This window comes from Trichogramma pretiosum, unplaced genomic scaffold, assembly GCF_000599845.2.
Source record: "Trichogramma pretiosum strain Unisexual culture from Peru unplaced genomic scaffold, Tpre_2.0 scaffold32, whole genome shotgun sequence".
NCBI classification, from domain to species: domain Eukaryota; kingdom Metazoa; phylum Arthropoda; class Insecta; order Hymenoptera; family Trichogrammatidae; genus Trichogramma; species Trichogramma pretiosum.
Window position 1 is genome coordinate 289,710 of NW_019641641.1, and position 124,462 is coordinate 414,171.

Genomic DNA, 124,462 nt, shown 5'->3' on the forward strand with positions numbered 1-124,462 from the left:
CCTATTTGGGGTCCAGGCTCGAAAGCCTATTGCGAGTCGTCACTATGTACACAGACTCGCAAAAGACCGCACGCATCACGCAGACACGTGAATCCACGCACACAAGGGAGCAGCGACGTGCCTATAAGCGCGAGAGCCGCAAAGGAGCAACCAGAAAAAAGTTGGCCTTCCATCATTCTTCGCGCGCGGGCTGTGGTCCGACTCGCTTACAACAGCGACCTGACAGGTAGAGAGAGAATTCAATGATCTCGAAAAACGCACGGCTCTCTCAATGCAACTAAATGGCCCTATAAAAGCACACAAAGGACAATTGGATGATCTCCGGAGGAAAATTGTTTGTATGCGAGCGCGTCTACACGGCACTTTCATACCACTTAGTTTCTCATACAACGCGCTTTTGTGGATGTCTGCTGTATATATTACCACTTTGTGCGTGTGGTATACACACGTTCATAAGTAGGAAATTAGAAAGATTCTTATTCCCAGCAGGAAAGTCGCGAGCCGTACATCGGAACACTTTCCGTATACGAATCACGAAAACTCTTAATTTTGCACTCTCATCGTCAATACATTCGACAGGTTCAACATTTTACCCATACAATTCTTTGTTCTTTGTGGTTTGGCTGCGGTCACATGTGCTATTATGTGCATTCAATGAAGTCACGTACAGTCTTATTCATCCTTACGAGAAGTGTAGAGTGAGGATGGCTAAGCTATTTTTTGATCGGGTTAGACGAATTTTTCACCGATCCGTTAAAAGACTTCCAGTTTCGAACTCGTAAACGTATATTATACTTTTCGAAATCCGGGTGCTATAAGGACCGCGTGCAAAACGTCATTAGCTCGAGGAAGCATCAAAAACGTAAATCGAATGGGCGTGCGAACGCAGCGCGGCATATGAAGCTGACTGCGCAAGTTTTCGTCACCCCATATATCGAAACAAATTATCGAAGCAACGAAACGAGCATCGTCAACGCCATCGTCGTCTTCGTCTATTTTCGTCTGTTTATTCGAGCTTCGCCCTCTTCGTATTCGCTCTGCACTCGGCGCAGTGATGCACTGTCGTTACTGCACCCCATCCACTTGTGCTTTGACTTTGATAAAAATTCACTTTCACCTCTGCCGCCTCTACTTGCGTCCGAGTTTCGAGTACGCGGACAAAAATAGCTCATCGCTCAATTTTTTTATAATATCAATTTTTATCTTTATTTTTGCTCTATAACTTTTCTGTGTTTAGTGTATGCGGCTAAATGACCGCGGGCTAAATTTTCCTTGTTCAGTACAATTTTACGTGTTACGCAGCGAGACATGCCATGAATAATCTTCGGATTCATTGCTTGAAAACCCGCTTGACTTTTGCGCGCGAACATAGCGAACGAGCGATCAGCTCGTATAAATTATCCGGAAGTTGTCAATCTTCCGTTTAAATTAAGAATTTTCGGTATTCCAAGTAACACGCTTGACGTCTATGCCTATTCACGAATCGACGTTATTTTTCAGTTCAGCAATTATACGAAATATTGTTCAAAACATTTTATTATTAAAACTCCCAGTGAAAAGACAGAGCGAAAATACATTTTTTCTAAAGCTTCATATGTAGAAATATCGGTGTAGGTGAAGCTGTTTACAGACCTCACAATTCACTATCATAATTTGATTTTCTATTGTTTTAGATTGAGGTCGCGTGAAACATGACAGGCAGTTTTTCATACCTTTGGATAAGTATGGGAATGAAACGAATAGAAAAAGCCGATATTTAATCCTTTCCTAAATCACAGCACTCGAAGTGCAACTCATTCCGTCGATACACGGAAACGGAAAAATATATTTCGTGCGCGTGCGTGCTCCTTAATGTTTATCTTTTAATTTCTCGAACCTAACAAATTTTTTTCTACGAAATTAGATTCTAGTGGCGGCGAACTTTATAATTTTAACAAAACCTTGACAATATTTAACGAATATTTTTCAATGAAGCGAAAGCTAAGCTTCGTTGAGTACAATGAAATTTCTCTACAAGAGCTCATCTACCGTTAACATTTGCAATGAAGTTTCAGTAGGCATAGTGAAAAAGTTGCTTAAATAATAATAATTGTTTATATAAGTCATTGATATATTTTGATATTATTATGGGAGACTTCATTGCATTAAATCTTTCCACATTACTTTGTACCCGTTTTATGGAACTTTATCACTTCACACGCTGTCTTACTGGTTATATAAAATCTCTTGAAAGAAAATAACTTTGAAACATTACTTTTTTATGAAAAATGACTAGCTTTAGGGTCATACAAAACGAGCGCAGGTCTGGCTCTCAGAGTCCGGTGCACATGCAACGGACGAAAATCGGCTTATAGCGTATAGTGTATAGTGCGCTTACTCGTCTTGACGATTCATCCTCACTTGTGGCCGTGCGCGCACGGGATCTCCCAAGCTGTCCCGTAAAATAACAACAGTCTCGTTTCCATTTGTACGTATACAGCATACGTGTATAGCGCGTCGAGTGCTTTTTCGCGAGTGCCACAAGCTCTTTATAGAAACGTTTCGTTTCAATTCGTTGAAATCTCGCTAAAAATTCTTCCCGCTGTTCGTTTTTTTTCATCCAATTTTCGGAAACCAGTACCGCCGCGCTGCTCACTTTTCAATAAACATTTTACTCTCGTGATGTTGTCAAACAAACGCGACCGACAGCTGCCGCTGTACATCGGCTTGTTTCTGCAACTCCTGCACTTATTTGTTGCTAAAAGTATAACTATACTAATCGAATAAAAAATGAATGAGAATTGTACAATGAATAATTTTATACGATTGGTTTATCATCAAATTTCCACAAATAAAGATCGAATTAAAAAAAACTTGGCAAGTATAATAGATTAAAATTAATAAAATGCTTTGATGCCAAGGTGAAGAAGGGACGGCACGGGCTCTGTGTTTGTTCAGCCGCCATTTCTCCAAAAAAACTTTTGTATTCCTCGAGGCTTGCGTCTGCTCCAGAAGAATATTGCGCCGAACGAATTTTTTTTTGTCGGCTTTATCACGTCAATAAATACCGTTGATTCATCTCAATAAGAATTCAATCGCTCAGGCTCTTTCTAATATCTTGCGCAGAAGTTTTGTTTATTATTTCAAAAATAATCTTCAAGTAATTGAAGAATTCGTGCTTTTAATTTCATCTTGGGCAGCAAAAGATTCGATGACAGGAATGAACCTTTTTGGGGATACGTATCGCAGTTTGCCAGACACGGTTGTACTAATTAAAAAAGAGACCAAGTCCAAGCGCGAACTTGAAAGCAAGAATTGATCAAGGGTTACAAGCTGGTGGTTGTTGTCGTCACGGTGGCAGTGGCAGATCATCATCACCCAGGGTGGATGAACATTTGTTTAAGCGTTACGTTTGTTCGGAACACAGATCGACTGTCTAAAAGACACGGAGCAATGGCCAAGACAAACCTCAAATGCTTGCTAAGCAAACAGTTGGAAATTAGCCGCGTGGCTGCACAACGCCCAGTCGTGTAAGAGTGTACGTATGTGCCTATTGTAGCTACTTCATACATGCATATACGTACCGACGGGCCATCATCAGCGACGATGAATTTCCTCTTTAAGTATACTAGTAAATTTTAAGGGTGCTTAATGTGCATTTATTTCTATTTAGTTTTTGATGCAAGAGTATACCTTCACTCCTTATCAGGGAAAAAAATCTCCGAGAAAAAGATGTAAAAAATTGATGACTGTCGGAAAAACTTGAAATATATATTTTGTTCAAAGAATGCAACCGCATCCGTTGTGTGTCAAGAATAATGCAAATAAAATAAATTAATGTTGCAATATTTAATTCAGTTCAAATTATACACATATATTGACGCTCCTCACAAGAGTAACATGTTGTATACAATAATAATCATAGTTTTTTCAACTCAAAGCGGTTCGTTTTGATTTTTACCGTAAATTTTTTCATTTTTGCTTCTCTTGGGGTGAATACAAAAATGGGACGAATTTTCAGAAAAATCGGTTTTACTTGTTACCCATGCGAGTTTGTGCGTTTGTATGTTAATATGAAATACTCGTGTTCTGCGTCATGCCACACTTGTAAGAGCACGAGTATTAAATGAATAAGACGGATAGGCGTCGTCGTGTCAGCGTGCGCTTTGGATTCTTTCTTTTCCGGAAACACACGTTCGTTCGTAACCACTGGGGAATTTTTCTCGTATTTATCTCCCTCCCGATTACTTCTGCTCGGCTGGAAGTTAATCAAAAGTAATATACAGATGCGCAAGTGCGGCGGTGCAGCACACCGCAATATAATTACCGATTATCTCGGCTTGACTTGTTTACTAACAGCTGCATTTATCGCGGCTTAATAATTCGCGCAAAAAAGCGACTCGCACTTGTGTGCACATGGCACAACAGCTGACGTCGCATCGGGGCTTATCGCGTCGATACTCGCGCTTTATTGAAATAACTTTCTCGTGTCAATTGCAGAGCTCGAGTTAAAAAAAATCACGCAATTAACAAGTTCAAGGTTGCGCACTCGTATCCCAATTTTTGCTCGTTTTCCGCCTGTCGCGATTCAATAAACCGTGCAAAGCGCGATCCGCCTTCAAGGTGAAATTTGTATATTTGTCCAAGATTTTTGTTATCTTTTGTTACCTTGTCAATCGTTTCGCGTGACGAATTCACGCGCTCGCCAACGTAACGTGCGTGCAACATTGTGCTCTCTTTGTCAGTGCTCGCGTGCATCGCTTCGTGCTTCCGGAACGTATCGCAGCAGCAGCAAATTCCACGTGAAATACGAAAGCTAATTCAAATCGAGCGCATGGCAAATCATTCCCCCCTGTCGGCAGTCGCGGTAGCGCCAAGGCGAAAACTCACTGCGGCTTGTCAGCTCGAACGGCTACAGAGATACGTATATATTGCTCTATTGAGATTGCTACGTGAATACTATCGAAATCCGCAAGTGGGCCGCATCGGCGGCAGCAGCAGAACGTCTGATCTCGTCGTGCGCGCCGCGCAACCCTATCTGCACCAAACCAACCGCACGGCTAATCCGCTGGCTCTATTGATATGCTGATGCGTGGTACTTGTCGCGCGAAATTGCAACCAGTCGAGCAGCAGCAAGCTCGAGCTCTTCTCTGTGTGCCGTAGCTCACCCCCTGCGATAGTCCCCCCCTCCCCCTCTCCTCCCTCTCTCTCTCTATCTCTCTTCGCTCGATTATACATTGTCCCTGCGGCCGTTTTTTGTTTGACGTTCGCGCCTGCAATCCTATCGTTCCAGCGCAGCTATGCGCTTTTTTTCTCTGCGATTCTCATATATTCCCCCGCTTCTCTCAATTTTCCGCTCTGTTTTCCCAAGTCATATACGCGCGGCCTTTTCACTTTTGTGCCTAGCCTAGGCATCAACTGGATGGACCGTCATCAATGCGAAATTGCAGTTGCGATTGATACACACCTCGCTGATCCAATGCAACTTTTGCTTTTGTTCAAATTTTCCTAGAATTTACATGAAAATAGCGGTGTTTTCATTGGCTTCGTATATGCAGCTTAATTGCTCGTACATTGACGATAGTTTCAAAGATATTTTAATAAATTTTTATATCGATTGTCTTTACTTGCGATATTTATTTTTTATAAATGCAGGCTAACTATAGTATAAAACTCAAAATCTTTTTTCGAAAAACATGTTCAAACTCGAACAAGAAACAATCAAACTCTATTGTTGTTAAGCTATAAAACTTGTAACTAAAAGAGCGAATTAAACTGTGAGTGGAAAGTTTAAATATCGTGTAGCGAAGCGTGGCGTCGCGCCTCGGGCCTTTCTATACTGGAATTGAAACCCTTCTTGCTCGTCTATTTTCGCAGTTGCATTTAAATGAAAATTAGGCACGTCTTGTAGGGTATACGATCATCAATTTCTCACAAACTCATGCTTACGCTTCAGACTCATGAATATGCATACGTAGAGTGTTTCACGAACGAGATCGTAATAATTTCTCAGAGCAAAAGTTTAATTTGCTACGAAAAATAGTTACACTAATAAAATTTTAATTTTTATAACATTAGAAATATCTGCTTATGTTTAAAAACTCCAAATCTCTCTAGTTACATTACAATAAATCATGATGAGCTTAAAACTTGCATAAGTGGAAAGAAAATTTCTTTGTCATTCTGCAAATGTAATTTATTATCTGTCGAGAAAAATTGTAACAAATGAAAAGACGACTAGTGAGAAAATTTCCATACGTTTTTTACGGACATAAAAGCTTTTCGTCGTCAAGTGATGCTACGTTTTAAAACTTTGTGCAAGTTGAGGTGTCCTCGAGTGTTTATACTAGGTAGGAGTCTGAACCTTGGAAAAACAGATGGCCAATTGAATCTTCTCTCAGCCCCTTTTTCAGCCTTTGAATGGAAGTATTTCTTCAATTCGCGCACGTCTTTATTGCTTTCACCTCATGCCAATTTTTTGCATGATGCTCGATTTTTGTAAGGGTTGGGCAATTTTCCGACTTTATTTGATTTTCTCAAGCTTCGGTTTTTTCGTTCCAAACTTTTCTATTGATTATTATTGCCATTTTTTGACTGAAATAATTGATATAATTCGGAGAAATACCGCTCAACACTGTTCTTATTCCTATGTTTTTATAAGCCATTGTCTGAGAATCGTTCGAGGGTGTGAACGTAACGCTGGGTTCTCATCCAACTATAAATGAGGAACAAATATGAACGTGCATTATATTACGAGGATTCAATTCATTCGGAGAAACCAACTTTTGAATATCGATACCTAGTCGAATATTTGATTGAAAGTTATATGAAGATGTTTGTTTTATCCCATAAAAATAACAAAAAGATCACTTCAGTTTCTAATAAGAAAAGTGGTTTCTAACGTGCAATTTACTTGGAACTTCTTGTTTTTGATATTTATATTTTAAGGTGAAATTTCGTTTGTACTGAGAGTGCAATATTTTGCGGTTAATTATCCTGATTTCAAGTTTTGAAAAAATCAGCTCCTGTCATTGAATAAACACTGAATGTTTTTCACACACTCGTTGTTAATATATCATATCGTTTGCTATATCCTCTAATTTTTAAGTACTTATGAAACGTTTGTTTTAAATTTTCACATGCTTTTAATTAGCTCCTGAGATATGTTCAATATCAGCCCATAAAAAATCCAGCGGCAGTGCCATCTTATTGATAAAAGTACTTTTTTTTCTATCTGCAAGAGACATTCATTTCGAATGTAAATTTTTTGTTCAATTGTAAACATATAAATTTGTATTTTATTATTTTGTGATAATTTATTATACTCGTGGAGTGTAAATTTTAGTTTTTGGAAAAGAAGAAATCTTTTTTTAATATTGACACAGCAAGTTGCAACATAACTTTTTAAATGACTGCTTGCAATTAAAAGTGATTAAAAGATAAGCCCGACGAATATTCGGTAAGAATTATTCGATCGAATATTTGTTAATAACATCGTAGAAGATTTACTATATAGAATGTTGTCAAGGTAATTGAGTTGCTGAGTTAGGGAATTTATTCGCCTTTTGTCCTTCCGTCTCCTAGATGCACTGAACGATCATTATAAGCGTCCGGATCTAGTGCATTTGGCGTATACAGGGCTCTCGCGCGCAGGAAACGAGAAAGTTCGTTCGGAGTTTCACCCACGCAAGCGAGGGAGGCGTGTCTACTCCGATGAGTCTGTCAGCGAGTCGTAACGCCTCCTATTGGTCAACTATGGACCAATCGCGGCAGCTCCCCCCTTGATTGAGAGAACGACGCCTCTACATTTTTCGGCTGGGTCAAAGTAGATTAAAGCCTTGCTGCTCGCACTCAGCATCAGTACTCTGCCGAGCCTCGACCTAGTCAAGTCGTACGTGCTCCCAAATTTTCGTGGCTTTTCCAACGCACTTGTAATCGAACGCGCAACGCTTTCAGTGTTAGGCTAGTGAGTGGCGTGATTTTGGTGACTTGTTTCTCGATTCTGCATCATCTCTTTAGCACATATTTTCTGTGTAATCTTCAGAAATTATTAAATAAATCCGAGTGATGCTTTTATACTCAATCAATCTGTGTTTGTAATCAATGTGTGCTTGTGTTTTGACGAGGTAAAATAAATAAATAAATCCCCGACACAAACTTTGCCGAGGAATTTTGTGCGGCGATTTTCAAAAAGCGAGCGCTAAGTCATATCGCTCGAAAATGCACGCTTTGTATCAAGAACAGAACGCATTTTACAGGCACGCCTCCGCCGTACCAGTGAATCTGCAGTCGAGCTACTCTGCGGTACCGCTGTCCTCGAACTATTACGAGGCTCAGTACCGTTACTCGAACTACGCTTCGGCGTCAAACTACGCACTTCCTGGTCTCGGTTCGCAGCACTTACACCCCGGCTCCAAGGACATGGTGAAGCCACCGTTTTCCTACATTGCCCTGATCACCATGGCGATCAACGCTTCCCCCGACAAGAGGGTGACCCTCAACGGCATTTATCAGTTCATCATGGAACGCTATCCCTACTACCGAGAAAACAAGCAAGGATGGCAAAATTCCATCAGGCACAATCTCAGCCTAAACGAGTGCTTCGTCAAGATACCGAGGGACGACAAGAAGCCAGGCAAAGGAAGCTATTGGTCTCTCGATCCCGACAGCATTAACATGTTCGATAACGGCTCGTTTCTCCGTCGCAGGCGACGGTTCAAGAAGCAGGATGCCCTCAAGGAAAAGGAGGAAGCAATGAAACGTCAGAATCTGCTGGCGCAGACCAAGGCTTTGAGCATCGAGGATACCAAATCCATAAGTATTCCTTTGATGATCTCGCCAAGCAGTATGAGCGACTCGAGCATGAACGCGACCAACAACAATAAGAAGCACAGCTCGGCCGAGCAGCCACCGGCGGGTCTTTGCAAGCCCAAACACGAGCCCAATCAGGACAAGTATCTCGAGCAGTCGAGTCCGGTGCAGGACATGAAGAGCAAAAACAACGGCCAGAGCGTCATACAGAGCGCTTTGGTCCACGGAAATCATTCGAGCGCGCATAATTATCGGGTGCAACATATTCACCAAACATCGGCGATTCAGGATGTCAATATGACTGTTCTTGACCCGGTTAATCATACAGTTGATGCCATCATTAACAGCCGTGATCAGGCCCACAACATTATCATGAGCAACGCGACAGTGCAGCAGCAGCAGCAGCAACAGCAGCAACAACAACAGCAACAACAGCAACAGCAACAGCAGCAGCAGCAACAACAACAACAACAACAACAGCAGCAGCAACAGCAGCATCAGTTGCAGGCACACCACAACCAACAGCATAACTTGATCATGAACACAGCCAGCCCCAGGGACTTGGTAGCCGGCGTGACGACGACGACCGCTGCGAGCACGGCGGCCGTCGCCGCGGCCTTGATAGCTACTGCACCCGCCAACTACGGCCATTCCGTGCCGAGCAGCGGCATCGCCAGGCCCAATATATCGCCGAGCGCCATGTACCCGACCTACTGTCCGACGCCCTACGTCATGGAGCACTCGGACTACAACCCAGGCCCGAGGACTCATCATAACAGCGGCCTCGGTCATACGCAATGGTACCAAGAGGCGGCCAGCCCCGACGCCGCTGCGGCTGCTCTCTACCATGACCCCCAGACAGCCAACTGCCAGATGTACAGGTAATATTGTCTTTTCTTTTTTTCTTCTTTTTTCGTATTGCATGAAAGTATAGATAACCGGAACCGATCGTTAAATTACGCGAAAATCGCTCAATTGCGCGTGAATCCAAGGCGCCTTATCGGCTTTGTTTGCCCTGCCGAGCGCGCTTCGAAGCGCTGCTCATAACGCTCGCGTTGATAATGACTCTCATGGTAGCGTCTCGCGAAAGCCGTCATAAAAACAATTGCCTTCCTTACTTCCGCCTGTCGCGCGTCGCTAATCTAAAAAGCGCCTAATGGCACTTTCTCTACTTTTTCTTAAGTACATCACGTCTTCGTGTTTCGTCGGATCATTCTTCGATATAAATATTATCCTCGTTTTAACGTGCATTATGTCTCGCTAATTGTTTGTTTTCTCGATTAATCAGAGATGTTTCCACTTTTATCGCTTTGTTTTTTCAATTATTTTCCGACCTTCGGCGCTTTTTTCCATTTCTCTGGCAGGTATCACGCCGGTCTACAGAGCGTCGGCATATCGACGAAAAATCAATTTCAGCAATTTGCTTTTTTCCATCTAGATAAAAGTTTTCAATTATAACCAACCAATATTGACCATCGTGCGCGTTCCCATTTATGTTTTTACCACTTGACATTAAGCAAATTTTTACACCTGCAGTCAATACTCGCAGTGACTGATGAGTAAATGCGAATTAATTTTTTATGCTCGATGATTATCAGGTGCAATGAATGTTTTTCGCGTAACTTTCGCGAAATTTGTTGAATATTTTACGAGCCCGGATAATACTCCGATAAATCTCTGAAAAAATGTCACATAACGAATTTTATATGCATGATTACAGAACAAGTCCAACGAATCCCACACCTGTGACTTCTGCGCCGTCGACGTCGCCTCTCTATCAGCGTTTCTATCCGGAATGCCATGGACCGAATAACCGATACTGAGAGTATCGAAATTCAAGATCTCACCATCATCATCGAGATCTTGAATTGTCTCAGCACCAGACCCAAGAACAAATTGCGCCTCATACCTACGACTCCAGTGGCCTCGTGTATGTTAAACAGGAGTGGATACCTCCGAACGAAGAGGAGTGGAATTAGATTTCCTCATGAATTAGCGGAATGAGATAAAATTAGATGAAATTCGGATGAAAAATCAAATGACAAGCGTGCGCCATTCTCTGTACTGCTTGTAATTTGTGCCGTGCTCTATATAAGGGGAAAATATTCGGACTTGCGTCAAAGGACAAAGAGAAACGAGCGAAAATATTCCTTCTTCTGATTAAGCGCCCAAAATTTTTTCTCGTTTGTATCAGTGTATGCGACATGCACACGCGCCAACTGTGCAAACTCAAAAGTTGTGTTTGCCGAATCGTCATCGTATTCTGTAGAGGTCGATTAAAAGTTAAACAGTTACGTGCGTCGCGGTTACTTTCTTGCATTCGGCAATAATAGCGCATTTACTTCGCAGTACACAAAAATCGAAGATATCGTATAGCTATATAATATAAATACGCGATTGAGCGCAGCTGGCTCAACGTATTGCATTTTCTTGTACAAAGTTGTAAAATATGAATATGTATAGACGCATCCCTAAAAATTTGTGATATTCGCGATAATTGTAACAAAGTCATCAGAATCCCCTATGCATATAACGTTTACCAATTAAGAAGATTTATCTAGTATGGCAAAAGTTAGTATTTATGAAAATACTTAGAAAATAATAAGGCCAGCCTCTTGAATTTTAATAAAATTATTGTAAATATTTCTCAGGTAGGAGTAATCATTAACCAAATTGATTGAAATTTAATACTAATAGATTGATAACTTCAATAATAAATTTGGTAAACAAACTACCTTGCATATAATACCTATATATTATAAATATGTATATATGTACAAACCTATTAAAAGTATATGTACCTTTTCTTTAAAAAGATAAAGATTTTCTGCATTGCACGATCATTAGTATATGATGAAAAGTGAAGCCCAGGCCGGTAAAGACTCGAAATGAGAATTTTGCCCATACCGTCAACCGAAAACCTCATTTTCATAATTGAAAATGTTCCTAATTGGTAACAGTTCTGGAAGAATTCAAACATACGTTTTGATTAGTATCAAGACTTTTTATTACGACTCTACCTAGACTTCATTTTCTATCATATAACAATGATCTTAGTTGCCATGTGCAGTAAATATTAGGCAATAAGGAACACCCTACTGTACACATATTACATGCATATACGTACGAATACACTTATATGTATGAGTGAAGAGCACCTTATGTAGCAATAAAATTGTAATATATACTTTATAATCAAAAATTATAAGTGTACGGTGCGAATGAATTTATGTAACTTGAAAATCTCGGAGCATTTATAAATATTTAAATGTACGATTTGTGAGAGAGAGAACTGAAATTTAATTTATTATTTATTTGTTGATGAGTACTGATTCTACAGTTCTTGTGACGCTAAAAGATGTCGATAAGTGGCATTTTTACAATTTTTGACAAAACGCATATTTTGCTAAATTTTTATTCAATTTTTATGAAATATTTTGTCACAAAATCGTTCAACTTATCGTGATAAAATATCTTTCCATTCAGCTTGATGTACACCGACGATAAAAACAAGTTTTTGCCAATATCTCTTTTCAACCTCTTGTTAAAAATGTGTTCCATTATTATTTTTCATAAAAAAAACGCGAGCTTCAGCTAGAAAGTAGGTAGATCTCTGTAATTGTTGTGAGTGTTACTACATATAAAAATCAAAAGCTGTAGGTAATCAAAGAATTATACTATTACATAGAAAATTTATGCATAGATTGAAAATATATGTGTACGTGCGACGCTATTATAAATATACAATGATCTATTGTTTTGTGCGCCGATCGAGCCTGAGTAGATAATCATAAACGCTGTGTTATACGCGAAATTGTCTAACTGTTGTCAACTCATGCATATGTTTATAGCTCACACTACTGTAATAATAATATAATAATATAATTACTCTTTAGGGGATAGATATAATTAATTATAGTATAGACTAGCGAAACGAAAATACGTCAAAATAAATAAAAGTATCGATCACAACTTGTGCGTTCTTAATCAAATTTTCCCTCAACTTTTTCAAAGCTAAAAACATGTAACCCTATCATGTCGAGTAATGCCACAAGTCTGCGTGAATCTGGATTTTCTATATATGTTGCGTATTTATGGGGGAAGAGAAAGAGAGACTCAAAGGGTGCGTACCATATATATCTTCCTATACATATATATTTATATATGTGTGTATCATCGGAACTAAAAGTCTTACGCCCGATCGTAGCCAATTGTATGATCTAGTAATCCATTTGGTGTTCGAGTCTCTCGATTTTATCGCGTCAGACGGTATGGTGTTATGTTCGTACCGCTCGTTCAAATCGGACTCGTCACATAATTGTTCTCTGTGCTGATAATGCACAACAGAGCAGGATCCACTGGTAAGCCTTTCAATGTACACCTACACAAAACGTATGTACACACACATAGGCAGCAAATCGTATCGAATCCGGAATGTATATGCGCATATACATATGCACGCTTAGATATAAGCACAAGTGCAGGGGTTCATCATCTCAATATCAAAGAACAATTGGTACGCCATAAGCCTTTCTGCTTGATCCGCAACACGTGCTCCGAGCAGATGGATCCTCTTGATAACGCGGTATATATCGTTACACGCAAACTAAATCTTTAGTTTTCAAGTTTCTGTTTCAGAACTCGATAACGCACATTTTCACATCTAAATTTTTATTTTTCATTTTTACTCATGCTGATTTTTTGATAAATCCACCATCTTAATTAAAACTATTTTAAATGGTTTCACAATTTTGACTTGGAAAAATTTCATTCATATATTTTTATAACTACGTTATTGATCAAATAATTCAATTTTACAGATATTACGTTACAAATATAAGCTTGTGTCAACAAATGTGTCACCCTGCTAATACTCTCCTAAAAGCATTTTTTCAATCCTATAATTCACCTATTGACAAATCCATCTGTAAGTACTTTTTACTCTACTATTTACAGAACATTAAAACGATAAACTCCATTCATAGATATATATATATACTTTTTTTATAAACACATAATTATAGTTTGGCAAAAATATTTATATTTATTAGATTTATAAGGAGAAATTTAATGAAATCAATTAATACATCAACAAGGTAAGTGAAAATTGAAATTAAATTAAATGTTTGGCATTTCATTCGCTAAGGTCTGTGGTTTAAAAGACATTCGAACGAGCATATATAGACCAAAGTCGACGCGACGGCCGTCGGCCTAGCAGTTCATCGCATGTGCTTACAATACGAGAAGAGTCAGATCGTACTGTATACGTACCGCCAACATTCACGCGGTCGTTCGCATGTGTATGTGCAGACTCTCTCCGACTCCGTTTCATGCAAGCAGTTCGATTGCGTACTTGCCGCAGCCCAGAAGAGAAGGATATTAGTGGTTATCTATAATGATGCGCAAATGAAATTCGCGCGCAGGGCTGCAGCTGCTTTATTTTGGTTTCGCGAATAGCTAGGCGTGCTGTCGATTTTCGTTAATTGCCTAAACATTTCGTACGGCTCTTTGACTTGCGTTGCCAAGTCTGACGATTGTGATGTTGACCACACAATTACACAGAGCTGTGGTTCTTAGCTTGTTTTTGGTTTACTATTAGCCGAGTTTCCAATTGGAAAAAGCTGCAGTTTTTTCCACATTTTTAGCGAATATTTTACATGTTGAAATATAAAATTTTTTTATTAAAATATCAGACATTTAGTAAACATTATAATGGGCGTTTTACACGCGTTAATATTTCTTCCTCGTATTGATCCATTATTACTTGTAAATTGAACATTTGACTTACTGTTATATTTTTTATTATACTACATTATGTACATTATACAACCGTTCTTACCATTTTACTATAGCTTTCTTGCAAGGGTGACATTCAAATAAAGTTAAAAAACCATTGTTTTTTTAAGCTGGTTTGATATCGAATAATGAAATGCTGGAATCCCTGTGTTGGAAACGCCAAGTAACAACGCCTCCAAAATCAGAATTTAATTGAGACATATATTTTAGATACAAGGAAAAAGACCCTGATGATTTTGATGCTTCGTAATGTTTTCTGCAGATATTGTCAAAATTTGGTGTGCATAAGTGTAGGTAGCATATACGTCGAATTTTTTTTTTTAAATTTACTCGCAGTCACGCTTTTGACAATACGACGATAAGGGCAGCAAATTTGATTTGACATCTCGGATGTTTATTTAGTGTCGGTATAGCAGCACATCGTTCGTCCGATCGTTCGGAAATGCGAAACGCGTGGAAGTTATTTCATCGCCAACATTGCATAGAATTTGCAAAAATTTTCGTATAGACGCAGGGTCGGTTGATAATTGATTCCTTTCAAATTTTTGAGTTACAATGAATTTAATATCATGTTGCTCCGCTATATTTGCCGAAGAACGCCAAACTTATGTAACCGAACATTATTTTACCTCGCATAGTTCATTCAAACCCGCGTACATATGCAGGGGTACATTAAACTACACTAAAAAACTTCAGCCGATGAATGGCTGAAGTAGAATTTCGTAGTCCCAATAAAAATAGAGATGGTTTTGGCTCTTCATCATAATACCATGTGTTACATTACGAGCGAAAATGCTATAGTGTGTATAAATTCGATAAGCAATGTTTCTGCACAGCACAGCGCTTACGAGCTTATACGAGGAAGTATCTTGAACTCTTCTCGTCAGACACTACAGGCCACCCGCAACGTTTACACGCCAAAGCGTCGGCAGCCGCGGCAACGGCAGTAGCAGCAACGCAAAAAATCGTATACTCTCACTTGTGTTTGAAACGCGCTCGCGAAAGCAAGAAAAAAAAAGAAAAAGAACGATGACGAGGTCAAGCCATTAGCGAGCGAGACTCTGGCTTCCGAATGTTTACCAAATTACACATGATAATGTAAGCATTTTTTCACGCTTTGGCCACGTTGTGTTTATGTCGCGAACACATAACTGCGGTAGCTAAATTTAGGGTGTCCAACCCTGTGCGCGACGTGCTCCAGTCTGCATGCCCTCAGGGACATGCAGGCCGTGTGCGTTTGCACGTTGCGTATACAATATACGTGTATTAACGAGGATGGACTCGGCTTAGCTGGCACATTGTTCCTGGAATCGTTTCGTGCTTAATTTACTTAAAAAGGTTTTACAGTTTTCAGTAAGAATTGCAGTATCTTTTTTTATCGATTGAATAGCTATCAAAGTGTACATCAAATAATGAATTCTCGTTCGGTTTTGCATCTCATTTCGAGATACTCACATCACTCACTAACTTCCACATCACCAACCAACTTTTTGAAATATTAAGACTTTTATAACAACTGATGCTAAGTCTTATTAGATCACTTGTGTTTTTTATTGACATTCCAAAATCTTAAAAAAAATATCAAAGTAAATCTTAGATGCTGATACATTGGAACACGTTGGGGAAGGATGAAATCTTTGAGGCATGACAACAAGTGAGCACCCTCAGTGCATGCGTATAGCTTGCGGGGGCGTGCGTCGGTTTTGATCACATGTTTCATTAAACATCGATGAATTTATGTAAAATTTAAAAAAATTGTATACTTTTCCAATTTTTTATATGTTTTAATTTATTTTAACTTGCTTAGGAATTATTATCCATTTTTAAGACAATCATTTATTTAGATATAGTTTATTTCCAAATCTTCAATATTCTTTTTAAAATGAAAGTACATAAGTAATGTAACGACGATTAAAAAAAACCTCTACCGAACAAAAAATTAATTTAAATACTAAGGGTAAAAATATATAGTATAGGTGAAATCGTAGTGTAGCTGCGAAAAATCATTAAAAACAGTTAAACTACATATTGAATCGCAATATGACCTCTGATCTATAGAAGAGTTTGTATGGTAAAGAATGAGATAAAAATATCTTCGTCACGAATAAATTGATTGTTTCATACGTAGAAAAAATGTCATCAGATATATTTACTTACTCTAAATCATTGTTTGCTGAAGAATTTGTCGTATCATTGATACAGACTATACTCGTGCACCTCACTCATACAGGAGTATCAAAGAATCCCGAAAACACTTTCTTACCGGGTATAACGTTGTGACAAGTGAAAAATGTCACACTCGTCGATTTTTCTCAATGATGAGTTCCAATATCTACAGCTCGCGTGGCTGTTGATTGCTCCTCTTTTTGTCCAAGTGATGCGCTGGGTATCTACAAAACACATTGGTAGGACGCGTAAAGCCTTTTTTCAATGCCAATGGGTACCTATAGAAGAGTCCACTCATACACACACACATTGTGTATGTAGCAATAAAACGATGCTCTCGGGTCATCGCGCGCTCAGAAAGGGCCTCGGGTCTACTTGGCGAGTGTTCGGCCGCGCGCAATCGCACCGATTCTCCCGCAGCTTCATTTGTACCTATCCTAGGGCACCATGCACAACAAGCGTAACGCATTACGCTGCCAGCGGGTACGCAACAATGGATAACTGCATTGTTTCCGCGTCACGCACTGTGCACCGTTTGAGCGCAAAGTATACCTTAAGCTTGCCTAGTGGTCTAATTCTATCCCAGATCGATTCTATAAGATATCGTATAAAGTAGTGCACAATTCTTGCGTTTTTCTTTGAAATTGTTCTTTGTTACCTCAAAGAATTAGGCGATTTTTCATTTTGATATTTTTACGGAGATATTGCCTTTCGATTTCAACTTGACAGAGCTAAACTTATTCCTGAAAACATTGTTATTTTCTTCAAGAAAATAAATGCCCCTTTGGAAAGCCTGCGACGAATTTGACCTTTCTAATAAAATATTTTACCCATTTTTTATTGTAATCACTTATCGAAGATTGAAATTAGAATGAATTCACAATTTTAATTTATCGTTCAAGTCTTAAACAATTTTTCAGGATTTACGAACTATTTTATTGGCATCCATTATTCGAATTGAATGATTATGGTAAAATTCAAGCCGTGAGTCTTTGCGTATGTTCAAAGAATTGCACACTGACTCGTACAATTTCAACTCGTTGATTATTTCTAGGAGGTGGGACTCGCGCGTAAATTGCTCGTCTAACGAGATGCTGCTAACGACTCGATGATGGACGAAATATTCTCAGTACATTTTAGGGAGATAGAAGTTTATTGCCCTGCATTCATTGTAAAGAATATTCTCTAAATAAGGAACGCTCGAGTATATTTCTTAAGATTTCAAATTTGTACCACAAGTCTATAAACACTGAGCAAAATTATTTCAATTCCAAAAATTCTTCATCGGATGAAGTTTTCAACAATGTTAAATTTCGAATTTGATCGGTATAAATTATAGATCATGTTAATGATGATATAATGTATCGACGATTTAAAATCTCAAATTAGGTTCTTTGCATACCCCGAGACAGATCCAAACTAATAGGATCGAGTGGTGTCGCTAACAGCAATTAATAAAAACGTACATGCAAGCACTTTTTGCAAGAAGCATCTCCGCGAGAAAGTACACATTATTATGTTTGTAAAACTTACAACGACGTGTTGTTGATACTGGCAATGCAAGCTGTTTACATAAAACATCTGTTTAATGCTGCTGCTTTTTGGTGTACCAATTGAGCTGTCGACCATTGCTCCTCTATTATAGCCGAAAATCAATCGATCAATTGGTTGTTTTAGCTCGTCTTTCATATTACTCTTTTCATGTGTTGAAGACATAAATATGAATATTTGAAAAAAAAATTTCGGTTAAGATTTTTTTTATTGTTGATTGATGTTTTATTATTTTCTGATACTTTTTTACATAGTTACTGTTTCATTTTTATCCTTAAAAACAATGTTATTCTATAAAAATTTTGCAAAAGCTTATCAGACCTCGAATTTGCAGTGGCATAAAATGATGCGAAACTTTTCAGTATTAGTCGCTTTATGCATATTTTTATATTTTAATCTAATTGCGTTCAGGTAGGTTATCAGTTGCATTATCTAAGGTATCACTATATGAAAAATAACTGTATTCCTTACAGTTGAATAAATATCAGTTGCATACAGTGTTTTGTAGCATAAGAGTTTAAAAATAGCAGTCTACTTGTGATTTTCAGGTTATATTGCTATAATATATTGAATATCATAAAAAAGGAAATTCTCGTGGATGCTGTTAAGAAACTTGATATTATTGTTATTAACCCACTTAGGCCTAACATCAAGCAAACTGAAATAAAAATGTCTGGAAATTGAATCTTGGTACCTGTACTTCGGATGTATTAATCTTTTTTTTGTTTAAATACAATGAAAAAAATATTTTTTTTTTGATTTTTTTCGCTGCATCCAAGCTCTAAAACACGACGCACTAAAAATGTTACTTGTGGTACTCGTATCGTAAACTACTATTACAACATTACGTTTAGAAGTTAATATCTAAACAATTAAAAGTATTCTTTTGCTTGAAGTCTTTTGAAGCGCCTTTTTAATAAAACTTATACATTACTAAGCTTATATCTGTATTCACTCATTTGAAAATAAAAATTGAATTTCTTATTATTATTGCATTGAATAACTAAATTATTTTAGAGGAAAAAGGAAAATGTCGAAAACATGGCGGTTTCCACTGATATTACAAACATTTAGTTATTTTTTTATAAACAATTAATATTATTCAAATAATTAAAAATAAGCCTATTCTTTTGCATGTAAATCGAAAAAGTTATTTCTTTCATGCTTTGTTTACACTTGTTGAAAACATATTTTCTCCGATTTATAACTTTTACTTGAGTTAATATTGCAGTTGTTTCACCGAAAAAAGTCGTTACTTTTCGTACATTCAAATTTTCGAGCTTGCATCGTAACACTAGACGTCGTTTATCATCCAAGACGAATAAAGAGACCTATCGGACGATACGACGAATCTTACAAAAGACTTTTTATTATTGCTGCATATGAGCATTGATTGTGAAAAGGAAAATATCACATCCTGCCAAGCGCGAGCAGAATAAGATATAACACAGCAATTGAGACTGATGATGACGAGGCAAAATACCACGATTTCAAACTACTTACATTGTATTGGATGCAGCAAGGACAGTCGTCAGAAAAATCATCGCGTAAAATAGAAAAAATTTTGAAAGCCCATTCATGTAATAGAATGATTTACATAATAACGGATTTAATTGTCAAAGCAGGTTACAGGAACAATCTAAGCAAGAAATTTTTTGCTTTAAAAAAAGATTTCAAATACTACCTTGGTCAGTAAAATAAAATGGAATATATACTATTAAAATCAGTGACATTCATATAGTGTGATAATACTTTCAAAACATATACAATATCAAATGATGTATGATACATAATTCTACGCGTGTCCAAAATTTCTTAAGTATTTATCTTTTTGTCTCATTGAGATTGGAACTGCGAAAGAAGTCCCACCCATGGCGCGTTTACATACAATATGGAGCGCGTAGAAGTTGCGTCGATCTCGTATATAGTGGTCTCGTCGCGTAACCGCCACAACAAGTGTAGGATCGTAGAATTCACACCCAACTTATATAGTTCTCTTGAGATTATAATTTATTTTACTCTCACACACTGTAAAAAAAGATGTTTAAGTTCGTCTACTTTGGGTCGGATGAGAAAAAGAACGAAAAGACGAGCGAAAAAAGAATCGACTTGTCTTAGATTTAGCAGATATATCTCCTCAGTCCTTTTGATTGAAGTGCTCGTAACTCGTATATAAGCTGATATGTATATCCCTATGTGTATAATATATGTATGTATGCTCGAGAGATCCAAGTCATGCCTGCCTACCCGATCGTTCCTGCATTCATTTTGCAGCGACGTCTTCGTCGGAGCTCATTCTTGCCTTAGACTTGTCTTTTCAAGTACGTTGGATCTCTCTCCCTCTCTCTTTCGTTCTCTCTTACTCCTTCACTCGTTCTCGTTGTCTTGCTCTCTCAATTTTTCGAGTGGACATACGCACCTCGGTCGCGTTTGCTCTCTTGGAATTTTTGACTTTTCTTTTTTTTACCTTGGATTATCTATACACACTTTAAGAGGTTTTGTACGCGCGTGGGTCGGTTTGGGATTCCACGAATAAATATCAATGATTCGGACGCAAATATATCGCTTGCTCGTATATACCTATATACGCGTCTGCGGGCTCACTTGATTTTGTCAATAATGTATCAATGACCTGACCACCGCGCGACAGCGATATATAGTTACATATTCGAGAATCGGTATTGACTCGCGAGACGGCAAATAACTATAGAGCACAAGTGGCTAAGCACGCATGGTCTTTATGAAAATAAAAATCGCCGCGTTTTAAACGTTCTGTTCGCACGCGAGTGATACGTATCCTTTACATTGTGGATGAAATTTTTCGGGTAGATGATCAGTGGATCATCAATTTCACTTTAGAAAATAGATACTACGCGAAACTTGGTGATTCCTCGGTAGCTGTGGAGTGATATTGACATTACTAATTTATTTAACGAACTCAATTTGCTTCCATACCATTTTTTGGACGCCCAGCCTTCCTCAAGAGAATTTCGAAAGTCGAAGGTCAATACTCAGTTATAAATCTTCAAAATAACACTAAGTAACAGTGCAAAATCTAATGATCGCGCAAAAATACGTCAACTAATATAAAACTAGAACGCGCAATAATGATAAAAAGATGATAGAGATGGCAAGTGAATTCAAAGCTATGGCGTTGATTTTGACTTGCTGCCAAAAGTTGCGGGATGGAAATATCGACTGCGAAAATAATTCAACTTTCAACGGTAAAATGGTGCAATTTTCCGCCTGGTCAATATTTCTAATTTGTCTTTTTTTTCGACAAATTACGTGTTGTCACGACTCTCGACTTCCTTATTTTCGATTTTTTTCAACAAAATTAATAAATTACTGTAATTTAAATATGGTAACTATTTACATTTATATAATGAATAGAAAATAAATAGAAAAAATGAAAACACGCAACCCAAATTGTTGACAGTTTTCCGACAAACATAATCTGTTGAGCAAAGACTTGTCCAAATTTTCAAGAAATGTATTCAACTGTGCTTGAAAGTGCACGATTTAATCATTTTATATGATATTAATAATTGTTAAACGACAAAACGAATTCGAACAATATATTATTGCAAGTACATCTTCAAAAGTGCCTTGTTTAAACCGTATTAAGAAAAGTAAGTATAGAAATTGTATAAATAAAGAATAACGAGAAGCTAAAAATATACAAAACCAAGTTTAAGAGAAGTGCTGGTTTACACGTCAGTTTTGTATGTGTATACAAGCATTTTTGCACCACTAATTGCGCCGAGTTTCTCTGCCTAGCGTTTAAGTTTTGAAAAAATGGAAAATATATTCAACTTTGCCAACTCTGAAAAGTCTTGTAATATTTTAGAGTTTGTCTTTATTGCTAAATAGTTGGAATTTAAAAAACGTACTGAAATAGCCAGAAAAAAAGTTAAACCTGACATGCTCAATTTTAATAATTAGCTTTGATCAATCCATTAAAAAATTAACTATTTTCAATATGAACGATGTGACTGTTTTTGCAATTCATTAATAATAAAGTTCCAGGCTTTTGAAAATAAAAAAACCGCTGCCAATACATTGGCAAAGGGTTTCTTTGTGAGAAAATTCTATTAATGAAAGGGTTTGGCTATTGAAGGGAAATTCATATACGACCTTTTTCATTTTCGATACGTACTAAAAAATCTAATCGATTTATAAATAATACGGTTACTCAATACTTTATATTATTAAGAAAATACAACCGTTAAAATAAAAATAAGCATTTTTGAATAAATATTTGAAGCACTTATTTATTAAAAATATTTTATAAAAATCTCAGAAATTTTTTTCTCAAATTTTTATTTTTACTTTAATAAATCCTAATAACTCATAATTGTCTCATCCAAGCCGTATGCACTTTTATTAGTTGAATACATTTTTCAAAGTGCAAGTAAGTATATTTTTGTTATCATAAATCCTTTTATTATGAATTTCATATTTTCTATTTAAAACAAAAAACGACGATTAGACATTAAATCATGTGTTTTTGTACGTGTAAATGAAAACAAATTTAAAAATATATACCCATAAACGTTCCAATGTACATACTTACACCTTCTCGTTTTACTTATTTTTGAAGTTATAGTGCCAAGCTGTCTGGTTGAACACGTATCTTTTTTAGCATAGAATAGTTAACGAAACGATGTTACGGAGAGTACATATTAAAAAAGCGTAACAGTAAATTGAGCGTAGCTTGTAGCTTTGAGGTTTTTGAGGCTTGCAGTGGTTGAGTATGTACAACAAGATATGATCAGGATGTGTTGACTACTGATTTTAAACCAAAAAAAATGTCAAATATTTTGATATTTTTGAAAAATAGTTTGTTTGGATGAATTTTGAAGCTTTTATATGCAATGAAAACTATTATTTCAATTGAATATGAGAATTTAAAAATGGAAGTAATCACGTAAATACGTGTTTGAATTCGAATATAGTTTATTTAATTATTTTATACTAAAGTGTATTACAATCAAACATATTTATAAAAACTTTTTCCTCTATAACAAGGAAAATTTCCCTACAAAAATTTTGGTCAATATGACATACTTGAATATTATCAAGTACTACATTGTAGTACTACATTGTAGTACTTGATAAGTTAGTTCGATGAATTAAAATGAATTCTCCACGAAAAAAAAAGAAAATCTTAGCAATTAATAATAAAAAAAGTAATAACTGACTGCATAAAAAGGAGTGGACTTTAAGTTTTAATGAAAAGAAAATAAAATGTATTATACAAAATGTTGTAAGTATTATTAATTTTATAATGAAAATATTTATGTCTCTAAAATACAGAATTGATTTTGGTTTAAGCAAAAGAACGGTTCAAAAATCAATGCACGATGACTTCAAAGGTCTAAATTGATTGAATTATTTACTGTCACATTTCTTGCCTTTAATGACAAAAACTTTTAATCATGTATTCTTATACATTTATTATTATGAATATTATAAATTCAATGATCACTGTTAAGTATAAATATCAATTATATGTAAATTTATTTCAATGATAGTTTTTATCATAATATTAAGTATTACAATACAATTACAATTACAAGTTCAATTACATAGAATCTCTTTTTTCATAAAATTACAAGGTGTCGTTAACATTTTTTGCATAGCTGTGCTTTAGAAAGAAGCAGGTAATTTTTAAATATTTCTTCAACAAGCAGGTGCTTCGAAAATACATCATGTATATCTTATCACCTTAGGAAAAATACGTAAATCATCCTTCAATTAAATCAACCAATTACCGAGTACTAAATAGCTTTAAAAATTTATCAATCTTCGAGTCTTTGATGCTGTAACTTTTTTTTGGGTAAGATTGAGCGTAAAGTACAAATTCAGTAGAAGTATCATATCCGTTGTCGCCGTTCTTTGATCTCTTTTAGGCGTTTTATCGGTTGCATCCCGCATAGACACGCGCGATTTCAGCAGCATCCGCCTTTCAAACCCGGCACTTTAACTTTGCATACTTTTAAACACATATGCACATGAATACGAATTTTTTCAAACTTATCATGAGAAATGTTACGTTTGAGGGGCGCATTATTTCAACATTAATTATGTTACTTTATGATACGCAAGCTCAAAGTGGATCGTGGATGATACTAATTGATTAAAAATTAAAACCATCGATTTTAAAATAATGTTTTTTACATGATTTTAATGTGAAGTTTTGTCAACGTTGTAACAGTTAGTAAAAAGTTGTCAATAATATTTAAGTTGGGAATATAAAATTATTATATTTTGATAACTTGATCAGAAAACAATTATAAGTAAAATAAAAATAAATGTAAGTATCATAAATATAAAAATAAATTTAAATATACGGGTTTTTCTCTACCGCGTATGCAACGTTATTTTAATGTGTCATACATGTGTAAGATTTTAACATTATATTAAACGATTTAGCTTGCTACTCGCCACGCCCCCTATACCCATCTTTGTACAATTCAACACCATTTAAATATTTTATCATATAATTACCTATTCACTTGCAAGATCAAGGTCACAACGTTACATTGCCAACGATAATTTCGAAAAATTCATTTAATAGTTTTGAAAACATTTTTGTAATAAATCTGTATTAAAATTAAAGATGCTGATGAGAAAATTTGTAAAAACGTTTGAGTTTTTATGTGGTTGATTCATGGAACAACCTTCTTCGTGGAGGAAAAAACGTATAATTTTAATAAATTTTTCCATAGGTTTAGTTTAAAAAAATCGATGTAGGAAATTTTATACTTTATAAATTAGTTTTGGATAAAGTGAAATAAATTATTTATTAATTATTAGACATGTACGAAATTAATTATTTAATAGTTGAAAAGATTAGTTTGGATTGGATTAGAATATTTATTAAGCCATGGTTTCCCGCATGGCACATAGGCTTACACCTAAAAGTATAAGCGTTACATATAAATACACAAGAGTAAAGTATTTACAAAAAATATATAGATAAAACAGGTAAGTGGCATGTAGAGCAGAGATAGTGAACAAGACGTTAATTGGTAGCTATATGGTATTTAGCAAGAAAGGCATAATTCATGCCAAGGCGCAAAGTCCTAGTGATCTGCTACTCTCCTCTCATCCTTCAGCCATTTGCTGAAGATAACATTTTTGATGTGAGAGATGCGTGATGGGCAAAATAGTAATCGGGTTGTGAAAAACTTATTTAGTAGGCCCGTAGCGGTATAGACGAAGAACGACTGGTGAGTGCCAGTGCGTATTGCATGACCAACGATAGACCTCTGCGGTAGTCTTGCAGATGAGCGATCGATGAAAGCCTGTGATGGAAGAGCGAAGCGAGATTATAAGTAGGGTGGATTCTGGTGGTCAATGATGGTCAATGAATGAGATATGAACAGAAATCAGAGGTCGTGTGAGTTTAAATTTTATAAATATTGAATTTGATAATCGAGTGAGTATACTAGTCAGTACAAATAATAATAAGAGAAAGTTGATTATATGATTGAAATTGAATTGAAAGATTGAATTTAATTTAAAATAGATGCCGAAACGATAAGAAATTTTTAAAACATGCTTATCATTTATACGTATATAATACATTTCATTTGATATTTCTTCATCATTTTATTTGTATAAAAGAAATTTAACTATTAACTTCGAAATACATTCTGTAGAAACTTCGAAAACTGATTGAAAATTTGTATCCATATATTGGCTTTGGTATCTCCTTAAATTGATATTTTTGAAATTATTTTGCTATTTCTGCACAAAATCGGCGTGAAAAGTCACTCGAACAAGAAAAGTAAATGAAAACAGATGTTTTCAAAAATTTTCAGTAGACATTTTTTTTTTTTTTTATAGTTGATTACGGCCCTTTCTGCTACTAGGCTAATTGGCCAACCTCACCGTTCTACCTAACGGTGGGTCTTGCGTGTATATGTAAGTGTGTGTTAGTGTATTAGCGTGTACCTATAGTCGATATGGTTGCGCCTCCCATACCACTGAGGTTACGCTTTGATAATGGTGTGACCCCCAACACCAGAGACCGCAGTTGAAGTGCACCGGCTTTTTTCCAAGGAAAATTTCCACGGATTACACCCAACGGTGCAAACCCCGCAGAAAAAATCCCCGGGAAAAAACCAGCCCACCGCCGGGATTTGAACAGTAGACATTTTAAAAAAGTTTACTGAAAGAGACATCTTACAATATAATTTGGTACTCCATGGTAGTTTCATATACAGCAGCTGCCTACTGTTGGTAATGTAGGTGTGTATAAGTATGGGTCAGCATTTATCATACATTTGGCCTCAGTTAAAGTAGATTTCAATTTTTAACAAGTCTAAGATATCGTCTCATAATAATGATTATTCCTTTTCTTTTCATTAAAAAATTGTCTTTCAATGATTTTGATGTAAAAATTATTAAAACTTTATCAAATTCATTTTTCATTATGGACCACTGATTAATTGATTTCAAGAAATTTTAATAACTAAAGTATTCAGGTCAGATAATTATAAAATAGTGATTGCAAAATAGATTTTATCACTTATACAGTTTGTTGAGGTTGCTAAAATAATGTTATATAGAAGTATTTTCCAGTAAGTATAAATAAAAAATAATCAAAATTCATCACGATGCACCAATAAAATTTTAAAATTGGATATATATTGTACATATAATATAATGTGCCATATTTGCATAAATTTATGTATTTTGTTCTCATCAGTATTCCTATTCTAAATTTCTTCAATTAAATAGAACGCGAATTACCGAAATAAAAAAGAAATAACAGCTGTGATTTAATGAAAGAATAATATTCTTTCACCGTATGGAAAGTATTCGAGGCATGGTTTCTGTTTTATGATACTGTCTGTACTTGTTACGTCATCACCTTGAAGAATCGCTTTAAATTAAATAGCTCGCGAATTTTAAGAAACTTGAGTTTATGTGTTTGAATTTTACAATTAGAAAATATCATGATAATTGTAAAGAATGGCTTTTATTTCAAGATTTTGATAATTTATATTTGATTGATAAAGGTTATCGCCAAGGATGAATTTTATTCGAATTAAGGACGTAACTGAATAATTTTGGTTTAATATTTAGAAACAAATAATCTAATCGTTGACTCACTCAACATTTTATAAACAAATTTATTGATTGTTAAATATTCAATAAAAAATTCTGCAATGGGAATTTAAACACAGTTACTTAATTTAAAATTAATTTTGCTCGGTTTAAAGAATTAATATTTTTACTGCAACTAAACATGTATTATAGCATATATTCAAAATAGTCACATTATTAACTATGTAGAAAAAGTATTTTATATTTGCTATATTAGTCTTTTTTGTTTGCTTTAGACGTGGAACATTTTTCACAGGCATTCAGTCGATGATTGCTACGACCAGACAGCTACGAGACAGACTGTTTATCATCGCATAGGAAAGCGATGAAGAGAAAAAACATAGAGAAAAAAAGTGTAAATTGATATATGATTCACTTACAGTCAAAATTCTCATCAATATATGCTTCGACACGTTCTGAAATTGCTTTTGTATATTCTTTTAACCCTTTGACTTTTTATGACATAAAAATCGGCAACAAAATGTGCGAATTAACAGTCGTGGCGACTTTTTTTCGTCATGAGCGGTTAAAGAGTTAATAGTAATTTCAGTTTCTTTTAGTTTAAAAATATACCATAATATTCAGAAATTACTCAACTATATTATTACGTTGTAAATCGAATGTAAAATTTATTTTTCAATAAATTTTCATTTTTTTGTGTATAATAATTGGATTTTCAATCTAAGTGCCCAGAAATCATAGTTACGAGAAATATATCAATACATCAATCATTAATGCTATTAGTTTTTTAAAATAATTAGAAATTATTAATCGCTCTTTATTAAAAATCTACATTGTGCCTTATGCCTTACATTTTTTAATTCATGAAAGAAAAACATAACAAGCAAAGAAGTAGCAGACTGCAATCGCATTTCGAAGATATTCCAGGACCACCTATATTCTGAAACCCTTTGGGGGTCCATAAAAGAAGTTAAGTCAAACAAACAGTTAAAGGCATTCATCTTCGAATTTCAAAACTCTTGTGCACCGTGTGTTTTACATGTGGCGGAGATTCGGAACGAACGAATTTTTCGAGTTTGATATTTATTCTCATACATCAGCTTTCGACATTAAAACTATTACTTTTAAATAAATTTTTATTTGGGGATAATTTCTTTAACAATACATTTTTTTAAAAATAATTTATCTGTATAATTTGTTTGGTTCAAAAATTTGTTTTTTAAAAAAAAGTAAGTAAAATAAGATTATGTTCTTACCGAAACAGTTAATTTTTGATACAATGTGAATAATATTATTTGATAATTTTATTTTATTGTTACTTGGAAAAATGTTTCGAATGTAAAATGAACTAAACAAGTTCTACTATGCTTCATAAGGCAATGAAATATTTATCTAAAAATATGACATTTCCTTCAATAATAAAATCTAATCAATAGATACACCGAACTGGTCAGTAGAATCTCAACACAAACATTAAGTAACTCGACTAACACTTTCTTTTAAATCTTTTGATTTCTGGGTCAAAATTTCTTCTATTTATGATTTCAATCATAAAACTATTTAAGCAAGTTGAATTCTTATCCATAGACTATGAATATGTAAACTAATTAAAAATGAATAAATAATTTCCCATTGTATCATTTATTTTTTTCTAAGACTGCAAATTTATAAGATATTCGACATGAAATGATTGATCAACATTTTTTCCATGTTATATACAAATGAATAGAAAATATTACAATGATGATGACAATGAAAAATATTTAATTTTAGTTTAGTTCTAATTATAACTACAATTACTTTAATAAAATATTTATAAAATTGTTATTGGCTTTTTATTAAATTATTAAATTTTTTTTATGACACTATAATTTTTTGTAGTCGTTAGCGCAGAAAGTGTAAATCTCTATTGTTATAAAAATCCTAAAAATATTTTTGTTCTTATTCTGAAAATTAAAGATTAAAGAAATTTATTAACTTAAAGATTTTTTGAAAATACTAATTTCGTACTTATGATCTAAATATAATGATTTACATGATAAACGCCACGAGAATTCGTTTCTTTTAAAATACCTGTACAGCAGAAAGATTTAATTTTACACTTACACTCTGTTACTGTATGCTTAATAATAATATATTGTAAATCGATAACAAATACCAGATAAAACGTGTTATTTTCATTTAACTCATTCAAATCTGTTTTTATATACTATATTTGATTTGATCGTAATAAATGGATTGATTTGCTGATGTTGATACAGCAATTTCAGTGCTGTTGCTGGAATTCACTATATTACTATCGAGAGATCCCTCATTTCCCAGACTCAGCGTATTCAAAATTGTAGAACTTGAAGTTACAGTAGCAGACGTTGTTGTACTCAAAAATGTTTTTCGATCCATTGATGCCGACGGATCTTGATCAATTGAGCGACCGCCGCTAGTGTTCTGTTGCCGTAAGTCTGAAAAGTTAAAATGCAAATGCAGTTTAATAGGCTGAAATGTACTATATATTAATCACATGAATAATAAATTTAGTATCAAAATAAAAAATAAATGTTTGCTGCAATCATTACCGATGATAAATTGAATGCGAATTATATTACAATTTTTTCGTTCAATGTAAATTCGAATAGAATATAAAATGTGCTAAGAATGTGTTATTTTTAAATCATAAAAAAATTGAATTTGTCAGATGGTTTAATGGTATAATTATAATTGAAACATCAGTTTTTTACATCACAACTAATGCTTAATTATCTAGACTTAAATATCAATGAATGATAATGTGAAAATCATTGAAACATAAATAATGACGACTGAATTTCTAATAAATATACGTGGATTCTTTATAAGTAAAGGACGTTTTTATTTAATTTCTTTTACGCCCTCATTAAAATATTAAAACGATAGACACGAATGAGAAAATTATTCTAAACAATTTTGCAATATTTTTGTTCATTATTTATCATTATAAAATGTGGGAAAAATTAAACATTAAAAACCGATTATTAAATTTCGATAATCATATTTTCTGTGGGTGGTCGATTTTGAGATGATTCATTCTTCATCGAATTTGTGATGTTTATATAACTTGAGAATATAAGCGCGTTAGTAATTTTTTTAATGCTAGTGCTGATTTTTAGATACAACATATTTTGACATTTTTCGCACGCGTGTTATTTTGTCCAGAAAATATTTCTCGAAAGTTAGTGCTAAAAAATCAAAAATAAATATTGAATAGGTACGTATAAATTATTAATAATTTTATATGAATAAAAATTATTTATTCAAAGTTCAAATATATGTGTACAAATCACCATTTAAGTGTAATATATTTATTTTTTGAATTAATCAATTAGTATTACATACAATAATTAGTCGACAACCCAGTGTAAATATATAATGTGATTTTAGCTTATTATACATGTGTGTATTTTTAAATTATCTATTTCACATGTCACCCGAGACAGTCAAAATAAGGAAGTAAAACTCAACTACATTACATTGGATGATACACAGATGTTTCACCGCATTTCAACTCTTTCGAAAATTTTCGGAGACAAGTGTTAAAATGGCATATGATTTTAAAATGATCGAAGCGTACAATTTTATTTTCAAGTAAATTTTGAATGTACTATTTTTTCAAGCGTTAACAGTTTCTAAATTAGGATATTCGAGTTTGTTAGCGTGCTAAAAATTTGAAATGAAAAAAATTCAGTGTGAGATTTTTAGAAAATGTATACGTAACCGTACGTGGTTACATTATCATTTATGTATAAATATTAATGAAAATATATACTCAGACTAACTCGTGTAAGATAGGTATGTAAAAGTTTTATATCTAGGTATAAATTTAGTTTTAAAACCATTGATATGTTTTAAGAATAAGTTCAATTAGTATTAGTAGATAAAAAAAATTTGAGTAAACGTGTATTCATAATTGATTGTAACAAAAAACAACCTACTAGTTTTAATACTTGATGTGTGACAGTTGTCAGGTGAAGAACGAACGTTTATTAATGGATTCGTTGATGTTTCTGATCCAATCGTTTGAATAGCTTGTATGGTTGCATTAACGTTAATTGATTGAGCGTGTCCAGTTAAAGCACCATAAGCTGCATAGTAATCTTGAGCTTGATTATTATTCATACATGTATTATTTGTTGGTACAACGCCATGGCATTTACTATAAACTGTATTAGCTTCTGATTGAAGATCAATCTTAAACCCTATATCTTGTTGCTGCAAGTGTTGCAGGTGGTGATCTTTTTGAAAACAGTCATTTCTAATAAGTGATAAAGTTTCCTGCGGCATACTTCTTGAATAGCTTGGTTCACTTTTGAAAGTTGCAATTTCGTTGCCTCGATAAATAGATGGATTTCCAGCTTTATATGTAACTTCGGTTGTCTTGTATGTGAGCTCGCCTACAGGAGCTGCTTTATAAGCGTGTTCTGAATGCATCCAATCTCCGGCTGAATTTATACCTGCCGAGTTACCATATACTGCACTGTAGTCGGGATAATTTTGATACTGATTTTGATAACCATTAGAATATTCAAGATTTGTTGTTAGATTTTCATATGCTGGTGTTTGCACCCCAGCAGCATTGATAGATGTCGAATAATACGGCGCATATTGAGGTTTTAAATTTTGGCATTTGCGTCTAAATCCTCGTGGCCTTCTTCGAAAACTACCTTCTTCGAACATGAATTCACTGGATGGATCAATAGTCCAATAATGACCCTTACCCGGTCGACCAAGACCCTTCGGTAGTTTGATAAAACATTCGTTAAGACTTAAATTATGACGTACTGAATTTTTCCATCCTTGATAACTACCTCGAAAAAAGGGAAAATGTTGTTGCAAGTAAGCGTAAATTTCTGAGAGTGTCAATCTTTTGCCCGGACTCGATTGGATAGCCATAACAATAAGGGCGATGTACGAGTATGGTGGTTTTTCTTGTCGACGAGTACTTGATTTTCGGGTAAGTTCGTGGCTCGACAATGATAGTAAAGGTTCAAGGCCTTGTCCTGAAGATAGATTTGATACAATGCCGGAGACATTGCTCGATGCTGGCCGCACGATACCGCCGCCATGTGAAGATGTGGCTTGCGTCGTTGAGTAAGTATTTTGCTGTGTTTGATGATTATACAGTTGTTCGGATGGTATAATGTGTTGCGTCGATGTAATCGCCGTTTCATTTGTCATCTTTGATGAAAACTAAGCAAGGTATTGAATTCACTGTCTGGAAATAATATCACCAACACCAAATTCACTATTCCAAAAATGCACTGTAGGATGCACTAGTAAAAAAAAAAAAGTTTAGTGATACTTTTACATTAAATTAATGAGTTATGAAAGGAGCTGATAATAACAAACACTCATCAAATTGTATAAGCTAACCATTTAATTTTTTACGATAACTGAAAGCAAACTATCTTCCTATCATCCGCTCTTCAGACTATATGGCACAATCATCAATTTTGCTACGCTTTGCGAGCGATAGCTAAACCGCTCGGGAAGATCGACAAAACCGTATTGGCATTTCAAAGTTGAGTGGGCGGGACGAGGGAGGAGCTTTATTCTTCATTGGCCCTCGAGTTCTTGATGTATAGAACTTATTTAGCTTTGTACCAAAATAAGATAGTTCACGCGTTATCTGTGAAATCCTATGAAGAAGTCTCAAGTATTTAATCAAAATTCATCATTTCTTTTCATTGCTGTGTTTCATTATATCAATTATCAATTATCATTAGTTCAGGTGAACTTGACTTTTATCTTTATACATTTTCTTTCCAATTCGTTGAATATGAAAAGAGCTCCAAGAAATAAATTTATGTTGAATTATAAAAAAAAAGTTAATTTTGATTGAATACAAAATTATGGTCTTTTTTAATTGTGATACTTTCTAAGTTGTGACATTCTAACGTTCAATCAGTTTATTACTTTAAGGACATCTGTCAGCTTTGTGGAAAAAATATTTAATTAAATGCTCACACAGTTTTTATTAAGATTTTTACGATGTGAACAAAATTTTTCTATTGTTATTAATCTTATTGGAATGAAAAAAGTACAAAAACTTAACTTACGCTTTGTAGTCTAAAATCGAAAGGATCGAAACGTTCAAAATCAACCCTGGTAGAAATCGAACATTTTTTTGGCGTTTTTCGACTATTTATTGGCCAACTTACCGTATTGGTCAATAAATGGTCAAGAAAACGTTTCATTGATGCTCTGAAAAGTTAAATTTGTACTAGGGAAATATTTGAACAATTTTTATCATTGCTTTCTATGCAAAAACGCATTTTTTTGCAAGAGTTTGATGTTTTTTTAAAAATATTTTTTTATAATATGCACGAGATAGGCCTTAATGCGTTGACTTAAAATGTGAATTTATATTCTTGCAAAATTATAAATGTTTATCATATGCTTTTATCGATAATATTAATTTTTAATCAATTTGACCATATATTTTTATATTTGAAATAATTTTTTAAAGTATTCAATTATAATTTTTATAAATTTGTTAAAAAATGAATCATAATTACTGTCATTATGATGATGCTTTGAGATATTACAAACTTGTGTACGTAGTAAACGTAGTAGTAAGATCTAAAGCGGTGCCTGTGATGAACCTAACAGCATGGGTGGGCTGAAAATGTCCATACCAAGTACTTGTCCGACAGAATCCTATTATTACGTATAATCGGATTTTTTTTATTGTGCTCTTCTCATTAGTATTTAAATAATTTTATTTTGTTGTAATTATTAAATTAATATGGAAGTGGAATTTATAATTATTTTTCATATTAAACAAATAGTAAATCGAATTGATCTATAAATCGTACTTATAATTAATAGTTATTTGAGGAATATTCAGTTACATTTTCATCCCAAAATAACGAGAAATAAGCTAGCTAGCTAAAGCAAATTTTCACACGCAATGAAAAAAAATTCAGTGAAGATTGCTGCTCAAAATCGACTCGACCGAACACCACTTCATTTTATTACAAGCTATTTAAGTAGATAATAAATGAGTAAATGACGTCGAGATAATTTATTGCATTTTAAAATTTTTTTTACCATGATATAAGATGACTTTATACTTTCATTTTTTCAAAAAAGACGTTTTTTAGGCTTCAAAATAAAGCCAAAAAATCAAAAATCATTGATAACTCTGGATCTCGATGTCATTACCTCATAGTTTATGTACTTAAATAGTTGGAAAAATTTGAAATGAGTAGATTGTCAGTTACAGTGTCCACCGCAATCGATTTTTTTTTCAGTTGTGTGAGAAAATCTACTGGGGTCAGCTTATTTTTCGTTATTTTGAGCTGATATAAGGAAGGAAAATTTAACTGATTATTCTTTAAATAACTATTTATTATTGACATAATTTATAGATAAATTCATTTCAATATGTGCTCAAAAAAAGTTATTAAATTAATGCTTGAAAAACATCGAACAGACCCTTATACCACCTCCTTAAGCACAATTGGTATTCGACACTGACACTTGGTAATATCCGATTAATTTCCGTTTTATTAAGCAATTTATTGAAATATACAGTAAAATTATAATTACTGATAAATATTTTATGGAAATATTAGAAAAAAATGGAAAGGAAAATGACCAGCTCGAAAGAAATTAAAATTCAAAAAATTACCATCATAAATTATCTAAAAGATAAAATTCAATCGTAATGTAAATTCGTAATGTAAAAAGTACATCTGTATGAAAATAGGTAATTAAGAAGATACAGCTAAAACTCTTTATAACAGCTAACTCGTAGCAAATGACTTGAGCTTCGCCGTACAGGGGCAAGAAATAATATTTTGTTACATAGAGGTTTTCAAACGGTATTTTTCTATCAAATTTTCAATTTGGTTGTTGTCTTTTTTAATTTTCTGTACCTTCAAAATTATTGTGATAAAATTTTATGTTCATCCAACATTTTTCGAATTAAACATTTTTTTGTCGCTTCAAATTAACACCAAATGTTGAAAAATTAGAATGATTAAAAAATCTTAAGAATAATTTAAACTTGAAAATAAACTTCGATTCATTTGTTTCAAATAATAATTCCTAACGCTCGCTCGGTTATTTGTGGTTTTTGGGAGATGAAATTCACGTATAAAATTTTTGCATGAAATTTTTAAGGAGCTTTAATTGGTGAATCAATTTTGCATTTGCTATGGAATATATAGGATAGGGGATTTCAATAGAGTATGTAGGAAAAGCAAGAAATGTTTGAAAAACTATTAAGTATTTTGTGTAAAACAGCAAAAACTATGAATTTTAAAGACAGCAAATCTCCGCATGTCGCATTTTCATCTTGATACGTGCATTAGAAAATTTACCAGCTTACCCTATTTTTAAGCTTTAAATATAGGGATGAAGTGACATGATCTTCAGAATTTTGCGGATAACGCTTATGTTTAATTAAATCCATGTTTATTGCCATGTAAATAGGACAAAGGGCCATGTTCAACTTTTGGAGCGTCTCGAAGAATGTTTTTAACAATGTGTCTTTATTTGTATTTACTGCTCGAGGAATAGATTACGACACTCCACTAGAATTATGAGGAACAGCAGGAATATGTGGAAAAATAGTTGTACTACAAATATTCAGCACTTCATGTTGAATATGCAGATTAGGTAAATTTTGAAATTAGTTAAAAACCAGATTAGGCAACTTTGTAACCCTTGAAGTATTCGATCTATGCGTTTGTTCGGGTCACGTGTGTCCCTTGGCTTTACAGTTTCCGTAGATGCGACTGTAGCCCTGACGGCGCCTCTTCCTCCTTGTTTGATAGCATTTTTTAAAACTTTGAAAAGTTGATTTTGTACTATGATATAGCACTTTCTGAGATTATTTTGCTAATACTTTTTAGCGTTTTCTGTCGATTCATGTTTTTGTTTACAGGGCGTAACTTTCCGAGTGTACCAATAGGGTATTTGCATAAAAAAAATTATGATATTTTTGAAATCAACATATATGGGTAAGGCTCAGAAATTTTTAAATAAACCGGCGCTCGTATGTCACCGATCTTGACGCGCTTTTGGTATGTTATAGTACATGGTAAAAAGGTCCCAAAACCAAAATTTTAGACCTCCTCCCCCTCCTACCCCCCTCCACCCCTATGAACGTCTATTTTCTATCTATATTTTTTCTGAAGGCCTGAAGCAATTAAAAAATCTGAAAAAATTCACAAAAATATTTTCCACAATCCAAACAACCTTGAATTTTTTCAGATTTTTCGAGTGCTTCAGGCCTTCAGAAAAAATCATTGAAAATTTTGAAAATTCATATACGGCGCTACGATGCAATACAAAGCCCGATCTTTTTTTCCACTTATTTTTGACATCAAAATACATAACCTCAAATTTGTTCAGATTTTTTCAGACAGAACTCTGGCGGTTATAGCCGAAAAACGCCTTTTTTTACGAAAATAATTTTTTTAAGGCGATACGAAGCCTTAAAAAATCTGGAAAAATTTTTTTCTTGTTTTTCAAGTCAAAATACATAAACTTGAATTTTTTCAGATTTTTTAATTGAAGGCGATAGAATCTATGGTTGAAAAACGCTTTTTTTATGAAAAACGGTTCCTGGAACCCAGAGGTTCTGGTAAAAAATTTGAAAAAAATTTTTTCGAATTCCTTGTCAAATTTTATTAAATTTTGACCGTCGCAAAATTTTGATTGGAGCTTCGGATCCTAGCTCATTCTAGAACATAACAAAGATTCGAGCGAAATTCTGAAGACATTCATCACAGTTACATTATTTTTCAAATTTCTTCAGAATTTCGCTCGAATCTTTGTTATGCTCTAGAATGAGCTAGGAAGCTCCAATCGAAATTTTGCGACGGTCAACATTTATTAAAATTTGACAAGGAATTCGAAAAAATTTTTTCAAATTTTTTTACCGGAACCTCTGGGTTCCAGGAACCGTTTTTCATAAAAAAAGCGTTTTTTAGCCATAGATGCTATCGCCTTCAATTAAAAAATTTGAAAAAATTCAAGGTTATGTATTTTGACCTGAAAAACAAGAAAAAAATTTTTCCAGATTTTTTAAAGCTTCATATCGCCCTAAAAAAATTATTTTCGTAAAAAAAGGCGTTTTTCGGCTATAACCACCAGAGTTCTGTCTGAAAAAATCTGAACAAATTTGAGGTTATGTATTTTGATGTCAAAAATAAGTGGAAAAAAAGATCAGGCTTTATATTGCATCGTAGCGCCGTATACGAATTTTCAAAATTTTCAATAATTTTTTCTGAAGGCCTGAAGCACTCAAAAAATCTGAAAAAATTCAAGGTTGCTTGGATTGTTGAAAAGTATTTTTGTGAATTTTTTCAGATTTTTTAATTGCTTCAGGCCTTCAGAAAAAATGTAGATAGAAAATGGACGTTTATACCGGAAGTGGGGGGTAGGAGGGGGGAGGGGGGTCTAAAATTTTGGTTTTGGGTCTTTTTTACCATGTACTATAACATACCAAAAGCGCGTCAAGATCGGTGACATACGAGCGCAGGTTTATTTAAAAAATTCTGAGCCTTACCCATAGGTATACAAATTACATGCAGCAGCCGACTTACGTTATAAGTATGACGTCACAGTTATGCGGACCAATCAAAATCGTTTGTAGAGTTCAAAATAATTTTCAAATTTTTTGATTTTTATTCTCGTATTAAAAATTACCTGACTGTTCAAAATTGTTTATTTTTTTACTCCCACATTCCTTGATACGTATATTTTACTATAACGTAATTATTTCAATAATTTTTTTTTCATGCAGATACCCTATTGCACTACAGCGTCCAGATGATAGACACTTATTCGGAACATCATTGGTCACAATCACAACCAGCGGCGAGACGATCAGACCCGTAACTCACCTTGCACAAACCCTCGAGCATAATTTATTTTTCATTTTACGTTATTTTTCCTAATGTCCATCTTAATATACTCATCGAAAGCAACCTATAAGTCGGATTGTCTCGTCTGCGGATGTGATTGAGACCATTGATGTTCCAAAGAAGGGTATATTATTGTTGTGCCTTAAAATTTACAATAGGTAAACAATAACATGACACATCAAAAAATGTAAAAGAAAAAATTTAACACCCAAAGTTTACGGAAAAGAATCACGGAAAGTTCTGCATCTCGGTGAAAATTAACTTTGTAGAGTTTTAAAAAGTAAAATGGAAAAAGGGAAGAAAATCCTTTTCAAACAATTGATTCTTCAGTTACTATCTTAGCATTCTTAACTACTTGATTCATTAAGAAAATTTATATTTAATTTACTTGTTGATAATTACTTCAAATTATCATTCTTAATCTATACAAATATTTGGAATATGTAAAAAGTTGTAAATTCAAGAATAAATTTTTATTTACAGTTCAAGTTGATACATTTCAATAAAATATTTTTTTTAACTATTGCGAATGCCTCTAAATGTTGGTTTTTCTTACAACAGAAGCACCTATATTTACGTCTCATTAAACCAACACTCACAGGCATTCTCGCATACTAACAATAAAATATTCCTACATGAATGTAGTACATATACATCGAATTTTGATATCTTATAATTATCGGTGAAACGTTCATTAGTTTGCAGGAATATTTTTTTCCAACACAGGAAAAAAGGGTACATAAAATAACATTTCTCCATTTTATAATATAATCTTGTATAATCTGTAGAAGACATACACGTCGTAATAGTTTGTAGACGCACTATCACATTTCATACAATTCTAAGAAATTTTTAAAAATATTTCTCGTTTATAAATTTTTCTATAGTTAAATTTATTTAAACATTAAATATACTTTAAAGAAAATAAATATGTTGCATATTTCATACATATAAACAAATGTTTTCAAGTGAGACTGACTTGTTCTATAAAGTGACTAGTTACTAATTAGTGACTTTCAAATCAATGTTGTATCATAGTAAAATGATGACTTAAGTAGTCTTACAAACTTCTCATGAGACCTTATATAAACATCAAAGATTTCCATAGATTATAAAATATTTAGGTTACAAGCTCATGAAGTAATCTACAAAATATGTTTAGAAATTGAATGATAATTTACAACATTTTATTCGATATCAAGGATATTTTTATTTGTAATATATCATAAAAAAGCGAGTTTGTTATTGATTAATAAAATGCTTATTGGTTACTGACAAAGATGTTACAAAGTGTGCCAAATTTGGAAAAAATATTCATCTTTTCGTAAGAGTCGGGATCTAGCATAAAAATGAATATCAGCGTCTTTATGGTGATTCCGAAGCCAAGAACTTTTATCGGTCCAACCTTTTGGTTCCCTTGAAACTTGGTCCGTAGATGTGAATTCTGTACAACAAAAAGAAAAAGTTGAACGAAAACTATAAGTTTGATATATTATTGTATTGTGACATTACAAAATATTATAGTACGAGTCTTGGGACTTGTAAAATCATGGAACAAGTTTTATGATTTTTCTAAAAGTGATTGATTGTTTATCATATTAATAATTTAATAAGTACAAACCTTTAATTGTCAGAGTTGCTTTAGTTTCTGCTTTCCCTAATTTATTCGTAGCCACTACAGAATATTCTCCTGTATCTGATAATTGCGATTGGATAAGAGTTAATGAATTGACACATCCATCTCTTTTCGTCAAAGTACTCGATAAAAGCTGTCCATTTTTAAACCAAGATATTTCTGGTAATGGATTACCTACTATATGAGTAGATAGTATCACAGTTTCACCCTCTCTTATAACATAAGATTTTAAATGTTCTAATATTTCTGGCGGTTCTTTATCTTCGGTTTGTACCTGCACAAAATATAATTATTAAAAATGTGAAATAAACAAAGAAATGATAGAAAACAATTTTTGTTATAAATTGTGAAAACGAAGTAAAAAATGCTATAGATTTAAAAAGGTACTGCCAGTGAAAGAAACAAACCGCGCAAGAACTATCCTATCTAATATACATGGGCTATATCGCGTCAACTGTCCCCCCCTCTTTTTGAATTAATTTTTCATATTTTATTTCACTTCCCAAGGGTGAATATGAAAAAATTATTGAAACATGATTTTTATGTAAAATTTGACGAGGAATTCAAACTTGATGTCAAAAATCATATTCATAAACTCCAAATACCTCAATTTCCAAAAATCAGCCTCAGAGCCAAAAATAAACATGTTCGATATGGCGCGATATGGCCGATATTGTAATATTTTCTTCTTTAAATCCAAATACAACTTCTGATAAATTTTGGTCATCGGCAGACAAACAAACTTCATTATTGAACATGATATGAGTCAAGAATAAAGGAAAATTAGAGAAAAACCATGTTTTTTTGACACATATGATGCTTAATAATGAAGTCTGTTGTCTGCTGATGACCAAAATTTATCAGAAGTTGTATTTGGATTTGAAGAAGAAAATATTACAATATTGGCCATATCGCTGGATACGAACATGTTTATTTTTGGCTCTGAGGCTGATTTTTGGAAATTAAGAGCTTATATACACCTTAAATTCAAAAATTTTTTTATTTAATTTTTGAAAAGGATTTTTTCTCCTCTTTCCATTGCATTTTTCAAAATTCTAAAATTTTGATTTTGCACTGAGACACAGCTGTTTCCGTGAGCTTTTTTCGTATACGAAAATTTTGGTTTTGGCACTTTTTTATCACGTACTATAACATACGAAAACCGCGTCAAGATCGGTGACACACATGCGGACGAAAATTTAAAAAAGTATTATTTTGACCCATATATATTATTGTCATGATACCCGCCTGCTCACTTATCGTCTCAAATACTTCTCTGAAATGAAGTGTTTAAATTGCTATTTCATAATTAAGGGTTGGAGGTACAACTACATAAAAATTCGTCTAAATGTGCATAAACATGCCTTTGATTGGGTATTAAAATATTATAATGAAACAAATGATCGAAACACAACTTTTACCGATTGCTCTATATAGAGTCACCTCCCTAGTGATTGAAAACGCACCAGTGATTGAAACTTTATTTATAAATTAATATAATTTAATTATACTGAACTAATTCATCAGTAGTGAAATTTTATAATATAATTGAGCATTAATACTAAATATTTCAATAGTTTTTAAAAACTTTTTGAATATATTATCATTAATTATAATGGTTTCATTTACTGGTAAAAATTTTTTATTCACTGGTGCATCGTTTCCCTTATATGTTATTTTATTAATGAAAGTTGAAAGTAAAAATTCTGCAAAAATGATATTCAGTATAGAGAAAGACATTTACTTTTATAATCCATCTGAATAATTTCCTTTAATTTATTAAAAACGTTGATTTGAGCTAAATTTAAGCAAACTTTTTTGAAACTTTCCATTCACTGGATAGGTGACTCTACAAGATTTGCCACGTAATATATACAAAAAAAAAATTAAACTTTTAAGCTCCTTATAAACATATTATCAGAAAATTTGGATCGCAAAATGGTACATGAATATCGTGACCAAAATTTGTGTTGGTTGATTGACTCGATTTATCAAGGGTTCAAAGCGGGCTTACATAATTATATATTTCTATTAATAGTATTAAGCTGAAAAAGTGAAAAAAAAATTTTTTTCAGAAAACAGACATAAGAGCCTTTTTCAATACTCCATTTAAAAGTACTTTGTCCAGTTAAATACTTACAAACACTTAAATTAACTTGTATCAGCCTATGACCCTTCAGCGAAGAGCATTGAGGATTTATTCATTAATGATTATTTTTGATAAATTTTAATAAAATATTTTATTAAATTGTTTGTGGAAGCAGTCATAGTTGATCTTATGCTTAGCTTGAGGTTGCGTTGATGGATAATGATCCATCGAAGAAAATGAAATGACATAGAACTTAGTCGTGTCAAGCCATCACTTAGAATCTTACGACAAACAGCTTAGATATCCTCAATGCTCTTCGCTGAAGAGTCATAGGCTGATACAAGTTAATTTAAGTGTTTGTAAGTATTTAACTGGACAAAGTACTTTTAAATGGAGTATTGAAAAAGGCTCTTATGTCTGTTTTCTGAAAAAATTTTTTTTCACTTTTTCAGATTAATACTATAAATAGAAATATATAATTATTTAAGCCCCCTTTGAGCCCTTAAGAATCGTGTTAATTGTCTGAAAATGCCAGCGCATCACCTGGCGAAACATCCCAAAAAATATGTAGTTAATAAAATTGATTCTTCATAATTCTAATAAATTATTTCCAAATTATATCAGGGGAAAATGATAATTTTTAAAGGGAATTTTGATTCAAAATTTGGTAGCTTACTTAACTTACCAAAAAAGACTAGTATGTGTAAGTTGGGTAGAAGTTATTTCTGACACTTGGGTGGAGTTACTTTTTTAAGACAACTTAAGTTATTTGAAAACTTAATAATACATTGCTCATACCTTAACTGGGATATGAATCATTGATTCTCCTTCTCTATTTTTGGCTAAAAGTGTGTATTGTCCTTCTTGACTCTTCAATATTTTTTTAATTTTTAGAGAACTGTAGTACATGTGGATATCACTTTCAATTGAAATTTTTATATTTTCTGAAGTTGTCAGGATATTTTTGTTCAAAAACCAAGTCATGTCAGGCTCTGGAACTGCAACTAAATGAAACTCTAACACGAGATCATCTCCTTCTTTAACGCATACGGCTTTGGCTTGACGAGAGAATGTTGGAGGTATTCCTTCTAGTATGTCAGTTAATGAAGACTCTCTGTAAAAAATTTTTTTAAATAAATCAAATGATCTTATTGGCAAATGCACGCACTTGTAAAATGTAAACATGGTACGTAGATTCACCTTGAAGAGCTTTTCTTTGAAAGCGTAGCTATGTCATGTACATTGTCCGATTCCATAACTGTCACGGTTAAATCAGTAGTGCTAGATGCAAACCCTACTGAATTTTTTGCAACACAAGTGAAAGTTCCAGCATCTTCTGGAAATACTTCTTTAATTATAAGCGTTGCAACGTTATCATCATCATAAAACATTTGAAAGTCGGAAGATGATTTTATAATAGATGCTTGTCTAAACCATGTTATATTAGGTCTAGGGAATCCTTCTACTTGACACTCAAATTGCACTGTGTATCCATCAGAAGTGCATATTGGTTCTAATTCTTTTATGAATTTTGGAACAGTCGATTTTATATTCGAAGATTCTAAAGATTCTGTGAATATTATACCATAATTAAATATACAATAAATATGATTGTGTAAATGTTAACAATTAAATGAATAATAATACTTACGTTCAAAGATTGGTAATTTATTTATTTTATCGTTTAACTTTTTTTCTAAGTAACGAGAATAATGCGTTAATGGAAGTAAGTATTGAGCAGGCACCCAACCTTTTTCTTCTGTATTTATTCTTTTAATAAACCACCAATCAGAGTTTGAATGATCTGCAAATGAATTTACTTAGCTTAATGCAATCAAATTTGATATAAAAAAATTATACATTTGTAAGAAATTACCTAAAACATAAATTTTTTCGCCTTCGACTAAATTAATGGCTTCAGAAGTTTCAGCAGTATATGAACAGATTGAGATCATCACATCGCCGTCTTCAATGGTGTAGTAATTTTCAGTGTCTGAAAATAAAAAATTACATTTAATTTAGTTTAAAAACGTAATGAAAACTACATTTAATAAATGAGTGCTTATAAAAATACCTTCATCAATCGATACCTCCGGCTTTTCAAGATTTAGACGAGCTGCTTCTAAAAAAGATTAAAAGATTGTTTTTTTTTTTTAGATGTATATATTTATAGATTTAAGTAGTAGGTAAATTTTTCAGGTGGCAATAGAGATTAAAGCAAATGCTAAAACTAGAATTTAAAAAAGAAGGCTCGTTATATCGCTTCCGCCCAGAGAACGCTTCATTATAGGCTCCAAAACGAGTTTTTGAATCAAATTTTGTAGAGCACTTTGGTTCAATTATTTTCGTAAACTGCATTGAATTCCTAACATGTATCTGTATGTATAAGTGCGCTTACGTTCGTTGGTATGAAATCAGCATAGTTTAAAAATAAAGGCTCGTATCGAGATGTGGTTATGCTCTTTTTCCAGGATTTCTGTGTTGCGAGATAAGTCAAAAATTTATTTGAAAATTCATCGATTGTTTAAAAAATTACTAATTTTTTTTTCTTTTAGAAAACTTTCTCTTTGTTTAGAAAATTTACTTTTTGTGTACTGACAGGGTCTGTTTTTTACTAGATGTCGTCTATTTTTCGTAGTGTATATATTTAAATACGTTTCTAGTTAAGGATTATGAATTAATAGGTTTTTAAATTTTTTGTTGAATTGTGCGTAAAAGTATGATTTATTCAAAAAAATAAACATAAAACTTTTTACAACTCTAAAAGACAATTTTACTTTTGAAAATTTAAGAATTTCTTATTTAAAACGTATTGAAATTTATACCCCACAAAAAAGGAACACATTCAGTCAAAAAAGAGCTGAGTAACGAAAAAGTACAATCCTATAAAATTATCCCAACCACGTCTTGAAACGTGCCTCCGTTTTTAAAATAATGCGGTTCCAATATCAAGGAACGTAAGCTCACGAACACACCCGAAAACCAGATTGTGAACCAAATTGTCCCGTGAGATTTGATTCAAAGTCAACTTTTGTAGTCCATCATAAAGCTCTTATAGGGCGTTTACCAATTGTCACAAAATGGTCTCTTTACTGTTTTGCTTGGTGGTATAACAAACAAGGTCTCTCATTTATTTAACCCGCATTTGTTATGACACGAGACAAATCAGTAAAGTGACCATTTCTTGACAATTGGAAAACGCCTTACTGGAGGACGAAAAAAAAAATAAATAAAGCAAACGATGTTGTTTTTAGAGAATTTAATTATAAAGTATTCATTCAAACCTTCTTCAAATGTAGAGGTTCTTTGAGATTTGAGGTGCAAGGCCACACTTTCATCTGTTTCCCCAACAGAGTATTTTTTGGGAGCTTTCATAGATACAAGCACATCGTTATTTGTGTTTTCCGCATCGTCAGGAATATGTTGAACGCCTACTTTTCTTTTTAAAGGCAAACTCATAAAATCTGTTTCTAATTCATTAATAATGTATTCATCAACTTCAGCATCGGATTCCGAATCTCTGTTCACATCTAGAATATTAATTGTTTCTTCGCTAGATTCTTCCGAAAAAGTGAGTTTTTTCTTTTGAGGTTTAAGTTTCACTTTTCCAGTTAGAGATAAATTTTCTTCTTCATAAGAATTCAGTGAAATTTTAAATTCTTGTTCAACACATTCTTGACTTTTTGTTATCCGAGGCCGAAAAGTAACTGACTGGACATCAGTTATTTCATTTAAATTAGGGCTGATTTTAGGACGTGGCCTAAGCTTCTTAATTGTAACGTCCTCATAAATATCTTCAATAGGCTTCGGAGACACTGCGGGAGGTCTCCTTTTCAAAAGATATTCAACTTCACCTGACAACTCCTGTCCAAGTAGTTCTGGAGCTATTCTTTCAGAAGCAGTTTCGTCCGATGTTGATTCCTTTGTAGGTTTTTGAATGATTAAATCGTCTTCGAATTCATCAACCTTAACCTTGACTTCAGTAGGTAAAAACTTTTTAATTGATAACTCATCAGCCTGTTCGTCAGTTGACGGTTTCTTCTTCGACTTTTTCTTGAGTGTAACGTCAGCTGATGAAGATTCCTCCGAAGTAATGATGGGTTTTTCTTCTTTAGGCTGTGTTAGAGTTACATCAGAATGCGATTCTTCTACACTAGGTTTCTTTTTCGGCTTTTTAACGATGGAAACTTCTTCAATGACTTCTTCTACTTTGACCTCATCTTCGACTGGTAATGGTTTTTTGATTGACAACTCGTCGGCCTGTTCGTCAGTTGTCGGTTTCTTCTTCGACTTTTTCTTGAGTGGAACGTCAGCTGATGAAGATTCCTCCGAAGTAATGATGGGTTTTTCTTCTTTAGGCTGTGTTAGAGTTACGTCGGAATGAGTTGCGTCAACACTAGGTTTCTTTTTCGGCTTTTTAACGATGGAAACTTCTTCAATGACTTGTTCTAGTTTGATCTCATCTTCCACTGGTAATGGTTTTTTGATTGACAACTCATCAGCCTGTTCGTCAGTTGACGGTTTCTTCTTCGGCTGTTTCTTGAGTGTTACGTCAGCTGATGAAGATTCCTCCGAAGTAATGATGGGTTTTTCTTCTTTAGGCTGTGTTAGAGTTACGTCGGAATGCGATTCTTCTACACTAGGTTTCTTTTTCGGCTTTTTAACGATGGAAACTTCTGCAATGACTTCTTCTACTTTGACCTCATCTTCCACTGGTAATGGTTTTTTGATTGACAACTCGTCGGCCTGTTCGTCAGTTGTCAGTTTCTTCTTCGACTTTTTCTTGAGTGTAACGTCAGCTGATGAAGATTCCTCCGAAGTAATGATGGGTTTTTCTTCTTTAGGCTGTGTTAGAGTTACGTCGGAATGCGATTCTTCTACACTAGGTTTCTTTTTCGGCTTTTTAACGATGGAAACTTCTTCAATGACTTCTTCTACTTTGACCTCATCTTCCACTGGTAATGGTTTTTTGATTGACAACTCATCAGCCTGTTCGTCAGTTGACGGTTTCTTCTTCGGCTGTTTCTTGAGTGTTACGTCAGCTGATGAAGATTCCTCAGAAGTAATGACGGGTGTTTCTTCTTTAGGTTTTAATAGAATGACATCGGAATGAATTTCATCAACACTAGTTTTCTTTTTCGGCTTTGCAACAATGGAAACTTCTTCGATGACTTCTTCTACTTTGACCTCATCTTCCATTGGTAATGGTTTTTTGATTGACAACTCGTCGGCCTGTTCGTTAGTTGTAGGTTTCTTTTTCAGTTTCTTTTTGATCGAAATCTCTGTGGTCGATATTTCCTCCGGTATTTCTGTGGGTGTTTCTTTTTGAGGCTGTGGAAGTACGATTTCAGCAGACGCCTCCTCTGTGCTTGGCTTCTTTTTGGGCTTTTTGATCACTTTGATTTCTTCAACGATTTCTTCTGTTTTTATTTCTTCTTCGGTCGTGATTGGTTTCAAAGTAATAGCCTCTTCTGCTTGTTCCTCGGTTGTAGGTTTCTTTTTCGGTTTCTTTTTGATTGAAATCTCCGTGGACGATATTTCCTCCGGTTTTTCTGTCAATGTTTCTTCTTGAGGCTGGGGAAGTACGATTTCAGCAGACGTCTCCTCTGTGCTTGGTTTCTTCTTGGGCTTTTTGATCACTTTGATTTCTTCAATGATTTCTTCTGTTTTTATTTCTTCTTCGGTCGTGATTGGTTTCAAAGTAATAGCCTCTTCTGCTTGTTCCTCGGTTGTAGGTTTCTTTTTTGGTTTCTTTTTGATCGAAATCTCTGTGGTCGATATTTCCTCCGGTATTTCTGCGGGTGTTTCTTCTTGATGCTGTGGAAGGACGATTTCAGCAGACGTCTCCTCTGTGCTTGGCTTCTTTTTGGGCTTTTTGATCACTTTGATTTCTTCAACGATTTCTTCTGTTTTTATTTCTTCTTCGGTCGTGATTGGTTTCAAAGTAATAGCCTCTTCTGCTTGTTCCTCGGTTGTAGGTTTCTTTTTTGGTTTCTTTTTGATCGAAATCTCTGTAGACGATGTTTCCTCTGATTTTTCTGTGGGTGTTTCTTCATGAGGCTGTGGAAGTACGATTTCCGCAGACGTCTCCTCTGTGCTTGGTTTCTTCTTGGGCTTTTTGATCACTTTGATTTCTTCAACGATTTCTTCTGTTTTTATTTTTTCTTCGGTCGTGATTGGTTTCAAAGTAATAGCCTCTTCTGCTTGTTCCTCGGTTGTAGGTTTCTTTTTTGGTTTCTTTTTGATCGAAATCTCTGTAGACGATGTTTCCTCCGGTTTTTCTGTAGATGTTTCTTCTTGAGGCTGTGGAAGAACGATTTCCGCAGACGTCTCCTCTGTGCTTGGTTTCTTCTTGGGCTTTTTGATCACTTTGATTTCTTCAACGATTTCTTCTGTTTTTATTTCTTCTTCGGTCGTGATTGGTTTCAAAGTAATAGCCTCTTCTGCTTGTTCCTCGGTTGTAGGTTTCTTTTTTGGTTTCTTGTTGATCGAAATCTCTGTAGACGATGTTTCCTCTGGTTTTTCTGTGGGTGTTTCTTCTTGAGGCTGTGGAAGTACGATTTCAGCAGACGTCTCCTCTGTGCTTGGTTTCTTTTTGGGCTTTTTCATCACTTTGATTTCTTCAACGATTTCTTCTGTTTTTATTTCTTCTTCGGTAGTGATTGGTTTCAAAGTAATAGCCTCTTCCGCTTGTCCGTCGATTGTAGGTTTCTTTTTTGGTTTCTTTTTGATCGAAATCTCTGTAGACGATGTTTCCTCCGGTTTTTCTGTGGGTGTTTCTTCTTGAGGCTGCGGAAGTACGATTCCAGCAGACGTTTCCTCTGTGCTTGGTTTCTTTTTGGGCTTTTTGATCACTTTGATTTCTTCAACGATTTCTTCTGTTTTTATTTCTTCTTCGGTCGTGATTGGTTTCAAAGTAATAGCCTCTTCTCCTTGTTCCTCGGTTGTAGGTTTCTTTTTTGGTTTCTTTTTGATCGAAATCTCTGTGGACGATATTTCCTCCGGTTTCTCTGTAGATGTTTCTTCGTGAGGCTGTGGAAGTACGATTTCCGCAGACGTCTCCTCTGTGCTTGGTTTCTTCTTGGGCTTTTTGATCACTTTGATTTCTTCAACGATTTCTTCTGTTTTTATTTCTTCTTCGGTCGTGATTGGTTTCAAAGTAATAGCCTCTTCTGCTTGTTCCTCGGTTGTAGGTTTCTTTTTTGGTTTCTTTTTGATCGAAATCTCTGTAGACGATGTTTCCTCCGGTACTTCTGTGGGTGTTTCTTCTTGAGGCTGTGGAAGTACGATTCCAGCAGACGTTTCCTCTGTGCTTGGTTTCTTTTTGGGCTTTTTGATCACTTTGATTTCTTCAACGATTTCTTCTGTTTTTATTTCTTCTTCGGTCGTGATTGGTTTCAAAGTAATAGCCTCTTCTGCTTGTTCCTCGGTTGTAGGTTTCTTTTTTGGTTTCTTGTTGATCGAAATCTCTGTGGACGATATTTCCTCCGGTTTCTCTGTAGGTGTTTCTTCGTGAGGCTGTGGAAGTACGATTTCCGCAGACGTCTCCTCTGTGCTTGGTTTCTTCTTGGGCTTTTTGATCACTTTGATTTCTTCAACGATTTCTTCTGTTTTTATTTCTTCTTCGTTCGTGATTGGTTTCAAAGTAATAGCCTCTTCTGCTTGTTCCTCGGTTGTAGGTTTCTTTTTTGGTTTCTTTTTGATCGAAATCTCTGTAGACGATGTTTCCTCTGATTTTTCTGTGGGTGTTTCTTCTTGAGGCTGTGGAAGTACGATTCCAGCAGACGTTTCCTCTGTGCTTGGTTTCTTTTTGGGCTTTTTGATCACTTTGATTTCTTCAACGATTTCTTCTGTTTTTATTTCTTCTTCGGTCGTGATTGGTTTCAAAGTAATAGCCTCTTCTGCTTGTTCCTCGGTTGTAGGTTTCTTTTTTGGTTTCTTTTTGATCGAAATCTCTGTGGACGATATTTCCTCCGGTTTCTCTGTAGGTGTTTCTTCCTGAGGCTGTGGAAGAACGATTTCAGCCGACGTCTCTTCTGTGCTTGGCTGCTTTTTCATCACTTCAATTTTTTCATCAATCAATTTTGTTTTTACCGTGTCATCTATAACTGGCTCTTTTATATCGTCCTGTTGGTACTGAATTATCAATTTTTCTGCTTCATGCCTATTTCTCGATAATATACCTTTTTGTATTTTTAATTTTTTTAACGTTTTAATTTCAGGTATTTTTAAAGCAGAAGGCCAGTCAGATATAAACTTGATGCAACTTTTAAGTTGGACTTTTGGTATTTTCTGTTTCGACTCCCTTTTTCGCTCTGGTGCTTCCGTCTTCTTTAGTTTTATTTTGGCAAATTGTATTTCATCTTCTGGTTCTAAATATTCTAATTTTTTCGGTTGAATTTTCTTACGTTGAATTGGCATTGGTTTAAGTTCCGTTTTTTCTCTGTTTTCTTTATCGACTTTCATTTGCTTTAATTTAATTTTATTGAGGGAAGTACTAGACTTTTCAGACTCTTGTGTTTGTTTCTCACTTTTCATTTCATGAAACTGTTCGAGAGGAACTTTCTTCATTTCTGAAAATTCTAGGTCAAGTTTTTCTAAATTGGTTAATCCAAGCTCTGGTATTTCCTTCATTGTATAATTTTTTAAGTACCTTTCTGCTTCTTTGGTATTTCTCGATAAAATTCCTTTTTGAATTTCATTTCTTTCTATCTTCTTTATTTCAGGAACTTTCAAAGTTGGAGGCCAATCATTTATAAAGGATATATGGCTTTTAAGTCTTATTTTTGGGATTGTTGGCTTAATAGATTGTTTCCGTTGCGGCACAACAGTCTTTTTTAATTTAATTTGAGCAAACTGAACTTCAGCTTCTGGTTTAGAATATACTAATTTCGATGATTGTATTTTATTATGTTTTATTTTTATTGGCAGAAGTGATGGCTTATCTTCTTTCAAATTTATTTTAGTTTCCTCTGATTTCTTTTGCGGCTGTTCTTCGATGGGTTTTACAACTTCAGATATTTTAGATTCTTCATTTTCTCGAATCATTTTTGAGCGATTGATATCATCTTCTTCCGGAATGTTAAAAACAACTTTCTTTTTCTTGGGCTTCTTATCTTGATTCTTATTTTCAGCTCTCTGTGGTTGATATTTGAGTTTTTCTGATCCTTCTTCGAGAATTTCATCCTAAAAATAAAAATTTTTTTACAACATTATTCATAAGTTAACCAAAGTAAACCCATAGTTTAATAACACCTTTAAAAAAATTGATAATCAATTGAAAAAAAATGAGATGAGAGCAGATGAAATGAAAATAATTTCTAAGTTATGGATCAGATAAAAAGAAATTATAATACAAAAATGATGCTTTGATAGAATAAAAAAAATTTTAATTTATAATTATGTTAATACTTTCACAACCAAATCAGCACAGAATTTTGGAATTTTCGTTTAACTAAAACTGCAAGTATTTTTTCAATTTTTCAATAGCTGGTCTTAGCAACACTTCATTACTTTATTTTGGACTCATTTTTATAATTATTTTATATGGGTTATTTTCTATTTATAAAGTTAATACGCCAACAAAACTGGTTATTTATACTCTTTATTCAACACTTCAAATTCGTATTACGTGACTCATTCTAAACTTTTATTCAGGTGAACTTTATTGTACAAGCCAATTTTTAGAAAATAGTATAATAGGTAACAAAAATTTATATGTAAGTCATCTGCCTAGTACAAGCGTCATACGATATTTTTGAACATTTCGCGCAGAGAAGGAATGTTTTTATAACACTGTGGCTTTGCATTGCATTTCCTACGATCGATAAACTCGGTATAATAAAGTTTAGTTTGTGACTAAGGAAATGGGGTATAAATTTGAAAAATGCATAAGTCACGATTACTGGTAGCGCAAAGTAAGCTAAGTGCACAAGCGTAGCCAGTGTTCTTGCTCCAATGAACAAACTTTCTACTCGTTTCAAGAATCATCTGAACTTTTACGTAGAAAATTGAAAAAGTCAAATTTTTTTAATAAAATCAACGTAAAGGCTGAACTAAACGATTCCCATAATTCGTCAGTGATTCCAAGGACGGCTACTTTACGGACGGAATTAATTGATAGCTCAAATACACTTTCCGATTTGGAAAATTTCGGCAAAGGGAACCACTCTAATAATTATGAAGTCTTCTTGTAAAAATTTACAGTGAAAAACCATAATATTTGATTCAATAAAATATAATTAAAAATGAATAAAGATGAATAATTGATCAGAATAAAATGCTATTATTTCAAAGGAGAAAAGACAGAATATAATTTATTCACATGAAAAAATTGGAAGAATGATTTGTTATCAATAATGAATAAACTAGAAAAATAGATGAAAATAATACCATAACAATAACAATATTTAAAAGACCATAACTTTTTAAGTAAAGAAAATTCAAAACCCTAAATAATCATTTATCATGATAAGAAAGCAACAAAATTAGCAAAGCTATAAACGATACTAGCAATTAAAGCCGCAATATATACAAAAAAGCGGACCCTATTTCGACAAGATATGATAAGTACATAGTACTATGCGACTAAACCAAATAAACCTGACAAAAAAATTGTTAGGATGATAAGAAAATAATAAACATGCAAATATTACCTTTTCTTGTAAATCTTTTCGTGAATCTGAAAAAAAAGAAAAAGATTAAGTAAATGCCAAAATTAAACTTCAATCATTTGATTAGAAGAGTGGATCAAACAAAATCATTCTAGACTCACCGCTAGACACTGTTTCGCTTGATGGTGTCATATATGTGATTGGTGTTTTAGAATGTTGCATGATATCAATTGGTAAGGTTTTCATGTTAGTGTCTTCAATAAATGCAACGTGTAGTGCATTGTCTGAGTCATTGGCTTGTTGAATGTTTTCATTGGTATTACCATCTTCTGCTATCACAGTCTCAACGACTTCCTGTTTTTTGCCCTTTTGTTTAGTAACCTTTTTCTTCGTTACTTTCTTTTCTTTGATCTCGGGTGTTTGTTCAATAGTAACGACTGTGTCAAATTTGACCTCTTCTGTTTCGGTCGGTTTTGCGTACTCGAAGCTAGGAATAATACCGGTGGCTTCATCAACGTCAATACCAGACTCTGGAGCTTCATGCACGGCAGTGATTGGTGCTTTACCTTCTTCTTCGACTGTTACAGTCTCAACGACCTGTTGTTTTTTGCCCTTTTGTTTCGTAACCTTTTTCTTTGTAACTTTCTTTTCTTTACCTTCAGGTGTTTGCTCGATAGTCACAATGGTATCAACTTTGAACTCTTCTGTTTCAGTCGGTCTTGCGTACTCGATGCTAGGTAAGATTCCAATGACTTCATTAACGTCGATAACAGACTCTGGAGCTTCGTGCACGGTAGTGATTGGCGCCTTTCCTTCTTCTTCGACTGTTACAGTCTCAACGACCTGTTGTTTTTTGCCCTTTTGTTTCGTAACCTTTTTCTTTGTAACTTTCTTTTCTTTACCTTCAGGTGTTTGCTCAATAGTCACAATGGTATCAACTTTGACCTCTTCTGTTTCAGTCGGTCTTGCGTACTCGATGCTAGAAATAATACCGGTGGCTTCATCAACGTCGATAATAGACTCTGGAGCTTCGTGCACGGTAGTGATTGGCGCCTTTCCTTCTTTTTCGATTGTTACAGTCTCAACGACCTGTTGCTTTTTGCCCTTTTGTTTCGTAACCTTTTTCTTTGTAACTTTCTTTTCTTTACCTTCAGGTGTTTGCTCAATAGTCACAATGGTATCAACTTTGACCTCTTCTGTTTCAGTCGGTTTTGCGTACTCGATGCTGGGTAAGATTCCAGTGACTTCATGAACGTCGATAACAGACTCTGGAGCTTCGTGAATAGTAGTGATTGGCGCCTTTCCTTCTTCTTCGACTGTTACAGTCTCAACGACCTGTTGTTTTTTGCCCTTTTGTTTTGTAACCTTTTTCTTTGTAACTTTCTTTTCTTTACCTTCAGGTGTTTGTTCAATAGTAACGATGGTATCAACTTTGACTTCTTCTGTTTCAGTCGGTCTTGCGTACTCGATGCTAGGAATAATACCGGTGGCTTCATCAACGTCGATAACAGACTCTGGAGCTTCGTGCACGGTAGTGATTGGCGCCTTTCCTTCTTCTTCGACTGTTACAGTCTCAACGACCTGTTGTTTTTGGCCCTTTTGTTTCGTAACCTTTTTCTTTGTAACTTTCTTTTCTTTACCTTCAGGTGTTTGCTCAATAGTCACAATGGTATCAACTTTGACCTCTTCTGTTTCAGTCGGTCTTTCGTACTCGATGCTAGGAATAATACCGGTGGCTTCATCAACGTCGATAACAGACTCTGGAGCTTCGTGCACGGTAGTGATTGGCGCCTTTCCTTCTTCTTCGACTGTTACAGTCTCAACGACCTGTTGTTTTTTGCCCGTTTGTTTTGTAACCTTTTTCTTTGTAACTTTCTTTTCTTTACCTTCAGGTGTTTGTTCAATAGTAACGATGGTATCAACTTTGACCTCTTCTGTTTCAGTCGGTCTAGCGTACTCGATTCTAGGTATTATACTGGTTGCTTTATCAACGTCGATAACAGACTCTGGAGCTTCATGCACGGTAGTGATTGGCGCTTTACCTTCTTCTTCGACTGTTACAGTCTCAACGACCTGTTGTTTTTTGCCCTTTTGTTTCGTAACCTTTTTCTTTGGAACTTTCTTTTCTTTACCTTCAGGTGTTTGTTCAATAGTAACGATTGTATCAACTTTGACCTCTTCTGTTTCAGTCGGTTTTGCGTACTCGATGCTAGGTAAGATTCCAGTGACTTCATCAACGTCGATAACAGACTCTGGAGCTTCGTGCACGGTAGTGAGTGGCGCCTTTCCTTCTTCTTCGACTGTTACAGTCTCAACGACCTGTTGTTTTTTGCCCTTTTGTTTCGTAACCTTTTTCTTTGTTACTTTCTTTTCTTTACCGTCAGGTGTTTGCTCAATAGTCACAATGGTATCAACTTTGGCCCCTTCTGTTTCAGTCGGTCTTGCGTACTCGATGCTAGGAATAATACCGGTGGCTTCATCAACGTCGTTAACAGACTCTGGAGCTTCGTGCACGGTAGTGATTGGCGCCTTTCCTTCTTCTTCGACTGTTACAGTCTCAACGACCTGTTGCTTTTTGCCCTTTTGTTTTGTAACCTTTTTTTTTACAATAGCATCTGGTGTTTGTTGAATATTCATCACTGTGTCAACTTTGACCTCTTTCGTTTCGGTCGGTTTTGAGCACTCAATGCTAGGTATGATATCAGTTTTTTCAGGAATATCATTTTTTTGTTTCTCTTCGATGTTCGATATATTGTCTACCCTATTATTAACTTTTTTCTCTTCATTTTGGCTTTCTAACACTATGTAAATCTTCTCCGTGATCGTTACTTTCTCATTTCCATGTTCATCTTGCTGATTATATATTATTGGATTATCATTCGTTCTGTTTTCGAATATTCCAACATCTTCGAGTACATTTTCTTGTATTATGTTTATCACCTGTGGTACTAGGCTGACTGTTGGTTCAATTTTATTTTTGGTTTGTGATCTTACAGGCAATTGTAGCTGTTCTTCTGTTATGAGTTGTTCATTTTCGTCAAGGTTTGTTTCATGTTCAGAAAGATCCATTTCTTCTTCAATGATAATTGTATTTTCGATATTATTTGCATCATTAACAATGGTCTTTTTTATTTTTATACTTTTCGTGTTATTATCATCTAGTTTAATAAATCTTGTTGTGTATTCCTCTGATATCGTATTCGTGGTATTGTTTTGCTTTTGTTTATCGTTGTGTGTTTCATTTCTCAAAGGTTTGTTCGGTTTTGTGTATTCTTGTGCTTGTTTTGATGCGTATGATGTGTCTGAAATTGTACATAATAGGTTTGAATTATCATGTTATGCTCAGTATCAAGCTTCAATAAATATATTTTTCAATGAGTGTTCGTATCAGTTTTCAAGCTCTTTATGAGTCTCTTTTTATTCTCATGTTTTATTCGTATTGCAATTTCTACTTCATTCACGCGTTTTGATTGATCTATTATTTATTATCAGAATTATATTTGTTTTATTTTTATAAACTTTTTGTTTAGTAATAGCTATGAACGATGAATTCCTGTTATCTTAGCAATTGTAAATGCGCTCATAAAATTACATACGGTGTATTTTTTGACAAGATATGAATGACCTTGTATTAGATCTTGAACAAATACCGAAAGTGTTTTTTTGATTCTTGACTAATGAATTTCTATTTTCTGTATCTTAAAATCATTATGAAAGTATTCTGTTCCACTTAGCGGAGCAGAATTTTGAAAGTTCGTTTACAAGTTAAAGTACAAGTCAAAATACGATTAACTCATAGATAGTCAATATTTGATTAACATTATTAAATTCTTTATTTTATCTTCTGAAAGAGGATCAAATAATTTTTATTTTCAAATTATGCCTCGTTTCATTGGATATTAAGTGGGGGTGTTTTTTTCCGTAGATTTCAGACTCTATAGATCAGTATTGATAAAGAATCGCGTCAGAATTTCGTCATAATTGCGTGCCCAGTGAATCTTATCACACTTTTTAGTATTATGAATAAATTAAACTAATAAGGATTTTAGAGCTTGGGCAGGAGTTTCACTAGTCAATCAGGTGTAGTTTGAGCATTAAGAAAAAAATATTCCACCTATTTTGATTTATATGTTCATTTTAATTTCAATTCGAAACGCTATCTCATTTTCTCAAGCAAAAATTACTTTTAGACAAAAATGCTTATGGTTGTTATGTTCAAGATCTAATTCAAGTTTACCATAGGATATTTTAGTCAGAAAAATTTCCGGATATTGCATTCTCATTATTTTTTGTCCGGTAGTTCTGTGAGTTTTTCAGAGAATTTCATAATCTTTGCCTACTTAGAACCTTCTGAACCCGACCTTCTTGAATTTGTCATATATTGACCTTCTATTTCATAAAGGAATGGTATGTATTATAATATAGTTGAAAATTCAAAAATCGATAGTGAAATTCTATTTTCTATCTTTGTCCTCTTATGGGCTTAAGGAGGCTTAATTTTTTTTAAATGTTTTCATTAATAGTGTCATCCTATAAAACGAAAAATGTTTTATTAAAGATCAGGTACAACAGTCTTTTTCTGTACCTTATTGGAGAGTAATTTAATAAGTTAGATACACAATAATATTTGAATACATTGTTACAGTACTATAAATGTTCTACACAAAGCATTTGATACACTTAAGCTGCATGTCGGAGGGTTCCTAATCATCGTGTGACTTATTTCAGTTCTGTGTGGTCTTATTTTGTTTGATGGACCTTTGATTATAGACGAAGGTTCAAGTTCTGAATGAAATCTACTTTTACTACACATTTAGGCCCCCTTCAAGCTTTAATAAGATTTGAAAGAAGGAAAAATTGAATCACTATGTCCATGAGGTTCACTTCTCATAGATCTACAGAGACTCATAGTTTCATGGCTTATTCAAATGAAACGACAGAGTATAATTATAGATTTTATATTATTTTTTCAAATTTTAAGATTTTGTTGGTTTTTAACGTAAAATTTCATCAAATTAAAATTTTAGAAATGAATATTCACTCTCGAGCCTATGTGGATCCATGAGTTATGTAGAATAAATATATTATTTGAAAGTAGATTATCCGTTTTTAATGTGTTTAGGGATGGGATGGAATGTACACGATGTAGCCTATGCATATGGAGTATTCCACGTTTAGCGCTCAAAAAATGACATTACAACTAAGTATCTTCTCTTATAGAGTACAACGAATTCGGAAAATCCCGACAACGTAAGCCTTCTAGATCTATTCCTCTTATACAACTGAACATTAGGGTAGCACTTACTTACCAAGCTGCTTTCAAGCTTTTTATATGTTTCTTTGAACCTAAAAATGAAAAACTCTAAAGCTTTGACCATTTCAAAAGTCCATATGACCGAGTGGTAGCCAGAAACATCACATTCAAAAATTTAAAATTGTACACAAAAAATTCTGAAAATATATTTTATTGTATTCTTTGAGTAATTTCGAGATATTTTGTTCTTTGCATTTTTGCGATCAAGTGCTTCAATCTCGAGATGAAAATCGCAAAGTTTGTGTATTTTTCATGTTTAGATTTCTTGAAAACAAAATAGAAGACTGTCGAATGGTGCCGATTAATTTCCTTATTACATCACTTGCTCAAAAGTTATATTGTCGTTATCGATTTAGCATTTTTCAATAATGGCCAATTTGAAGTATATAAACAATCTTACTTTTTCAACTCTACCGACAATTCTGAGCTTTTGCAGGAAAAAATAGAATTATCAACTGTTACAAATATGGTTTTTTAACAAAACTTGTTACAGCACTCGTCTTAGACTTGTACTATAATCCCTGATTTTGCTAAAAAAATCATAATTGCACCCATTAAAAATTCCCGAAAAGATTAAAAGACCTTGAGCCCCTATGATCCATGAGGGACTGATCTAGAAGGCTGACATTTTCAGGACTCTCATTTTTAATTGTACTCTTTCAATTTACTCTTTAAGAGTATATACTCAGTTTTAAAGTTTTTTTTGTCATATCACGCTTGACACGAAATAACTCACACACATATATATGGCCGATTCTCTGTCAACTCAACCGGTCAACATTTTGGGTGACATTAAATCTGATTCGCGGGAAAACTTAAAAATAGAGAAGTAGTCTCTTTGCCTATGTTACCCTATCATTGTCATTATTGCCGTATACTTTATACACACGAGCGGGTCCTTCGTCGCTTTGTTTACATTTTTTCCGCGTGGAAGACCTTATGTCATATTAGAGTACTTGTGAAATGCATAAAAATTATAGAATTTTTTAATGAAAATTTCGAATACTCACCGGCAGTCTGTAAGTGTTCAGCTTCAACTGAAATATTTGCTGTTGTAGATTTTGGTTTTGTACGTTCTAATGGTTGTGTTACATGGTCGTCAAGGTTTAGTTCTTGTATTGTTAGGCTGTGTTTTGTATTATAATTCAATTGTGCTACTTTAGAATCGAGTTTATCTTGCGTTAACACTTCATATGAATAATCAGAAACGATTTCTTCTTGAGTTGGTACTTGCTGTTGATTGATGGTCTCAATAGCTTTTGCTTTTTTGGGAACGATTGTTAAAGTATTTTCTGAGTTTTGTTCACAAGGAGTTGTGTGACATGTTATAAGATTTCTTAGCATTTCTATACCTATATCAGCTGTTACTTCTTGAATATTAAATTCATATTCTTGGTTTTTTTCTTTTTCCAAAATAATTGCTTCGTGATTCTCAAAACCTTCATATTCTACTTTTGAACTTTCTACTGTTAGTGGCCTGGTTATGTCAGGTGTTTCAAATTCCATTGGCATCGAGTTAATTTCGATCTCTTCTTTTTGAGAAATTGATTGTCCCTCTAATATAAGGCATGCGTTTTGATGTATAACTTTATTATCTTTATCATTTATTTTTATATTTTCATCGCAAATAATTTCTGATATTGAGATCGGATATTGATTTTCATAAATTTGTTTACTTTCATTCATTTCAGGTTGCTTTATGGTCGGTAAATTACTTGTTTGTTCTTCAGGTTGTACGGAAGATGTCAAAATGGCTTTCAATTCATCATCACGTGTTATATGAGATTTGATGTTTAGCTCTTCACTTAAATTCATTTGATGGTTCAGAGTAATATTTTCAATTGATTCTGCTTCTTGTGTTTCTGGAACCGTTATTACAGCCTTTTCATGTTCAGGTAATTCAATGTGTATTTTTGTCGTGTTTAATAATGGTTCTGATACAATTAATGAAGAATTCTCAATGACCTCAAAAAGAATTTTTTGCTCAATTTGAGTTGGAACTTCTGGTGAATCTTGTAAGTTATCTGCCAGTACAATTTCTTCAGTTTTTAATGCCTTTGATTTCACCAAAGAAATATGTGCAGTAAAAGGTTCATCGGTATCATATGTCTGGCTACTAATTTCTGATTCGCTCGATTTTATTTCTGTGGTAGTTATCGATGTAGACTCTTGTATTGTTAATTCTCCTTTTTCCATTTGAGGCAAGGTAAATTTATTTATATCACTAACATTCATCATGTGAACTATTTCTGAACTTTGAGCAGCATCATTTTTCAAATATTGAGAAGTAGCTTCACACTTAGATGGTATTTGTGAAACTTCTAAAATACTTTCATTTTCATGGATCATTACTTCTGTCGTGAGCATCGATGTCATGTTTGCATCAAATTCAGTTTTTACTTTTATCTTTTCTGTTTCTTTAGTTTTCTCCAATTGACTCGTATTATTTTCAGGAACTATTTCCGATTTTTCAGCAACCTCAAGACTAACAACATTGGAAATTGCATCATAGTGCGTTGGAATTTTATAATCGTTTGTTAGTCCTTCGTTTTCATCGGCTACCGTTTCTGAAACGTTTAAAAAGTTTAATTTTTCAATCATTAACTCTCCTGACTGATGAAGAGGTTTTTGTTGAATTTCGAGTGCACTAATTGTCATTCCTGGTGTCGCATCTAAAACTTGTGTTGCTTCTTGTTCATCAACTATTTCCCTGACAACCCCAGGGATATGACTTTTATTTCCTTCATCCATTATGTTTTCGGTTTTTTCCGAGACTAATGTTTCAGTCACTTCTGCAGAAGACATAAGACATATATTTAAAGATGGTACTTGCATATTATCGAAAATATTTTCTTCTATAATATCAGATTCTTGTTCTCTTGAAAACATCTCACTCACGTTAAGTGATTCAAATGCTTGAACATTTTCTTTACCTACAGATTTTTGTGGTGCCAAAGGTATTGATAACTCAATTGTTTCATCTGTAGGTGTAGCCTCAGTAATTTCAATTTCTTCTTTTGTAACGAACATTTCTCGAGCATTTTTTTCTGAAGGTATTTCAGTATTAAGTAATTCTTTTTCTTTTTCAGTGTCATTACATTGTTCTATTATTACTGAATTTAGTTCGTCAAAATGTATCGATACGTTTTCAAAAGAAAATTGATTTTCGCGTTTGAAAGTTTCTGCAGTGGTTATTGGTATTATCTCGGTTTTTTCGGCAACTTTAGTTTCTTTGAAAGTTGAAAGAGCATTTTTTTCCGATGGTGCTAAAATATCTTCTATAGGTATACCTTCTTCATTAACGATGATCTCTGACTGTATTAAAGGTTGAAGACTATCTATATGTTTAATTGTTGATTTTTCCTTGGAAATCATATCTTCATCGATTATTCCGATGCCATACTCGTGATCAACGTAAGAAATTTGAGTTGCTTCTTGACATTCAACATTTTTTTCAGCAAATTTACTTTCTATTTCTTCATAGTTTGAAAGAGGGACTTCTTTCTCGCTTGACATTATTTCTGAGATTGTTATAGATGATTTTAATGGTATAGTAGTTTTAGTATTTTGATTTTCAGGTAAAATACGTGTTTCCAATTCAGAAACATTTGAACTGGTTGTAACTTCAATAATCGCAGTTGCTTCATTACAAATTAAATTTAAATCAGCAGATTTTTCTTCGGGCATATCAACATTAAATATATAATTTTCTTTCTCATTTACATTTACTACCGAAACCATGAGTTGTTCTTGCGCTTTGAAATGTTTTTCACTGATTTGTTCAATTGGATTGTATGAAACGTTAAGATTAGAAATACTCGACAGCGCAGTTGTTTCAGATGTTTGATTGGTTTCTTGGCAAATAATTTTACCCTCTGATAACTGAACTAAGTTTTCAATTTTTGGTGTAAATTGATTTTCTGATTCTGCTGGTGTTACGAGAATTATGTCCAATGAGTGACTCTCTTCGAAAGGAATTTTTCCATATTTTTCAGATAATTCAAACGTAGGGGTAAATTCTTCAGTAGAAGATAATAAGATTGTTTCGGCAGATGTAGCAACATTGTTAGTTACTATTTCTACTTGATCACATACATAATCGGAGAATTCATTTTCATCAGCCTTATGCAAAATATCTTCTTCAGCTTGAATTTCGGAAACAATTAATGGAGTTTGCGCATCTATATTTTCAAAACTTTGTTTCAAAGTAGGAATTTGATAATCAGTCAAAGAGTCTGTAAAATTAAAAGGTGTAGTTTCTGAAGTTTGTATTGTAATACATTTTTCCATTGATTCGATTGCAGTTACATTCGTTGGCATTTCATTTACTAAAAGTTCCTTCTCATTTTCAATACTTGCAGCATGAGTAACTTCGAGTGATTCCGATTCTTGTAATTGAGTTGTGGCTTCTTGGTATGTTGGTGCGCTATCACTATCAAAAATTGAAGGATTATCTAAAGGTTGAATTTCTACAACTTTGGTAGCATTTTCTTTTAGAATTTGACAAAGCGCTTTCGATTTTAACGGAACTTCATGTTCTGCTAGTAGACTTTCAGACTCATTACATGTAATTTGAGATGATGTGCTTATATTAAGAGAATCTAAATGTACCGTACCACGACTTTCATTAATTTTTGGGACATTAAATGATTTTGTATCAATAATGGGTATATTTTCCAATATTTCTACTTCTTTTAATGAATCAATATTTTCTTTTGCATTTTGTTCGAGGTAAATTGGTTCTAGTTTCGTAGTTGATTCAGACTCTTGTAAAAATGGTTTCGAAGTCACAGCAGTTACTAAACCTTCAATATTCGTTCGACTTCTTTCTTCACATTGCACTTGTGATTCTTTAATCTCACTTATTCCTTCAAATGAGTATACTTCTGATGTTGAAGCTGTATCTTTTTCACAAAAAGAGGGACTAGAGATAGATGAAAATGGTATGATTAAATCTGGCAAAATATTTTCGGACTCATTAATTAATGATTCAGAAACTGTTACAGATATATCTAATTGATATTCTTCTTTTACTTGTGTTTTTGTAGGGACATAATTCTCTTGCAACTCTTCTGCATCATTCATGGTAGAATTTTCAGAAATTATAATTGCTTGAGTTTGTTCGATATTTCGAGTGCCTGTTACAACGTTTGGTACTATCGAAATTGATAATGTGCCCGGTACTTCAGATGGAATCACGTGCGTTGTTGATGCAGAAGGTAAAGCATTTATCAAAGTATTTCCAGTTTTCAGTTTTGGACTTTCATACTCAAATGTAGAGTCAATATTAGAATTTGTTAATGTTTCTGTTCTAATAGGAACGTTTTGACTACATATGTTAACTTCGGCAGACTCTTCTTTGAGTTTAATATCACTCGATAAACTTTGTTCAATTTCATTAAAGGTAACTTCTGATACAATCAAAGGTGTAATCAAATCTTGACTTTCTTCAATGGTATAATTTTCTGATATCTGTTTTACGGAAATATCAGGTGCACTATACATTGATAAAATTTCAGATGATTCTGCTATCTTTTTACCGTCAAAGCTTATTTGAACTTCTTGTTTACAAGGCAGCTCAGATATTTTCAAATCTGATTCTTTTTCTGATGGTGTGTCTTGACAAACATTAAGCGATAACATTTCTTGTACTATTGTTTTACTTTTTTGCATCAAAGGTTTTTCATTTATTATATCACTTAATGTATTAATGGTTTCGACTTCGGATATTTCAGGAACCCTTTGAGGTATAATATCAAATTTGGCCTTTTTCTTATTTGTTTGTTGGTCTTGTTTAATATCGGCTTCTTTTTCATCTACTAATATTTCTGATGTTATGACAGCTGATTGTTGTTCTGAAAACGGATAGGCACTCATTGTAGGAATCAATTCTTTGACAAATTCGGAAGCTTGAAGTGAAGATAAAACTTCAACAGTTTCTATGGCACTTTTATGAGGTAATATTAAACTTTCACTGATCGTTTGTTCAAATGGTTTTTCTTCTGTCTTTAGAATACATTCATTTTCTTGACATGACAATTCAGAAACAGTTACAGCATGTAACTCACTTATTTCAGCATTAATAATATTTTTAGGTATTTCTTTTGTATAAAAAGTATCTTCTTTATCTTGAATCATGACTTCTGACACTTCTATGCCTTGTGATTTTTTTATTTGTATATTTGAATGCTGTTCTAGAGGTAAGGTTGAATCTTTTAATTCAATTTCTTGATCACTTACAATACTTTGTGATACAATTAATGGAACCAAAGTTTCTTGTTTTAATTGTGCTATTTGAATTTCAGTTGAGTTTTCTTTGACATTTTCTGGAACATCGATCTGTGAGTCTATTAAAGTTGTTTGTAAAGTATTATTTTCTGATAAAAATTGTGAAATTGCAACTTGTTTCAAATTCGTTTGATCTTCTTCTAAATCAGCTACTACGTGATTTATAAATTGCTCTGTTACTTCAGGTATTAGATGTTCACTTATCAACTTTTCTTTAACGTAATTTGTTTCAAAAGTTTCATTCTGATTGAGAGGAACTTCTTTATTATCTGCTACGACTGAAGTAACGACAATACTCATCGACGGTACAATGGAATTATCAGCAGTAAGTAAAATTGGAAATTGAGGAACTTGGAGAAGACCCTCAGTTTCGGAAGTTTGAAATTCTTCAGTAATTAAGCTATCAAATGTAGTTGATTTTGTCTTTGCAAAAATTGGAACTTGTTTACTTTCTTGTAAAAGAGATACTCGGTTGCTTAAATTTATCTCAAAATTTTCGGCGACTTTATGACTATCATAATTTACTTGTGCCATTTCTTCGTTTGATTGTATAGATTCATTCATAATATTTTCTTTATCGACGACTAATGTTTCTGTAACTTGAGAAACGCCCATACAAGAATTAACATTCACGTTTACCTTATCACATGGCTTTTTAAATGTACTCTCATACATTTTCGTACTATCTATAATTACATTCTCTTCTTGAATGATGCTATCAAATAATTTACGTTGTTCTTTAGCAGATACAAAATCCGGAAGTTTTTGTGGAATGATGCCAGGAAAAATGTCTACATTAACTTCTGTTGACTCAGCTACTTTATGACCTTCGTAGTTGGTTTTTGCTGTTTTTAGTGATCTTTCGCTAGTTTTTACTTCATTTAATTCTACGTCGGAGGGAATCATTTCAGTAACCTTCAGACTATTTTGCTCTTCAAAGCAAATATTTGAAATGATCGGAATTGAAGTACTAACATCAATTAAAGAACATTCAGAATCAGATAACGGAATTTCTGAAGTTATTAAAGCTATTAATGGTACATGCTCTATTCTAGCTTTGCTTTTTTGAACTGAGCTTTCAGTAAATGATTCGGAACTGGTTTCTGGTGTTATTTCACTTTGTTCCGCTATAACGTGCCCATCTATATTAGGTAAAGCATACGCCATATTTATATTTTCTGATACTTCTAATTCAGTTTCCTGCTCTTGTGTATTTATTACTTCAATTGAAACAGTATTTTTTGAATCAAAACATATATTTGCATTTTTATTTAGTACTTCGAAAATATCCAATGAAGATTCAGATTCTTGTACATGAGTTTCAGATATTTCTGTGCTTTTATGAGGTAGTAATAAAATATCGGAAGTTTTCAAGAGTGATTTTGTATCTTCTTCCACTAAATTCGTGGTATTATCAGTACTTGTTACTTCAAAAGTGGAAGCGATTTGTGATAGATCATATGCAATTGCAGCTTGACTAACTAAACAATTATTTGGTACTTCTAAGATTATTTCTTTATCTTCAGCCGTTGTTAACAAAATTTCGATACATTTATTTTCTTCAAAAGCAACCTTACTGGTTTTTTCAGTCGGTTTTACATCGATCGTGAGTGGTGTTTCTGATTCAGAAGCCAGTATAATACTTGTTTGAACAGCATCGAGACTTTTTTGGGTCGCATCAACTATTTCTGTCACTACTGGTTTTTCTTTTAAAATATCGGCAGCTGACATCGTTATTACTTCTTCTGAGAAAGGCACTTTATGCGCTTCTTCAATATGAGATACTGCAATATTTTCTTCTGCTAAGTGATCTGATTCGTAGTTAGTTTCCTGTAAAAAAGAATTTTTAATTTATTATACAAATTCTAAATTCAATATTTAAAAAACCTTGAAAAAAAATTAAATTTTGTTGGTAGTCATTTGAATTATTGAAAAGTAGAATAATTATGTTAACCAAAAATCTTTGAATCTAGAAGATTATTAAAAAATGATATCTATTTATTGCAAAAAAAAATTTTTTTAAATATATTGATGAACAGTATATTTCACTCAAAAAAACGAATTTTGATTATTTTGCTCGGCAAAATTTCTTTCCGTCTTTTTTTCTTACAAAAATATGAAGGAAACAATTGGCTAGGCATAATGAACAAAACCGGTCTCGTGCGGTATATGGGAGACATCTGCAAAATGGAAACCTGCTATATTTTGTAAACAAACTATAACAGGCCAACCCCCATGTAATATCATTATCACGATGCATCACAATCTTCATTTTTTGAGAGAATTTTGCAGCATGCACTTGTAAATAAATATTTCATTTTTTTACTCCAAAATTTTTCGCATCGTTTACAAAATATAGAGGGTGTTCACTTTACCCTACCGAGGCGAAAATCTATAGTCAAATACTTATTTACATAATAATGAAGAAGGGTGCCCGATGCGAACAGGTGATTTTTATATTGTTTGTAACTTTCATTATCATGCAAGCACGCTAAAAGTAAAGTACCATCGGATTGCGTGGCACAAACTCTACTTCAACTGATAAAATCAGCACTATTCTCGATGGGACCTCGTGGGTATTTAGAATTTTGTAAAAACTTCTAAAAAAATGAGCATTTTTCAAATTTAGAGATTTTCTATGAACACCTATGTACCCGAAAGGGTCCATAGCCAATCGGCCTGAATTTTTCGACCAAGTTACGGTTTGGTTCATAGAATCAAATGATAATTTAATTGTTAGCCTACTTGATAAAAATAGGTACAAGCAATATTAACATGACCTGTTTGCATCGTGTTCGAGAATCGAATGTTAAAATTTCACGAAATTTACTTTTTTTCAATTTTCCGATTTGTAACATACTCATGATTATAGCAATAATACATCGATAGAAAATAAAAAATATTAAATGAATAATCGTATATGAAGTTACAAAAAAACTTTTTGCTTTTAATTGATAACGTAGCTATGTGATTTTGGCTGTGGTAGTGAGAAAAAAACATGTTAATTATTAAATATACTATTTACCTTATTCAAAATTGTGTTCAGTTGATTTACAGGTACTTTTTCAGTCAATGCTAGCTTCAATTCAGCCTTCTGGATTTTCGGTATATGATCTAATTCCTTCATTTTTTCCGATTCAGCTGCATTTGTTTCGGTAACAATAAGAGTTTTAAAAGTATTATGATGCGATGAAGCTACATCAATACTTGGTTTTACAACTACCATATCTGATGTATTTTGTTGAGGAACAGTTACAGTGTTCACAGATGTTCTATAAGCTATTACATTAATGTCTGCAATTTCTTCTTTTGTTTTACCGACCGAATCTATGCACGGTTTTTCTCTATCTCCAGTTACGATTTCAAAAGCAGTAGTATTAGTTGTTATCTCTGAAAAATTAATACTGGCTAATTTTTCATCTGGACGTATGAAATCAACATCATTATCTTCTTTTTCAGCATATTGTTGTTCAAAAATGGATACTCTTTCAAAGGGGATGGGGGAAGGAATGATCATTTTTTCTTGAACCATACTCTCTTGTAGTAAAAATTGCGTTGGTGATTCTGATCTAGTTATATTCTGAGAAGCGACAGGATGTGTTGAATAATTTATCATTGCATTTGCATTTTCTAATGTATCTATTCTTGCGTTTTCAGATTCTGTTTCAGTCAATATAATTTCGGTCATAGTTACGCTGTCATTTTCATTAATACAAATATTAGCGATTTCTGATTTTACAGTGTATTCTGAAACATCTGAATAAACATTATCCATAGGTATAGTTTCTGCTATAACTGTTTCATTCATGCGATTTTTTGAAATGTTTGTTTTTGCGTTTCTTTGACTGCTTTCAAATTCATTTTCCTTTATTTCTTCAATATTTTCTACTAGTTGGGTTTCATTCGTCTCAAAATATTTATGCGGCTGAGAATAAAAAAGTTCTTTACATTTTTTCTTTTTGGGTATTTCTGATGCTTTGAATGAATCTTCTTTTTCTCCTACTATTGTTTGTGATACATCTAGGCTTTTGGAACAATCCACTAAAATTCTGCCAAACTCTTTTTCTGGTTTTGAAACGAGAGGTAAGGATTCCTCTTTTTCATTAATTACTATCTGTTCGGTTATATTAGCTTCGGTTGTTTCTATAGATACAGTACCTTGATCTGTAATATATTTTAACGATTTTTCATACTTAGAAGGTTGATCTGCAGTTAAAATCTCTGAAATACTTAAATGATCATTTAGTCGAACACAAGATTCTGCGATCGCTGCAGTAGGGGTCAATTTTTCTTCATAATTGCCTAACGAATCTTGAATGTCAATTTTTGACATGACTCCAACTTTGAATGGTAGAATAGTTTCATTCGCAGTTTTCACAGAAGCTGGAATTTCATCATATTGATTTTCACTTTCACCTAAATTTGTCTCAATTGTAGAAATTGATTCATTTTCAATTAAATTAATTTCTGCAACAGCAGAGTCTAATGATTTTGGCAAGAAATAATTTTCTTGTTGTTCTTCTAATACGCTCGTTATGTTAAGACTTTCATTTAAGTTGAAGTTTGGTTCCACCTTGAAGATTTCCACGTTTTGAATCAAAAATTGATCTTCTTTTTCCTGGATACTTTGTTCTTCTATTGTAACAATTTGACCAGCATTTGAAATTCCAATTTTAGGATTTTGAGTTTTGTAAAATTCTTGAGGTTGGTAATAATTTTCTTTTTCAGCGGTTAATGTTATTTGAGTGAATCTCATCTGTTGTTCTACAATTTCAGATGTTGCAGTTTCTAATGGTTTCACTAAGGATGAATTATAATCACTAACTTGATTTGTATCGAAATATTCCCGAACAAAAAGTGCTTGAGCAGTGACATATTCAATTTTGGGTTGTTCTGATAGTGATTTTGTTTCCTCTAGCGTTGATTCTTTATTCATGTCTTGAATTTCCGTTACAGAAACAGAATTTTGAGGGATGATACTTTTATTAGCGTACAGTGGGATTATTTTTTCATCGGATGATGTTTCTTTTTCAACAACATGAATTTCACTCATAACTTTTGCTTCTTGTACATTCATGGTAATTTTTGCTCTCTCAATATTTCGTTGCATGTATGAATTAAGTTCATCGGGATTAGCTTCAGTGACACTGTATTCATTTATTATCAATCCTTCGCTAGTTTCAAAGCCGACTAATGCTTTGTCATTTTGGATTTTTTGTTCTTCTAGTGTTTTAGTTTCATTTTGAGAAAACATCTCACTAGTTGCATAAACTTGATTTGGAGTGAAAGAAATAGAAGCTTGTTTTGAACTTGGAATATTTTTAAATTCTATTTTCTTTTCGTGTTCTTGAACAGTTGGAACTTCTTTAACTAATGCTGAGGATGTATCAACTGATATTCCAGCTTTGACACTGATTGGTAATTCTACGGCTTGATTAGCAGTCATACTTAATGGAACAATTTCATTCTGCAAATTGGGAATATTGGTCAATATAGAAGCTTTTGTTAAATCTTCTGTCACTAATTCATCTGCTTGTTCAGAAAGATTATTTTGAGTTTTAGAGTATTTAGGTTTAAAGAACTTGATTGTTTCAATATTTTCATCTTGCTCAATAAGTTCGATTTCCTCGAACTTGACGTGTTTTTTGTTTAATTGTTTTTCTGCGGGTTTAGTGATTTTCGGTTGGTCCACTGCTTGAACATGTGATTCGCTCAATGATACAGCATCTTCTATTTCAGTTATAGTTACCCCCTCATCCCTGTTTGGATGTGTTTTATCAAACTGAATTTGTTCTTCTACATTTATAATTTTTGGTTTACGCTTTGTAGTGTGTACTTGCGGAGTGTCCTCGTATTCTGTGAAAAGTTTGTAAAAAATAATTTCATGTGTTGAGAATAATTTTGTAGTATAAGTTTGCTGAATTTTTTATTTGTTTTTTGGCGTAACAACAAAGACATCTATTATTTTTTAAAATAAACTATTTATAAAAATCATAGGATAATTATCTTTGATTCTAATTTCGTTTAATTTTATTTAAATCAACTTATTAAAAGAATAGAAATGAGTGGATACTCAGGTTATATAAGTAAAAAAGATAATGATTCAAATGATTAGATAATTATAATTTATAATAAATTTAAACCATTAAAAATTTCAAAGAGAAATCAAAGAAAAGGAAATATTCGTTAAAGGTTGAAAAAAATAGTTTTATTTACACTTATATAGTGTGTCTTAAAAATAATCCCAAATCATAAAATTTATATTAAAAATAGAAATGAAGCATAGAAAGCATAGCGGTGTAAGCAAAAATGCACTGCACAAAGTGACAAAGCTTCAAGCATCTGAAACCATAGGAATGAAATTTTTAGTTATTATATCATTTTTTTACATTATTTTATACAGTTTTTAAATCTATTTTTAAATTAAAAAATTAGTAATAATAGTGATTTTTTAAAAACATATATAAATATATCTCAATTTTTACATATTATGTACTATGCATGTGATCTAGGTGAGCTGATGAATATTAAAAAGTAAATATACGACGCGGAATATAATTAACAATTATTATTAAAAACCAAAAAATGAATCGTGCAGGATGAAATGTTAATTAATTAAATCTATCAAAGTAATGCCTGAGCCACACTATTTACCGAACAAGCACTACACTTTTCTTTAGATCTTTTTTCAATTGAGAAAAAAACATTCAATTTAGTGGTTTTTCAGCAAATTGATTGTGATATTTTTCATCAATACAGAATAAATCTTTCCTTTTTTCATTAGCGCAACGCTTCCTGAAAAATGGAAGCCTCTTAAATAAGGAGGCTCTACTGTATATTACAAGAATAATAACATTTAAATTTCTTAATGATTTTAATCAAATAAAACTTTTTTATTGCATTTTTCACCTTGCATAGCGATAATATATAAAAATGATGGTGTTTCGAAAAGTATCTCCAATACTGCTAGTAACAGTAGTAAGATAACAGTGATAGAGATAATCTTCTACGTTTATTTCATCGAGATAAAAGATTTTTGCTGCAGAGGGTGAGAAGCACTGGCATAAGCACTAGTTATTTATCAGTAATAATAGTTATTTATGCAATAAGTGCCTAAAAAAATATTTTATCATTATTAGTTTAATTAGAACTTTAGAAATGATCTAAAAATTTTGATTAATTATAAATATTATTTTTCAATGTTTTATAATTTTATAATTTTTAAAAAAATTTTCTGTTCAAAGCACTCGATGTTACCATTTAATTTTTAAAAGATTAATAAATATAAATTATCGCAATAAAATCGAACCTTTCATTTCTCGAACATCTTGCGATTGTCTTGATGTGGCTTCACTCTCACGTTCTGCAAAGATAAATTTTTCATTTTTTTTTATGAAATGCTTTTGAGATAGTAGGTGCCTAAAGTCGTTTTCTCACAAAAATTTTGAAATTGCAAGAGGTTTTTACCGGATCATTCCGTTAACGAGATTTAGATGAACAACAATTAAAAATTAACATGGAGTTTTATGAACCAGTGCGTAGATAATTCATAAATTGCTCTAGATATCAATAATCATTTTTACAAAGTGTAAAAAAAAATAGTATTTGATGAGAAAAATATTAATACACAACATATTCAAAATTAAGTGTCCTTAGCCTTTTATTTTTCGCTCATTTATTTTTTATATAATTCATTTGAATTTGACCTCATTACAGGTCATATGAAATTCCATGCAAGTGAGGGTAGAGTGGAATCTATCTGTACAAATATCAACGATGGTTGTCAATAACCGCATGAGGATGTTATTATATGTGAATGTATATGGCTCATATCACAAAAGAGTTGATAGTTAAAAAAATGAAATTGAAACAAAGATGTACTCTTGAAGAGTTCATTGAAAAATGAAAATCCTGAAAATTTCAGTCCTCTAGGTCCATCCCTCTTGGATTTTCAGGGTCTCAAAGTTGGAATTTGATTTTTCAAATTTTATTTTGATTTCCTGGCGTGAATATGAAAAAATTTATGAAACATGATTTTCAATGTAAAATTTAATGAGGAATTCAAAATTTTTATGAAAAATCATATTTATAACCTCAAAATCCCTAAATTACCAAAAAGCAGTCTCAAGGACAAAAGTAAACATGTTCGTCTCCAGTGATCACGCCAATATTGCAGTATATTCATCGATACATCAAAATACAACTTCTGATAAATTTTGGTCATCGGTTGAAAATCAGAGTTAATTCTTCAGCTGTCGAAAGATCTGAAAATATAGTTGTTTATGAATTTTACATGTTTTTAGGTCTTTTGACAGCTGAAGAATTAACTCTGATTTTCAACCGATGACCAAAATTTATCAGAAGTTGTATTTTGATGTATCGATGAACATACTGCAATATTGGCGTGATCACTGGAGACGAACATGTTTACTTTTGTCCTTGAGACTGCTTTTTGGTAATTTAGGGATTTTGAGGTTATAAATATGATTTTTCATAAAAATTTTGAATTCCTCATTAAATTTTACATTGAAAATCATGTTTCATAAATTTTTTCATATTCACGCCAGGAAATCAAAATAAAATTTGAAAAATCAAATTCCAACTTTGAGACCCTGAAAATCCAAGAGGGATGGACCTAGAGGACTGAAATTTTCAGGATTTTCATTTTTCAATGAACTCTTCAAGAGTACATCTTTGTTTCAATTTCATTTTTTTAACTATCAACTCTTTTGTGATATGACCCATGTGTAAACACATTTTCTATATGGCTGTATTGCGATTTTGTATAGTCACGTAGAGTTGTGGCGATTTTAGCGCACCTACTACCTTAACGTTATATTAACTTAAGTTTTCTTAAATTTGATCAAAAATGTTATGATAAGTATGTTATTTTTAAAAAAGAATTCATGATGATCTCAATCATTATCATAATACTTGATAAATAAAACAATTTTATTCAATAGTATGACGAAAAATGTCTTTTTTCGCACATTTTTTAGTGCGCAAAAAGCGTTTTTGGACACTTATGTGCGGTAAAATGCCCCATTTTGGACACGGGTGTGCGGTAAAACGCCTCATTTAAATGAACGTATTTTTCGCCTACTATTGCATAAAATTTTGTATGCAACACGTGCCCAGCTTTTTGCGCACAGTGTGCGGAAAAAACACCCACTCGTGCCGGCATAGCCGGCACTCGTGTCTTTTTCCGCACACTCGTGCCCAAAAACGCCTTTTGGGCACTTGTTACATAAATAACTATTATTGTAAAATTAAATAGTAGTAAAATTAGTAGTAGTTTGAAAAATTAAAAATTATTGATACGTACCCAGTGTGTGAACTTCTATTTGTTCGGTGATTTCGAATGTTTCGGTCAGAGTTGTTATTTCAGTATGCTGACGAATTAAAAATAATTTTATTAATAATAATTTTTTTTTAGTTTATTTTTAAGAATAATAATTTTTTCTTTTCATGTTACACACAAAATGAAGATATGAATAATGTACAGTCAGTGTTGGTTAATATTCGTTACTGAATTAAACGACACTTACTATAGATTAGCACTTAGAGACTTAAAGATTAGTAACATGGAATATTTGAGGCTTAATTTCCGTAGCTCAACCGGCTCATATAACCCTTAAACATTCAACCGTCCATATGTTTGTACTTTTCCAGATACTTTATTGTACCCCTTTAAAATTTCTCAAATAATAATCTAGAGATTTTTTTTTACGTAAAATTAAATTTTTCCTCAATATCTCTAGCATCAACATCGTTGGAAAAGAGGACGATTTGAAGTTGTGAATAATCTTTTGTGAAAAATAGCGGGATTGCAAGTAATTTTTTTTATAATAAAAGGGCCATAACTAATACGTTTTGACTCGGTACAGTTTATACCCCTCGTTTTGTAGAAAAAGCATATCCACACCCGTTGTATAAAGTGCTATAATAGCACTGCGTGGCATAAATTTAAATTTATTGTACGCTTTACACTAACCACGAGCATGCTAATTTCGCTCCACGAACGTACCAGAAAGTGCGACTTATTGCGAGTTATGGCTCCAAAAAGGGGGCATAAATGTGACTCTAGCACACTGTTATAAAATTACACCATGCTATAAGTAACACTTTGTGGCACGAGTATGTACCCGATTATTTGGCGCTATGTTAAGTTCACTCGACTCGAACTCGACAAGTCGAGTAGAATCGAGCAAAACTCTAAAAATCGAGTACTCGCACACCCCTACCACCCAGTGCTAAAAACTTACAAGTTTAAGGAAAGAAAAAAAACGTTCAGAACAGATCCTGCTGAATTAAATTGAATTTTTCATAATAGTAGAAAAACTTACTTCAGTAGCTTCTGATAATTCCCAAGATCTTGGTTTGAAATCTTGCGGTAAGAATTGAGTGATTACTTCTTCTACCGTAGCATGTTGTAGTTCGACAAGCTTTATAAAAGCTCTAAATCCTACTGTTGCAGCGACAATATGCTCGTCAGTTGTAGTTTCTTCTGAAAAAATCTGCGTAATCAAGGGACCATACCCCTTTCTTTCAACGAGTTGTACCAGAGCATTTTGAGCATCAGGTGTTTGAAGAGCGGGGAACTTATTAGTTTTGTAAAGACTCTCGTTTATTTCAATAGTAGTAACCCCTTTCTTCAATAAGTAACCTATAGTTGCTAGTTCTCGTAAAGGTTCAATACCGGAAACAAATTCAGGAACATTAAATAGCTCCATTACATCTTCTACTTCACGAGCTATATTTTCTTTTTCTGCACTCATTATATGATTTATTTTATTGTCCAAATCCTTATCAATACTAGTACTCTTTTGTTTTTCCGTTTTCTTTTTCTTTTTAATTAATTTTTCTTTTTTTCGTTTAACTTCTTCTTGAATTTCTAGCGAGGATTGAGACTGTTGTTGCGGCTTTATTGCAGCATCTTAAATTCATTTTTCGATGAAGTATTTGTAATTTATAGTTTAAAAATTTGTTGTTAAAAGTTTACCTGATACTCGAAGCTTTGCTTTCGTAATGGCCAAACCAATATCACTAATAGCTTTGCAAATATATTCTCCTGCGTCATCTTGCTCAACTGATATAATTTTCAATGACGTTTTTTTATCTTCTTCGTTAATCAAAATTTTCAGTCTGTCAGAACTCAATATAATCTTATCGTTTTTCAACCAAGTAATATCTAAAATATTTATAAAAAATATTAGTGTTTGTTTGAAATACATAAAATTATCCCAAAACTTATTTTATTTTGAAAAAAGAAGAACATGTCACCTGGAACAGGGTTACCGGAATATGAACACTGAAATTCAACCGTTTCACCTTCTTGGGTATACGTGTCTGTAAATTCTTGTATAAACCGAGGGATTGATTGAGTAGCTACAATATAATTTTCTCAATTAAAAAACCGAAACAATAAAAAAGTTTTCAAGAAAAAATTTCAAGATTAATTTAAGAAATTAGGAATGCAATAAAAAAAAATTTAAAAATTACCTCGTAATGCTTCTTGCATTTCTTCCATTTGAGACACCCATTCAGGTTTTCTATATTCTTTTGTACCTATTATACCTAAGAATCATATAATATTTATTTATTGCACAATTTTTTCTCAAGTTTTCTTGCAATATTAAGTGTGAATCGTACTATATATTATGTTAAAGTTATTTGTGATGTGTAAATATTTCAAATGTATGTAGAAAGGATTAGGAATATTGGAATGATAGAATTATCGAGCTGCAAAAAGCATAAGATCATTTAAACATTAATGAATTGATAATTTTTCTTTGAATATAAGTTATATTATCTTTTAATAAAGTTTTTAGATCGGTAGATAATTGCAGATCATATGTGCTGTTTTTCTCATATATCATGCTTGGGGCTTTAAAATAATATTGACAATAATTATGAACATGAATATGAGGTTGTTCCGTATTTTATTATTTAATATTTTCTGAATAGTTTACTTGTATATTAAGAAAAGTCATACCCGTAACGTTATAGAGTCAAAATAAAAGGGATTAATTTTTCGGTCCAAAAATTATTTCTGAGCCTTTTAATATAATGAATAAAGTTTTAAAAGATAGAATATATGGTTACTCAAATATTTCATGGATTATAACAGGTCTGCAAAGCCTGAAGGTATTGTTTTAAATGTAAAATGGAAAAAAAACAAGAAATTTTTTTTTCAGTTTTTAACATTTTTTACATGACGGATAAAATTTTATCAGTTTCATCTCCACAAATTTCTCAAAATGAACATAAACCGAGAACTAGATGCCGAGCTTACTGTTCCTGAATTTTATAACTCTTGAAAATGAGACTCTTTTTTTACTTTTGAAACTTTCTCTTATTTCCCTATCCTACTTCCTTTTTTTCATTACTCGAATTTATTTTTACTTTCAAGTTAAAATATTACATAGAACACTACTAATATAGTATTATATGCCGAACTGTTTGCTTTAAAATTACAGACCAAATAACAGCATTGAAATCACATGTGACATGAATTTCCCGTGAATAGAGAATTGAGACTTGAAAAATTTTTTCGAATTAAAAGAGTTCGAACTAGCAGGGTAAATTTATAAAATAAGTTAAATATATTTCGTCCCTTACACTTCCCCTTTCATCTTTCCACCTTCACATTTAGACTAAATTCGCTAGTTACTTTAAATTTTCAACAATGGCTCAAGTTGAGAATTAGAACAACTAATTTTTACGTGATTTAAATTAAATGTTAATATCTCTTTCACGTTAATGCAGCACATTGTGATCTGTTACTATCTTGCGTTCTATAAGATATGTAAAAATTATGTAGAGTTTTTGAGATCGAATATACCTTCTACTGATAAATAAGTTCTCGTTGTAGAAACTCCCAAAGAATTATGCGCTTCAAAAACAATTTCCCCAGTATCATCAGGATAAGTTTCAGAAATCGTCAAAACAGAAGTTCCCTCATCAAGCTCTTCTATTTGAAATTCTGTAGATGAGTGTATTTCCAAACCTTGTTTATACCATTTTCCTTTTGGTTTTGGGTGGCCTCGAACTTGTACTTCCAACCTAAAATTTTCAATTGATTATAAAGTAAAAGAAATCAAATAAAACTGAAATATTGTTTTTAATGCCGGGTTTTCCAGCTCCTCTAGTCTTTTCAATTCATTATGTACATAACACGGGTTTTTATAAGTTTCTTACGTTTGTATTAACCATTAGAGGGCTGGAAAGCTAATAACATTGGCACCCCCTCTGATCGACACTTAGCCTGTGATTTATCAATGATATCTTATATGTCAGTTTTCTATGAATGATATACTCTCTGAAATACCGGCCCTCTAGAGGTTAATTACTTCATATTTTGTAATAGTACTTTATTGCACTGCGGGGCATAAATGTGAACTTAGCACATTGCTATACTGCTAGCACGGCAGAAGCCACTGTTTCACAATGTACTATTAAGGTACTAATGTTATAAGTAACATTTTCTGGCACGGCGTAGTTTAGAGCTCGAGCGCAGTGAGGGTCCTAATAGCCGAGTCAGAAAGTGTCCCCTATGGCACGAGTATCATACTCAATTTTATAACAGTGTGCTAAGTCCACATTTATGCCCCCTTTTTCGCGTCCTAAGTCGCAATTTCTGGTACCGCGAGGTTAGTGTACAAGAGTATCGATTCTCAATGATGAAAAAGATAAGAAATGTTTTTCAACAATTTGGTAATTTAATTTTTCCCAAAACACGCAAGTTAAAATCCGCAACTTTACAGCTAATTTCAAGCTTTCATGTGAAAAAATAGCAATATCAATTGGTGTAGATAGTGTTTTTGAATAAAACTGCATTCATTGGAAAAAATACTATATTCAAATAAATCAATTTTACCTTGTAAGAGAGCCATCAATGGATGGTATGTATTCTGGAAGTTTTTTAACTATTTCTGGTGCAAATTCTTGTACTTCAGTTTCTGATACATCCTGAAAAGTATAATCAATTATTTATCAAATTATGCAAACAATATTTAATTTAAATTTTTTTTTTGAAGACTAATATACAATCCGATACAAGTAAATGAATGATAATATGTTTAAAACTTTATAAGTACTTTTTTTATGAAATAAAATACGCAATTTTCCCGCTAATATTAGTCTTTCACAGATGCACATCAAGCCTATATAGTTTCTTAACACTTATTTTTACACAAATTTATCTGTTAAAGAAGATGTAAAAAATTTCAGATAAAAATATTGAAAATTGTCGATTTTCCAGTAGATTTCCTCGGTCACCCTGTGTTTAAATGTTTTTTATTGTGTATTTTTTGCTCTATATGTGAGTAAGGATTGTAATGCCGAATTATGAAATTTTATTTTTTTTACTTTTCTTTCTTTTAATTGCTAGTCAAGAGTGTAAACTTTGAGAAATATGTCGAATTTTTAGTTTCTGATGATTTTGTCAGGAAACTGATGGAAAATCGACAACTTTTAATAATTTTATCTGAAAATTTTTATGGCTTCTTTAATCGATAAACTTCATGGTGTAAAAATTTTAAATTCATTGAATTTTTGGTGTTTGAAGTATAATTTTTCAAAAAAAAAAGTAATTATAATAATAATTTCCGTCAGCACAAGGCTAGTAACCCCTTAATAAAGATCTAATTGGTATTTTTACTTTAAAATCAAAATGAATTTTGTTATTTACATAAAAAATTTATAAACATTACCTTTATTGATACTTTATCTTCGTCAGATTCACTTTGTTCTGTTAGTGAAGTAGCAATTTCAGAAATTTCTATTTCTGAATCTGGAACGTATTCATATGCTAGACAAAACATACATTTAAAGATTAGTGAAATATATTATGTGAAGTATAATAAAATTATCTTGTAAAGTGAAATTGGGATTTAAAAATACTTAAAAAGTAAAATGCTTCGTACTTAAGTATAATATTTTACCCTTATTTTTAATTTAGATTCCCTGATCCCAAAGAATTTATTAAAAAAAATAATAATTAATATTCTTAAGTATTATATTAAGAGTGCGGTAAATCGGCACCCATTCTAGAATATGAAAATAACTTGAATAACGCATACATCATTGGTTTTCGTAATAATTGGACATCACGTACCGAATGAAATGTCATATTAAATTATGCATTATACAATTAGATGAAGTATTTATTATGATTTAAAGCAACAAATTCTGTACATTAGAAATTCTTATTTCAGGGGACAAACCTGAGTTGAATCGTGTATAATCAAATGTATTGAAAAACATGAAAATAAAATGTTGAAATTAAATTTTTAGTTTTTATATAAAATTATGTTTTTTTCAAGTCATTTAGCGTCAGAAAACATGTCTCTAGTACCTTTTATTATTTAAATTAGTCCGGGATGCATCCATAATGACTTATGATTCCAAAGCCTTCTGCCGCATTAATCTGAATGGAATCTTTGACTGATATTGATCCTAGAGGTCTTGAAATTTTTGTCATAACATTCTTCTCCACATAAGTGAAACAGATTTTCGATTAAATTATTTATTCAAATTACCAGTCGTAAAAACGCATAAAAAAAGCTATTTTTGAATTTTTGCATCCTCCATAGAGGAAGCTATGTGACGGGTTTGAATATGAGTTTTTGAACCAGACCTCGTAGGACCATTTGGTTTACATATTTGTAAATTAGATTGAATTCCTAACGGATGTCTGTGCGCGTGTGTGTGTGTGTGTGTGTGTGTGTGTGTGTGTGTGTGTGTGTGTGTGTGTGTGTGTGACGTGTGTAGAGCATTATGTAGAATTAGTTTTAGAGTTGGTTTCCAATTTATCTTTGCAGGAAGCTCCTTGCCAATAAATTCGCAGCAGTTTTTTTTTATTTTAGTATGGAAAATAATTTCTTAGATTTTTCTTGAAATTCTGTTACACTTAAGTGGAGGAGAATGTTTTGACAAAAATTTCAAGACCTCTAGGATCAAGATTAGTCAAAGATTTTATTCAAATTCATGCGGCACAGGGCTTTAGGATCATAAGTCATTATGGATGCATCCTGAACTAATTAAAATAATAAAAGGTACTAGAGAAATGTTCTCTGACGTAAAAAGACTTGAAAAACATAATTTTATATAAAAACTAAAAGATTCAATTTTAACATTTTATTTTTATATTATTTAATTTAAAAAGATTCAACATAAGCGTGTCCCCTGAAGTTTTGAAATGAATGTTTCGATTATAATACAATTCGATTATAATATTCGATGCATTATTCTTCTTCAGATCGAGATTTAATGTTTCTCGTTTTGTTTTAGAAATTATACGAATAAAATATCAACTGGACAAAAAAATAAGGTTTCTCTTATTATTTACTGAGTACCAAAACATTTTTTCGAGCAAATATAAGCTTTGTGCATGAAATAGATTTCCGTAAGAGTAGTGTAATTGAATTTTTTTATCGATTAATGGTTATTTTCGTCATACTATTGCATAATAGTTATTTATGTAACAAGAGACCAAAAGGCGTTTTTGGGCACGAGTGTGCGGAAAAAGACACGAGTGTCGGCTATGCCGGCACGAGTGGGTGCTTTTTCCGCACACTGTGCGCAAAAAGCTGGGCACGTGTTGCATACAAAATTTTATGCAATGGTAGTCGAAAAATACGTTCATTTAAATCAGGCGTTTTACCGCACACATGTGTCCAAAAACGCATTTTGCGCACTAAAAAATGTGCGAAAAAAGACATTTTTCGTCATACTATTGCATAAAAAATTTTTCTGAATTATACGAGATAAAAATAAATCTGAATCTTTTCTTCGAAAAAATAACTAAGTTTTTTTTAGAAAGTATCCATTTTTAGCAAGATTTCGATCATTCTATAATTATGTAGGGTCCTACTAGTATTCTAAGTGTTCACTTTTGCTCGGAAAATTAAAAAATTTATGAATGATGTATTTGCGTTTGTTTATATGATTTATACAAATACATGTGGTACCTTCTACAATCAATGATGCGCTACAAATTGCTTCACCGAAATAATTGACTGCTTTGCAACTATATTCTCCAGCGTCTTCGGGAAATACTTCATTTATTGATAAATTACATAAGCCTTGCAAATTTTGCATGATAATCATTTGCTTTGGCCGTTTTATTGGTTTTCCGTCATGGAACCAATCTACTCTGGGGATTGGATATGCTTCAACAATACAACTTAAATTTACTGTTTCGCCATCCATGACACGAACTGGTAAAAGTTTTTTTGTAAAAATTGGATGTGATCCTTCAACTTGTTCTTCTGTAGAGACCTCTTCAATGGTGACAGTTGCAGAATTAGTTACAGATCCTGCTACATTTTCAGCCCGACAAGTATAAATGCCTGAATATTCCAGTCTGGCTTCCTTTACAATAAGTACTGACTTATTATCTACAGCAGCCAAATGAATATCGTCGGAAGCCTAAATACCAGTACAAATTTATAATTTTAATTTTTGTATTCTAATTGTGTGAATGTATTTGAAAGTTGTATCAAATCGACAATAATACAACTTGAAAATGAAAAACTAAGCTACATATACTCTTATAGCCGGTTTTACATGAGAAAATTCTTTAAATATGAGAAACCTTCGCAACGTTACATCTGTAGTGGCTCAAAAAGAATACTGTAAGCTTGGCGCAAATGAACATTTTTAAATATGTTTACTTAAATAGTTTTGAAAAGCTGCCCTGATACTTTTGTTTTTTTATTCTTTAAATATTCGAGTAGCTATTCAAAAAATATTTTGTAAAAATGTTTCTCAATGTTTTTGAAAATTATTTTTTTTGCCATGACTAATTTTATATTTACGTTTTTATTTTATGAATATTTATTAATTTTTTTATGGTCAGTCTTGAAAAATTTGTTATAATTTGTTTCTAAGGTAAAGTTTCCAGTTACGATTTCGAATTTGATATCAATAGCACTTTATAGCACAAGAGCTCAAAACTAGCGGCAAACTGCGATTTTTAGGTTAGAGTGCTGTAAAGTCCCATTACATAGTCACAGTCCACTAATTATGAATAGAGCTTAAAAGTGAAATCAACTTTATATTTATTTAGTAGTCTTAGATTCTGAAAATATAATTGCAATTGTATTTTCTTTTTACTAAATTAAAAAAAAAAAATTCACGTCATTGACTATGATTAATAAACTTGTACTTGAATAATATGTATAAAGATCAATCGTCTGTATCTATAAAGATGTAACTTAAGGTTCTTAAAATCGAGAATTTTTTCATACTCTCTAAGAATGTTTTTAGTAATTTGCAATACTAGAGTCAAAGGTAGCACTCTAAAGCATGCCGTAGTTTTGAGTTAGAGCACAGTAAAGTTTTTAAGGACCTTGCTAAAAAGTGCTTCCCATGACTCGTACAATGTACGGTATTTTATAATAATGTGATAATGCCTCTTTTTCCAAGATATAAGTCTCACTTTCTGGTACTACAAAGTGAGATTAGCGAGCGACTGCAGTGAATGTAAGACATACTGCAGCGCCAGAAAGTGGCACTTGTACTGCAGAAAAACGTGCAATGCGCGTGAATTTCGGTTGTATGGTGTAAAAGTACTTTTCTATTCATATAGAAGTAGATGGAAAAAGCAATTTTACAATTTTTTCGTATTCAACTGTCACGTAGTGCAAAAATTTTGAATAAAAATCATCCCAACCTCAATTAAATGATTTTCGAAAAACCATTGAAATGATGCTGGTGGGTGAGATGTAACTATTGCTTCCAATATAACGACTTCCCCAATGGGTATTATCTGAGATCGAATAGGTGTGATGAATCGTGGTGGCCTACTGTCATCAGATTGAGTGTCTTGTACGGATACTGTTCCTGAACAGCGAGCTTCTCCAGTAGAATTTTGCAATCGTACTTCATATTTTCCAGCATCTTTTTTAGATACACTCTGTATTATGAGCTCAGTAATATTGTTGAATGTACTAATTTTGCGCATTTCAGTAGATAAAATCTCTATATTATTTCGAAACCATTTTACATCCGTATTTGATACACTTTCAAACTTTACTGTCAACTTTAGAGGTTGTTTAGGTACTGCAGTAATCGCTGCGAATGGTTCGGTAATTGTTGGTGCACAATACTTAAGTTGAGATGTAGCTGTCACACGATCAAGTGAGATATCGAAATGATCTTCATCTGCTATAAAATCATAAGTTTCTGATAAATTTCTAATTAAGACGATATTTTCGTATTCTAGTAAGTAAAGATATTTAAATTGTCTTTACATCGTATAATTCAGAATAATTTTGAATAAAAGTATAATATTATTTTAACAATTTTTTGTGTTAAATAGTGAACTAAATGATAACATATATTATAGTTCTATTGGCTAACTAGAAGGCAGTATATGACAATAAGAGATTTTTGTGAAATCATAAAAAATTTAAAAAAAAATCGAAAATGTACTTTAACAATTTCACAATAAATCATGGGTAAACTGAAAATCTTGTGAGAGGTAAAGTAAGTATATGAAGGTAAAACAAATTCAACTAAATTGATTGCTGCACACACTTCTACTGGAACTCTATTCAGTCATTGTTAATCAAGAGTAGCTATTTCTATTTTCTTTGTAACATGAAAGTGCTACTCTTTATGTAAAACATTGATATGTTTGGTTCATGCAACATGATCAGTATAGCAAAGCAAAAATGTTCAAAATCGCATAATGGTCCGACGAATTACAAAATTAAAATCTATACAATAATTTTGTTAATTTGTCCATAAAACTTCGCTTTTATTGGAAAAATTATTATTTCAACTTATGGTAAACACACAAAAAAATCTGAATAATATTTTTGACGTGTAGAAAGATGGGGATTTTTCCCTCAAATAGTGAGGTAAAATTGGTTATGAAATGACAAGTTATTTTTATTCATAAAAATGCAAATTTTTGGTCCACCATCGGTTTACAGTTTGATACCTGAAATTTTTCTAAAAATTTATCTGGGTAACAACCTAATTTTTACCTAAATTAAATGTCCGAGACTTATTTTTAACAGGCTAGGTTGTCTTGAAAAAAAAAATTTGTTGAGAAAAGGGGATTTTTACTCTACAATCTTCGTTACTATACTTATCAGAATTAAAAAAATTAGAAAAATATTTGCGGTTATGCACTTTCAAACAGAAAAACAAGAAAAAGTTTCCAGGTTAGTTATCGAATTTAATTAACGTCAAAACTTTTTTGGAATTTGCAATAATTTTTTCTGAAGTTATAGAGCATATGATAAATTTGAAAAATTCGAAACTTTTTAAACTATTGAAAATAGCGCTTGAGAATTTTTTGTGTACTATAATATAGTAAAAGCACCTCATGGTATATATATTGTATTACCGTCTGAAAACTGTGACACAATAATTTTTTTTGACAGGAGAAACTGCTGAATATTATAAGGTCCATGCAATCAATACACATCTCTGATTTTAAGAACACAAACAACTATGAGACATAAAATTATGATTCAAAAATAACTGTAGAGTTTAAGAGATCATAAAACAAAAGCTAGCTTCGTGAGGTACACTAATAAATTTATTCTCTGCAAGGTTATTAAGGGATGGTAAGTATTAATTGTAAATTAGGGCGTACCTAATTTCTCAAAGTCAAAAATACCCTTAAAAAATTTCGCAGATCCTTTCCGTGTAATTTTTTTAAGGGTACTTATTTGATAACCCAGATATCGAAAGATACTCATAAATAAATAAGTTTTTATTGGTTTAGAGCCCAATGGGACACCGAAAACCCATGTCTGTAATGCGATGTTTGTTTTACAATTTTGAGGACGCTAGAGTTAGAAATAAAACCCCTCATTTAACTTAAAATTATGCCCAAATAAGAGTTTAATTTCTTATTTAGTATAGCGCCCTCAAAATTACCAAGAAAAAAAGCAAAAAGGTTTATACAAATTTAAAATTTTCCGATTTTTTCAAATCTGCCATAAAAAAATGGGGATTACTTCGTAAAAATCGATATTTGGTTCACTGTAGCTTTGAGATTATGTTCAAGGCTAAATTCAAGGACACCATTCGATTCCTCATCGAAACATACGTCGGATCTAAAGTTTTTGATTTTATTTTTAAGCATGCTCCGTGAGATTTTTTGGGGTTTTCATAATTTTGTCGCAATTTGCATATTTTTATTTTTTTTTTTAAATTTGAACCTCTGTATTAGGACTTTTAGTAAGCTGAAAATTTTTTTCTTTACATCGCACAAAAGGTCTAAATTTCAGCTTTCAAATAAGTATATGAAAATTTTAAAATGGAAAGAAATTCGACTCGAAAAAAAATTTCCGGTGTACCCTGGGTCCTGAAAGAGTGGTGAGATTTTTAGCGTGAGCAGTTTATAAGTGTTGTGATTGCTCGTTCAGTAGCTTGATATTGTTTAGTGTGTAAATTAAATATTGACATATTAATCTATTGACGGCTTAAGACTAATTTTGATTGGTTTCCTTCAACGACGCTGAGGCGAAAAGTCGACCCATTGCGAATTTTTACAGTTTATAATATATATTCGTTTTTTTTCTACTTTGAATATTAAAAGTCGGGCTAGTGAAATATTATATTTTATAAGCGCCTTTCGATATCTGGATTACTAAATTGATATTTTAAACTTTGGGAAATAAGGGACATCCTAATTTATATACCGTGGTGAATTGCTCAGGTGACTGACTTCTCCTTGCCACAATCGACTCCTTTTGTATATGTTCAACTAAAAAATTGTTGAATAAGAACGCTTATTCATTCGCCAGCAATTACTAGAGTAAGTTCTTCTAAACCTAAATTTGGCCAAAGATTTTAGCAGCTATAGCTGACAGAGTAAGATGAAAAGGTAACATATACTCCTAAGAATATTTTATCCATTAAATACATTTATGAACTAATAGCAACAGATGTAATCCCGTATAAATAACTGAAAAAAGTTAGTCATCTTTAGAATTCGCCATAGTTAGATGTAAAGCTTGAATTTCAGCATTAAGAAATTATACGCAGACCAAATATACGTTAAAATAAATCATCTACTAACATGACGATGAGAGGAAAAAAAGGATTGGACGGCAATAAATCAATAACATATATAAATTCATACCACTTGTTTCCATCGGAATTTCCATTAAGGCATTAGTGACTGACACGACAGGTAATGAAACTTCTTCTTTCGTAACCAAAGAGACTGTAACCTTTTCAGTTGATTCTGTGAATTTTTCTTCAACTGGTAACTCAACTTGCAACACTTCTTCTTCAACCATCAAAGTTGCTGTAGTTTTTTCGATTTTTTCCGTAGGTTTTTCAACGAGCTTAGGTTTTTTTTCAACTGGCTTTTTCTTACCACGAACCCATGGAGCTTTAGTAGTTTCAACCGGTATCTCGTCAAGCTTTTCTTCGGTTGGTAACTCAGTTTGAGATACTTCTTCTGTAATCGTCAAAGATGCTGTAGATTTTTCGATCTTTTCCGTAGGTTTTTCTTCCAACTGTGGTTTTATTGCGACTGGTTTCTTCTTACCACGAACCCATGGAGCTTGAGTAGTTTCAACCGGTTTCTCGTCCGGCTTTTCTTCGGTTGGTAATTCTATTTGAGATACTTCTTCTGTAATCGTCAAAGATGCTGTAGTTTTTTCGATCTTTTCCGTAGGTTTTTCTTCCAGCTGTGTTTTAATTGCTACTGGTTTCTTCTTACCACGAACCCATGGAGCTTGAGTAGTTTCAACCGGTTTTTCGTCCATATTTTCTTCAGTTGCTAACTGAGCTTGAGATACTTCTTCTGTAACCGTCAAAGATGCTGTAGTTTTTTCGATCTTTTCCGTAGGTTTTTCTTCCAACTGTGGTTTAATTGCAACTGGTTTCTTCTTACCACGAACCCATGGAGCTTGAGTAGTTTCAACCGGTTTCTCGTCCGGCTTTTCTTCAGCTGGTAATTCTACTTGAGATACTTCTTCTGTAACCGTCAAAGATGCTGTAGTTTTTTCGATCTTTTCTGTAGGTTTTTCATCCAACTGTGGTTTAATTGCGACTGGTTTCTTTTTACCACGAACCCATGGAACTTGAGTATTTTCAACCGGTTTTTCGTCCGGCTTTTCTTCAGTTGCTAATTCAGCTTGAGATACTTCTTCTGTAACAGTCAAAGATGCTGTAGTTTTTTCGATCTTTTCCGTAGGTTTTTCTTCCAACTGTGGTTTAATTGCGACTGGTTTCTTTTTACCACGAACCCATGGAACTTGAGTAGTTTCAACCGGTTTTTCGTCCGGCTTTTCTTCAGCTGGTAATTCTACTTGAGATACTTCTTCTGTAACCGTCAAAGATGCTGTAGTTTTTTCGATCTTTTCCGTAGGTTTTTCATCCAACTGTGGTTTCATTGCGACTGGTTTCTTTTTACCACGAACCCATGGAACTTGAGTAGTTTCAACCGGTTTTTCGTCCGGCTTTTCTTCAGCTGGTAATTCTACTTGAGATACTTCTTCTGTAACCGTCAAAGATGCTGTAGTTTTTTCGATCTTTTCCGAAGGTCTTTCTTCCAACTGTAGTTTTATTGCGACTGGTTTCTTTTTACCACGAACCCATGGAGCTTGAGTAGTTTCAACCGGTTTCTCGTCCGGCTTTTCTTCGGTTGGTAATTCTATTTGAGATACTTCTTCTGTAATCGTCAAAGATGTTGTAGTTTTTTCGATCTTTTCCGTAGGTATTTCTTCCAACTGTGGTTTAATTGCGACTGGTTTCTTCTTACCACGAACCCATGGAGCTTGAGTAGTTTCAACCGGTTTCTGGTCTGGCTTTTCTTCGGTTAGTAGTTTTACTTGAGACACATCTTCTTCAACTTTCAAAGTTGCTGTTCTTTTATCAGTTGTTTCCATAACCTTTTCTTCAAATTTTTGTTCAGTTCGAATGGGTTTTTTCTTACCACGAACCCATGGAACTTGAGTAGTTTCAACCGGTTTTTCGTCCGGCTTTTCTTCAGCTGGTAATTCTACTTGAGATACTTCTTCTGTAACCGTCAAAGATGCTGTAGTTTTTTCGATCTTTTCTGTAGGTTTTTCATCCAACTGTGGTTTAATTGCGACTGGTTTCTTTTTACCACGAACCCATGGAACTTGAGTAGTTTCAACCGGTTTTTCGTCCGGCTTTTCTTCAGTTGCTAATTCAGCTTGAGATACTTCTTCTGTAACAGTCAAAGATGCTGTAGTTTTTTCGATCTTTTCCGTAGGTTTTTCTTCCAACTGTGGTTGAATTGCGACTGGTTTCTTTTTACCACGAACCCATGGAACTTGAGTAGTTTCAACCGGTTTTTCGTTCGGCTTTTCTTCGGTTAGTAGTTTTACTTGAGACACATCTTCTTCAACTTTCAAAGTTGCTTTTCTTTTATCAGTTGTTTCCGTAAACTTTTCTTCAATTTTTTGTTCAGTTCGAATGGGTTTTTTCTTACCACGAACCCACGGAGCTTGAGTAGTTTCAACCGGTTTCTCATCCAGCCTTTGTTCAGTCGATAACTCTATTTGAGACACTTCTTCGGTAACCGTCAAAGATGCTGTAGTTTTTTCGATCTTTTCCGTAGGTTTTTCTTCCAACTGTGGTTTAATTGCGACTGGTTTCTTCTTACCACGAGCCCATGGAGCTTGAGTAGTTTCAGCCGTTTTCTCGTCCGGCTTTTCTTCGGCTGGTAATTCTACTTGAGACACTTCTTCTTGAACTTTTAAAGTAGCTGTCGTTTTATCAGTTGTTTCCGTAAACTTTTCTTTAAACTTTGGTTCAATTGTGGCCGGTTTTTTCTTACCACGAATCCATGGAGCCTGAATAGTTTCAACCGGTTTCTCATCTGGCTTTTCTTCAGTTGGTAATTCTACTTGAGACACTTTTTCTTGAACTTTCAAAGTTGCTGTCGTTTTATCAATTGTTTCCGTAAACTTTTCTTCAAACTTTGATTTAATTGGAACTGATTTTTTCTTACCACTTATCCATGGGGCTTGATTTTTTTCAACTGGTTTCTCGTCCGATTTTTTTTCCATTGGTAACGTAACTTCAGTTTTTTCCTGCAGCTGTGGTTTCATTGGGACTTGCTTTTTTTTACTGCGTACCCATGGGGCGTGAGTAGTTTCGGTGGGGGTCTCAATTGGTATCTTTTCGATCGTCGTCCTGATCTCAACGTTTTCTGTAACAAATGGGTATTCTTCTTGTTGTTGTACAAAATCTACGACGTCTTCTTCCTTTCTTTTTTGAATTTTTTCTGTTTTTTTAAGAGTTTTTTCGCTTGGGTACTCTTTGCGTTGTTCTGTAGTCTTCACTTTCTGCTTCGAGCTCAATCTTGCGTTATCTTCTGTATCAACGTATTCCGCAAGATTTTGTTCATTCTCTGAAATGTGTTTTAATTCAACCTTTTCTATTTTCGGCTTTTGTACTAAATTATTCTCTTTCACTACATGTTTTAGAGTGATTGCCTCATATTTTTCTTTACGTAATTTTTTTTTCATCGGTTTAGTTGGTTTTAAATTAATTTGTTCATCTTTCCATGACTGTTTATCTATTTTAATATCGGAATAAATATTTAAAGTTTCGTCCAAAATTTTATCGACATCTGCATTATCTGTTTCAGCCATAAGTTTTTCAATAAATATCTGCTCTTTAGATATGTGTTTTTCGACAGGCTTCAAAGCCACGTATTCTATTTTTTCCTTGGTCATTTCTTTTTTTTCGGTTTTAGTTGGTTTTAATTCTATTTCTTGTAGTTTTTCTTTCGGAATATCCTTGACTACTCTCTGAATTTTTTTCAATAATACTTCTTCATTTGTCCATGATTTTAATTTTTCATTTTCAAGGGAAGGTTTTTCCTTTTTATCCTCTTTATCATTTTTTAATTTTCTCCACGGAGTTTTTTCCAAGGGTCGTGGTCTATGACTAGCACGTCCTTTTCGCCATGCTAATGTTTCATCGCCAGGCTGCAAAGGAGTGCCAATAGGAAAACCTTCTTCATCCAGCTCCACTACATTTTTCTTTAACTTTTTTATGGTTTCGTCATCGACAATAGATCCAAATCGAAGGTTTGTATCTTTTGCAAAAGAATTATGTTCTTCTTTTTCCGAAACTACATTCTCATAGTATACTCCTTTTCTTTCTGAAATCATAATATTTTTATGTTGTTTGTAACAAAATGACTTAAAATTTATATTATAATTACGAAAAAAATGTGTAGTAACCTTATCATATTTTATAGCACTGCGTGGCTTAAGTTTATATTTATATCATGCTTTTCTACGGCATAAGTCGTACTTTTTGTCTCCGCGTGTTTCGCATCGCACTCTCTACGCTAGTGCGCTAAAGTCACTTCGTGGTAACAGAAAGTGTAACTGTTACTCGAGAAAAAGGGTATAAATGTGAACTTTAATGTGAAACCTTCGCTACAGTCCGGCCTTAAACCACGCCGTACCATAAATGGTTACTTATGTCACTTGTATCATAAAGTACTAATTGTTTAGTCAAAATATTTCACACGGTTATTTATTTACAAGAAAAATCCAAAACTGTTCAATAATGTAAAAAGTAAATTTTGGATAAAAATATAAGATTTTGAGCATATGGAGCGAGAAACTGTAAAGCCTCAAAGGACATGTAATTATCTGTCGAGGCAAAACTACGATAAACATGAGCTCTGTGATTTTGTTTTTTCTCTTTGTAGGCGTATACATTACTATTTATGAATTTCAAAGCCGAAATTAATTAATTCTGTTTCAGCCACAGAGTCAAAAATATGAGTTTGGAAATACTAGATTACGTTCGAAGGCTTTGCCTCGGCTGATAATGCTCGTATGAGCTATGGTTTTAGTTTTTCGATTCTCAAGCACTGAATCCACTATCTCTCGACGAATTAATCATGAATGAAACGAAAATATTCACTCATATAATAAAGATATCAAATAAATCTTGAAATAATTTATTGACGTCTTCTGCAGTCATCAAGTAAATTGGCAAGTATCTCATAATCTAAGAAATGAAGGACTTTTTTCCAATTTATATTAAAAACTTATTACAAAAATTAGTTTTTTCAAAAAATCACACTAAGAACAGTCTTAGATACATGAAAGTTCTTTGTTCTTATTTGCTTTGTTTCAAGCATTGTATTCCTATAAATTTATGATATATAGTTTTGTGTCTTGAATATAAAAAATTACTTTTTAATGGTTTTATTAATTTCGTTATAGTTTATATCTTTTCATAACACATAAATGAACATTAACAAATGAATTTTCCATCCCCGTGATTTCTTTTTTTTTTACTTGAGGAATCATTTTACAGATTTTAATAAAAAATTCAATTTCCGATTAAATAATTCTGAAAATCTTTGTATGTGCCCACTTGCCTATCACCCCGACGCCTTGGGATCGAGACAGGGTTGCTGTATTGTTTTTTTCATTTCATTATCAATTAAAAAATGGAGCTAGATTTCAGGTCAAAAATCCTTCATTTTTTTAAAAATAACGTTTATTTTATTATAGTTCAATGCTTTTCCCGATAAAAAATTAATAATTGTTCGTACTTATTATTTAAACTATTAGCGAAAAATCAAATACGAGAGAACGTCAGCGATTAAGGAATGACGCCAGTCGAATATTACTTTTAATTCTTATTATGCTTAATTATTTGTACAAAGTAAGAGATGAAAATTTGTCTACAAATACTTTACAAAATTTGATTAGAATTATCTCGTCCAAATTTATTGAAAAAATTGTACAAATTTAACTAAAAAGAAAAATTCTAAAATTGTATTGATCATATGCTCGTGCAATAAGTGATTAAAAATTGGATTATCATGTGAATTCATGCTGGTAAGAAATGATCTGTTAAATAAGGTAGCCGCTTAGTCTTACTTTCATTGAAATAAGAGATTATGAGGGATTGTTAAAATGTTATTTGTTGGTAAAGTGCACACTTAGTTATAAATTTTAGTTTTGTATCGATCAAAAAAATATAAGCATTATAAATTTTTTTACACGAACACTTGTGAAGATTTCATACGACAAATTTTATCGAAACTTGAAAACGTTTATTATTAATATTAGCCCAATATTTAAAAATTAAAATCAATACATAAAAAAGTAAACAAAATTTGAAATGGTATAATGTGACTTAAGCAAAATTCGAGTTTATTAGTAGAAATTTATAAAATAATACATCTAAAAGCCAAAGTGACGAAGGTGGCGCATGTTATAACAAGACAAAAACAATCAAAATTCAGTTAATTTTTAATTACAGTGGCGTAAATGTATTATATTATGTGCATCGAATTTTTATTTCACACAGTGGATAATGCTTATACTTAGAATCAAAAATAGATAGGTATTTGTTTGGATTACATACTTTATTAAAACAATATACATTAGAGAGCTTTCCAATGTAACGAAATACATTAATCAACAATAAAATTTTTTTGTAAAGTACAAGTGTCACGTTGTTGTTCTGATAATGGTAATATTATGTTTATACTAATATCGCTCGGTAAATTAGTAGTATATTGTATCGTGTTTGACTTTCTAAGATAAGTATTTTGAAAATCCGAAATTACCTTCGCTAAAATATATTTTACAGAATTCTGGTTGGTTTTCTTGTTTTCAAGTAGTTTGCATGAACCGTATTGATGTTTATAAATGTTTAATTTGAAAAAATTTAATAAAATTGAAAATTGTAATACAAATTTCGTGATATTTTTCGACCGCAATATTACTTAAACATTAATTTTACAACTTTTATCTCTATCTTTTCAAACAAAATTGTACCAAGTATCCATATTTAATTATATAATAAAAATCATTTTTCTCTAACATCTAATTTTTTAAATTAAGAAATAATATACTATAAGTAAAGTATCGGTGTGAAACTGAAGATTATGAAAAAAATTTGGAAATCATTATATTAGTGTACTATAAAATGTTCATAATATTATCATTTCTGATAGGAAGTCTTCTCAAAGTGTATACCAAGTCGTATGAATAATACCTTGAAAAGTACAATTTTTAACAAGAGAAAATATCTCGGTTAAGAAAATTATGGCGAAATTGTCATGAAAAGCAGGTTTTATTCAAATAGTATAATTGATAAATGTTAGTCAAATGAACAAAGTTTTCATTGACAAAGGAAAATCCAATAGTTTCCACAATTTTTATTCAAATTTTGTCGTACAATTTGTCTTTATTATTAGTAAATATTAGATTGACGAATACGATTAAATATTTAAAAATTTTCATAGTCCTCAAGTTATTTTAAATTATACACTGATATATAATGATGAACAAAAATGTTTCACATACGTTTTTCACAATAAATAACAATAATATCACTTAAATACTAAATCTTAGCACTTCCTAAGAGATATTCAAAATTTAGATTTTTAATCAACATCCGTTTAAACGTAAGTATTGGAAATATTGCTATTTTTTAGTGTTTTACACTTTTAATTAAATTACTTTCGACATTTAGTTGATAGCACCACCTTCGTCATAATATCATTATAATATCGAAATTCAAACACATTTATAAATGTTAGTAGAAAACTACTCGATTGCAGACGTTGAATATACATTAACATCTACAAATTATATTGTTAAACAAAGCGGATCAAAAATTAAGATCATAAAGAGAGGCAGTGCGGCATCAAAGAATTCTTAAGTACCAATACAAATGTATTCGTCTCAATTTTTTTATCAAATGAAAGTCACTATTTTTGATAGGAGGGATTAACATTTTACCAGATAGCAATTTTTAATTTAGTCCTTACTTTTAACGATGAGTTTAGCTGATGATTCAACAGTGCCAGCTGCAGTTGTAGCTCGACAAGTAAATGTTCCAGTATCTTCTTCGTATGTAGTCGCAATTAATAGCACTGCATTATTGCCTTCATGAATCATCTATAAATTGAATTTCAAAGCAATGAATGGTTGACTCAAAAATAGATATCAATTGAGAAGAAAATTAAATATTAATTTATATTTAGAAAAAATTTTGTTTATATTTTATAACACTCATTATTCGATGTAGATTGGAAAAATTTAAATGATACATTGATGAAATAATTTTACTTTTAACTGGTTTTCGTTTTACTTACTTGAAAATCAGGCGATTCTGGAATAAGTACACCTTCACGATACCATTGTATTGTAGGTTTAAGTTTTGCTGGTAAAACTTGTGTTTTGAATTGGGCAGGCTGACCTTCTAAAACAATTTGATCTCTCAAAGGTGTCAGTTTTGGAAATACGTCTGATGAATCAGGAGCTATACGATAAAAAAAATTTTTGTTAAAATTAATTTGTATTTAGATCAATGTTTCAATGGAAAAACTTACCAAGAACTTTTAGATTAGCGGAAGTAGTTACTTCTCCAGCATTATTTTTTGCAATACATTTGTAAATACCTTCATCCTCCGGAAATGCCTCTGATATTCTTAATGTACACAGATCAACTTCTTTCTGCATTTGGAAATACTTAGACGGTTTGATTACCTGGAAATGGTTAATTTTATAAGTCCCTAATTCACTGTAGTTTTTAGTATACAGCTTTTTTATTTTAATTTAAGCTTGAGCATAATATATATTTATTTACTTACTTTATCACCTTTTTTCCATTGAATATTTGGAATAGGTTTTCCAACTACACGACAAGAAAATGCAACCGAAGTTCCTTCTTTGATTGTTTGGTCTTGCAAAGGTTGCAGAATGGTTGGAATTTGTTCTATGTCAGTTGATAATGTTTTTGATGTTTTTTGCTGCGTTTGGAGTTTTTGAACAGTACATTCAGCTTCGCAACGAGCTTCTCCTGCGCTGTTTATTGCGACACATTCATATTTACCGTTATCATCTGGAACACTTTCTAAAATTAAGAGAGTATAGATATCGTCTTCTTCCAAAGTCTTGTATCGAATATCAGGTCTAATTTTTTTCCCATTCTAAAAAGAAAAATTATTTAAATATCTTGTTTTACAGTTTATATGTATGGACTATGATGAAAAGTTATATTTTTTACCTTTAACCAATAAACATCAATTGGTTTAGTACCGGTTACTTTAGCATCAAATCTAGCTAATTGACCATTCTTAACAACCACATTTTGAATTGTAGTAATAAAACTAGGAGGAACTACACCAGTACGTCCAGGTCTGCGTTTTTCTTCTACAACAAGATTTGCGCTACATTTAGCTCTCCCGCCTCTATTTTCAGCAATTACAGAAAAAACGCCAGAATCTTCCATGAACACTTGCTGAACTATTAATATAGATTTCGTTCCAAATGTTGAGATTCGTAAGTCAGATGAATTTGTTATAGGAAAATCTTCACGATACCATTTTATGGTAGGCATAGGATCGCCATCGAATTCAACTTCAAATTTAGCTTGCTCCTGTTCAAACGCCCGACAAGGTTGAATTTTTTTAGTAAAAACTGGTGGTTTGGAGGGCTTGACGGGACCATGTACGACTCTTTCTTGAGTTTTAGCCTTATGTTCTACTTCGGTAGTTTCTGTTGCTGTAATTTTTCGTGTAATTTCCATATCATCTCTTACTTCCTTTTGAGTTTGCTTTTGTTTTGCTACATGAACTTCTCGACCATGAACAGCTGACTCTGACGGCCCAGGATAATGTTTTGGTCCTTCGTGCTTTTGAGAATCAATATCTACTTGAGTGGTAAACTTATTCAAAACCTTTGATGATTGCGATGCATCATGAGATTGAGATTCTCTGTAAATTTTAATTATTTATGAAAAATTAATTTATATAAAAAAGCGCTGAAAAATCAAAGAACTGAATTAAACTTACAAAGTTTCTTGATACTTTTGAGCCATTCCTTTAGCAACAGAATTATTTATAATTTTTTCTCCTGGTATTGCAAATTGATGAGACGTTTCTCTTAGCCTTGATTCTTTGAGTATTTGTTCTTCTTCGAGGTTCATTAATTTATTGTAATAATCTTCATTCTTTTTAGATTTTACCGTTTTTTGCCATTCGGGCACGGGTTTGTCCACCATTTTCTGGCGCAAGTGCTCTGTGGTAACCGCAGTAGTTTGAGTAGTATTCTGAGATCTTTCATCGAAAACTTTTTCCAATTCAGTTTCTTTTTTATCACTTTGATGCTGAATAAGATCATAATCATACCAAGCTGGAGATAAAAAAAAATTAATTATTAATATGATTGATAGAAATATATAGTTAAATAATGTAAAAGGGTAACGCATAAACAAATTTTGAACAATTCATGCGAGGTTCATCGTAGGCGTAAATTTTTTACATTAATTTGGAAATTAATTTTTTATAATTTTTGAATTCATAAATTATTACGTCGTACATCAAAATAAAAAATTACAACGCAGATTTATTATAATAATGACACTCAATTTTTCGAAAATACTAAAATTATTCAATTAAATTGATATAAAAATTCTACAAATTTGTTCATTAAATTATAAAAATTGGAATGTATCGGAGGAATTAATATTATTTAATTACAAGTATATTTTCATTGGGGGATGCTTTGTATTATTTCATAGTCATATTTTATCATCGTAAAATATGTACATTGGTAACAAACAAAAATTTTATGGGATTAGAAAATCATTAAACTCGTTTTTTTTTTAATTTCAACATGTTTCTGGTACTGTACCAGTTTTTTTGTTTTCATCCAAATAAATTTTCAAAAATATCAAACAAGATGAAAACACGAAAACATTTCTTAAGGTTGTAATAAAATTAATTAAGAGGAAAAAATCGTTCACATTGGATATTTTCATATCAATGATGCAAAAAAATGATGGTTTTTGCAAAAATCATACCTGGAAAATTTCCACCAAGATCTGTTTATCCACTTGTCATAAAATATTATTTAGGACAAGATATAGCTCATCCTTATTTACAATTTTATGATTATAAACCAAATTCTTTTTCTTGAGCAAATTATCAATGCTGCTATTTTTAAAGGAAAACGGATGGTATTATGGAATTCTAGGACTTTGTAGTGTTTTCAGTGAAATTTGTGTAATTTAAGGTATAAAATGTTCATTCACAGTTTTTTTGTGTTTAGAATAACCACATGAATTTGATTTTTTTGTCTATCCGCGCTTGTTACGATGTATATATTGTTTTTCGATCGATGTAAACTTCAATCTTACACAAGTTTTGAGTACTTGTATAATTTGAGTATAAGCTCAATTTAGATTATTTTTTACGTTAATATTAAATTTACTTACGTCTAGGTGATGATTTGAGAACTCCTCGATAGTCATCACTACGAGGTTTTACTGTAAGTGTAGTTTCAGTTCGAGTTTCTCCCAAAGAATTTCTAGCTATAACTTCAATTTTGCCATTGTCATATTGCCTTGTTTTTGGTATGTCCATGTGGTACATGCCATCATATGTTAACTTATAGCGGGAGCCCTAATATAAAAAATTCAATTTATAAAAATTGATCAATCAATTTATTAATGCCTAGAAACATCTATACTATAACATAAAATAAGCATTTGAAAAATAATCAATCATCCTTACATTTACTACTGTATGGCCGTTAATGTTCCAAATAACTCGTGGTTTTGGATAACCAGTTACTCTACAACAGAATCTTGACAAATCTCCTTCTTCCACTGTCACTGCTTCAGGCTTGCTAACGAATGTAGGAGCTGCTCGTACTTTTTCTGTTTCGGTTACTTCTTCGGCAGTACTAAGACAAAAATTTTATGTTCATATATTTAGCTATTGTAATAAGCAATTATATGATTTTCATACTATATAATTCAAATTATGCTTACACTTGCCACGATGCCTCCATTTCACGTATTTTTTCGATACTCTTCATACCTTTTGGAAGTTGGGAATCATAAATTATTCCCGGTTTTCCGATCGTTTTGATAATTGCTTTTGTTTCATCCGACCCATAAAGATTTGTAGCCCTACATAAATATTCGCCGCTATCTTCGGGATATACCCATCCAAAATTCATTGCAACATAACCAAAGTCATAAATTGGAGTGAATCTATTCTTATGTGGCAAAGGCTTTCCATTCAAAAACCATTCAACTTTCATATTTGGATCTCCAACAGGGGCTAGTTGACATTCAAATTTGCTACTATTCATTTCCACGAGATCTACCTCGTCTTTTATTTGTGTGACAAAACGAGGTGGTTGCTTTTTCTCAGCATCGTATAAGTCTTCTTCTGTAAGATGTACTTCTGACGTATATTTTTTTATTGTCGCTTCCATTTGCATTAATGCTTCCGACTTTTTCATTCCTTTTGGAACTTGATTCTGAAGAATGATACTTGGAAGAGCTAAAATAATAATCAAAAATAAAAAATAATTACATCCTATCATTTATGAATGTTAAGATAATAAAAATTTTACTCACTTTTGCAAGAAACTGAAGCTTGAGTTGAATCTTCACCTAAATCATTTATAGCTTTACACACATAAGTTCCAGAATCTTCAGGATAAACATATAAAATATCCATTGATACAAAGCCCATATCATAAGTTGTACGATATCTATGGCCTGCGGGAATGAGTTTTCCATTTCTATACCACTCTATACGTAAATTAGAATCATCTCTGGGTTCTACTTGACATTCAAAACGAACGTTTTCATTTTCTTCGACAGTTGCAGATTTTATTTGCGTAATAAATCTTGGAGGTTGACGAGGTTTTTCCGGTTGTGGAGCCACCGTTGTAGGACCTTTCTCTAATTCTTTTAATTTTTCTCCACTCAATCCTGATGGTAATTGTGAATCAAAATCAATAGACTTTTTAGCTGTAAAAAATATTATGGATTTTTTTTAGAAAACAAAATAAATTACTGCAGTATAGAATATTTTATAATACTTACATGTACAAATAATTGTGGCTTTTGATGTAGCAGTGCCCCATCTATTTGTAGCTCTGCAAACATATTCTCCACTATCTCTCGCGTATGTATAAGATAAGTCTAAGGAAATGAATCCAAAATCATTGATTTGATGAACTCTTGATCCGGTTGCGAAAGGTCTACCATTATGGTACCAATCAATTCGCATTGTAGAGTCTCCAACAGGTTCAACACGACAATCAAAATGACTAGATTCACCTTCCATAACTTCTATATCTTTTAACTCTACAATGAATTTGGGAGGATTTGGCTTTTCTTCTTCTGATAAGATTTCATCTTTTTTATACAGAAGTTCTTCAAGTTTTTGAATACTCTCTGTACCAGTTTTAAAATTATTTGGTAATTGAGGTTCTAATATAATTCCTTGTCTTCCGCGAACCTGAAGTTTACATGATACAGTCGCTTCTCCGTGACTATTAATGGCTTTGCAAGTGTAAAGACCCGAATCTCTTTGATAACAATTAGCAACTTCCAAAATGACAAATCCAAAATCATAAATAGTTTTAACTCGAGAACCTGCTAGAAGTGGTTTTCCATTGTGGAACCATTCAACTCTCATGCTAGAATCATTAACTGGTTGTAATCTACATTCAAAGTGAGCCAAAGAATTTTCTGAAAGACTTAAATCAGATGGTGTTGTGATAAATTCTGGTGGTTTTCCAGTATCGTCATCAAATATCATTTGTACAGATTCTATTCCAAGTCCTTCCAATTCAGCAATTTTATCGATCGTACCTTCCATTCCTTTGGGAAGTTGGGACTCTAATATTATGCTACGTTTTCCTGTACATTTCATTGAGCAAGTTGTTACAGCTTCTCCATAATCATTTATTGCTCGACAACTGTATTCTCCAGAATCTTCTGGGTATATAGGGGATATTTCAAGAACCACAAAACCAAAGTCACAGAAAGTACGGAAACGAGTACCAGTTTTCAATGGTTTTCCATTCCAGAACCATTCGACCTTCAATTTCGTATCATTAGTTGGAGTCAAACGCGCTTCAAAATGTGCACTCTCTCCTTCTCGCAGTCCATCTAAATTACTCAATGGACTTGTGAAAACTGGAGCTGTTCCTTTAGTTTCCATAACATTCTCATCGTTTGTTTTGATTAACGAATCTTCTAGATTTTGAATTTTCTGAAGACCTCCTTCCATACTCTTAGGTAATTGCGATTCAAGAATCAAATTGGCTTTAGACAAGCATCTAAGCGTTGCTTTTGTAGAGTCACGACCTTGTTTATTCGTTGCAACGCATTCATATTCTCCTGAATTTTCTTCGTAACAATATAATATGTCCAAAATAACTATACCAAAATCATGGAAAGTACGATACCGATGTCCGTGCGGTAACTTCTTACCATTGCAAAACCATTCAACTTTTAGATCTGGATCAGTAATCGGAGTTAATTTTGCCTCAAAATGAGCTGATTGTCCTTCAACTAATTTTGAAATATCATTTATCTGGGAAATGAACTTTGGAGGTTGGCTAATTGTAATTGGGGATATAGCTTGTTGATCTCCTGTGTAAGTTTCAAGTTCTCTTATTTTAGCAAGAGCATCTGGTTGCAAGCTATCTGAATAAACTCCACTCTTTCCAAAACATTGTAAAGTTGCCTTGGTATAATCTTCTCCATATTTGTTACTTGCTTTGCAAACATACTCACCAGAATCGTGTGACATTACACCAGCTATGTCCATTACAACAAATCCAAAATCTGATAACATTTTGTAACGAGAAGAATGACGTAATGGTTGCCCATTGTGGAACCACTCAACTACCATACTTGGATCTCCAGTTGGTACTAAAGTACATTCAAAGTGAGCTGATTGATTATCTTTTAAACCATGTAGAGACTGAATTTGAGTGGTAAACCGTGGCTTTTGACCTTGTGATTTATCTACGCATTCTAGATTCAAATGTATTTCGGAGGTACCCCACTTGTTTGTTGCTTTACAAGAATAAATACCAGAATCTTCAATTTTAGTACCCAAAACTTCAAGAACTACAGTTCCGAAAGCGTATACAGTACGTATACGATGGCTTGCTTCAACGGGTTTGCCGTTGAAAAACCATTCAACTTTCATAGTTTGATCTCCAATAGGAATAAGAGTTCCTTCAAAATGAGCAAGCTCTCCCTCTGACAGATTTGAAATATCTTCGGATTTGGATACGAAAACCGGAGCTTTGCCGTCATCGCTCTCAACTGTAGCTTTGGTTTGTTTTCTCAATGATTCTTCTAAATCTTGTATAGCTTCAAGTCCTTCTTTACCTTTTGGATGTTGAGATAACTCAATAATGTTATCTCTCGATGTGCAATAAAGTGCTGATGAAGTGAAAGCTTCTCCTGCCTTATTATATGCTTTGCAAGTGTAGATTCCTGAATCTCTATCATAAGCTTCGCTTAAATCAAACGTTACGAAACCAAAATCACAGGTTGTTTTAAAACGTGAACCATGTTGTAAAAGTTTTCCATTAAAGTACCATTCTATTTTTAAATTAGGATCATCTTTTGGTTCAACGATTCCCTCTAAATGAAGTGTTTCAGTTTCATCTAATTTTGTTTCTTCCCGAAGTTGAGTTGTCCAAACAGGTTTAGGATATTCTTTCTCAATTTGACTAATTTGCTTTGTACCTTTAGATGCAAAAGCTTCGTCTACTTCCTTCACTTTTTCAAATCCAGCCTCACCTTGAGGATGTTGAGTTTGCAAATAAATGCTCTGTTTACTAGTGCATTTAAGACTGCCTGAAGTTTGAGATGAACCTTTTGAATTTGTTGCTTTAACTGTGATTATTCCAGAATCTTCTTCGTACGCATTCATTAAATCTAAAGAAAGGTAACCAAAATCGTATGTTGATTTGAACCTAGCACCGTGTGGCAAAGGTTTTCCATTGAGGAACCATTCAATTTTCATTGTTGGATCTTTGGATGGTTCAACTGTACATTCAAAGTGAACATTATCACCTTCAGTACATTCCACATTATTTAAATGACTAATAAATATAGGTTCTTCGTAGATTGGCTCTGGTTTTTCAGAGGAGATTTCAGCTGGTTGCTCAAGAGCACTTATTTTTGGAAGAGCGTCAGGATGTAAAGTATCGCCGTAGAGCCAGTGTCTGTCAGCAATTTTAAGAGAACATGTTGATACAGCTTCCCCTAGTAAATTTGTCGCTTTACACGTATATATAGCTGAATCATCCGATCGAAGACCATTAATGGATAAAGAGACTAATCCGAAATCGAATGTGCTGCGAAGACGTGTCCCCGTTTGTAAAGCAACACCATTTTTATACCATTCGACACGAAGATTTGGATCAGCTCGCGGTTCGACTTGGGCTTCTAAATAAACATGTTGACCTTCAACTAAATTATCATAGTTTTTGAGATGTGTTGTGAAAACTGGAGCCTGTTGAGGTGTAGTATCGATAAACATGTTTGGCACTTTATTCATTTCGGCTTCTTTCAGTTGTATTTTTTGCCATGCTTCTGGTTGAAGAGCTTCATCTGCTATTGCTGATCGAGCTTTTACTTTCAGTGAAATAGACGATACTGCTTCACCTGCTTTGTTGATTGCTTTGCATGTGTATACACCAGAATCTTCTGGAATGACTTTCATGATATCAAGTGTAACATATCCAAAATCATGATTGACATGATACCGAGATCCTAAAATGTTTTTAGATATTAACAAAATTTATTTTAATAAATTTAGCTCATAATGAAAAAAGGCATGTACTTACCAATTTGAAGTTCAAGACCGTTGATGTACCATTCGAAACGTAGGTTAGCATCACCAACTGGAACCACTCTGCATTCATAGCGAGCTAGTTGCCCTTCTACTAATTCACTCGGACCCGTAAGAAGTTGCGTAAATATAGGTTTGTCAAATAATTTTTCAGGTTCCTCAACTCGTTTCGGAGTTTTATCAGCTTCTAACATGGCAATTTTTAATTGAGCTTCTGGATGTTGAGTACCTAGCTGAATGGTCGCTTTAGCTAAAAAGATTCAATAAAAATTTAGTTCCCTTCTATCAATCAGTTCCGAATTAATATTAATTTTAGTATTTACATAGAATTTTCATTGAAGCAGTTGTGACAGCCTCTCCCAAAGCATTAACAGCTTTGCACATATAAACTCCTTCATCTTCTTCACGAACATGAGAAATATCTAGAGCTACATATCCAAAATCATGAACTTTTGATATTCTTGAGCCTATATAAAATTAAAAACATAGATTTGATGAACAAAAAGTTTTATATTAATGGATGTAAAATAAATTAAAATACATACTCATTTCAATTGGCTTTTCGTTTCTGTACCATTCTACTTTCATAGTCGAATCTCCAACGGGAATTAATCTACACTCAAAGTGAGCAGTCTGATTTTCCGGAATGTTATCAATATTTTGCAAAGGTTGAGTAAAAACTGGTCTTTGAGTAGTTTTCTGTTCTGGAATATCAGATTTTTTCCATGGTTGTTGAGATTCAAGTTCACGAATCTTATCTAATCCTTCGGGTCTTTGAGATTCAGTAATTATACTGTCTTTTGCTTCAACTTTCAGGTCAATAGAAGATATACATTGCCCAAGACTGTTAATAGCGCGGACAGAATATTTTCCTGCATCTTCAGGTACTGTGTGATTGATGTCAAGAGCAACGTATCCGAAGTCAAATGTAACATGGAACCTAGATGCTGATGGCAATGGCTTATCGTTGTGGAAAAATTCAATTCGCAAGTTAGCATCATGAAGTGGTTCAACCTGGCATTCGAAGTGAGCGGTTTGTCCTTCAAATACATTAGTCGTACCCTACAAAATTTAAATAAATTATGTATTCTTGGTCGTTTCAGATTTCATTTATATTAATTTATTTATTCGTCAATTCAATCTTACTCTTAGCTCTGTAAGGAATCTTGGAGGAAATACGGGAAGTTCTTCAATTTCTAATTTTGCTGGTCTACCTTGAGCTTCTAGTTCTCTAATTTTTTCAAGTCCATCGGGATGTTGTGTATCAAGAACGAGACTTCGATGAGCTGAAATATTATATAAGATAAGAAATTAACTTTTAAAATATTATTGGAGTAGCAATATAATATGAAATAGTAATAGTAAACAAAAATGAACTATGACTATTAAAGACAATTAATTAATTTAACTTACATCCAACTTTGATAGTGCAAGTATTAACAGCTTCTCCAGCTAAGTTTGTAGCCTTACACATGTAAGTACCAGAATCTTCGGCATAGCTATAAAGAATATCGAGAGCCACATATCCGAAATCATGCGTTGTTCGGAAACGATGACCAGTTTTCACTGGTTTTCCGTTTACAAACCTAAAATATAATTTTTTAAACATATATCTTTTAAAAAAATGGAGTTTGTGAGGCAATGCCAGAATTCACGTAATTATGTCAAAAAGGTAATAGATGTTAATAATTTATCTTATTTACATATTTTTCAAATTTACTTCTAAGCCTATTGATTCTTTTCAGGCATCCTTGTAGTCTTTTAAAAAATCAATGAAATACCCTCGGCATCACCTCAAATTAAATAAAATTTTTAAATACCATTCAATTTTCAAATTAGCGTCATTGATTGGTTCAAGTCGAGTTTCCAAATGAGCATGCTCGGCTTCTTTTAAATCGAGATTACTTAAAGGAATCAAGAAAACTGGTTTTTGATAAACTATTTCTTTCTCTGCCTCTTGCTTGATTTCTACCGTTTCCAATTCACGAATCTTTTCAAGGCGCTGAGCATCAAGTGTATCAAGATACAATCCTTGTTTAGCTAAAAGAAAATATCTCGATAAATTAATCGGAAAGGGTCACTTTATAAATATTTTGTTATTCGATTTTTGAAATACACACAATCAACAGTTATAACACAAGTTGTAACGGCTTCTCCCAGAGCATTTCTAGCCTTACACATGTAAGTTCCAGAGTCTTCTGGATAAGCATACAAAACATCTAGAGCCACATATCCAAAATCATATATAGTTTTTATTTTGTGTCCTTGAGGTATTGGCCTTCCATCTCTAAACCATTCCACAGTCATAGTCGGATCATTCACTGGTGTTAAAGTTGCTTCTAAATGGGCACTTTTTCCTTCTGTTAGATGTTCTATGTTTTTCAATGGTCTTCCAAATTTGGGTTTTTCAGCTATTATTACATCTTCTTTGTCGTTTCGCCTATAACGTGAATCATCTTCTAAATATTGTATTTTTTTTAAAGCTCCTTCATGTTGAGTTTCGTGAATTATAGATGCTCGCGCTGAAAAAAATTCAAATAATTGTTCAGTAATAAAATATTATTAAAATACTTTTAAAATGTTAAAATAACCTTTCAAACTCACATTTAACATTAAGTTCAATAATACTTTGTGTCTGACCAAGTTTATTGGTAGCCTTACAAGTATAGATGCCTGAATCTTCTGCGTAAACGGACAATATATCAAGCGACGCAAAACCAAAATCATATGCAGTTCTATATCTATGGCCAGTTGATAATGGTTTACCATTATGGAACCATTCAACTTTCAAATTAGAATCTGGGTAAGGCTCTATTCGACACTCGTAATGGGCGCTTTGACCTTCGATCAAATTCTTCGGACCATTTAATTGGACAGTGAACTTGGGTTTTTCAATAACTGTTACTTCTTCTTCTTCTCGTCTTTGATATTTGTTTGAACTTTCAAGAGCTTGAAGTTTAGTCATAACTCCTTCATGCTGAGATTCGAATTGCAGTGCAGCTTTAGCTGAAAAAATACAAAAGCTTTTGGATCAAAGTTTCCATTCATTGATGCACCCTCATCTTTAACTAACTTATTTACTATGTCAAGTACTATTTCATATTGAACTTACATTGTACAAATAATGTGGCTGAAGTAACTGCTTCTCCTAAATCATTTACCGCTCGACAAGTGTACGTGCCAGCATCTTCAGGATTGACATACTTCATGTTTAGAGCCACGTATCCAAAATCATGCATTGTTGTAACACGATTCGCTAAAAATGAATAAAAAAAATAATAGAATAACATTCATTAAAGTAATGTAATTATACAGAAAATCAAAGAGACTTCGTTTTATTGCACGATTTTAATGCAAATATAATTTCCATAAAGAGTCTAGTTGTGTATTTGTAGTTTTATACTTACATGCTGAAATTGGCACTCCATTTCTTAACCATTGAACTTGAAGTTTAGAATCACCGACAGGAATTACTCGAGCTTCAAAATGAGCAGCCTGATTTTCAGCTACTTGCAAATCTTTTATTGGCATTGTAAAAAGTGGTGCTTGAGTTATAATTTCTTCTTGTACAGTTTTACGTTGATATCTTGAATGATCTTCTAATTGGCGAACTTTTTGTAAAGCTTCTTCGTTTTGAGTTTCTAAGTAAATTGATTTTTTTGCTGAAAATAAAGTTTATTTTTATATAATATCATTCTTATAAATTTTCAAGTTTAGAGTTATTTAAAGAATCTCTTACAATGCACAAGCGCACTTGCTGACGTAATTGCTTCACCGATTGCATTTTTAGCCCGGCAAGTGTATGTTCCAGCGTCTTCTGGATACGCATACATTATGTCCAAGGCAACGAATCCAAAACTGTTGGTTTCAATAAAACGTGAACCTGATTTAACCGGAGCGTTGTTATGGAACCATTCTACTGACATCGTTGAATCAGATACTGGAATTAATCTACACTCAAAATGTGCTCGTTGACCTTCTTTAATCTCAACATCGTTTAAAGAAGTCGTAAATATTGGAGCTTGAGTTGTTGTTTCTTCAATATCTTCTCGACGATTGAATTTCGATTTGTCTTCAAGATAATGTATTTGTTCTAGACCTGTTTCATTTTGAGTATCAGTGAGGATTTGTGCTGTAGATCTACAACTGAGATTACAACACACTTCGTCACTTCCAACAAGATTAACAGCTCTACAAGTATATATGCCGGAATCTTCAGCAATGAGATCAATCACGTCTAGTGCTACGTATCCAAAATCATGAATCGGTCGGAATCTATGCCCTAGAATAATATTTGATGCATTTTTTAAAGTTATTTAAATAATAATAATAACAATAATAATAACAATAATATTTAATTGATAAATCGATAAACAAATTATATTTACCAACAGTAACTGGACGTCCATTTTTGTACCATTCTACTTTCAAATTGGAATCAGTGACTGGCTCTAATTTACACTCAAAATGAGCATGTTGACCTTCTCTTAGATTCTCTTGATTTTTTGGATGAGTAACGAATTTTGGTTTGATATTAACAACTTCATCAACAAATTCATGTCTCTTATATTTAGATGCATCTTCCAAATATTGAATTCTCTCAAGACCTTCTGGGTGTTGAGTGTCAAGAATCAAATCTTTTTTAGCATGTACTCGTACTGAGCACGAAGTAACGGCTTCTCCAAGTTGATTGCGAGCTTGACAAGTATAGACCCCGGAATCGTCAGGATAAACTCCTAGAATATCAAGTGCTACATAATCAAATTCATAAGAAGGTCTGAAACGATGACCAGTCTTCACTGGTCTTCCGTTGACAAACCAATCAACCCTCATCGAAACATCTCCGACGGGTTGTACTCGACATTCTAAATGTACGTTCGTTAACTCAACAGTTTCGATATTGTGAAGTGGTCGAGTAAATTGTGGTGCTTGCTGAACTGTGATTTCTTCTTGCTGCGTTTTTCTGTATCGCGATGAATCTTCTAACATTTGTATTTGCTCAAGTGCTTGTTCATGTTGCGTTTCAGTTTCTATGTCTGACCGACCGATGACTCTAACACAGGCAGATGTATGAGCTGATCCTAAATGATTTGTAGCTCGGACAGTGTATTCTCCCGAATCAATAGCATTCGCATGGATTATATCAAGGGCTATATATCCAAAATCATAATAAGTTCTAAACCTTGAACCAACTGCTATTGGTCTACCATTTTGGAACCATTCAACGCGCATGGTCGGATCACCCATTGGTTCCAAACGACATTCTAAATGAATATTTTTACCTTCGCTTACTGGTGGCTGATCACTCAAAAGTTGAGTAAATATGGGCTTTGACTTTGAAATTTCTTCAATAAAGTATCTTGGTTCTTCGAATTTGGATTCTTCTAAACGCTGAGTTTTTTCATAAGTTCCATGATGCATTGTACTAGTATCAATACTAGATCGAGCTAAATTAAAATTGAAAATTATTAATAAATTTTGAATAGTTCGTTTAAAATTTGATTTTTTTTCAATTTGTTACTTACTTTCAACCACCATCATGGAAGATAATTTCGCGTCACCTAAATTATTTTTTGCTACCACAGTATATGTACCAGCATCTTCTGTTCGAACTTGGAGAATATCAATAGCAACATAACCAAAATCGTGATAAGTTTGAATTCTATTAGCAGCCGTAATAGCTTTACCATTGTGGTACCATTCAATTTGAAGATTTAAATCATTCTGAGGCTCAACACGAGCTTCAAAATGAGCCCTTTGACCTTCGACAATCTTATTGGTACCTTTTAATGGCCCTAAAAATTTCGGTGCTTGATTTATCTGCTGTTCTTCTTCAATTTTTCGAACGTATCGAGAAGAATCTTCTAAATTTTGTATTTGCTGTAATCCACTCGGATGTTGGCTATCGTAGATAATATCATTTTTAGTAATTACACTCATTTGAGCTGAAGTATGTGCTTCTCCTGCACGACTATATGCACGACACGTATAAATACCAGCATCGCGTATAGTAACATATTTAATTGTGAGAGCAACATATCCAAAATTGAAGAATGTCGTTATGCGTGAACTAGCTTCGACCGGACGACCATCTTTTAGCCACTCTACTTGAAGTGAAGAATCTCCAACTGGTTCGAGTTGAGCTTCATAATGTGCAAAACCACCCTCTCTAATATTCAATTGGTCTTTGATAGGGCCTTTAAATACCGGTGGAATGAATTTTTCTAATGGCTCTTGGACATATTTCTTGTGAACGTTTTGCTGATAAGCTTCTAACTCTTCGGCAGCCTCAATGTATCTTTGTTGCTCGGGAATTCCGAGATCCGCAGTAACATCAGTACGGGCTAACATTTTTAATAAAATAAAAATTATAATGATAATTAATTTGTATCACTTGTTAAATGATTTTTATTGAATTATAATATTACCAAATACTCTTAAAGATGCAGAACTGATTGCCTCTCCTAAGCGGTTAAAAGCTCTTACAGTGTAAGATCCAGCATCTTCACTCCGTAGGTGCATTATATTGAGTGAGACGTATCCGAAGTTGAAGATGCTTGTAATCCTAGAACCTGAATAAAATTTTTTTTTGATCAGCAAATATATTTTGTTGTAAGAGCAAAATTATTGAGCTGGGTCAAAATAATACTTTTTTACAAAACCGTGCGCACGTATATCACCGATCTTGACGCGCTTTTGGTATGTTATAGTACATGGTAAAAAGGTCTCAAAAAAAAATTTTTAGACCCCCTCCCCCCTCCTACCCCCCACTTCCGGTATAAACGTCCATTTTCGATCTATATTTTTTCTGAGGACATGAAGCAAGTAAAAAATCTGAAAAAATTCATAAAAATACTTTTCCACAATCCAAACAACCTTGAATTTTTTCAGATTTTTTGAGTGCTTCAGGCCTTCAGATAAAATCATTGAAAATTTCAAAAATCGAGATACGGCGGTATGAGCCGATGTAGTACTCGGAAATTTTTTCAGTTATTTTTCGCATTAAAAAACATAACCTCAATTTTTTTCAGATTTTTTCAGATTACCTAACGCACCTTTTGAAGCCAAAAACCGATTTTTTTGACGAAAATAATTTTTTTAGGACAGTACGGAGCCTCGAAAAATCTGAAAAAAATTTTTTCTTGTTTTTTTCATCAAAATACGTAATCTCAAATTTTTTCAGATTTTTTAATTGAAGGCGATAGCTTCTAGGGCCGAAAAATGCTATTTTTAACAAAAAATGGTTCCTAGAACCCGATGGTTCCGGTGAAAAAATTTGAAAATATTTTTTTTGAATTCCTTGTCAAATTTTAATAAATTTTGACCGTTTCAAAAGTTCGATTGAAGCTTCCTAGCTCATTTTAGAGCATCAAACGAGTTTTATCATTCCTTAATGTCTTCAGAAACGTCTTCAGATATTTTGCACTAATCTTTGTCCTGCTCTAAAATGAGCTAGGAAGCTTCAATCGAACTTTTGAAACGGTCAAAATTTATTAAAATTTGACAAGGAATTCAAAAAAAATATTTTCAAATTTTTTCACCGGAACCATCGGGTTCTAGGAACCATTTTTTGTTAAAAATAGCATTTTTCGGCCCTAGAAGCTATCGCCTTCAATTAAAAAATCTGAAAAAATTTGAGATTACGTATTTTGATGAAAAAAACAAGAAAAAATTTTTTTCAGATTTTTCGAGGCTCCGTACTGTCCTAAAAAAATTATTTTCGTCAAAAAAATCGGTTTTTGGCTTCAAAAGGTGCGTTAGGTAATCTGAAAAAATCTGAAAAAAATTGAGGTTATGTTTTTTAATGCGAAAAATAACTGAAAAAATTTCCGAGTACTACATCGGCTCATACCGCCGTATCTCGATTTTTGAAATTTTCAATGATTTTATCTGAAGGCCTGAAGCACTCAAAAAATCTGAAAAAATTCAAGGTTGTTTGGATTGTGGAAAAGTATTTTTATGAATTTTTTCAGATTTTTTACTTGCTTCATGTCCTCAGAAAAAATATAGATCGAAAATGGACGTTTATACCGGAAGTGGGGGGTAGGAGGGGGGAGGGGGTCTAAAAATTTTTTTTTGGGACCTTTTTACCATGTACTATAACATACCAAAAGCGCGTCAAGATCGGTGATATACGTGCGCACGGTTTTGTAAAAAAGTATTATTTTGACCCAGCTATATTTTGCTGTTATATTTTTAAAAATTATTTTGCTTATTCAACAAATTTTTTTTTGCTGCATCTACCCCTAAATTTATTTCAGTGTATGTAAAATAGTATTCTTAAAATAATCATTGCCATTTTTAGTCAGAAAATTTCCAAATTACTCACTAGCTGTAATTGATCTTCCATCTTTGTACCACTCCACTTTCATCGTTGGATCGCTTACTGGAGTTAGTTGCGCTTCAAAATGTGCATTTCTTCCTTCTGGTAATTCACCAAGATCTTGGAGTGGTCGGATGAAAACTGGCCGCTGTAGAGAGGTTTCATCAATGATTTCTTGTTTTTGGTACTTGCTGTAATCTTCTAATTGTTCTATGTAACGAAGACTTTCAGGATGTTGGCTCGTTTGCTCAATGGTAGCTCGTGCTAAGAAAAAGATATCAGATTGAAAGAATTTTTCGAACAGATTAATAACTAGAATTATTAAATCAGTTATAAACTAAATGTTGGTTAAAAAATGATTTTAAAAAGTGTTATTACTTAAAAATGAGTTTAAAACTAGATGTCTAAATTATAGTTATTTTGTTTGAACGAACTTATATTTTTACTTACGAATAACGTTCAGACTAGCTCGAGATTCTGCTGCTCCGGTTGAGCTTATTACACGACATGTGTACTCCCCGCTGTCTTCTTTGATTATACTGATTAAGTCTAGAGCTATAAATCCGAATCTGAAAACTGTAGTTACTCGAGAACCTAAAATGATGAGTGGGTTTATAAGATTTGTATTTATAATTATATTTATTTATATAGTTTTTTAACATGAAATTTTAAAAGACTACTTACTAGCATATAAAATTTTTCCATTTAAAAACCATTCTACTCTCATTGTAGGGTCACCAACAGGTTCTATTCTAGCTTCAAAGTGAACCCGGCCACCTTCTGTAATTTGAAAATCTCTTAATGGTACAATAAATCTTGGAGGAGAATACACCCGATCTTCTTCATGAGGAGGTAAATGTGGTTTTGGCCGCTCTACATGTTTCAAATTAATAATTTCAGGACTTGGTATAGGTCTGTAACAAAAATGGCATCAATTAATTCGATACTAATTAAAATAGAACAATAATATCATTCAACACAAAACTTACTCTGGTTCAATGACTCTTGTTGGTCTCGGTAAATTCAGACGCTTAGGAGGTTCAGGAGCTGGAGGTTTTTTAGTTTCAATGAATAAACGAGCACGAGTAGCTGTTGTTCCAGCCATATTTTGAGCGGAACACTGATACCATGCAGCATCATTGAATTTAGCTTGAAAAATATCTAAAGTTGATGAGCCATTAGCATCCGTAGAAATACGAATGTTTGGACCAGATGTTATCGATACTCCATCCTATCAAAGTATGAATATTTTTGTTAAGAAAATATGATTTCGCAAAATGAATATTACTATCGAAAAATATTCTACAAACTTTCTGCCAAGTGATTCTCGGTGCAGGTGATGCCACTGCTCGAGCAGTAAAAGTTACAGGTTCACCCTCTTTTACTGTAGCTGTAGTAAATCGCTCAACAAATTTCGGTGCCACTAGTTGTTCTTTTTCAATCACATTCAAATTGCATTGAAAAGATGTCTCACCGGCTTTATTCTTAGCAATACACACAACGACGCCATTATCTGATTTGTTAACACTCGTTATCATAAGTGAATGACTGCCTGTTTCATTCACTAGAATTTTATGCGTAGTATCATTGGTTACAGGATAACCATTTATGTACCACGTAACTTCTGGATACGGCCGACCGGTAACGCGGCAGTCGAATCTAAAAATAATTTTTTTATTTTTATCGAAAAATTAATACGTCTAAATGATATTTTTTATAATTATGTTTATTTATATTTATTATATTTATTATTATTTTTATGATTTTTATATATTTTCTTTTTTTTATATTTAACTTGTATTCTTTGTTACAAAATTAAAATTTTAATTTTATTGTATTGTATATTTACCTTGTCATTTTTCCCTCAGTCACATCTCGATCACCAGCAGTGCGAATAAAATTTGGAGCCAATATTTTACCGCTTTCAGTGTTAGAATAATCTGATCCTTGAGTTTCAGAGTGAAAACATTTCATAGTTTCAGTCGTTGTTTGTGTAGACTGGGTTGGCACAGAGTCAATCTGATCATTTGCCTCAACTGCTAGATATGCTGAGCTAATTGAACATCCTTGAGGATTTTCAGTAAGTAAAGAATAATGTCCAGTATCTTTAGGAGATATACCATGGATCTTTAGATGAGCTTGCTGATTTGAATAAAAGGTTTCAATATGTTGTGAGTCTCGTAAACGTTGCCCGTCTTTAAACCATGTTATCTGCAAATAGAATAATTTAATTAATACTACTAGTGCAATTAAAAAAATTATTTAAACACAAGAATTCATGAAATTTATGATTTTTCAGATAAAAAAACTGTGATATGGCCCAAATTGTATTGCAGTTAATATCTTAAGCTTTACAGTAAAAACAAATCTTACTGATACTTAGCTAACTCAAATACTAGGAAAATTAAGAGTTTAGTTTTAAAAGTTTTTATTAAAACTGTTACATTTGAAAAAAATCATATTTAAATAAGTAATAAAAATAATTTTTTTTTTTTTTGAGATACTTTTAAGTATTTAGGAAAAGAAAACTCTATAAAAGCTGCCATTTATAAAATACTAATTTAGTTTTTTAGATAAAAAAGATAGCACTCTGAGTGCACCTGAACCATGGAATAGAAAACATATTTTTATACAGTTTCAAGGCACAAAGATCATAAAAAAAATATACATACGCATATCACAAAAAATTTTACATTCTATTAAGTAGATATAAATAATTGAAAATTATCTTTTAATGAAATACAGAAGCTAAAATACAGAGACTCAAAACATTTTTTTAGATTCCCACTAAATATTTTTCTATAAATCTAAGATAATGTCTTCGTTTTGTTTTTCTTTCAGACTTTCGCGTGGCTACTTTGAAAATTATATGAATAATCAATATCAAGTAATTTGAGTTTGATCTCTTTTAGTAGTCTCTGGGAGTTAAGGTTGTAATTATTTTTTTTATAATTTTTTCTTAAATTTATTTTGAAGACTTAATTTATTTTTCAACTCAGAATACTAGAATTAAGTATTTATAATTCGTTAGCAATTTTTAAAATTGAAATGTTTCTTTAAGCTTTTTAAAAATTATATTTTAAATCTTATAGATGACTTAAAATATTCCAAAAGTCGATATGACGTAGCTTTAAAAAAAATTTCAATCGAAATTTTAAGCAACCCTTTTGTAATCTTTTGCAATTTTTATTTCCGTTATCACTCCTTGACAAATACAAAACTTACTCTGGGTTTTGGATTTCCTGAAATTTTTGCCATAAAAACAGCGTCAGAACCTTCAGTAAGCTTTGAACTTCGAGGTTTTTGAATAATTTGTGATGGAGAAGCGGGTCCAAGACTACGATCGACTACAGTAGTAATTTTTGTGTCTGTTTCTCCAACAAATCTACGGGTAATAGACTCACGATACTCTGCTTCACGTAGAATTCTATATTCAAATGTATCAACCTAGAAAATAGCGCAGGTTTAAAAAATATTTAAAAGTATATTATATGTGTGTTTAATTTCAATTAAAATTATTAATTCTAATTTTTTAAGAAAATATTTTTTATACCTTAAAATCTTCAATAGCATGGGAGCCGCTACCATTACCAATAGAATATTGTTGGTATGAGTGAACCTCCTTTTTATAACTTGGTTGAGGTACTTGATTAAAACCTTCCGGTTGAATATAAACGGAACAAATTCCTTCTCCTAAAAAAGTATTCAATTGTTTAGCATTTTATATAATCTTAAATATAAAAAGACGTTAATTTATATTCACACCAATTTGAAAAAATGTAAAATAATTAATTATTAAATTGGAATAATTATTTCAATAATCTTCATTAAGATATTGTAGTTCTACAAAGATATACGTAATAATACTTTTGGAAAATTAAAAAGCCTGATGAAATTTGTACAACATCTGGTTTTAAAATAATTCAGAAAAAATAAATTTATTATTTTGAATGTCTATCTCAATATAAATATTATCGTGTACAAAAAAATGTATAGCATATGATCGAGAAAAAATACTTTGAATCGAATTTTACTAATAGTTTGAACTTAATTATTTTTCATCTTGTGAGCGAAAACCTTTTTATTTTGAAAAAATATCTTATTGATATAATTACTCATCATGTACATTTGGTTTTTTGGATAATAATTTAATACTCTTTCTAGGTAGCAACTAGCATTTAGGTAGCTTGAAATAAATTGAAATCAAAGTATTCATTTTTCATGTAACAATGTTATCATAAAAAATAGTTGTACAAAATAGAATTATCACAGTTGATTTCTAGATAAATAAAATTATTATAAAAATATAGTATTGCATGTTTGACCAACCATATTGATTTTTTGCATGACATGTATATTCCCCTTCATCTCCGGGTCCAATCTGATTAATTTGCAGTTTTACATTGCCTGTTCTCTCATCATATGACATATGTACTTTTTGTGTTTCGTACAATGGTGCACCCTTATGAGTCCATGATACTTCAGGCTTTGGATTTCCTTTCACACGACCTTCAAAAATGGCATTGCCTCCTTGAGCAAATCGAGCATTCCTGAAAATTTGCTCAAAAACTGGTGGTGATGGATCCCCTGGTCTACCTGAGAAACTAAAATTTCTTTGGATGATATAAAATATAATTATACAAAGACATCAATCTATTTTTGGAATATAGATTTAAATGGTAAAAACGGTAACACTTCGTATATTCATTATAATACTTACGCTGGTATTGTAGGTGTGGTTTGCACGATCATTTCCCCTTGAACTGAAAAGATAAAGAAAAATTAAATAAATATCGCAATATTATAATATAGTAAAGGCTGAATGTAAATCATATTGATGAGTCTTTTCAAATTTGATTCAGTTACGTAAATAAGTATTCAACATTTTCTAAATAAACTTTATTGAAAATTATTTGTATCTTAAATTACCCTTTTTACTATACTTTTTGCAAAATCAATAAAAGTTCAAGACGCCATATTTAAAATAGAATATGAAGTATGTCCCAATAAAATTCATCTATTTAACTAATGTCTACTAAAATATTGTACATAACTTTTATAAAAATATTATCAAATTTTAATTTCAGAATGCTTTATCTTATAATTAAATGCTTTATTTTATAATTAAAATATTAAAACGCTAAAGATCTACTTGATGGTGTATACTTATAAGTGTAAAAAGCTTGTATAACTAGGTAAACCATAAATTAATGGTTTTTCTTAATTATATTTTTAATGATTATATACTTCATAATTTTATTTCAAAATTTTGATGGACGTTTGAGTAATTCGAATTTCATATAATTAAATATCAGGGTGGCCCTTATATACCAAGCTACATGGCACCTCACTTTTTTTAGTTTATTTAAACCTAAAAATTAAAAACCCCGTAGCTACCGCCTTTTCAAATGTTCATTTTACTATTCGCTAGGCGAGAACGTCATTTTCGAATTAAAAAATGTCCTAAAAAATTATAAAAATATTTACTCGTATTCTTGTGCAGTGCCATCCTACGAAATTTTCGCACAATTATTTATCAAGTTTGTCTTCAGATGTATTTTCAATTGTGAGTAGAATAAGCTGCAATTTTAACGAACACCTTTCGAATAATTTTTTTTTTATTCATTTATGTACTGATAATTTTGAAGCTTATAAAGTATCCAAATATTACGGCATTTTCCCATGTTAGTTTAAAACATTATCCAAAAAAGTTTGACTGCTATTTTTAATTTAGTCTGAACAATAACTAATAATGCAAACATCATAAAATATTAATATTTACGTGATTTTTATAGCATTATGGGTTAGTATATTAGAAATCCATTTATACATTTTAGATGATTAAAAGACTAACTGTAATTTATTATTCTGTTGCAAGAAGAATAATTATACGTAAAAATAACTCTTGATCAATATTCTAAATTAAAATAAGGATAGATTGATTTACATTAGTGCAAAGTAAAATAAATTATTTTGGAAAAATAATTATGTACCAAAACTTCTTATTTGTGTAATAATATTAAAAGTAATGATAATTATAATGTTTTTTCTATCTGATTTTAAACTTCATAATTTTTCTTCATTAGAACTAGTTGAATTTTCTACCTACTAGTGACTCTATTTCATGATTACCAAATTACAATTTATTCCCAATTATAGAATTGGACAAGTTTCTTGAAAATTTGTTTTTATAAAATTTACAGCAATGTAGTAAAACTTAGAGATGGAAAAATTTACTTGCAAATTTAAATGAAAGTATAAAAATTATAGGGGTGCTTCGAAAATATAAAATAAGGCATTGACGCAGCCTTTTAGAAAATGGAAGTTAGGATCTATGTTAATGTGTTTAAAATGTAAATTTTGAACAACGATTTTTATAAATACTTATAAATTTAAGTTTCTTAACATATTAAGGGGAATTAAAGTATAAAAAGTTGTTTCAAAGGATTTAATTTGTTTCAAAAATTGATTAATAATTCATTCAATAACATTAAAAATAGAACATGTGGAAAACACATTATTTATATCAATGCATTATTATGATTGGCAAAAATTCTTATGGTTGAAAAATATTAGTAAAAATAAACATATATACGCTGTGTATACCATTCAGACAAGTCAGAAGCAAAGAATTTTAGTACGCGCGCTAGACTCTAAATTTAGCACGACACCGCTGAGAGCTCTCTCAAAAATAGAATAGTAATTTAGAATCATTCGTTGTAGAAATGTATTTGTTCATTTATTCATATATGTATATAAGGTGATTAATCGTATAGAAAAAGTAATGATTTTCTGCGAGTATCGTTAGCTTGATACTATATATCACAGTATACATAACTCTTGGCAAGTCATTACATTCCATTTTTACATACTGTGGTATCCTAAAGTTAAATTATTTAATTGATAAATGAAAGATGAAAGTTCATTTAAGAATTGCCTAGATTTGAATAAAAAAAATGTACCTAATAGGTTAATTAATAAAATTTTTTTTTCTAGATATAAAATTTCGTAAAAGCAATTCTGTTTTATCATGATTCACAAATAATTTTTGACGATTAAAAAATTTTGTTTTGTGGTATGGCTCATTGGTGTTTACCTGAAGGAGTATATGCATTTAGGTATGTACGCGTTTTACTCTTTTTATTCACACGTAACATGCTCGTTTTATCTGTTTCTTACTGAAGCGTGAACTAAAGTATAATATATCCATATATGCGGTATATTTGATGGATGTTGATTCATTATAGAATATAAACAGACAGTATGGTCAAAAACGGCTCTGAGCCAGCATGCTATGTACGATTAACAGTTCTTTGCTCACTACATGCACTTCGCACGCACGGTTGATCATAGTAATATTCATAACGTAAATTACGTTAGAGCATAGTATAGCAGTACGAAGTAGTATTAGTGCTTACTGTATTTTTTATTACTCCTAGAGTTTTATTCATTCATTTATTTTTAAGTGTGAAATTTAATAAAATTAACGAATCTTTTGATTTTATGCACGTACTAGCTGGGAAATGAAGATTTGTTAATAATTTACTAACTTTTTTCGAAAGACTTTTTACAAACGTAAGGGAGCCCTGTATTTTTAGATTTATAAATAAAATACTCATCACATTATAAAAATAACTCGGCGTTCCACGTAACCAAATAATTATTTATAATATACATATAAACTCATACACGATATCAAATTACATTGAAAATTTGAAAGCTACGATTAACGTCGCAGCTTGCTCGCCGATTTTAGCCGAGAATTTCCTTAAAGCACAAGTCGAAAAAAATATTTTAACCCAGTTCAAGATTTATTAATAGCAGACGCGATGACAACATGGCTACGGTTGTTCACGTTACTACTATATTTTACGCTGCCTTAAATTCCTCAAGACATGTATAGATAATTGTTTTATTTCTTTTGATTAGTTTTTTTTTAACCCATTTATTGGTACTACACAAAAAAATTTCATTTAGGACTGACCTCTCTGTTGAGTGATTTGCTGTCGGGTGACCTGAGTCTCCGTGCACTCTTGCGAGTACTCTTGCTTTTGCATGTCCCATGACTGCTGACGTCTCATTTTGTTAGCTATTTTTCAACAACTCCAGCTTGTAAACTGTTCTTCTTTTCAGCTTCGATAGTTGATTTAAACTTATTAAACTTGTTTTGCTATTTCGTCGCGCGCACGCGCGATTTTGTAGGATATCTTCAGGATATGGGCAAGATATCCAAACACGCACAAGCACTTTTTTAGAAGTTAAATAAATTATAAAACACTATTTAAAAACTTTTGCTCTCCAGTACAGCAAATTTTTGAATGAAGTCGTTTCAGCTTTTAATAGCTTTCGTCGTAAAATTCGTATTGATTTCAGCTTTCGATTGAAAACTGTCTCGTTGCGGCGATATCGAAGTAATTCGTATTTGTAATAGTTCCAGCGTCCGCCACTTGACACTAGTTTCGAAGAGCTTCTGATTGAACAGCAGAGCTTTTTGGACAGATAAATTCGCTAAATAACTATCACTTTGGTGCTCGTGCGCTCTGAGACTGGTAACAAGCTTATACAAATCTCTGTTGATAATCCAGCCTCAACAAGAGAGAAACAGCACAGAGCAGTAGCCGAATCCTTGATATTTTTTGGCTGCTGCACTAGCGGTGCTCTCTTTTACTTCTTAATTCTCGCTCGCTCGCTCGTTTTCTTCGCACGCGCACCAAGACGTCGGTCGAATGGCGCAGCGATTCCGGTACCTAGACGTCGGCAACGAGACTCGGGGCAGTTCGTTCTTTACCTCCGCCGTTTTACCCAGTAGTGGGAGAATGTTATCTTAGATTCAATTTAGTACGCTATAAGGAGGCGCGAATACCAACACTCCCCTCTTTAGATTAGAGCACAAGACAAAAATATAATTCAAATACTCGACACTCGTCAATTCGATATTATTCGTGAAAACGAAAGTTTTTACACGAAAAAAAATTTGTTTTAATGATAGAAAATTATTTATAGATAACATCATACGGATCTGAAAATGTTAAAATAAAAATATGAATATTTAACTTATAAACAGAATTTGATGTTACAAATTAAGTCAGTGCGCTTAAACTTTATTCAAGACAACATACAGAAAGAGTTTGCCAATCTAAATTACATAACCATTTCTCATTCCAGTATGTTTATCAAATGAAATTGTTTGCAAGCTTTTAGTTTAACGGATTTTTTATTTTTCGACAGTCTATATCGTACCAAAAAAGTGTTCAATGAAATTTATTGTTTCCATTTGAGCACTAGAAACCTGTTTATATTATTCCTTCAATTTCTTGATAATTCTTAAAATGTTTCGTTATTGAGATGCAGTTATTAATTAAGTTTTATTCGCTTAATTTTTGTGTAAAATATCAACTTTTCTCGCCTTTTTCTGACAATTTAGATTTATTGTAATAAGTGTACTTTTCACAATTTTTATAGTAGACAACTCGAGTTATAGTGCTCCAAAACCCTTAGTTTCTTTTGTAAAATTACTTGAGCAAAATTAATTGCTTTTCTTCTTGAATGTTCGTCTTGAACATTTTTTCCATTGATTGGCTCTTAAAATCCATGTCGATTTTTGTAATTATTAGGTTAAAATTTCTGTTATTCAAAAAAGCCTTCGTGATATTGAGTTGAACATCAAATTTATATAAATAATCAGTTAAACTTGTATCATAACTTGTTATGCACTTGCAATGAATGTTGAAAGTAAGCGAAATAAAAGTCATCCCAAACGGAGCGAGACGTGAACAGTAGAAGTGCTAGTTATGCCATGTACACGAAGGCCCACTGACCCCTTACGCAAAACACTCGGAAATTGTCTCGGCCGGAATGAGAGTCATGGAGAGCAACTACTAGCGTAATACAGATCGTATACACTTGGTTTCACCTTACACTCGTCTAGGCGCGTTCTGTCGTCTAAACACTCGAAGAAAGATGTATAGGAAGCAAGCTCGAAGTTTCATGCACATGCATACGTATGTAAATTTAAAAAACCACACCTTAAAAGTTGTGGTGCTGCTACGTTTAAATTCAGCTACAATGTAGTTGCAATTAGTGCAGTTTAGCTGTTATACATAATTAGGGGCTGTTTTAGAAAATAAATTGATACACACTAAAACTGTTCGAGGATCGACTAGCGTATTCAAGCTTAATTTATTTATTATTACTGCTTAAAACTTTATTTTAATACTTACTTAATATTAGCGTATTCATAATTTTTGTCACTTAACAAAATTTAAAAAATTTTAATTAAAATTTTTTCTCTCTATCTTCCTTCCTGAGATTTGGCAGACAATACTAGTTGTTATCATTTCAAAAATAAACTTGTGAAGACTCTTAATATATTTGCAATCACTCTATTTTTTTCTATATGGTCGATCTCCAAGTACGCCGAGCTTAGCGGATATGCATATCTGTTCTAGATACTTTTTCTTCTATTTTGCGGAGCATCAACGCATTTTGTACTAATTATTTATCGAGCAAGAGAATAACATATAATTTTTTGTTATAAAAAATTTAACAGCCATCAGAAAATTCCCATAACACGAAAAATTTATCTGAGGCGTACTAGCAGTATAAACAGAATAATTTTAGAATAGAATAAAAAATATATTTATTTTTAATGTAAAAAAATCCTTGATAAAGAGGAAAAATTCATCAACATATTCTTTATATAATATAAAAAGCAAGTTCAAATTCTTTTTTTTTTATAAACATTAATTTACTTGCACCATTAAATGTAAAATTCTCAATCAGTTTAACTAAATAAAAACTATAGGCAACGGAGTAATATTATGTTTAAAAATATTTGATTAAGTTAGCAAGGATAACAATTTTCTCCATCAGAAAAATATCATCATGAATTCACGTACAGAATCGATTTTACTTTGTGATTTTTTTCTTGTAAATAAGAAGTTTTTTTCAAATTATTAAAATAAACATATGTTACAGCTCACTGAATCATAAATTCTGAAGATTTGCTTGAGATAGTACAGCTCAGCCAAAATCTATACACTTGAGTCATCTTTCCCGAGTTGCTGTTTCTGGCTGCTCTAAAGATGTAATGCTATTTCGGGTACATGAGCACCTCAGTGTTAATACACAAGCGTGGGTTGTTGTGCTTTGGTGGGAGCACCTTGCTATGTTATAATACTAATCATATTTCTTGCAACTTTGTTTGCAAAGAAAGCGCGTAAAGGTTATATTTGTTATTTTTTAGGCATTCTCATTTTTCCGAATACTTTATAGTACTAACCTGTAAATTTTAATTTTAATTTTTTGCATCATATTATTGACTCGATTAAACAATTATAATCACTTTTTGTTATTATTGGAATTGTTCATTTCATTAGTAAAATAGAAGAGTTTTTCGAGTAATGATTGAAGTTTTTATAAAGCTTTCAATATATATGAACGCAAAGTTTGCCAATTTGTTTTTTTTATTTTAGAAAAATTGAAAAGTACTTTTAGTAAGGAATAAAGATTTTTGTGATATACTTTCGGTACAATTGGACTAAAGGGGGCACAAGTTAAATAAAATGTGGATATTGAAATTATTTGTTTTTGATATAAAATTATATTCCAGCTTGTACATTTTATTATTTAAGTTAGTCCAGGATTCATCTATAATGACATAAGATTCCAAAGCCCCGTACTGCATGAATTTGAATGGAATTTTGACCATTTGGAATCATTAAGGTTTTAAAAATGTTGGTTACTAGTTAAGAAAAAAAATTTAATTCTACCTACGTACAAATATAAACAAATATTGGTATATTAAAAAAAATATACTAAAAATGGACGTATGAATACCAAAATTTATACAGCACATCTTTGAGTTACTAAAAGTGCACCATATAAATTTGGACGCAATCGGTTGAACGATTTGAGATATCTTGTTTACAAGTTCGCATTTTTTTAACAATAGAAAGACTTCACTATGCTCAGCTAAAAACTTTTCTCTTTCACTTGAGTGTAACAGAATTTCAAGCAAAATCTAGGAAATTTTTTCGTATATTAAAATACAAAAAAAATTACAAAAATAGTTTTTTTTCTACGCGTAATGCCAGTTTTTGAAAATGATAGATTAAATAAATAATTGGATCAAAAATCCGATCTACTTGAGAGGAAAAGAATTTTATTTCAAAGCTTTTTAGATCTCAATTATTACAATCGATCAAAAATGTCATTCAAATTTACGCAGTACAGGACTTTGGAATTATGAGTCATTATGGTTGAATCCTGGACTGATTTAAATAATTAAATGTACTATAGAGACATATTTTATGTCTTATGATGTAAAAACTTGTAAAAGCATCATTTTCATCGAAAACCAAAATTTTCAATATTATTTCATTTTCATGTTTTTTAATTCATAGAATTTAACATAGTCGTGTCCCCCAAAGTCACTTGTGAATATGGAGTTTTAATGAACAATATTGGACTTTCTATAATTTGCAATTTCTTTATCTAATGATATATTTTAATAACCATACGTTTTGATAGCGATTTTCAAAATGAAAAGGTTAGTCTCAGAAAAATCATTTAAAAACCAAAAAATTTAACAATATTAATTTTCGTCAAATAGCTTTTTAAGAGCGGAATTGCGGTTATTTTTTAACAATTTTCTCTTTTTAATGAGATCGTTATTGCTTATATAATAAAAAAATTAAATATTCTAATCAAGCGTTACATTTCTCACCAATTTGAACGATTTTATTTTGAAAAATCATGGTTTAAAGATACTAAGTCTCAATGGCAAATTAATAGATACCGATAAAAAAGGTCAATATTTTCGTCAAATTTGCCCAGATTGGGCTGAAATTTATATGGATAAAGTTGAGCTCTGTTCATCAAGATAATTCGTTATAATTTTATTCTTTATTAAATTTAGCCAATCCTCTCGATAATTAACATTTTTTTCATTTTTTTTGTTACTTCCGCTGACCAGAAGATTACTTCAGTTCCGAAACCCGAATTGAATTAAAAAATTGACAGCGAAACAAAAAGAAAAAGTTCTTTTACCTAGGATCAAAGAATAGAATTATTTTAAATAATGTTTACATATGCCGTGCAAAATTATTTTTATAATTTTATATCTCTTATATCAAATGTCCATATTTGTTATGTATTTTGAAATTAATAAGTAAATTTTTCCAACATGCTTTTAAAAAATAAATGAAAATTTACATTAGGTTCCATAACTGATTTTACGCTGCTCAGTATCAAA

At 32.5% G+C, this 124,462-nt stretch overlaps 3 protein-coding genes across 15 annotated transcripts; 1 reads left to right on the forward strand and 2 right to left on the reverse strand.

Moving 5' to 3' along the window:
* The first annotated feature begins 7,843 nt into the window (after positions 1 to 7,843).
* LOC106652763 (forkhead box protein C1-A-like) lies at positions 7,844 to 12,725 on the forward strand. Its single transcript, XM_014371895.2, has 2 exons — positions 7,844 to 9,671; positions 10,511 to 12,725. The coding sequence occupies exons 1-2, from the start codon at positions 8,200 to 8,202 to the stop codon at positions 10,611 to 10,613; spliced, it is 1,575 nt and encodes a 524-aa protein (XP_014227381.1). The 5' UTR covers positions 7,844 to 8,199; the 3' UTR covers positions 10,614 to 12,725.
* Positions 12,726 to 29,589: 16,864 nt separating this feature from the next.
* On the reverse strand, positions 29,590 to 32,659 carry LOC106652750 (forkhead box protein A2-like). The gene is made up of 2 exons (XM_014371880.2): positions 31,365 to 32,659; positions 29,590 to 29,846 (listed from the first exon to the last, which is right to left on the reverse strand). The coding sequence occupies exons 1-2, from the start codon at positions 32,593 to 32,595 to the stop codon at positions 29,590 to 29,592; spliced, it is 1,488 nt and encodes a 495-aa protein (XP_014227366.1). The 5' UTR covers positions 32,596 to 32,659.
* Positions 32,660 to 38,758: 6,099 nt separating this feature from the next.
* Positions 38,759 to 119,843, reverse strand: LOC106652560 (titin). 13 transcript variants are annotated; one of them, XM_023459734.1, is made up of 62 exons: positions 119,192 to 119,288; positions 115,928 to 115,970; positions 115,537 to 115,811; positions 114,761 to 114,900; positions 114,433 to 114,654; positions 113,057 to 113,418; positions 112,518 to 112,866; positions 112,197 to 112,438; positions 111,892 to 112,121; positions 111,658 to 111,801; positions 111,214 to 111,471; positions 109,313 to 109,456; positions 108,410 to 109,228; positions 107,273 to 108,331; positions 106,624 to 107,166; positions 106,292 to 106,546; positions 105,997 to 106,140; positions 105,489 to 105,890; positions 105,005 to 105,406; positions 104,705 to 104,924; positions 104,298 to 104,470; positions 104,031 to 104,170; positions 103,430 to 103,946; positions 103,208 to 103,351; positions 102,880 to 103,134; positions 99,101 to 102,805; positions 98,627 to 99,025; positions 98,030 to 98,549; positions 97,770 to 97,941; positions 97,472 to 97,658; positions 96,048 to 96,387; positions 95,261 to 95,969; positions 94,845 to 95,183; positions 94,584 to 94,740; positions 94,347 to 94,513; positions 94,020 to 94,149; positions 88,161 to 90,365; positions 86,355 to 87,464; positions 82,920 to 83,413; positions 81,214 to 81,673; positions 78,955 to 79,052; positions 78,120 to 78,211; positions 77,085 to 77,305; positions 75,743 to 75,817; positions 75,524 to 75,628; positions 75,243 to 75,431; positions 74,587 to 75,176; positions 73,566 to 73,632; positions 71,550 to 71,603; positions 67,266 to 70,096; positions 58,963 to 66,070; positions 54,627 to 55,940; positions 52,800 to 53,888; positions 52,681 to 52,706; positions 45,310 to 51,211; positions 44,100 to 44,147; positions 43,902 to 44,018; positions 43,677 to 43,829; positions 43,226 to 43,595; positions 42,824 to 43,139; positions 39,922 to 40,210; positions 38,759 to 39,744 (listed from the first exon to the last, which is right to left on the reverse strand). In XM_023459734.1, exons 1-62 carry the CDS (start codon positions 119,286 to 119,288, stop codon positions 39,584 to 39,586), a joined length of 39,888 nt encoding a protein of 13,295 aa, XP_023315502.1. In that variant the 3' UTR covers positions 38,759 to 39,583. The 13 variants fall into 13 exon arrangements, with proteins under 13 accessions (XP_023315502.1, XP_023315499.1, XP_023315498.1 ...); XM_023459731.1 differs by having other exon boundaries at positions 86,355 to 87,812; XM_023459730.1 differs by having other exon boundaries at positions 52,800 to 53,576; positions 53,823 to 53,888; positions 86,355 to 90,365.
* Between the last annotated feature and the right edge of the window lie 4,619 nt (positions 119,844 to 124,462).

What these genes read in the sequence shown, in the direction of transcription:
- LOC106652763 (XM_014371895.2), top strand. Translation starts at nt 8,200, where the DNA reads ATGCACGCTTTGTATCAAGAACAGAACGCATTTTACAGGCACGCCTCC. An exon ending in GCCAACTGCCAGATGTACAG is followed by an intron (nt 9,672 to 10,510) that starts GTAATATTGTCT and finishes GCATGATTACAG; the next exon opens with AACAAGTCCAACGAATCCCA.
- LOC106652750 (XM_014371880.2), bottom strand. Translation starts at nt 32,595, where the DNA reads ATGACAAATGAAACGGCGATTACATCGACGCAACACATTATACCATCC. An exon ending in TGACAACTGTCACACATCAA is followed by an intron (nt 29,847 to 31,364) that starts GTATTAAAACTA and finishes TTAACTTTTCAG; the next exon opens with ACTTACGGCAACAGAACACT.
- LOC106652560 (XM_023459727.1), bottom strand. Translation starts at nt 119,288, where the DNA reads ATGAGACGTCAGCAGTCATGGGACATGCAAAAGCAAGAGTACTCGCAA. An exon ending in TTGTGTTATAACTGTTGATT is followed by an intron (nt 104,925 to 105,004) that starts GTGTGTATTTCA and finishes ATTTTCTTTTAG; the next exon opens with CTAAACAAGGATTGTATCTT. An exon ending in CAAAAGTATCAAGAAACTTT is followed by an intron (nt 95,970 to 96,047) that starts GTAAGTTTAATT and finishes TAAAATTTACAG; the next exon opens with AGAATCTCAATCTCATGATG.